The following is a 144,179-nucleotide window of genomic DNA, read 5'->3' as shown; positions in this document are numbered from 1 at the left end:
AGCAGGGAGACCGGCAGTGAGAATGCAGATGGAACATGGCGCCCTTCCAATTGAAATGGCCCAGTCCATCCTGAGCAAGTGGTCCTGTTCTGACCAGCTGGAAATGTCTTCTGGGAAAATCAGTATTGTGGGTGGCAGATTCAAAATTGTTGCGAAGACACCACATCCCAAAGAGGGTAGACATCTGACCGAATGCAACAACACTTCATGGAGAATTAACAAGCAAGTACACCAAGCTCTCCCATTTGCTCCTCCTCCTCTGTAAGGCTCTGATGTCCCAGCGGGAGTTTCTTGCAGAAATTCAAGTCCCAAAGGGCCTTCCCCAGGTGACAGGATCACCTCTGGGTTCACAGGCAAGATGGAAGGTTGAACCTGCCTTTTCATCCAGCTGTGCCTCCCTCTGAATCAAGATGATTCTTCCTGAACCTTCCCTGAGGATCAGCGGGGGAAACTGGATCATGAGAATTCCCCGGGATGAGTGTTGAAAGGAATTTCCCCAGCTCTTGCCAGTGTCTCGGGCGGGGTGTGCTTTCCTTCCACCACTCCACATGACCTAGCAAACAGCCTCGCCTTTGTTTCTCTGAGTGTGGAAGGAACCAACCGAAGGAGAACGGAAAGCCTGTCCACCACTTGGCTTTGCTGTACCTCACTCCCCTGAGCACTCTTGGAAGTGATGTTCTTCAAAGCTACAAAGCCTGAGAAAAAGGCAAGGCTTCACAGAGAACCCAGCCTCAGGTGAAGCCGAGAAGGCCAGGCACCCTAAAATCCCCCCCATACTCACCCTTGCTTAGCTCCATCTGCAAGTCTTAGGGTTCCCCCTGAGATGGCTGTTGCTGGGCAGCTAGTGAGCATGCCTGATCCTTGCATCCAGGAAGTCTTGTTGACGATGACCCAAGGGGCTGTAATGGGCAGAGCTGGGCCAGTCCAAAGCTGGGAGCCAGGAGCTACTTCCAGATCTCCCATGTGGGCCCTGGCCACCTTCCACTGCTTTCCAAAGCCATTAGCCTATCTCCACCTCATTTGAGCTCTTTCTTGCTGTGCAAATCACTCTGTCTTCCATATTCTTCCCACTCTAGCCAACCTCAGCTCCATACCTCTTCTTACACCACAGTTTCCACGACTGGCCTTGGAATCACTTCTCTGACTTTGCGTCTGGCTTTTCTCCAGCTTGGGGCCCACTTGGAAAAGACAACCACCTAACTATAGTCTCATGTAACAAAGGAACAAGAAAAAGGAGGTGATGGAGGAGAGAGAAGAAAGGAGACGAGAAAGAAAATCTCTTTGATCCTGAGTTTCTCCTCTAAAATTCATGGTCAAGTTAGAACTTACTCCAGGCAGTGGTCAGTAGAATTCCAACAGGTAGCTTACCACAACCCCTGCCTCCCCTGCCATAGTAATTGCCCATTTTCAGGGTCCCCAAACACTGTGCAGCTGTTGGTAGGGATTAGAAGTTCCTTGACAAACGAGAACCTTCCACTGTATTCCAGCTCCTAAAACACAAGGTGACACAAAGCAGGCACCTGTCACATGTTCACTGCAAGTGTGAAAGGTTTCAGAGATTAGGATGGAAGAGGCCTACAAGTGTTTAGATGAGCTTGTCAGGTGGCCACATGGCTACGGGGAGCAAACTGGAGTTCTCTCCTGAAGGATCCATTCAGTGCTTCCAGAAGGGCAAGACCATAGAACTCTGTTCTTCCAAATGACAGAGTCCAGGACACTGGCAGTGTTGTCTGACCCTGCTTTCCAGTCAACAGACCGCCCTCCCCTGCGGCCTCAGCCACCCCCCGTCCCATGAGGGCCATCAGTCATGGTTGGGTCTGGCATGTTTTCTCTAAGGCCCAAGTGTACACTGTGCTAAATAAAGTGATCTGTTTAAGCAGTGGAGTTGTTCTGCAAGCACAGAAGCAGATTCCTGGGCACATGGTTATGCCAGGCAAAATTGGTGAGATGCTTTCCAGGCCCAAGTGTCCAAGGAGAGCAGTTCCTCCATTGTCAGCATGTTTAGGCCCTTCAGACTCAGAACCTATTGCTCAGTGCTCTCAGCACCAGGAACCTTCCAGAATACGAATTGGGAAGACTTGCACTTCTGATTCCCACCGCACGCCCTGGCTTCTTTTTCTGGGTAACACTTTTTTTAGAGAAAATTTCCTATGCATGCTGCTCTGCATCTTTAAAACAAAGTCTCCTACCATCCACCACAGCAATCGCTTATACAAGATTGTTTGCAAAGCCCCACTGGCAGAAATGGGACAGTGGATGCTGTGAGCTTGAGGCAGCACCTGTGGCTTAGGCGCTGCTGGAGATCTTCAGGAATACTGTCCATGACCTTGAGAGCCTCTTAAGACCCATGCACACATGACCATGCAGCCCGGTCATCTGTGTTCACATTCTCCTAGAACATCCCACACATGCATCACTCAAGCCAGACAGCCAGCTGAAAAGCACTATTGTCATACACACACACACACACACACACACACACACACACACACACACACACACACACATTCATTCTGAACCTCCACCGGGTGTTGTCAACTGAGGTGAGGGTGTTGACCTGTGAGTCAGAAAGAAATGAGCTCTCAGGATTCTGCAGTTTGACATGGGCCCTTTTCTTCCCAAGATGTGGGGCTGACAGATTTGCCACAAGGGCTGTGCCTGTGGTTGAGCCAAAGAACTGTCACCTTGGCTTTGGAATCTTGGCTCAAGCTGAGAGCTGCACTCACTTTCCTCCCTGTCACCCAAACTGTAGGTAACAGTTACAGCTTTGCAGGTAACAGCTCTCTGAGTTCCATCACCAGGAATAGAAGCTAGATGAAGCACCCACTGGGCAGGCACCCCTCCAGCCTTCCTGTTGTTCTCTGAGCCTTGACAGGTCCAGGGGTCCCTTTCTACTAAGTGTTGCGTTTTTTATCACGCATCCACATCAAAAGGCTCACTTGGTTACCAAGGATGGAAACATGTACCACAGGGCTGGTAGGCAGGGGGGTGGTGGAGGAAAGGCAGGTTCTCCTTTGATGGCAGGGAGGCTGGAGCACTGAGCCCCAATTAACCTCACACAGCGGCTCAGCTCTTACCCATCTGCCCAGGAACCCAGAGCCAGAGCCTGACTCAGCCCTGGATCAATGCACCTTGTCTGAAGTCACCAAATATGGCAGTTCACCCATCAGGGCTGCACTTACCACATGTCTGTCTGTCTGTCTCAGGTCCTGGACCCTCTCCCTGCTTTCCTCTTCTGGTTCCTTTTGTAGCGGTTAGCTGGAGTAGTCCATTAGCTGGAGAACTTGCAGTACTTCTCACTCCGGCCTGCCAGCAGCGTCTCAGACAGCAGCTCCCAGAGAGCTCCATGGTCCTGGCTCCCACTCGACAGGCCTGCTATCATTCTTGTTGCCACCCAGTATCCCAGCCACTATCCGGTATCCCTGTGGCCAAGTCCACTCCTACAACTGGTAAAGGCATCCTGCTTTACTAACAGTTCTCCCTCCGTAATCAATCCCTTTTATTAAATCCTCTTTGTTGATAGCATCTTGAAGGACACGTTTTCCCGCTGGACTGTAGTTTGGTCCCCTCCCTACCTCGTCCATATATCTAGCCTGTTAGGCACTCCCCAGCTCCTGAGAGCACATCATACGTAGAACTCCTATCACATATCAAACTTCCTCTCTCCCCATAATAAAGGACCACCAGCTCCTCAATTGAAAGATGCCCACCAAGTGCTTCTCTGGGATCCCTTGGCACTTCCCACCAAGGAAAAACAGCCCACTCTGGCACAAATTATCCCCACCAGCCCTAGTGCTGCAAGGTTGACATAGTGCAGTTTCAGAAATCAAACATTTGGGCCATGTGTCAGGACAAGTAGGAAAATTCAAACTGAAAAGGGCCTAGCTGGACAACTGAACACAAAGACCAGTCCTGGGCTGGTTAACATCTCCTGTCCCCAAGAGCTCAAGAGTTCACGGATAAATTCTGTCCTATCCCAGGTGTTCAGTCCAGCGGACAGCAAGGTCTCCATTGAGGGGAGGACATGTGGGAGATTGTATGTTGGACAATACCATACAGACTTCCAAACTGTGCAGTAAGGACTCCCTCCTTGTTGGTGGGACTCAGCAACCTGCTCAGAGGAGTCTGACACAGTCCCTTGTCCAGGATCCGGATACCCACATCATATTGTTTGGAGTTGCAACTGGTTTGTGAGGAAGTAGGATGACTTCACAATAGACCTAAGCCCCTTGTTTCTTCCACAGCCTCTCCTTTTCCATTCAAGCAGTAAAGACTGACTTGCACTCAGCTCTAATTATAACGGAATGCTGGTCCATGTCAGCCCGGGAACTCCGTGAGAAGTCTCCAGCCCTCCATCCCAGCTGTCTTCGCAGAGAGAAGCCTTGGCTCCTGAGGACCAGGAGACCAGAGGATTGCTTTTCTGGCTCCTGGCTTGACTAGCATGGATATCAAGCCAAAACTATCTTGGCATGCTGAACAAAGGCGCACCATTAGTGGAGCTCAGAGGGAAATACTGGGAGATTCACTACATTCAAGGGCTTTTCTTTTCAAGATAATCTGCTTATGGGTCGTGACGGATACCAAATGACACATAGTCCCAAGGCCTCCCTAGTCGTCAGGGCAGGCTTGGGACCACCAAGGCTTCGGAATGAGACATGAACCTTCTTTAACATTTTAGTAATTGAACTCTCATTGTATGATATATCCCACTGCCCAGTATCTCAGAGTCTCCCCCAGAATCATGTTATTGATTTTGGAATAAGGACAGTCTTTTGGGAAGAAATTTTATGTCCAGAAACCTTTAAATCCTGCCAAATTCTGTGTTGAGCCTGCTAAAGCCACCATAACAAATACCACCAATGGGGCAGCTTCAGCAACAGAAACTCTCCCACAATGTTGGAGACCGGGAGCCTGAGATGCAGGTGTAGGAAGGGCTGTGGCCCAGAATCCGCTACAGGCCTCACGTCTGGGCTTTGCTGGCAATCTGTTGCATTCCTTAGCTTCTAGACACATCATCCTGATGTCTGCACTCATCTTCATGGGGGTGCCCTCCCTGTGTGCTTATCCAAGTGACTGCTTTTTGTAGGAGCACAAGGCATAATGGGTTCGGGCCCATTCTAATCCACTATGACCTCATCGCAACGAATTCTATTGACTACAACCCTGTCTGCTAGAAAGGTCAGCTTTAGAGACGCTAGAGGTAGTCTTCAGCATGTGAACTTGAAAAGACACCTTGAGCCCGTTGCAGCCACCCTACCATGCATGCCTGCATTTTTCAAAGGCAAAACATATTCACCCCAGACCAATGATTTAAAAGGCCTCAACCCATCCTAATATTAATCCAAGTCCAAAAAATAAAAATGTTATCCGAAGAGTCTCTAAATCAGACATGGCTGGGATATGTCTCATCCTTGGGAAAAATTCCTCTCCAACTGTGAACCTGTGACACTAAACACATTATCTGTTTCCAGAATGGGAATATCTACCTGCTATGCCTGAACCACCATGGGTTACAGAGTCCCATTCCAAAAGGAACAAATTGGAAGAAGGAAAGGAGGAGGAGGGAGCAAGTTCTGGGTCCTAACTGAATTTAAAAACTGGTACAGTTAAAGGCCTGAGGTGTTCTTAAGGCTTGAGAAGAGGTGCCGGAACAATAGCTCAATTGGCTAATCCTCCCCCTGCAAGCGCCAGATCCCATAGAGTTGCTGGTTCATGTCCCAGTTGCTCCACTTCCCATTCAGCTCCCTGCTTGTAGCCTAGAACAATGGCAAAGAATAGCTCAAAGCCTTGGGATCCTGCATCTGTGTAGGAGAGCTGGCAGAAGCCCCTGGCTCCTAGCTTAAGTGTAGCTCAGCTCTGACCAATGAAACCATTCGGGGAGTGAAACAGGATGGAAGGTCTTTCTCTCTGTCTCTCCTTCTCTCTGTAAATATGTATTTCCAATGAAATTTTTTAAAGTCTTGAGAATAATCTTTGGCTGGATACTCTGTGGTAGATCCCAGTACTGGCAAGACCCTTTGCTTCCTTGAGCACATCCAGAATGGTCTTAAAAGAGCCAGGCCTTCCGGATAGAGATCTTTTGTCCACTTGTTTCAGATGCAAGTCGCCTCTAACCGGACTCATCCTGTGACTCCACCTCTTAGCAGAGGGGACTCTGACTCAAACACAGCTGGGCCACCCGGACTGCATGCTGTGATTCCACCCCTTAGCAGACAATAGCATTCTGTCTCTCTGTCTCTTTCACCCTCTCTCTCTTCTTCTCTCCCTCTCTCCCTCTGTCTCTCTCTCCCTCTGTCTCTCTCTCCATCTCTCTTTGCCTCTGTCTCTCTCTCTCCCTGTCTGTCCTTCTCTCCCTCCCTCTCCTCTCTCCCTCCCTCTCCTCTCTCCCTCTCCTCTCTCCTTCTCTCTCCCCCATCTCTCTCCTACTCTTTCCTTCTCTTTCTCTCTCAGTGTTCTGTAATCCACACCTGGGGCTTTCACCATTGCTCCATGGCAAGAATTCTCACATTCTTCTCAGACCTTTCTCATCTAATTTCCAAGCTTGTGCAACTGACCCGAAAGTGCCTTTAGCATGTCCCTCTGGGATGTTGCATGAGCTAAGGTCTACAGAGACCCAAACATCCAACGTGCTCACAGAAGCAGCAGTGCGATCTCCTCCCAACTCATAGTCCAGCTACAAATAAGTTCAAGCTGATAGAGAGGCCCTGCCACCCACAGGTCAAGGTTCTCAACTCTGGCTGCAGGGTGGCCACACCACATCCCACCACCACCTCTGCAGCCAAGCCTACAGGAAGGGAAAGTGAGTCGGGGAGGATCCGTGACTTCCTCTCAAGGCCATGACTCACAAGTTCCACATTCACCTCCGCCCACATGCAACTGGCCAAAAGTTCATTCCATAAACGCATCTGAATGTGAAGAATGTAGGGAAATGTAGTCTCCAACTGGGAAAACTTACGCCCAATGAAATCCAGGAAAACATGTTCTTCAAGACTCATTTACTGATTTCAAAGGCACAGCGTGGGCAGAAGGGAGAGGGGAGAGCGAGCTTTTCCACCTGCTGTTTTACTCCCCCAAATGGCCACAAAGGCAGGGCTGGCCAGTCCATAGCCAAGAGCCAGAAGTTCATCTGGGATTCCCCTGTGGGTGGCACGGACCCAGCAATGTGGGCCGTCTCCTGTGGCTTTCTCAAGCACATAAGCAGGGCTCTGGATGTGAAGCACAGATACCAGGACTTGGAATGGTGGTACATCATAGGTGTCAGTTGAACCTGCTCTGCCACAATGTCAGTGCCAAGAAAAATTCTTACAGAATGAAAGAAGAATAGCTATTGGAAGACTCTGAAAATATCCCAACAGTATTTCTAACTTAATATATCTAATCGCTTCTCAGCCTTTTGGCTAAGAGCAAGTGTAAACCTGACATATCTTAAAAGCAAAGTCACGAGGACAGTATTATAGCCTAGCAGTTAAACTACCACCTGTGACCCCATATAGCTTGTTCTGCTGTCAGCACCCTGCTAGTGCACCTGGAGAAAGGATTAGAAGATGGCCCAAGCATGTGGCCCCTGACACCCCGAAGGGAGATCTGGACTGAGTCCTAAGATCCTGATTTGGGCCTCACCCAGACCCAGCACTTGTAGACTCTCTGAAGTAAACCAGCTAATGGAAGGTCTGTGTGTGTGTGTGTGTGTGTGTGTGTGTGTGTGTGTGTGTGTCCTTCTTTCTGTATCTTTGACTTCCAAATAAATGAATAAATCTTAAAAGAAAAAAAGTCATGGTCACCCTAATGCCAAGTCTAGCCCCTGCCGGGGTTTTATCTGCCATCGTCCACCTTGTAATTGTTCCTCAGAAACCTCAGGGTCTGTGTGCACCCCTGTCTCCCCCACTCCTGGATCCAGTTCATCACTCAGCCAATGATGAGCCCATTCTCTCCAACTCCCCTTCCCTCCCATCCAGACCACCACAGGAGCTCCTGGGAAGCTCCTCACCCTGTCCCATTCCCTTTATCTGCGCTGGTGGCCTTACACTCAAGGCTATCCTTGACCGGAACTGCCATTACAGCCATCCATTGGCACCCAGTGCTCTTCACACGGCCTACAAAACCTTGCAGCGCTGCCTTCGCCCTCCCCCACCCCGACAGTCTCATCTGGCCGTTGAAGGGTCTTGCCTATCTCTGCATTCGGGTCATGATCAGCATCTTCCTGTGTGTTTTCTGCCAGTGCTCTCCCTAGGGCTGGAATCTTCCCTCCCTGCTCCCATGTTCCCTGGTTCACTCGCACCCTGTCTTCAGGTTACTCCTAAGGGATACAGTTATCTACTCCTAAGGGAAGCCTCCCATCACTTTCATCACCTTCCCAATTGGGACCATTTGTAGCCATGGAGCCACTGACTGTGCCACCTGCCATTGTAGCAAGTCTACACTGCCAGCATTTGTCCTCACTGGGATAGGCTTTCTATTGCTTTTATTTTGTTAGTTGGTTGGCTGCTTTTGGCTTTGGGGTTTACTTTGGTTTGGTTGGTTTTGCGTCTGCAGTGGACTGGATGCTCCCTCCCAATAACACATTGAAATCTTAAACCCTGGGGCTAGGCATTATGGCATAGCAAGCTAGGCCTTCATCTGCATGACTTGCATCCAACATGAAGGCCATCGCATGTCCTGCTTCTCCACCTTCAATCCAGCTCCTTGATAATGCACCTGGGAAAGAAGCAGAAAAAAAAACACAGCTGATTGGGCCCTGCCATACACATGGGAAACCGAGACGGAGTTTTAGGCTCCTGGCTTTGAGCTAGTCCAGCCCTGGCTGTTGTGGCCATTTGGAGATTAAACTGGCAGGTGGGAGGATCTCAGTTCTCTGTCTTTCTCCGTAACTCTGCCTTGCAAACAACAAATCTGAAAACTGGATGGATGGAGAGAAGAGATGGCTAGAAGGAGGGATGGAGGAAGTAAGTTAAGAAGCAATCCTAACCACTATTTGATAGTAAGGTCTTTAAAACGTGTTGCTTCTATGAGGATCACAAACAGGATTGGAGATCTCTCTCAACCCTTTCCACCAAATGAGCACACAGTGAGAAGGTATTATCTGTGAACTAGACCCTGAACCAGCCAGAGCCGTGATTTTAAATTTTGTAACTTCCAGAACTGTGAGAAATAAATTATTTTATTTTTAAAGATGTATTTATTCAAAAGTCAGTTATAGCAATAGAGAAAAAGATAGAGAGAGAGAGAGAATGAATTATCCATCTGTTCACAACAGCCAGGACTGAGCCCAAGCCAAGAGTTCCATCCAGGTCCACCACATGGACGCAGGACCCCAAGCATTTGGGCCGTCTTCCACTGCTTTTCCCAGGTGCGCGTGCAGGAAGCTGGACACAAGGGCAGTAGCCGGGATTTGAAGCCGGGTCCATATGAAGATGACCTTATAGCAGGAGGTGACGTTATCCACTATGCCACAAAGCTTGCTTCAACAGATTCTGTCGCTCCTAAGCTACCTGGTTTTCGGTACTTTGTGTGACATCCTCATTGAACTTTGACACCTTTGCATCCCCATGCATGTGGCACAGTGGCTTGTCAACAGAAAATTGTCAACACTGCTGAAGGAATGAATTCGACAGTTCAGGACAACTGGAAGCCAGTGACTCAGGACTCACCTAAATTGCAGCATTTTTATGAAGAAAGTCGGTGTTGCCGCTGTCAAGTACTGATATGATGAAACGGCTCTGTGTAGCCTTCCCTCTTATGAGCAATGTCCCCAAAGCACCGAGGGATGGGAGAGAAACAGGAGAGACAGCACGCAGGGTCGCTGTCCCTGCCAGCCTTCATGACGCAGAGCCAAGATCAACGCTGACACGCATTGTAGTAGAACCAACGAACAAGAGAGATCAGCACAGACCAGGCCAATGAGGGAAGTCTTTGTGAACAAACCCAAGTTCTGAACAAGGCTGAGAAAGGCAGGAAGAGGGCAGGTGAGATTTGAAGGAGGATGAGAAGGGAAGAGATGTGAGCCAGCACACGTGGGAGAAGGGTGCTCAACGGGCAGCAGGGAAGGCTGCCCGCCCTGGCTGCAGGGACAGCAGAGGCAGGAGCGAGGAAGGGAGCAAGGCTGGGACTCGTGTGACAACGATGTGCCATGTGCCTTTCTTCATTCAGGGCAGAGTAGGAGCCTGCTCATCATTCGGGAGAGGAGTGCTGTAAGGGCATTTCGGCAGGCCGCTCTGTAGCGATGTGCAAGGGGAATGGAGGTGGCCACCCACGGTTCCTCAGCTGTGAAGCGTTCCCTACTCCCCACGCCAGCGTGGAAAGCCACACTGAATCACCCACAGGGTGTGTGTCCCGGAGCAGCGATGGGGGAGGAGACAGAGGGAGAAGAGGCGCGTTCAGCGCCCTCCATGACTGGCTGGGACAGTGAAGGGAGTCCAGTCAGCTCCACAGCTCTGGTGTGATCCAAAGTGCCTCTGTGCTGCAGCTGTCCAGGGGAATCCGTGGGACTTGAAGCTTGCAGGCCTACGGTCAGAACATAAGAAGTGACAACCCTGTCTTCCCGGGAAAGGGTTACAGTTCCGAATCCTGAGCTGATCCGATGCACACAGCACTCAACCTACAAGGGCCTTCCTCCTCTGTTCTTGGGATGTATGTGCGTCCCAGCGGGATCTTTATGCATGAACAGTTCTATAAGCTGCCGGATTCGTCGTCTGCAGAGAGTTCAGTGAGAAAACTGCCCCCCGTGAGTGAAGCTTCAGAGGCCCACCTGTCCTGGTTCAAAGAGGGGAAAGGATTTGCTGGTGATTGGAGTTATAGAGGCCTAAGAAATAGCCTGTATAAATAATTGACGCTTTAGTCCATGATTAATGAATAGAATTTTCTTCCCCCTGGACACATCGGAGTGACCTAGCATCAATGCCGGGTGGCGAGGCCCTTCAGGCTTTTGTCTCCAGAAGAAAGCATTATGCTACCACGACACGGCTGCATCATTCCACAGAGCGTTTGGCTTCCGTCACCTCGCTTGTATATTTTCAGTTTTAGTTTCTGTTTTAAGACAGGTATGAGTTATCAGAAGTTTCTATAAAGCCACAAGTCAGACTTCTCTTCTGGTAACTCTTAAAAGCTTATGCATTCCCCATGGGGCGTCGGTTGTTAAGGAGGACTGGGCCTCCAGGGTTATTTCCAAGAGACATACTCACAGGGCAACCTGCGTTCCTTACATAATAACACCAGATAAGAACAAGAGAACAGTTCTGCAATCATAAAACACATCTCACACAGAATCCCAGCAAGACAGTGATACGGAAATCACATTTTTTAAAGGAAGAACACCCCACGGAAAAGTCGGCAAGGGATACAAACAGGCAATTTACAGAAGGTAAAATTTAAGTTTCCTCCAAAAAAGAAGAAAAGAGGGGCAGCAACATGGCTGGGAACCAGAGCGATGTAAATTATGGCAGCAGTGGAGTGCGTGTCAGAAAGAGCGGCCGCAGTTGCATAGCCAAGAACGTGGGAAGCACGTGTTCTCATGTGTTACCGATGACGGGCTTTGCAGAAAGATGCAACAGCCATTGTGCTTAGACTGGCCAAGCCCCTTGAGCCAGCAGCGTAACCCTGAAAATCCACTCTGAGACATGGAAGCCCTAAACACACACACTCAACAGTATCTACAGAAATCACGTTCATCAGAAAACAACAAAAAAAAAGGAGGGGCCTGGCACGGTGGCGCAGTGGTTAAGGTCCTCAACTTGCACTCCCGGGATCCCATATGGGCTCCGGTTCTAATCCCGGCGGCCCCACTTCCCTTCCAGCTCCCTGCCTGTGGCCCGGGAGAGCAGTCCAGGATGGCCCAAAGCTTTGGGAACCTGCACCCGCGTGGGAGACCCGGAAGAGGCTCCTGACTTCGAATCAGCATAGTATCGGCCCGTTGCGCTCTCTTAGGGAGTGAATCATCGGACAGAAGATCTTCCTCTCTGTCTCTCCTCTCTGTATATCCGCCTTTCCAATAAAAATAAAGTAAATGTTTAAAACAAAAAAAGAAATGAAATAGGCAATTATCTTTAAAAAAAATTTTTTTTAAAAAAAGGAGGACACGTTCTAAACTGAAACAGAAAGAATGTATACATGCTATGAAACAGGATGTGCCTGTCAAGATAGGCTGGGTTTCCCTGTGTAGGCTAGAGTGCCGTCCACAGTATCTTGCTAAAGAAGAAAAATATACAATAGCATGTGTACCATGATTTCTCTCCGTCTGTCTCTCTTTCACACACACATACACAGAGAAACTATTAATTAACAACTGGAGTATAATAACACACCTATGCGGACCCAGCGTGGTAGCCTAGCAGCTAACTACCTCACTTTGCACATGCTGGGATCCTACATGGGCACGGGTTCTAATCCCGGCCACCCCACTTCCCATCCAGCTCCCTGCCTGTGGTCTGGGAAAGCAGTCGAGGATGGTCCAAATCCTTGGGAACCTGCACTCACATGGGAGACCTGGAAGAAGCTCCAGGCTCCTAGCTTCTGATTGGCACAGCATTGACCATTGTGGCCACTTGGGAAGTGAATCAAAGGATGGAAGATATTTCTCTCTGTCTCTCCTCCTCTCTGCATATCTGACTTTCCAATTTAAAAAAAAAAAAAAAAAGCCTGGACCTGGCATGATAGCGTAGTGGTTAAAGTCCTTGCCTTGCATGCACCAGGATCCCATATGGGTGCCAATTCATGTCGCAGCTGTCTAACCTCCCATGCAGCTCCCTGCCTGTGGCCCGGGAAAGCAGTCGAGGACGGCCCAAAGCCTTGGGACTCTGCACCTGTGTGGGAGACCCGGAAGAGGAGCTCCTGGCTCCTGGTTTCAGAGTGGCTCAGCTCTAGCCGTTGCTGTTACTTGGGGAGTGAAGCATTGGACAGAAGATCTTCCTCTCTGTCTCTCCTCCTCTCTGTATATCTGCCTTTCCAAGAAAAATAAATAAATGTTTAAAAAAAAAACCTAAAAAAACACACATCTATATAAGGTGCCATTCAATGAGTTTTCACTGATATCAGTGAGGGCATTTCAGAACGCTCAAATGGGATGAAATGATAACTTTAAAACTGAAAGAAAAAGAACCTTCAGAACAAAAAAAAATATTTAAAAAGATGTTTTTTTTTTTTCAGAAACCATTTGGGAGGAGGCACAGTGGCATACAGGTGATAGCCCCTGCCTGCTGCGCTGGCATCCCATATGGATGCTGGTTCAAATTGCGACTGCTTCACTTCCAATCCAGTGCCCTGCGACGGCCTGAGAAGGCAATGGAGGCAGGCCCAAGCTCTTCAGACCCTGAAGCCGTGCAGAAGAGCTGGAAGAAGCTCCTGGCTTCGGATCAGTCCAGCTTTGGCAGTGGCAGTCATTTGGGCGAGTGAATCAGCAGATGAAAAATCTAGCTTTTCCTCTTGTTCTCTGTAACTGCCTTTCAAATAAATAAACTAACTCTTAATTCTTTGACTGTAGATCTGTAGTTAAATATATCCTGGCATCTCGTTGTGTGTGTGTGTGTGTGTGTGTGTTTAAGATTTACTAATGTTCAAGCAGCCAGGGGCCGTGAACTCAAACCTGATTCTCCCGTCTAAGTGGAAGAGACCCACCTTTAGTTGCACCATCAACTGCCTCACAGCATTGCCTGCCACTGTGGTTTTAATTAGCATTTTCTAGGAAACAAATAGTGAGCATCTGTTCAGGTACTCTGTGCATCCATAGAGCTCCTTTCTGAGCATTCCAATTCTTTTGTTTGTTAGATTGTCTCTTAGACTGTTCTCCTCTTGTTCAATTCTGAGAGTCCCTTACATATAATGATACAACTTATTAACTATATGTTTTGCAAAACACTCTATTTGAAAGGCAAAGTGACAGAGAAAGGGAGGGAAAGGGGGTGAGATCTCCTGTCTGTTTCTTCCTCAAAGGTCACAACTGGCCAAGCCTGAGCCACGCTGGAACTATGAGCCTAGAACTTCCTCCAGGACTCCCAGATGCGGGGCAGGGCCCAAGCACTCAGATCATCCTCCACTGATCTTCCAGGTGCATTAGAAGGAGTTAGAGCAGAAGTGACCAAGCTGGTCCGGCACGGTAGCCTAGTGGCTAAAGTCTTTGCCTTGCACATGCCGAGGATCCCATATGGGCGTCGGTTCATGTCCCAGATGCTCCACTTCCTTCCAGCTCCCTGCTCGTGGCCTAGGAAAGCAGTCAAGGATGGCCAATAACCTCGGGGCCCTGCATCCGCATGGCAGGCTCAGAAGAAGCTCCTGGCTACAAACCAGCTCAGCTGCAGCTGTTACAGCCACTTGAGGAGTGATTCTTCGGATGGAAGATCTTTCTCTGGCTCTCCTTGTCTTTGCAAATCTGACTTTCCAATAAAAATAAACAAATCTTATTTCAAAAGAAAAAGAAGTGGTTAATCCAGGTCTCAAATCAGTGCTCCCATGCAATGTCAACATCCCAGCTGATGACGTCACATGATGTGCCACAGCATAAGCCCTCAAAATGCTTCCCCAGTCACTGGTTTTCCACTTTCTTAATGGTGCTTCTTTCAAGGGGCGGTTCTCAACTCGGATGATAAAGCCCACCTCCCCGTTGTTTGTGCATTGACAGAATTTGGCCTACCTTGGGCTCACAAAGATTTCCTCCTGTGTTTTTGGTGTGTTTTGTCCCCCAACTCCAGTGTGTGCATGTGCTGGAAGCTGGGTCTTCTTGAGATGGTGGAACCTTTAAAAAACAGGGCTTAAGTGAGACCGTTCGACCATCGGCAGGGTAGCCATTGAAGGGGCTTGACACTCATCTCAACAACTCAGTTTGCCTTCGTTGGAGTGGGTGTCATGCACTCAGGCTGCCCCGCATGCTGGTTCAGCTCTGCACCCGATCCTTTCCCATTCGATCTCTACGCCGCGTTAGCACTAACCAGCCTACTCTGCTCACTGGGCAGACTTCAGCGCCATGCTCTTCAATCTCCCAGCCACAAGCAAAGTAAGCCTCTTTTCTCTCTCAGCACCCAGACTCCAGGAGGTTGGTACAGCGACAGAGGAAACACTCACATAGCCTCCTTTCACGTACTTGACTTATATTTATGTCGAAAATCCATTCCATCTTCATTTTCGTGTCCAGTGCAAGACAAGAGCTGCAACTCGCGCGCCCATGTCAACTTCTGCTTTGGCTCCATTTCTTTAAAGAACTATCCTTTCTTGACTTATGGAATGACCTGCATTTTTTTTTAAGTATGGATTTACACATGGAAATAGAGCAGGGCACAGATAATGCATCTAAATGTTGGCACTCATGTCATTTAAGGAGATGGAATTGCAGGGGAAATTAATTTTTTTTCTTATACACCTCTTTCGGAACTGCTCAACTTTCAAATTTCAAAAAAGCAGGAAAGATAATATGCTATCATCTAGAATACAAACAATACAGGACAGGGAAGTATTCCTGCTAGAGAGAATGTGATCAGAACCACAGAGTGAGGTCCTGGGGAATGGGCTGTGGAATGCCACCTGCCTGGGCGAAAGATGGCAGGAGCCAGAAGTGCTTTGAAAGCAGGACAGTGGACAAGGGGACCTCCTGAATACAGAGGAGGAAGGGGGAAGAGGAAAGCAAAAAGTACTGCAAGTTTCAGTCTAGAAAAATAATCCAAGAAAAAAAAAAAAGTAATGAAGGAGGCTGGGCAAGGAGCTAATTGCATAGCAGGAGATGGTGCATCAGCTGGCTATTAGAGGACCGCAGAACGTCGGCCTGCTAATCTCAATCAAGCACCTAACACAAAAGATCTCCTTGATTAAAATAGCCAAGTGTCTTCAAGCATGAGTCCTTAGGACATATTTGTTATTTTGAGTATCCAACATGACCAGTCAAATCGTGCTGGACACATGGGGTGTGGAGGTGGACATGGTGGGAGCTGGGCTCAAGTTCAAGGAAGGGGCAGAGAGTGGCATAATTAGCCTTGGTCATCCACTCATCAATGGACATGAATAGCTCAGGGACTGCAGCTACCCCCTGTATGTTTAGACGGTGCTGCTCAGGTATTTAGGCGTGTTTAGATACAGTCCTTTAATTATCTTCAGCACTTTTCCCAAGCCTTGTTTACACTATTAATTTATTTCACAAGCCCTTTCCTTGCAAATAATGCCAACAGTTCCAGTGGGAGTCAGCAAGAATAAATGGAATCTAAATTAAAGTAAGCTGCCTGCATTGATTTTTATTTCTGCTTTTTCAGATAAGGTAATAGAGTTGTGAGGTGTTGTGGAATATAGAAAAACTAAAGAACAAACTAGCCTAGTTTTCCTGCAGGGCGGGGGAAGGGGGACGTGGAAAGGTCCCTGTTTGTCAGGAAATAAGTGTAGAAACCTCATACAGAGAAGGAATCGGGGAGAAGAAATCATTAACACACTTGTGAAGGGTTTACTACGCGTCAGACTGCACTGAGCAGCTTTCACGTATTATCTCACTGAGTCAGCGCAGAGCCACTAAGGGCTTTGTTACAATGCTCACTTGGGAAACACCTGGGGAGGTTATGTCGCTTGCCCAAGCACACTTAGCTAATAAAGCAGTGATGCTAGGAACTCAAGACTCTTAAAAGCTCACGCTCTTACTCAGAGTGTAACTAATAGCCATCGTTTGTAGGGTTAATATTACACGCCAAGAATTAAGAATCTGTGACTGTGCACATCAGTATCCTTTTGCTCAGTTCTTTTTTTTTTTTTAAGATTTATTTCATTTTTATTGGAAAGTGAGATATACAGAGAAAAGGAGAAACAGAGAGAAAGATCTTCCATCTACTGCTCCACTCCCCAGATGGCCTAAACTGAGCTGATACGAATGCAGGAGCTTCTTCCTGGTCTCCCACACTGGCACATATTCCCAAGCCTTTGAGCTGGCCTCTACTGCTTTCCCAGGCCACAAGCAGGGATCTGGAAGGGAAGTGGAGCATCTGGGACATGAACCGGCACCCATATGGGTTCCTGGTGCATGCAAGGTGGGGACTTTAGCCACTAGTCACCATGCCAGGCCCTTTTTTCAGTTCCTAAACACTAACTTACCTGGACCTTACTAGGTAGACACAAAGAAGTCAGAAATGGTGAGGAATCATCAATTTCATCATGTTTTTGTCTTTGTGGTTATTTTATTCATTTTGCTGCAAAGAGTAAGAGTTTCTTCGGTAGCCATTTCTCTAGGTGCTGAATGAATGACCGTGGGGTACACGTCTCTGAGCCCCAGTTCCTGCTTCTGCCAGGTGGGGACATTGCCTCCCATTCTTCCTTCATAAATGCTGTGAACATCAAGCCAGAGGTGCCAGCATCACAGATTAAAACGTTGACTGTTGTACCCGTATCCCATTTGGGCATCCATTCAAGACCCAGCTGCTCCAGTTGCCACCCAACAACCTGGCAATGCCCCTGGAAAAGCAGCAGAAGATGGCCAAATGCGTGGACACCTGCAGCCACGTGGGGCATCCATGTTAAACTTCTGGCTCCTAGTTCCAACCTGACAGACTCAGCTGTTGTGGCTAATTGGAGAAATGAACCAACAGATGGAAGACCTCTCTCTCTCTCTTTCTCTCTTTCTTCTTCTGTAATTCTTCCTTTCAAATAAGTAAAAGTAAATTCTAAAAAGAAAGATATCTTTAAAAGCACATTAGGTTTTTTTTTTTTAGAAAAACTATATGCTTAGGTCTGGAGCCAAAAATAGTTTAAACACAGTGTGCTATTTACATGAGTTTGATCACCCAAATGCTGTAAACACCTTGTAAAAGAGTAAGCATTAATAATGAAAGCAGCTTGGCACTGCCATATGAATACACAGATGGAGTGATGGAGAAACTAGAAATAGACCAGCCACAGATGGGAATCCGGCATGCCACAGAGTGGCTTTCCAAACCACCGGGGTGGGGGAGATGTTCCCATGAGCATGTCAGAGCAACAGACTAGCCTTGTGGAAAAAGTAGCAACTTAATGACCGCTGTATCGCCCAGTTAATGTCATTTCCAGATGTTACAAAGATTTAGACCCAAAAGTGGCCAAATCGTGTCTAGAAGATGACACATTTTGCAAATGAACATGTTTTCGCATAAGATACCAAGACGCCAGAGCTGTGTGGCCGGTGCCCATGCAGGGGTTGACGCTGCCCTGAACTCCACGACTCCTTAGGCAGCACAGGATCTTCAGCCCTGGCTCAGCTCCCAGTGCCAGCCACCTGCGAGTTAACAGGTGGTGGCTCAAGCACACGGGTCCCTGCCCTCGGTGGAGGAGACCAGCTGACTGAGACACAAGCTCCTGCTGGGCTCTTGCTGATGACCTAGCAGGCATATCTCACTCTTCCTGTCTGTCTCTTCCTGCCTTCTCAATAAATAAAATATTTCAGAAAAGTTACAAAAGCCATTAAGCAAAAAGATTTCTAAGTTTGAGTATACAAAAATTAAAACCCATTGACAGGGATACAGCGTGGTGTTTTCCGCACAAGGACAAAGTGTGATGGTCAGACTTGAGTGATAAGTGTATCTATCCCCTCATTTATATTTCTTGGTCATGTACCCACAAAAATGTACAATTACCATTTTTCAACAGAAAATAAAAATTTAAAATGCCTACCCCTCATAATGGGTTAGATCCATTCCACTGTATAAAGAATGAGATTTCTATCTGCAATCTACTTTGTCCCATAAAGGAGTGAGATTGCTTTGTGTCTTTTCAATCCCTTTAGCTGGTTACCTGTGATATATCACATACTGCTTAATGCTAACTCAACAATAAAAGTGTTTTCTTTCTTTTCAAAAAAAAAAAAATCCTGCTAGGAAAAAATCACACAGCGAGAGGCAAATGGCAGAGTGAGAGAGAAAACACGGCAACATGCTTGTGATATGGGGATGTACTGCCTTAATGATTAATTAATTAGCAAATATTTAATAAGCAGCTATTACGAGCTGGGCACCATTCCGGGCACTGACATGTTCAGAAGAGTGGAAACCCCTTGCCTCGTGGAGCAGACATTCTGTCGGTGGACACACAGGGATCAGGCATGCAAGCAGGGAAGCCAATAAGCAAACAAGCCAAGAACACAGCAGAGTCCGCAATGCTGCTAATACACGTGCCGTCTACACATGCTGTGTCCCTCAAACCAAGCAACGCAAGCCAGAGTCAGTAAGATAGCGCTTTCATCCACCAGGCTTTCCGAAACCAGGAAGTAATGAGCGAGCTGAACATCTGGTGCCTGGGACCCCTGCATGTCCTGAGTGAGCCCTGGCTGCTCCACTTCTGAGGCAGCTTCCTGCTTATGCAGACTCCAGGAGGCAGCTCAAGAACATGGGTCCTAGTCAGCAATGTGGGAGTCCGGGAACAGTTCCTGGCTGCCAGCAGACATTTTGGAAGTAGAGTATCAGACGGGAGACCTCTCTCTCTCTGTCTCTCCTCTCTCTCTCCCTCTCCCCTGTCTCTCTCCCTCTCTCCTCACTCTCCTGTCTCTCTCTCTTCCTCTCTCTTCTTGTCTCTGTAACTCTGACTTTGAAAATAAACAATCTTAAAAATAGTTCCCCCATGTCTCTTCTTCCCCCTGTAAGTCAGTCTCTAAATAAATAAATAGTTCCCCTCTCTCAGATCCTTGCCAGCAATTATGATGTTATTTCGTTTTGTTTTGAACAACAGCTCATCTGACAGGGTCAGGGGAAGCTCATTGTCTTTTGATTTTCAGTTCCTTGGTGGCTGTGGCATTTGTACAGTTTTTGTATATCTGCGAGATACTTATATTTTCTTAAGAAGTATCATCATCATCATCATCATCATCATCATTATTATTATTATTATAAATACAGGTCAGATTTCCAGACAGGAGAGACAAAAATCTCCCACCTGCTAGTTCACTCCCCAGTGGCCGCAACATCTGGAGCTGAGCTGAGAAGCAGAAGCCAGGAGCTTCTTCTGGGTTTTCCCTACAGATATAGGGTCCCAAGGCTTTGGGCTGTCCTCCTCTGATTTTCCAAGCCATAAGCAGGGAGCTGGATCTGAAGTGGGGCAACAAGGACACGAACCAGTGCCCGTATGGGATCCGGGGGGGAGGTTTAGCCATTGAGCCATCGCACTGCTCCCCCACCTTTTTGATGCCCAAACAATGCTTATTGTTTACTTGTTTATTATTTTTTAATAATAATTCATGTTATTTTATATAATGTTTACGTAGTTGAGAGGGATGCATGCCCATGTGAATCACCAATTAGGGTGAAGAGGGTCAAAGACTGAGAGAAAGTAGATGAAACAACTGCCTCCAATCTCCTTTTTTCTTCCTGGATCTGGGAAAAGTTGGGAGAGAAGGGGAGAGGGCCACCCCCACCAGCCCAACTGCATTTGTACCCGGGAATGGGGGAAGGCCACCCAGTGTCATCCCAGCATCCCCAATGTGGAGCATGTTCCCAGGATACTGCTTTAGTGGTTTCAATAGTTCTGAGTTGCTCCAAGGTTGAAGAAATCTTTCCAAGGTCTATTTGCAGATGTAGTCCATGTTAGAGCCTCAGTCCACCCAGATACTTGCTGTCACAGCATGACCAGGAGGGTTATCCGATTTATTCTTCCCTCCATGGTACTGGACTTTCTCTGTGGGTCCCAATAAACTGGTCGTCACATCCCCCATGTGCATCTGCACATGCCATCCACTACACAGGTCTCAGCAATCATGGAGACTCAGTTCTAATCCTGTGATTCTCACCATGATTGGAGTTTTGAGTCTAGTGATCCAGTTGGTGAGGGTATGCAAAGAAACCTTCCATAAGGTAACCCCAACCAGACTCCTGTGTGTGCCAGCCAGTGTGGGTTCTGGCTCAAACCTTCACCCATATCAACCTAAACACACACTGGTGCTTGTAGTCACCTGGTCAGTTCTGTCTCCAGTCCCATCTCATATGCAAACCAATGGATGCTGTGGTCCAGTCCATCCCTGCCCACCACACACTCAGCCCTCACATACATCGGTGGGAATTTTAGCTTAGTCGGAATGAGCCTTAATAACCCCCATCAGGCCTGTCCTCAATCCCGACCCCTGCACATGATATCTATCCCACATCCCATTCTGCTCTCGTATGCATCAGCGGGCATTGCAACCTAGCTCAGCCCAAACAACCATTCCCCAGCCCACACTCACATTCATGGGTGTCACCGCTTGTTCAGTCAGGCCCACCCCCAGCCCTGGTTCTCATGCTCACCATCCTGGATCTCACATCTGCCAGGCTGCCACTGACCCAGCCTGACCTGCCCCCGTACCTGACCCACACATATGCCAGCAAGTACTATAACCTGGCCTGGTCTGGGCTGCTCCCAACCTTGATTCATGTGCTCACCTGCAGGGAGTACATCCTGTCAGGGGGATTCTCCAAACTCATCTATCAAGTCATCTCCCAATGGCAGATCTCACACACAACCAGTGAGTACTTGGGCCAGCCTGACTTGACCCACCTCCTGTCCTGGCAAGTACAGTGGTCTTGCCCAACCAGCCCATACCCATTCTGGCTCTCACCACTGGGTGCTACAACTCAGCCCTCCTGGTCCACTCCCAGATTCACTTCTTGCTTGGTTCAGTGAGTGCCAAAGACCTAGCCCGGCCCATCCTATACCCACCCTGACTTTTGTGAGCACCAGTGATTGGTGGAGCCTAGCCTGGTCTCATATACCCCAGACCCAATATGCCCATGTTGAGGGATACCATAGCCATGACCATCCCAGTTAGCCATTCCCATTTCAGCTTTCACACTCACCAGTGGGAACCACAGCACAGCCAAGGAATCCCCTTAGCTCCCCTGCCCAGGTTCGCACCCTGCCACAGATTTTGCACATGCCAGTGGTTCCTCCAATCCAGCCTGGCATAATCCATCACCCATTTTGGCCTTTGCCATCAGAGGTTGCAGCCTGACCTCGCCCAGCCAACACCCCCATCTTAACTTCTCTGGTGGGTGCTGCAGCCTAGCCCTGCCCAGCTTGTCCCTACCCTTACTTTTCATGCAAACTTGTAGGTGTCCTAGCCTAGCCTGGACCAGCATGGCCCACACTCCATCCTGGCTCCTGTGCATGCCAATGTGCTATGCTTTGTCCTGGTCCTGCCCAGTCCTCTCCACAGAACCAATTCACACACTTGCTGACTAGTGGAGCAGCCTTGCCCAACCTGAACAACACCAAGTTGACTCATGTGCTCACCAGCAGGAATTCCCCACCAGGCCCACACCCAGAGCTCACATGTGCCAGCAAGTGCTAAGCTCTTACCCAACAGTCTTCCCCTCAATGTCTGCTTTGTACGTGCTGGTGGATGATGAGCCCTGGCCCATCCCACATCCAATTTTTGGGTTTGCATGCAGGTGCTACATCCTGTACCAGCCCAGCCTGTTCCCAACCCAAGTGTTCATGAGTGTCAGTGAGTTAGTTCCATGTCATGCTTAGCTCAGCCCATCACCACCCCCAGCCTTTGAGCAACCAACTGGCATGGTAGTTGTACAGGAGTGAGCCCACAATCCCCTACAGAATCTGCTTCCAGACCAAATTCTCTCATGAGCTGGCTAGTGCCATGGTGCAGCCTAGCATGGTCCACACTCTTCCCTGACACTCACTGATGGGTACTGTGATCAAGCCCTACAGGCAGGCCCCCAGCCATGGCTTTTGTTGTGCAGTTAGGCAGTAGTTGATACCAACAAGTCCAGCTCAGATCTCCCATGTGAAAGTTGTATTAGTTGAGCCTCCAAAGGTCCTCCAGTTTCCCTCGTCTAAATCATTCGGTGTCAGTCCCCTCATTTACCTACAAGTGCACTAGCCTGGCTGGTGAAAGTCTCCCAGAAATCACTCCTCACCTGCTGTGTTTCAGCAGTCCTCCCTCCCACACACCTCCGAACCCACTTTCCTGAGCAATCCACAGCCCCCCATATCCAGTCCTCTGGCTATGTGCCATTCCAACCCACCCAGGGCCCACATATGCTCAAGTGCAGGTGCCCGGACTCTGTTGGCATGCAGGCATCTGGCCCCAACATAGCTTTGAAAAAAAAGAGAATAAGCAACTATGCTGGCACACTGGTACAGTTAACACAAATTTGGCATTAACCAGACCCGGATGCCCACCAGCTGTTGGCTGCTTTTCTTCCAGCAGTGTAAGACTTTCCTGGGTACCATGCAACCTAGGCAGTTGCCTACAACTAAGCTTTCGTTTTAGTAAATTAAGTTTATTGAAATAACAACATGCTTAACTTAAAGGGAAGACTATTTAGGATTTTAATTTTAATTTACCCCTACTTAAAAACAGAGTGCCCTACATATGACTTCTATGTACAAAGGTTATAAAATTGTCCTTAATTTTACAATGGTAAATGAAAAACATCAAAATTCTCCAATCAAACAAGACATGCAAGGATTTTTATGTTGTGGGATTTTTTGTTGTTGTTGTTAAAGTAGTTGTGGCAAAATAACTTACTGGAATATATAGAGAAGAACTAAATGAGCATTCCGATAATGGAGAAAGAGGGTATTTGCACAGAACCAGTATATTTCCCCCATTCCATCTCCATTTGATGTCAATCAAAACACACCATTGGCCATGTAGTGGAGAGAGAGAGAGAAAAGAAAAAGTGCAATATGTTGGTGCACATACCCCAGCCTGTCTCTTGACTGAACTGGCTCTGTTTTGCTTATAGTAACCTGTTAACAATATTGCTTTTAACGGTGAAAGCACGACAGTAACACAGCTCTGTACCGGTAAGACTGGTTAACCCAACAGGGAACACATATAAAGTAGGCCAAGTTGTTAAAAAAAAAAAAAAATAGAGTCGCTAGAAGACAAGGCAGATCTGAAGAACATTCCCTCAAGTTCCAGTAAAAGCAAAGTTCTGAACAGTTGTAGACAACAGCAGGCTGGTAAATGTTTAACGTTATAAAAGCATTATAAGGGTTATGTATGAACATAGGGCTACCATAAATTTTACCTACACAAAGGATATACAGTACATGCTTGCCAACTAATAAAATATACAATGCTCTTCCTTAAAACTCCCATCCTATGTAACATCAGTGTGATTTATTGTTTTTTAAAAACCCTTGTCAAGCTTTAGTAATTCTGTCACTCCTGCTTGGGACACAAGATTAGACTGTGGGTAATTATTGATGGCTGCTCAGTTGTCAAAGAAGTTGCTCTTATTGACAAGCATGATTCAAACATGATCGTTGGTTGACATCTCCTTTTCATTCATGAGTAAAATGAAAGTGAAATAACAAATCTGGATGTTGAGCCTTCATTTGCTTATCAGTAACATGAGCAACTCCTGTGCTGCATCTGATAATTGTCCTGAAGAACATTCCCTCGGGTTCCTGGGCGCCTCACAATGTCACAGTGTCAGATTTAGCAACTTGAGGTTTAATCTGAATTATAGCATTTTCTCCATCACTTTCTTAGGTCTAGGTCACAGGATCCACAAACTATGGCCCTAGGGCTCAGGCCAGGCCTGTGAAGATTATTGGAGGTCACCCCAACTAGAATACGGCATGAAGACCAGGCCTGTGGCAAGCTGGGCTGGGTGGGGCTGGGCACGGTTGGCCACGCCACAGTACTCATCGGTTTGTGTGAGAGATGAGGTTGGGTGGAACCAATCGGGCAGCTGCACCCACCGATATGCGCACTGCTTATGCAGGTGACAGATTGAACCTGCCCCTGCACTTGCTGGCACACACAAGAGCCAAGTCTGAGGTCATTCCAGGTGAGGCTTCTTGGGGTACTCCCCAGTTAGACCACTGGGCTCAAAACCTGGCCACAAGGAAAATTCCAAGATATGCAATCAAACCTGGGTCTCCTTAGTGCCTGGTGCCCACACAGTAGAAAGCATACACAGAAGCACACAGGGACATGGCAGCCAGCTCATCTAGGCCACCAGTGGATATCAAATGCCTTGGCAGAAGATGGAAGGACAGACGGCTTTCTCAGCCAAGCTTTGCAGTGTCTGGGACCGTGGATACGCTAAGCTGGATGTTGTCAAATATAGACCTTGAAAAGATTCTCAACCCTGGAGCAATGAAACCAACAACATCTTGGAACTATCGAATCCACTCAAGTAAAACCCTGGGAACATGCCTTACCACACCGGGTGCTTAAGGCATCATGCAACAAATACCACCCATCCCCAGATGCTGATGACAGCAAGGTGCAACCTTTCTCCTTCCCTCCACCTCATTCCCAGGCAGACACAGGAAAGAACAAAACTGAAAACACTTGTCCCACTCACCTTCTTCCACACCCTAACCAGAAGCCCACATGGGTATGCATCCTTCTCAACTACGTAAACAATATTAAAAATAAAATTAGAATTAAAAAAAACTACAGCCCTAAGGCAAATTTTATCCTGTCACTGATGCTATAAATACAATCAGATGGTTCACATACGTGTTGCCTATGGCTGTTCTCAAACTGGAATCACAGAATTGAGCATGTTGAAACTGAAGGGCCCACAAAACCTAATATGTTTTCTGTCTAGCCATTAGATCATACAGCTTGCAGATCCAAGGTGTAGACAATCAACAAAGTCATAAATCAAGTTCTGGAGTGCTTGATGACTTCCAAAGTGCACAGCTACCAAGATGGACGTGGAGCCACCCCATGTGGTCCCGTGAATGTGGATTTGGGAGGAAATGCCTACACGGCATTTCCACTCTGCAAATGTAGTTGACATAAGTGACCTCAAACACAGGGAGATGGAGAAAAATATCACTAGGAAGCCGTGAGATTTATTTGCTTTTAATATAATGGATTTAATTATAAGATTATGTCAGTTCATTTTTAATAACAGCTATGTTTAACAACGACCTCACAGAATTCCCAGAAATGCTACAGTTGGCTTCCTTGAGCTGGCACAACCGGCGCCAGCGTATCCTAGGCACAAAGCTGTCACAAGGTCATGGCCAGTCCGAGGGGCCCTTCCAAATGTTTGTGGAATATATACATCATGAAGAAACTCTGCATAGATATCAAAGATTTTAAATTGTATTTATTTAATTTTATCTTGCTTTATTTGAAAAAGGCAGAAAGATCATAGAAAGAGCACTCACCTGCTGGGCTGCAGCTGTCTGCAAATGGCTGAGGCTAGTCCAGGTTGAAGCCAGGAGCCAGGAACTCAATCCAGGACCCTCAAGTGAGTGTCAGGGACACAACCACTGGGGCCAGGGTGTTCACTAGTAGGAGGCTGGAATGGTGAGCAGAGCTGGGACTCGAACCCAGGCACTATGAGATGGAATACAAGGATCCCAAGTGAGAGCTTGATCAACTGCCAAATGACCACTCTCATTTAAAAAAAAATGCACCAAAACGAATTTGTTTTTTAAAAAAGTTTTACATATAAAGCAATGTGTGTGTGTGTGCACTTGTGTGTAGAGACAGAGAGAAGTTTTCCATCCACTGGTTCACTCCCTAAATCTGAGACATTCAGGACTGGACCAGGCCAAAATCAGGAGCCCAGAACTCCAGCTAGGCTCTCATACAGGTGGTGCAACCATTTGGGCAACTTCTGTTGTCTTCCCAGCTACATTGGCAGGGAGCTGGATGAGAAGCAGAACTGGTGCCCTTGTGAGACCCTGGCATCGGCAGCAGCTTAACTCACTGGCCGACATGCTAGCCCCTGGACTTTCATTTCATTTCCTGTGAACCCTCATGTGTCTCTGTGAAATACATAGGAAACTACAGATAGTCAGTGCTTCCACAGCAGACGTCTGGGCGTCAAGGTGGGAGGGAGATTTATTACTGGACATCCCCTTATCAAAAAGTAAGAATATTTTTGGCCATGTATCTGTGTTATCCTTCAGACAACAATATAGCCCTGACAAGCAGGCTATTGTGCCCCCTTCCTGGGTCTCCTCTGACCCTGCACATGTGGCCTGGTATGATCTCCTGGGAGGAGGACACAGTCCCAGGGGTTAGTCCCTGCCCTGTGTGCTAGTTCTCCCAGATGAAAACGTTGACCCAGGAGCTGACTTTGGGTGCTCTGAGCCCATGAACTTGCTTTGCCACCCTTTCCTTTCTCACGCTCCAGTCATCTTTCTTGCAGAAAGGAAAGGAGCTTTCCGCTTGTCTCAATTCCTCTGGCCTCTCAAAGGGCAAGCAACAGGGTTCCCCCATGCCATGCCTTCTTGACTAATGTACCCCCAAGCTCCAATGCTTTCCAGGCTTCAGGCAAGGCAGCCACCAGGTCCCAGTCCACACACACACCCACCACCAGCTGGCACCCACCCAGCCACTACAGGGGCTACTTCCACAGAAACACTTTGGGAGAAGACCCCCTTTAGCCATTTGGAGGGAATGCCCCCGCACCATAAAAAGTCTCTAAATAGTCTGGGTTTCCCAGGGACATTTCCTCTGCTTTGCCTGCTTTGTCATCCAGGCATGCAGATTTCTGACTGCCCTCCTACTTGCCTTGCTTGTTTCTGTACCCCAGGCCTGTGTTCTCATTTGATCCTAACATGTGACCCATGTTGACTCGAACAATATTAGCCTCAGGACAGTGCCTCCTACATGCCGCTGCCAGGCTGCCTCCTCTTTGTGCCCAGCTTAACTTCTGCTGCCCCTTGTCCTGCCTTCCCATCCATTCAATCCTAGTTGTTGCTTTTCCATTGAACCTAAAGCCAGATAGGCTCACACCCACACTGGGGACTCCAGGCTGTTGACTACTTCCAGTTTCCAACAGGCAAGAACAGGCCCAGTTGTTTGTGTTGTGTCTGGGTAAGGTTCTCTCAGTGGTCATGGACAGTAGCGTGGTGTTTGCTCTTCCTTCAAATTCCCTTTGGGTCTTCTCCCCAGCCTCAAATTCCAAGTTAGGTGAGGGCAGGGAGTTGAGCGATGATCTAATGAGGCAGACACAAATGAATGATACTTATGAATGTGTTTTCCCTGGAAATATTGGAAAGTGGGAAAGGAAGACCGGGACAAGAAGGAAGTCAAGTACAGGTATGCTATTTATTCTTCTAGTTGTACCATCACACATGAAACCATCTCACCTTCGCTTTTTTTTAAATCCCTTTTCCCCACATTTTAAAAATTATTACTATTTTATGATAAAGTTCCATAGGCTCTGGGATTTTCCTCCTTCCCTCACTGAGTTCCCCTATATCATGACTATAGTATAGTTCTTCATAAACAGTCATATGTCCATCATTGTGGGCATGGACAATGGCAAAAAAGTCCAGCATCCTATTGTCAAGATATATTTAACAGTTTCATTGGGAGTCCATCTTTGTCTGGAAGTAGAGATGTGTACTGCATTGTATCCACACATCTGGATATGATAGTTTCCATTACACAATTCCAATACACCCCCTTAAATGAAAAACCACAATGCAAAATTAACAACAGGAAGAAAAATAAAAATTTACAATGCCATGAAGTTAAATAACATGCTACTGGATATGATAGTCTCCATTCCACATCCCTTAAATGAAAAAGTCACAAAACAAAATCAACAATAGAAAAAAAAAATAAACAGAAATTAAAACACCATGAAGTTAAATAACATGGTACTGAATGACAAATGTGTCGGTGAAAAAAGTAAAAAGAAAATCAAGAACCTTCTTGAAGAAAACTATGCTGCTGCATGACCTATAATTCAATGAAGTTAATATGAGGGAAAAAAACTGTTTTGAAGAAATGAAAACTTAAAAGAACATGAAAGTCCTTGAGATATAGTTGCCACTGATCTTTGTTGGTGAGACGTGTCTCCTGTAGACAACAGATAGATGGGTTTTGTTTTTTTGATCCAGTCTACTAATCTATGATGTTTCATTGATGAGTTTAATCCATTTACATTCAGGATAAAATGAATAGGTGGTAACTTGGTCCTATTGTTTTAGCAATAGTTTGTTCATTGTTTGATTTAGTCTTCTGTTATTGTTCTCCGCATTTACCTTTGATTTTGGTGGGTGCTATTCTTCTCTGTTAAGAGAATGTCTTTAAATATCATTTGTAGGGCAGGTTTGGAAGAGGCATATTCTTTGAGCTTCTCTTTACTGTGGAAGATTTTTATCTCATTTCCAAAGACAAAGGAACGCTTTGCTAGGCATACTACTCTAGTCTGACAATTTTTTCCTTTTAGGATCTGAAATATGTGGCTCCTTTCTCTTCTGGCAAGTAGAGTTTCCTGAGACAGATCAGCTGTGAGTCTGATTGATATTCCTCTATACAACAATTAATTTTTTTCCCTCAAGCACGTTTAAGGATCTTTCCCTATGTTCCACTGAGAAGAGCTTGATTATCATGTGTCATGGTGAAGTTTGCTTTTGGTCAAACCTGTTTGAAGTTCTGTGCCCCTCCTGATTTTGTTTCCTTTCTCCAGACTAGGGAAGTTTGCCTTTATTATTTCATTGAATACACTTTTAAACCCAGCTTCTCTTTCTGCATCTTCTGGAACTCTCATAACGCTTAGATTTGGCCTTTTGTTAGTGTCTCTTAATTCTTGAATATTTTCCTTGGTTTGGTTCGGTTGCTCTTCCAGCTTTTTTATTGTTTCCCCAGTGTGGCAAAAAATATCTTTCAGTTCTGAGATTTTTTTTCTTCTGCCTCATGCATTCTATTATGGAGACTTTCCACTGAATTTTTAATTTGTTTCATCATGTCCTTCATTTCTAATAATTCTGCTTGATTTTGTTTCAGTGTTGCTATTTTTTCTATGACATGCTCCTTAAATTCTAGTACATGTTTCTTGTTATTGATAAGAAGTTTTATAACAAATTTTTTTAAGTTCTTTATCTCCCATTTCTTGATGTATCCCCCAGTTAACTTTAGGTTGGCAAAGGTTTTTGCTCCTTTGCAGGGGAGTCTTCAGTAATAATCATTGTGCTTCTGTTTATTTTGCTCTTGGTCATTATACTTCTGGTCAGCACAATCTTCTCCTTTGGGCAGGTTTCTAAACTGCGTCACCCACAGATCTATAATTCGATTTTACCCATTGTGGTTGGTACATGGCTTTGTTTGTAATCACTTGTGCCACTTCCTCCAGTGAGTTTCAGATCTGGGTCTTATGTCAGACCTCCACCATGGTCTCCATAGCCCCAGCTCCTGGCTCAGAACTCTGCACCTACTGTGATCCTGTGCTGTAGCTGCACTGTTGTCCATACAACTTTTCTCCCATTTTCAGCTTAAGCAGTCCCCAGGATTATGGAAATACCAGGTGTCCTAAATAACTAGATTGTTGGTGGTGCTGTTCTTGTTGGAACCTGTTGACCATTAGGTCTTAGGGCCACCTGGCCTTATTCTGACCCTTAGGAAGCCAAATTTCGTATTATTTTCCTTGTGGGACCAGTGCAATGTCCTGAGCTCAGTGAGTTAGCTGCCAGCTCAGTGTGTGTGCAGCTCATAGTTGCCCCTGCAGGTTCAGAGCCTTTGCACATTACACAAAATGGTGCCTGATGTGCCACTGGTGGAGTTCTGGATCTGCTGGCTATTACCCAGATCTGCGGGAAGTTACCCAGACCTGTTTTGGGTGGAACCTGTAGGATGCCACATTGGTGCAATGCACTGAGCCAGAAATGAGTTCGCTCCAAGCTCAGTGCATGCATAGTCTGATCCCACAACCTTTGCCTTCCTACACACAATGACGTCCAATGCGGCTCTGGTTGGAATCTGGGCTGTGAAATTCACCCTGTTCCTGCACCACTTTTTCGGTATCTGCTGCTCTGTCTCTGCTCCTGGTTGATTCAAACAAACCAGCAAGATGGACAGTTCTGTGTCTGGGTCCACCTCCTGAGCTCCTACTGAACTCCGCTTCCCACCTGGCTGCTGGTGGAGTTCTGACCACTGGTGGAGCTCAGACTGCTACTCTCTGACTGCCACTGGGGTGTCTGGTCACTGCAACACCACAACATTGTCTTCACTGCTTTCCTGTATCCGTTAGCCTCCAGGAGCTGTCAGCTCATCCTCTCCTATTTCCTGGAATGTGCCCTCTCTGTTTCACCCTGGCTAACGATTCTCCATCTGTTTAAATGTGTCCTTATCCTATTCTGCCATCTTGGTTCTCATCACCTTAGTGTCTTAATGAGAATTTTGTTGTCCATATTGGCCAATACCATTTTTCTTAGGTCCAACATTCTGTGGGTGAGGACTTTGGGCAGGACACTAGGAACGGTTTGTGTTCCATTGTGTGTGGGATTTCACCTGGAAATGCTGCAAGGTAGCTCAGTGAGTGGTAGCTGAATGCATCTGGGAGCTTTTTCCCTAAGTACAGTTCCTGAGCACCTGAAAAAAGAAAGTCCACAAGTGGCCTTTTGTTTGGCCTGGACTTTTCTCATCACAGTCATTTGGTTCCACGGGCAAACTTCCCATTCCAAGAATCTATATCTGAAGAACAAGCGTTCTGAGAAACCAAGGAGGAAGCTCACCCAGTGTCGAAAGCTAACCCTAAAATTCTGTGGATTCAACTGCGTCTTATTAATTACAGTCAGTCATGCAGATCAGCCCATTTAAGGGGAGGGGACTCAGCCTCAAATCATGATAGACTTACAACAGATTCCATTGCAGAAGAAAGTGTAGGGTAGGAGTTATTGTTTTGGCCACTTTTGCTAATACAGTTGCCACATGAAGTTCCTGGTAGGTTTGATTCCATGTGGAGAGTTTCAGAGAGGGCATGCCGTACCTTCAGGTTGTTTCAACTAGGGACAAAGGAACTGAACTTCTTACATGCACAAAGCCATCCATCAATATCAGAAGTGGCTCCTGGGAGAGCATAAACTTCCAGACAAATTTCCCTCTCCATGAATGCAGGCAAAGCAGGCTCTGGAAGATAAATAGACCAGGTGCTAACCCTGTCTGTTAGCACAGATTTTAAAAACTAGGAAATCCCAGGTGATGTGAGCAGTGAACACCTGCAGGGCCTGCTACAGGGATAACGGACTATGTGAACCATCAGACTATCTCACATCACCCAACACTGCTTCCTTCATTGACACAGGTGCCAGAACCCAATGCTGAACTGGCAGAGAGGAAGCATCCAACAGTTCACAGGCTAGCAAGGCCATAAAATTTCCATTACGATCTACTGGGGTAGGGGGACATGGGGAGTGGTGATTGCATGTAGGCTCTTGCTTGCCAAATCCCGATGCCCCTGTGACTACCCCATTGCCTGTTGTATAAAGAAGATAGAATAGGGCCTTCACTCTGCAGAGTGTTGGAGAAAATCAGATGAAATTAAACAGGAGAATTGTTAGTCTCATGCCTCTGGCACTTGGTGTAATCAATATTAGCCATCATCATAGTTGTTCTTTTGGCAAGGGCACAAGACAAGGAATTGTAGCCTCCTAGCTGGGATCATGGGAGCACCATAGAAGATTTGACACTCCAGCAATGTGTGATGGCAACAATAACACTTTGCTCTCTAGGGTTCCATGTGTGCATGTTCCGTGCATCATGTGGAGTACTGGGTGTGGTGAGAGGAGAAGCCATCCCGCCCTTGAACCTGACTGCTGAGATCGGATCTGCACACTGCACACAGTGCAGGCAGCAGTGCTCTTAGGTCACTCTGTCTCCAACACTGCTAGATTAGCACACTGGGAAGTGAAGACATGAAGCAACAGGCATCTCTACTCCAAATGCAGCTGCTACAAATAGGCTCATAGTTTGATACTAGATTTTTTACCCTTGCCTGTAACTGCAGTGCCATGATACACTTAAATAGCAGATTGTTACTAAATATTACCACTGTAATAATATCAGGACAGGGGATGGGGTGGCTAGACAGAAAGGCACCAACAGCATCTGTGTGGGCTTGATAGTCGGGCTGGTTGGCTTGAACTAGGCTTCAATGCCCATTGACATGTATGAGAGCTGAATGGGATATGGGACAGACTGGACTAGTCTGCTACACATACTGGCAAACCAGGATAGGGGGCGGGCCTGGTGGGGGTTATTGTGGGTCACTCCGACTAGGCTGCAGTTCCCACTGGTTTATGTGAGGGGCAAGTGTGTGCTGGAACCAATGGAAGACAGGGTTGGAAACAGAACCAACCCAGCAATTGCAACCACCAGCTGATTGGGGTGATGGACTGTGCTGGGTCCTGTACTTGCTAGTACATACAAGAATCTGGTCTGGGAACACCTCAAACAAAGTTTCTTTGGGGATCTCCCCAATTGAACTGCCAGACTCAGAACCCTAACCATGAAAAGACAGAAGACAGAACAGGTCAATCAACCATCTCAGCTATATGTTGGCAGCAAAATAGGGGCAAACGGAGAATCTATGATGGACTATGTCAATCAGTGGATTCTTCAGTGACCTCATTGTACTTGAAGTGGCAAGACTTGCAGCAATTCATAACTGTTGAACTATCAAAACCACTTGAGCAAGACCCTCGGAGCATGCCGCACATCTGGGACCTGGGATGGGTGGGAGACTGGGTGGGGCTTCTCCCTTAATATCCCCCTTTACCTCAGATACATACCAAAAACAATGTGGAAATAATAGTCTTACCCACTTTCCTGTAGCCCTTGAACCTTTTTGCCCTAATTAACTATGTAATGAATGTCAAAAATAAAGAAAAAAATGTAGAAAACAATGAAAAATAATTTGGTGGGGAATGGGGAGAGGGGTAAATAGGGAAGGAGGAAGGGAGGGAAATCCCTATACCTACCAAGCTGTTTCAGGGTGAATAATAACAATTTAAAAATAAAATTAAAAAGAAAAACAACACAATCTATTCCTCTGCCCACACTTTTTGTAATATAAAAAATAGCTCACATATTTAAAGGACACATAATGCACATGTGATGTAGCAGTTTCCAAAAAAATAATGAACTCTCATGTGCTTGCTATTTATCTTTTTAAAAATTACTGAAACATTACAAGCATATTTGAGATGTCCATTCTGCTGGTTAATTGCATCCCTTTGCCTTCACCCAAGATGTTAACACTATCCAAAAATATCTTTAATAGTTCTTGGGGCTGGCACCATAGAGTTGCAGGCTAAGCTTCCACCTGTGGCAGTAACATCCCATAAGAGCATCGGTTCATGTCCTTGGAAATAGCTTCTTTGAGTGGTTCTAATCCCAGATCTCTCATGAGATCACCATTGAGCCATGAGCCAGGGCTGCTGTCCCCTGCAGAAATGACTACGGCCAGAGTTGCCTTTGCAAGGTACCCCTAAGAGCAAACGTCACTCACAGACTGCTGCCTTTGGCAAGAGGCCTCGGAACCTTGGGATGGAGACTCCACCACTGAGTTTCTCAGGTGCCTTTGAAACACGGCACCTAGCTTCCTCGGAACAACTTGTCCAAGAGAGAGCAACGGGGGAGCTGCCCTGGTCTTCCTCGACTTTGGCTTGGAAGTCACATACTGTCTCGCAGGCTTCATTCTTAGAAATGAGTTACTAAGTCCAGCCCGTATTCCAAGGAAGGGGTTAATCTACATTTTGAAAGAAGCCTGAGAACATAGGAATTTATTGAGCATATGTGTGTGTGTCATCACTAGTACATGTCTATCTTGGTCTAAATGCAGCTATGCTGCCCATGGTCTGTGAGTCGTCATCTTAGCTGATATTGTAGGAGCCATTCATGCTACCACACCATGGTAGTTTGCTCCAGTTGCCATGACAAACTTCAGTTTCAGATACTTGAAAAGCAGACATTGATTGTCTCATGTACCAGAGGTTAGGAGCAAGATGTTGGCAGGGTTGGCCCCCCTGAGTAGGTGGCCATCTTCTCCCTGCGTGTTTCACATGATTTCCCCATATACAAGTCTGTGACTTACCTCCTCCTCTTCTATGAATTCAGTCCTGACATCACTATAACTTAATTACTCCTTTAAATATCTTACCTTCAGGGACCAGCGCTGTGGCATAGCAGGTAAACCTGCCATCTCCAACATTTGGCATGCTATATGGGTGTCGGTTCAAGTCAAGACTGCTCTACTGTCCATCCAGCTCCATGCTAAGAAGAAGACCCAAGCCCTTGGGTCCCTGTACCCACTTGGGAGACCTAAAAGAAGCTCCTGACTCCTGAATTCAGTCTAGCCTGGCCATTGCAACCATTTCTGGAGTGAACTAGCAGATGAAAGCACTCTCTCTCTCTCTCTCTCTCTCTCTCTCTCTAATTCTGCTTTTCAAATAAACCCTTTTACCAAATCAACTACATTCTGAGGAACTGAGGTTTGGGACATCAATGTAGGAATTCTGGGGAGACAACACACAACATACATAGAATGTCAACATATATAAAATAGTTCGTTTTTAAGGCTCTGTATGAATAGACACCAGTATATTATTCTGTTCTACAAACAATGAGTGTACTTTTTCTTTCTAAATTTTGTCATTATAAATAATGCTACCATATGCCTCCTGGCAACCTGGATATACAGAATACACAAATCTTGAGATGTATTATTTGTCGATTTGTCACCATGGTTTGAACGAATTAACACATCCACCAACAGCATATCAAGAGTCCCCATTGCTCCACATTCATATCTACATGTGGATAGTTAGACTTTTTCACGTTGCTAATCTCATCGGTATAAAATATTATCTCTTTTGTGGCTTTCATCAGAACTTCCCAGGATGCCAACAATGCTTTCTCATTTCCTCTGTATGTTTTCTGCCATCGGATTGTTCCCTTCTTCCTCAGTGATTTTTCAAAGTCTTTCACTTATTGGTCTTATGATCATTTGCCACCAGCCACGGCTTGTTGTTTCCTTTTCCAGTCTCAGTTCCTATTTTTCAGCCCATCTTCTCTTTGTTTTCTGTGAGACACTGTTCTGCACTGTACACTAAGTCATTTAGTTCAGTGAATGGCTTTCCATTGCTGTGCCAGGATCCTACATGTACACTTTGTTTTATAAAATTGTTTATTTTTATTTGAAAGGGAGAGCAGTGGGAGGAATGAGTGAAGCCATCCATGTGCTGGTTAATTCCTCCAAATATCTGCAACAGCCCACGGCTAGGCCGGGTCAAAGCCAGGAACTCAATCCAGGTTTCCCTACAAGGGACCAACCACTTGAGCCAGCACCTGCTCAAATGAAGGATGCAGGCATCCCTGCTAACATACCGCACCAAGCACATTTGCTTAACTGAAAGCACATCTTTGGAATAGCTCTTACCTATGGAGAGTTCCCCATGGTTCTTTTTCTGATCTTCAGCACATACTGACCTCTATGGGGGAATAGCATCCCTGTCCTTGTGCCCATTATTCACACTCAGATAATTCCGTGGCTAACTTCTACTAACTTTCAAGTGTCAGTTCTCTTCTCATCCTACTCCGCAGTTCCCTAGGATGGTCCCACCACAGCACTCAGCACACAGTATTGCAATCATTTCTTTACCTGGCTCTTTCTCCTACAGCATCAAGATAGCGTATCCAGTGCTTTGTCTTCACAAACTTGACACACCCTAAATCCTTGTTGAATTAATATCTTCTCATGGGTTGCAAACTATGCTCATCAATAAAAGCAACACTTCCGTGTGTGCAAGTCATCTGTGTTATTACGACATGCAGGCAAAGTCTACAATTAATCATCCAAATAAGTCCACGTAGCTTCTAAACGCCAGTCCCGCAAAATGAATGTTTTATAAACACATGAAAACAATACAATAATTTACATCATCAACATCCCCTTTTGTCCCAGATCAAAATTCTATGAAGAGAAATTCTGGACAGAAGGTACCAGAGTACGCTGGATTCCATCTTGGGCTGCTTCCCCTCCTCGACCTTGACCATGGTGCAAAAGCACTAGGAAGAATCGCCAAACCTGGTCATACCTGGGAAAGCGGTGGCTCTTGACACACTCAAGGAGCAACTAAACAAATTAGATGGTGATACTAACCTGGCAAGGATTTAGCATTGGGCTTATCCCAAAGTCATTCCTTTAGCCCTGCTATGTGGATAGACAAGTCAGGGACAGGGAAGAAAATGACTGACCATGAGACGTGTTAACATTGGCTCTTTCTTCTACCTCATTTCCTGGCCAAAATGCTTTCCACAAAGCAGACTCAACTCATTATTTTGTGTTTTCTCCCTCTGAGTTTCATGTTTTCAAGCAACCCTTTGTCAGTAAGGTGCCAATCAGCAATTTCTAAGTTCCTCTATACACAGAAGTATTTTTCAATCGCTGCACTATGGCGTGTTGGGCCATGGAATTCTTTCTTGAGCATAACCTGTCCTGTGCATCATGGAATATTTTAGCAGAATCGCAGTTCTCTACCCAGTGGAGGCTAGCAGCAGTGCACCCCCCACACCCACCCCACCTCCAGATATAGTCTCTGGAATTTAGAGTCCAGCAAAGAGTGTTTGATTCCCACCCCTGGATAAAATGGCCTTGTCTTTTGCCTCCTTTTCAGATGATAAATAAATTATTCTTAGCCCCATTTCAGATGCCCTGGGGGAAAATAACGAAGAGGAGGCATAAACCCACAATGATGAATGTTTAAAGATGATTCTCTTTAATAGTCAAGATTCATATAGACAATTCACAACCCCATGCAACAGTAGATAAACAAGGCTGATAGAGCAAGGACTCATTGTCTGGAGACATCCATGTGATGGTGACTACCTCTGAACTAGCAGCTTGTGTTCCCACCACCTATCATTGCAGTCAACCTGCACTGCTTTTTATCACTAATAACTTTGACCTGTGTCATGTATAATCCCAGTTCAATGGCAAATTCCCAAAGGATAGTAACAGCACCTTACACAAAAATGCACACACTGCAGGTGCTCAAAAAGTGTCAATGAAACAGCTCATTCCCTGGAAAACAGAGAAGGGTGCCTGAATCAAGTAGGCTATGAGCAGCCTTCAGATTGAAAAGAGTGGTCAAACTAGTTTGTAAGTCATTAGTTTGATTAACAAAACATGAAATGATATGGAGGTTTAACCACATTACTTTAAGTATACTCGTAACAACATTTCCATTCATTCAATTATTTTAGCATAATTTTTTGGCATTGGAACACATTTCACCATAAATGATGTTTTTAAAAAGCTCTTTCCCTTGCATGGAAGACAGAACCATACAAATGCCCCCAGCTGGCCGCATGCTTGTTACTGTTCTAATGTAGATCAGAGCTGCACTGATGGCTAAGTCACTTCCTCCAGGCCCATTCATCATCTTCCCACACTCAAAGGCACAAGTGGCGCATTTGTCTGGACCTGTTACTTTGTAATCTTGAAGTGACCTTTGGAATTTCCTTATTTTGGTTCTGTGAAGCTTGATGTTCACTGAGGAAAGCTGGTCATAAATGTGGCCATCAGGAACTAGGCCAAGTTCGACTTCACTGAAGTCCCACCGTGTTGTTAAAAAAAGCAAAACAATTGCTGCCTCATGACTTATGGTAAGCAAGGGAGGTATCTAAACTGACATCAGGAGAGTGGGGTGAGAAGTCTACAAGATGAGAGGAAACCTATCCAATGTTAACACCTTCTGTGTCTGCATTTATTTCAACATCTGCCTTCGAACTTGAGAAAGGTACTCTCCAGACCGTCTCATTATTTTAGGTGAACTCCACCTAGAGCCATCTCTCCACAATTACACTGCCTCAAGGCACCTGAGAAGGAGCCAGACTCCCTTTAGAATAAGTCAGTGCTCTTTTAGAGGAAATAAACATCATTGTTTACTTTGTTAAACAATTAACTGGAAAACAGCAAATGGAGTGAAGGAGCAACAGAAAGAAGAAAAGAGGTGTTTAAAGGAAAATCCTGCTGGAAACTCCAGGTGGATAAGTATATATATCTATATATATGTACACACACATACATACACACACATATATATCAAAGAAAAAAGCAGACTTTAAAAAACAAATGTTTATAAACATACTTACAAAAAAACATATTTTAAATGGTTAAATTTTTTATAAAAAAAATTAGCAAAGCTTGAAAAAGAAACAAAGATCCCATCAGAAAACCCCAGGTAGCAGAAGTCTGCATTCAGAACCAATGTCTCAGTTGCAGAGGCCAAACAAAGGGGGGAACTGGCAAAGCTGACCTCAGACACACTGAGGGTTTCTAACTTTCTCTGTAACTCATAAAAGGAGGGAGCAGCTTAGACAAGACAGTGATCCCACGCCATCCATACCTCCTGATTCAGCACCCGTAGGTGTTTGGCCCAGACATTTGTCAAATAAAGGGACACACAAGGAATCAACAAGAGAGACAACCTTCCTTTCAGCCTGAAAGGAAAGCATGACATATGGTTTCTCCAAAGGGCACTGGACAATGCAGTGCCTTGCATGCAGTGGCACCTAAAGCCCACCTTCAACAATGTGCATCACAGGCCCTATCTGCTGTTGGCCTTCAACAAAGATGGAGGAATTACAAGGCCATCATAGGGCCTGCGAGAGCACTTTTCACTGTGTGGTTGGCTCAAGTGTTCTGGGGCAGTATCAAGTCTAGATTTAAGGATGGGTGGATTGGTGGAAGGATAAATTAATGGATAAATGAATGGATGGAAGGATGGAAGGATGGATGGATGGATGGATGGATGGATTGATGGATGGATGGATGGATTTAAGGATAGATGGAATATTGGATGGATGGATGGATGGATGGATGGATGGATGGATGGATGGATGGATAGATGGATGGATGGATGAATGGGTGGATGAATGGTTGGATGGGTGGGTGGATGGAAGGATGGATGATTTAAGGATAGATGGAATATTGGGTGGATGGATAGATGGAAGGATGGATGGATTTAAGGATGGATGGTTGGATGCATGCATGCATGGATGAAAGAGTGGACAGATGAATAGATAAATCAATAAATGGAAGGATGGATGGATGGATGGATGGATGAAAGGGTGGAATGAATGAATGAAGGATGGATGGACGATTTGTGTTTCATTCTTCTATTGGCAATGACCAGATGAGTAGGGCACTGCCCATGGTAGATGTCCAATAAATATTAGCAATGACCATTATTCCCTTAGATCAACACTCCTTCAGGATGTGGGGACACTAGATAAGTAACAAAAAAACAACACCAAAAGCAACTCCTGCCTGCACAGCACCACCCTCTGGGGCAAAACAAGAGCTCACATGTGCAACACCCATTCATGCATCATTACCTTTGTTCTGCCCTAGTGGTAGACATCATTGTTCTATGTGCTTTCCAAATAAGAAGACTAAGAAGCTGAGTGTCTGTGACAGAACTGAGGTGACATCACTCAAGATGACATGCTTGGAACAAGCATGTGTGAGGCCTCTTGGAAAACCAGGGCTCTTGCTACCTTGGCAGGACCCAAACACTACAGGTCTTCAGATGAGGGTAAGGTGTTCACATTCCCCATTTTGTTACAGTAATTAAAACCTATGTGGGCTGTGTCCTATTTCATCCCAGAGGCCACCCGTTAGAGGCCCTGGGCACAGGAAGCTTCATTCAGAACAACTTTCCATGACTTCTAACACCCGACACAGGCATGAGTTTTGCTCTGATTGGACACTGAAAGATTTAGGGAAACAGGCTGGTCACCTGCCACATCCCACCTGCCTCCCCGACACATCAGAAAGTGCAGCTCACTCTTCAAAACTCTCAGGCATGGGCTAATTGCATCAACTACCTGCTGTTCAAAACAGACCTGGTGTTGTCCTTTCCTAAACTTTTTCTCAATACCTATGGCAGGGGAATTTTCTCAGAAGTCACTGTTTCAGCTTTATGTTTTATTTGCTTTTTTATTGGAAAGGAGAGGAGAGACAGAGCATGAAAGAGATCCTCTTTCCACAAGTGGCCACAACAGTAAAACTGATCTGGATCCAGGAGCCAGGAGTTTCTTCCAGGCCGCCCTCACATGTGGGGGGTCCCAAGGCCATCCTCCAGTACCCTCTCATTCCATAAGCAGTGAGCCAGATGGGAAGCAGAGCCTCTGGAACTTGGACTTGATGCCCAAACGGGATGCCAACATTGCAAGCAGAGGTTTAGCCTACACACTACACTGCTGGCCTCAGGAGTTATTGCTTCAAAGTTTCATGTTCAGGTGAGTGTAGAAGCATAGAGATGGGTCTTGGGATGTGTTGCAGATGTTGAAAACTGCAATCCAGACAGTCACCTGGAGGTGACACCAGAAGCAGCTTTGCCAGCTGAAGCAGTCCTGTGGAAACAGCCCAGTAGCGGCCCCAGAGCAGGGTCTGTTGCCTGCACAGGAGGCAACAAGGAGCTGGTACCTGGGCAGTTTGTGTTTACACTCTCCAGGACCAAGGTACCTAGGAACCCTCTACTGGAGAGAGAGGATGCCACTTTGGAGACAGAAGACATCCTTTAAGAAGGTGAGCAGATGAGATGCAAACAGCTGCTCCTTGCAGCAGCTGCTGCACACTAAACTTAGAAAGAGGGAGAGAGAGGGAGAGAGGGAGAGAAGGAGAGAGAGAATGAGCCCTTGGCAAGACCCAGGCTGCCCCCGGGACTGAGGAAGCTGCTGCTCCTGCAGCTGTTGCAGCTGGAGCCAGCCTTTCCCCAACCCCTTCCCAGTTCAGAAAGAAATGGAGCAACGGCGCAAAGGAGCTCTGGGAGGAAAGAGGTGGAGAGAAAATGTGGAGAGTTGGCCTGCAGGAAGGGAGTTTAAATGGACCCCAGCTGGGTTAGAAGAAAACAGGAGCAAAAGTTTCACACAGGGTGCAGCATGGGTTCTAGAACTAACTTTAGCAATCACTGAAAAGCAAAGCCAACATGCTATCTTAGGGCATGAGAAAGCAGCTGTGGTCCTTTTTCCGTCTCTGTGGATGAATATGGTTCATGAACAAGGCTGAACAGCAGGGGTGTCCACAATGGGGTCAATGTCACGGCTGGGAAGACCAGCAGCAAGATCATTCCTCTAAAGTGAGCCCATTGTTCTTGAATTCTGCAATGAGTTAATGGCTAGACTGAGAAAGCTCCAAGGAACTCGTCCCACAGGGAAAGCAGATAAAAGCTCTGGGGTGGAAGTGGATCCTTGGTGTTTGCAGGGATCCTGGGACTTGAGACTCGTGGACTGTGCACTGAAAGCCTGCTGGTAGGGAGAGCCCAGAGCACTTGAAAAGGAGTCATTACTTAGACCCAGCTTGGAGCAAGTCATGTCCAACCACTTTGGTATGCAGTGCAAGTTCAGAAAGACTTAGTTTTCATAGAACTGTTTTTAAATCAGTCTTCTCAAAAAAATACATAGAGTATCACCTCTGATTTTCTAAAACCAGGAAAAGAGGCAAGGCCAGTATTATGGCACAGAAGCAGCAAGAGATGGACCAAGGACTTGGGCCCTTGCCAATTATGTGGCAAATCAAATGGAGTTCCTGGCTCCTGGCTTCCACTCCACCCTCTGTGGCCATCAGGGGCTTAAACCAGAAGGTGGAAGATCTCTGGCTCTCCCTTCCTCTCTCTGTAACTCTTACCAATAAATAATAAAGTAAAAAGTCGATGCTCATGATTCTTGGAGGGAAGTACTCTTCCTCCATGTGCATTCTACCCTATAAAAGCCAAATTGACACCTATGTAACCTAACCCTTGTTCAGTGCTTTCTTTTTTAAATTTTATTTTAATCTATTTATGTTAAAAACAAAGAAACCGCCCTTCTATCTACTTGTTCATCCTCCAAATGGTGCTAACGATCAAGGCAGGACTAGAACTAGAATCAAAGTAAGGCCTCTTGGGCAGATGGAGGAACCCAGGGACCTGAGCCCTCACCACTGCCTCCCTGGGTCTACACTAGCAGGAAGCCAGAGTCAGGAGTCAGAAGCAAGCACAAAAGCCAGGAGCTGCAATGTGGGATACAGTCTTCCTAACCTGACCTCATCAGAGTTCAGTATCACCATTTTGAGAGAGTCAATATTTTCACTCCTATTAAGAAAAAACTACCAACCCTGAGTGACTGACAGCCTCACACTTATTTGTATAGTTTCTCCAAATAGCCCTACTATTATGTAAGGACTTAGTCCAGCTGTTGGCACAAGCATTTTACTTACATTACTTCTTAAGGAGTAAAATCCCACATCACGTGGAGAGGACAAGATTCTCATCAATCCAGCAATACTGTCAAGTTCATGCAGCAAATATTGGCAGCACCGACAAACCCAAAGCCAACGTACGTTCCAGTCCGCTGCCATGCATGCCAATAACTGGGTTAGGCTAATGAAAACAGGCCGGTGCGTAAAGCAACTTGTTTGAAGTTTCTTGGTGATTCAAAGCCACTGCCCATTCTGGCGTTAATAGTGGGAGCCGTGCATTTGGCATCTAACCCCAGTGCTCAGCGCCAGTGTATCCTTGAACTGATCTTCACTGAAACACAGCCACGAGGAAATGATAAAAGCTCTAATAACCCTGGACATGAAGGGTGTGCAAAGTCAAGAACATCCTGCTTCAAAGCAGGTCCAGGACTCTCAGGGGCCTTTTCAGCCTCCTTGTGTATGCTTTCTCCTTCGCCCAAGACATCAACATCAAGGGCAGTAGCCACTCCAACCACGTACCTTGCCGGTCCTGTGTTGAAGGTTTATTTGTGAATTTATTTGAAAAACAGAGCTATTGAGATAGAAAAAGAAGAGGAAAAAAGAGAACAAGAGAGAGCTACCGGTTCCCTCTCCAATAACCAGGGATGGGCCAGGTCTAAACCAGGAGCCAGGAATGCCACCCAAGCCCTCCAGGTGGGTAGCAGGGAGTCAAGCCCTCGAGATGCTTTGTACTGTCCTTTCTGGTGCCTTAACAGGAAGCTTGATTTGAAGCAGAGCAGCCAGGACTCAAACCAGCACTCCAATACGACAGGTGGGCATAGTAGATGGTGGCTTAACTCACTATACTGCAAGCCTTTCTGATAGTGTAATGTTCTTTGAAAGCCAGATAAGCAGCAACCCCTGCACTCCTACCCCTTGAAAAAGGAAGCAATCACGTATGAGGTCCACATGAGAGAGCCTTGGCTTGAGTCAGTTCTGTCTTGTGCTGATACACTCCCTGGGAGACAGCAAGTAATCGGTCACCTGGATCCCTGCCACTCCTACAAGAGTGACTTTCTTTGAACTCACAGCTCCTGACATTAGCCTGAGAGCTCAAAGTCTCAACTGATGAGTCTCTCTCTCTTTTTCTCTTTCTGTCTTTCTCTCTGCCATTCAAATAAATAAATTAAGTTAAAATCACTTATAGTGGGGCCACACCCTGGCTTAGTAGGCTAAGCCTCTGCCTGTGCCACCAGCATCCCATTTGGCCACAGGTTCATGTCCCAACTGCTCCACTTCTGCTCCTGCTCCCTGGCCTGAAAAAGCAGGGGAAGATGGTTCAAGCACTTGGATTCCTGCACCCACTTCAGAAAGCTAAATGGAGTTGCAGGTGCCTATGGCCCCAACACTAGCTGGTGCAACCATTTGAGGAGTGAACCAGCCAATAGAAGATCATTCTGTCTCTCCCTCTCTGTCATTCTGCCCTTCAAGTAAAATAGATACATCTTAAAAACAAATATAAAAATACCATGAAAGCTGTAAACTAAAAGAAAACATTATATTTGCAGTATGTGCAGCTGAGAAAAAAGTAGTATACAAAATAGATTTAGAAAACGGTTGATTCAATAACATCAATATTCACAATCTAACTCCTGTAGTGGGAAATTATCAGAACAAACACTCAAAAAGAAAGTATACAAAAATGTTAAATATTTGGAAAAACAGTCAACAAGACATTCATCACAGAAATGAAATTAAAGCTATAACGAGATGGCAAATGAAAAAGACTGACAATGTCAAATGTTGGTAAAGAAATAGAGCAACTGGAACTCCCAGGTACTCTTGATTTATGGCCATGAATTCATGCTGCAACTGTTTTAGAGAATTATTGGCAGTTCCTTATAAATATAAATATACATCTATCTTAAGATCTAGCAAACCCAAGCGAGGAAATGGAAGCATATGTTCACATATTTATTTCCAGAAATACTCATAGTAGCAATATCCCAAACTGTAAATAGCCCACCCAGATTTCCTTCAACAGGTGAATAGATAAGCAAATCTTGAAGTAATCCTACAGTAGAACTCTGCACAAAAATGAAAAAGGATGGTTTGCTGATGTATGCGCCAACATAAATGGATCTCAAAACCATGCTGAATTAAAGAGGCCAGACTCAAAAGATGAAGTAATGAAAAAAAAACTGCAATTGTAGAAAACACATCAGGCTAGGCAAGTGAAGAGAGAGCGTGATTAGTCCTAGCTTGAAGAGCTATAGGAAGCTTTCAGATGACAGCAATATTCCGTATAATAACTGGGATAGTAGCTACATGGCTACTGTGGTATTTTCTTCCTTGAAGATGTATTTATTTATTTGAAAAGAAGAGTTGGAGATGGGGGAAAAATCTTTCATCTGCTGCTTCACTCCCCAAATGGCCACAGAGACTAGAGCTGGGCCAGGGCACAAAGCTGGGTGTTTGGAATTCCATTCGAGTCTCCCACTTGAATGGCAGGAGCCCCAAGAACTTGGACCGTCTTCTGCTGTTTCCCCAGGTGGATTAGAAGGGAGCTAACTAGACCAAAAGAAAAATAGTCAGGACTTGAACCTGGGATGCCTGAATCACAAGCTGTGCCTTAACCTGTTGCCCCACTTTGTTGACCCTAGCTTGTGGCTGTTGACCCTTATTCAATGACAGCCCTAAACTTGACTAGCCCTGTGAGAGTGTGGATGGAACCTGTTGACTGGTAGTTTCAGAAAAGAATGAAGCAGGAGAAGACTGAGTTTCCTGTGGAGAAAATGTTATAATCTGAAGATGTACACTTCCTCCAGAATGAGTTTTCCATCCAATTGTATGGAAAAAGCATCCCTGAATCCCCATATTCTAGGCAAGAAAGAAGCATTGTGGCATCCCATCATCAATTTTTCAAACATCCTCTTGTACACCCAAATCCCATCCTTGCTTTTCCACTGTGTCCCATGTCCCTGAGTCTGAAACTTCCTGAATCCAGATTATTTTAGGACTACCATCTGGAAGAGCAGGTGCCACGGGGAGGTGGGGGACTGTGAGACCCCGTGTACAGGTGCACTGTCCCATTACCCCTCCTTGACTTCCATGAAGCAGAAATCCAGGTCAAGTTGGGACGTTCCCCATCAGGAGTTGCTGTGGCTTGGGAAAGGCTCTGGAGGACAGGTCACGAGTTGAGAGGAATGTGGCTTTGCAGGATGAAGGTAGGCAGGCCAAAGGATTATGGCAGGGTTCCGTGGGAAGGCCAGCACAGGTGGAATGAAGGGTGGTGGCGGGAAAGAGGATGGCTCAAAAACAGACAGGGACTCAAAGGGTTTGCTTCAAGAGCCTTCCCCACCATGGGAGGAGACAGGCGTCAAGCCTCTTGAAGAAGCTTGTCCTAGAAGTGGATGTTCTTATCTGTAGGATGTGCTTTGGCTGAGGCAAGGATGACTGTAGAAGAGTAAAATGGGAAAGGAACTATGTTAACTTTTTTTTTTCCTCCTACAATGAAATACCTGAGGCATTGAACTTCATGAGGACAGAAGCTGTCCTTAGCTCACAGCGTTGGAGCTTCAAGTCTAAGATAAGACAGCCTCCTCAGCCATGAAGACAGGGGATGGCAGTGCTAGAAGCATGGGCTTGGATGGAGAGTTTGGGCCCAGCACAGGTTTTTGTAACCACCTTCTCTGGTGAAAACTCCCTTCCAAGGGCAAATGCCTAATGACCTCAGATTCTCCCACTTGGTCTCACCTCCTAGAAGTTCCACCACCTCCCCAGAGTACCACCCTGGAACCAAGCCTGTAGCACAGGGCTGTGAGGGGGACCTTCAACATCCAAACTAATGTCAGGACCTATCGGATTCTGCTCCTGTACCCAGGGAGACATCTGACCTGCTTGTCCACAGAAATACAGTGAGACATTGCAGAAATTCAATACGAGAAGGGAGTTTTACACACACACACACTGAGAGACAGAGAGGAGGGGGCAAACTCCTCAGTTAATTGCCTCCAACTCCCAGGGCTGGGGACTTAACACTGTAAGGAGCATCTTCTGACTCTGCTTGTCTCCTGAGGGCAAAAGCCAAGGCCCACCATTAAGCAATGTTTTTCAGTGAGGTTTCGGTAACCCAGGGCCCAGCCAGCCTGAGTCCCTTGTAAGTCTCTGTGCAGAAAAGCCAGTACCCTTGGGGAAAACCACCTCAGAGATCAGATCAACAAGACAACTAGGCAGTGCAGCCTCTTCAAAAGAGAGATCACTTGAGTACTCGTCGTATTGGGAGAACATTAGTATTCACGTGATTCAAAAGCAAGGAAACAGTCCAAAGAAATAGAACACACACACACACACACGAAGAGGTCCAGTGTACCAATGGGTAAGATAATGTATTTGAATTGAACTCACTGCTCAAATGATGACTAGAATTATGAAAACAAGATACGTATTATTTTCAAGAGTCAGTCATGAAACCCCAAGCATGAAAGAGTAGAATGCAAGAGGATGGAAAATGACACATCGGGCAAACAAAAAAGACAGCCCACCATACTGGTATCACTTCAGCTCAACTCTCAGACAACAGACATCATTAGGGATCGAGCAGACCATCGCCAAATAAAGTCGTGGTTCATCCAGAAGAGACCAACTTTAAACACAAATGTATATATCAAGATAGCCTCATAATTTTATAGAGTTGGGGTGAATTTAACTCGCCCTTTTAAGTCACAGCTACATGAAGAAAACAGAAAAACAGCAGCAAAAAAAAAAATATTGGAAACAGGAGCCATGCAGTTATAAGTTATGGCCCATTCAACACACATCTGAGGAACATGATGCTTCAGGGTTTTCCCAATTACTACAGAAGACTCATCTTTCTCAAGGGAATAATGAATACACATGAATGCACAAATTTTATTATGTTTTTGCTGACACCGAAACTCTCAGTACATTGTTTTAAAGATTTATTTTTATTGGAAAGTCAGAAATACAGAGAGGAGAGACAGAGAGGAAGATCTTCCGTCTATTGATTCACTGCCCAAGTAGCCACAATAGTCAGAGCTGTACTGACCTGAAGCCAGGAGCCTCTTCTGGGTCTCCCGCGCAGGTGCAGGGTCCCAAGGCCTTAGGCCATCCTCGACTGCTTTCCCAGGTCACAAGCAGGGAGCTGGATGAGAAGCGGGGCCACTGGGATTAGAATCAGCATCCATATGGGATCCCAGCATGTTCAAGGCAAGGACTTTCATTACTAGGCGACTGGTACAGGCCCAGTTGAACTTGATTATGAACCAACCTAGGAACTGGGCAATGAAGTCAAGTTAGAAATGTAAAATCCCATTTTAAATGCTCCTATATCTAGCAGGACTTCATGCATGAAAGGCAAATGCCAAAATGAAAAAGTTCAGATATCTACAAGTAAGGCACAAAGCAAGTACCATCTGTCAGGACATCAGGATGCTGACCATGTGTGCTTTGAGGAAAACCTACAGAATGTATATGAGGATGGAACAAAACTTCAGAGTTATGGAACTGTTTGTCATAGATGGCAAAGTGCAACCTCAGAGAAACAAGAGTTCAGAGAATAGAAATCAAAGAAGACATCAACAAAATAAAACGCAGAAATATAATACAGAAGAAACAAAGTTGACTCTGTTAAATCTCACAATTTAGATAAACTCAAGATTTTTCTTTTTTAAAAATTTGTTTATTTTTATTGAAAAGGCAGATTTACAGAGAGAGGGAGAGACAGAAAGATCTTCCATCTTCTGGTTCACTCCCCAAGTGGCTGCAATGACAAGAGCTGAGTCAATCCAAAGCCAGGAGACAGGAGCCTCTTTTGGGTTTCCCATGTGGGAGCAGGGTCCCAAAGTTTTGGGCTGTCCTCTACTTCTTTCCCAGACTACAGGCAGGGAGCTGGTTAGGAAATTGAACAGCCGGAACACAAACTGGCATCCATATGGGATCTTTGCACATACAAGATCTGAGCCATTGTGCTGGGCCCAAGATTTTCCAAGATAAGAAACAAAATGTCATAATCAACAACACCATGAATGCATGAACACTGCAAATAATAGGAGAGCATAATTTGAAATGATATGGAAGTTTTCCTTTTGTTTCAGCTCGTAGAAATTGCATTTCTTCTGCTCTGTGTATTAGCTGTCACATCGCGAATCAGGGAGAACATATACTATCTTTGTTTCAGATTGGCTTATTTCACTAAGCATGCTAGTTTCAGCAATTTTCAACGAATGGACAAATACCTGCGAAAATATGACTTAAGAATATTGACTCAAGCAGAAGAAAAATTTAAACTTGATTAATGCTGTAATTACATTAAATAAATTGGCACAATAATTAAAGGAAAATATTGCTGTGGGCTGGCATGTGGCGTAGCATGTAAAGCTGCCACCTGCAATACTGGCATCCCAGATGGGCACTGATTCAAGTCCCAGCTGCTCCACTTATGATCCAATTGCTTGCTAATGTGCCTGGGAAAGCAGTGGAGGATGGCTCAAGGGCCATCCTGAACCCAAGTGGGAGACTCAGAGGAAGCTCCTAGCTCCTGGCTTCTAATCAGCGTAGCTCTAACTGTTTCAATCAGCAAGAAAATGAAGCAGCAGACAGATGGGCTATCTCTCTCTCTCTAATTCTGCCTTTCAAATAAAAATAATTGAAAATTTTTCAAAGAAATCTTGAAAAAAAAATGATGTAATCATTACATTAAATTATCCCCCACTACATACACACACACACACACACACTCACACACACACACTCACACACACATACACTCACTCACACACACACACACACACACACACACACACACACACCCCTGCACACATACAAATACCAGGCCTTGGCAGATTCACAGGTGAGGTGAAGCTATTCCCTCTAGCACCAAACAAGAGTTCCTACCAAGAAAGTATTAGAGGTAAATGGGCAGTGAGTAAAATGAGGACAAAGCCCAGTGGAGAACACACAGCATGCTCTATGACACTAACTGCTATAGCACAGGGGAGACAAACAGAAAGTATGCCCGTTTGGGCCAGGATGATTAAGGCAGACTCCATGAAGGAGAGGTTGAGATCATGGGTGTGGGCCAGAAGTGCAAAGGCCCAGGGCTGAGCATGCAGCAAATGTGCTTACCGAGGAAGACAGGGGCAGTGTCCCAGGCAGAGTGGAAAAGACAGGGTGCTTGTGGATATAGACTCACAGGGCAGCCAAGCCACAGTAGAGCTGACCTCTGTGGTCACAGGATCACCCCAAGTTACTGGGCTAGAAGGACCAGAGTGGGCAGGTGCTGCCATGCAGGCCAGAGCACAGGCAAAGACAGAGATGAGGGGCTGGCTGCTGGGCATACCAGCAGGAGGAAAACAGTAAGATTTGCCAGTGAGTTAGCTGGTTATAGGAGAGAAACAAGGTGCCACAGGGTACTGCAGGACTCAGAGCGTGAGCAACTGGGAGAAGGCTTTGCTGATGAACGTGATTCTTCTGGCAAGGCCATTGGAGGAGAGCCAGATGCAACCATGTGTGGTCCAGAGCTTGCAAGGGCAAGGTGCCCATTTGGCATAAAATGGGGCAGACTAGAAGAATGGGAGGAGATTGTGGCACTATGCACATTTTCATTCCGGTTGCCGAGACAGACTTCTAACACCTTGCGCAGCAACAGTAGTGCAAGGATGGCTGGGTGAAACATCAGGTGGAAAAGCTGACTCGGCGAGGTTAAGAGATTGGCTAATGCCACAAAGCTGGGAGATGATCCAGAACTTCTGGCTTGCACTCCACCTGTGGCTTCCAGCTACCTCATTTGTTCATATCCAGTTTTTCTCCCTCTCTCTCTCACTCACTGTAGTTTGTCTTCTTGGTTTTAAGCACTTTTATAAGCAGCCTGGTTAGCCTCAGCAGTTGCAATTTCATAAACAAAAAACAGTTATGTTTCCGGATGCCTCTTCCAGCTTCTGAGATGTGTCTGTGTTCAAAATTGTGAACTCAGCAAGTGGAGAGCAAAGCAAACTCCACTTCTGCTACACATACTGTGCCTGACCTCATAACCAGCCAGGCATAGCACAGCAATTCTCATGGAGCTCCCTGCCGGCGGCCTTCAATCCACATTGTGCAATGCCGGCAGCAGCCCCTCCATCTTGACCAGTCCCACCTTTGCTCAGGTAAGGAGGGTCAGTTAAAGGGAAGCCCCAGCTCTTTCAGCAGGCAAAGAAGGGGATACTGTGGGAAGAAGCTTCAGCTGGATAGACCAGGAGGCTGTGTGCTCGGGGTCTTACAGGTGGCCCACTTTAGTCCCTGCAGCTGACCTTGCTAGGCCTCCACCCAGCATTTCTGATGATGAGTCCTGGTGTGTGTCTTGTACCTGGAGGAAGACTGCCGGAAGTCACAGCAACAGCAGGTACAAGACACGATGCTCGCTGATCGAGGCCAATCAGAATGAAGAGGGAAGAGAACGGACCCTACGAGAATGTGCAAAGATGTTTCAAGATTTAAGCAGAGTCAAGCAGGCTTGTGGGGAAGAGGGGCATTCCTGGAAGGGGATCCAGAGGCACAGAAACAATTGAAGCACTGGGCTGGAGGAAGAAACCTGCAACAAATACCTTGAACCCTGGCTGGGCCAGGCCCCACGCTCAGTGGGGACCAGGAGAAGATAGACTAACGCTTCCACCTGACCCATCTGTCTCTAGCCACACTCCCTTGTTACCCAATTCATGGAGGCTGACATCCTGGCAGCCCTACAGAGTCCCACAGCCCTGCTCCACCCTGCCTGGATGGCCACACTTGTACCAGCTCACCCTTTGCTTCACTCACCTGGATCCGGCTCGGGTGGATGCCAGTAAAACCTCCACCCCAATGCATGCAGATATTTTTATTATGAAAATAACATCTTCACTGTATAAACCTCTCAGTGGTGTAGGATCAGATATCAGCAGTAGGCAGACTCGAAGCCAGCCAGCCCCCAGGGCTGACAAAATCATTCACAGACAGTTCCCAGGGCCTGGGCCACAGAGCAGTAAACAAGTCTCCAGTTAGTTGCTGAATGAACAACAATTGGCTGTAGATAAAACTGTCTTGGAACCCAGGCGCGCCTTCTAAATCCCTCAACACACAAACCCAAAATGCCACGCCTGAAACAGCAGGTGTTGGCTCTGTGGTCTTCCATGACTCTTCCCATCTAGCATCAAAGGTCTCAGTCCAACAGGGTCTCGAGGTAGTTAAAGATTGAGCTGGGGTACACCAGCACGCTGGGAAATGAGCTAGGTCGGCTAAAATTGGAAAAACCACCATAATGTTACTCTCCCTTGCTTTCCACATTATTAAGTGTAAGTGGTACCAAGGATTCAATTCCAACAGTATTCTCCAAGCATCTATTTCACCTTTTTTAGGATCCTATGCCAAGGCTTCCCTGGAGATGGCCAACATCCAGGACTTTTCCCCCAACTCAGTCCTGATACAGCACATTCACCTGCCCCGACCACTTGTGCTGGTTTGGAATGGAACCACTTTCAGGTAGCTCCTCCAAAGAGCAACAAAATCCACTGTTACTTAGCCCTGCCCTGAAAGGGCATTTATTTACATGCCTGTTAGCCAGAGTGAGAGCAGGGGCTATGGAGGGGTGGGGTCTGGGACAGACAGACCCCAGAAGGAAGGAGGCCTCTGGGACTGAAGGCAGAACTGACAGGACACAGGGTGCAGGACAGCAGCGAGAAGGCCATGACTGGGAGGGAAACGGACGCACACATAGTTAGAGTGGGGGAAGAGTCAGTCAGACTCGCCTGCGCCTTGGAGTGGGGTCAAACTCCAGCCGACAGAGGAGGAGAAGTGGGCTGGCCTTGATTTTGCAAGCTCTTGAATGCCGTGACTTCCAGAAACTGGCTGTGTTGCTGCTTTCCTCTTATGACCCAGCTAGACTGCATTCCCCAGCTTCTGTGGCAGCCTCGTCTGGCCATGTGACCCATCCCCGGCCAGCGGAGTGTAGTCGGAGTGATGTCATGCACAGCACTTCCAGGCCTGGCCTGGCTCCCGCTGCCCTAGGCTGTGGCTGGGCTTCCATCCAAAGGCTTCTGCCTGCACTCATTTCTCTCTCTCTCTCTCTCTCTCTCTCTCTCTCTGCTAGTTTGCAGGTCAACATTCGTGGCAAGCTGGGAGCCACTCAGCGGGGAAGGCAGAGCCTCTGTCAACCTCATCCTGCTGTGATCAGCGACACAGAGCACAGCACCTTCTCCCTCAGCCTGTCTTCTTGAGTGAAGACGAATGACACTTGTCCTGTAGAGACTTCAGCTCCCATCTGCAAGAGCATTCATGGATGAAGGGCTGTGGGGGATCAGTATTCCTAGGCTTGGGGGCTACAGGTTCTTCCTTGGGTCCCCAAATGCCATATTTTCAGTGGGAGGAAGCCTGCTGACCACAAAGAAGCTGGTGTGCAGGTGGGCAAAAGATAACGGCAACCCCCCAGAGCAGAGACTATGGAGGGGCTGGTGAGAGATGAACCTTGGGTGGTGGTGATTGTCATCCTTCTCCTCTTCCCTAGTCAACACTGTTTTCCCTGTTGATGAAAATGCTTCCCAAAGTCCAGCACTGTCCTCATTACCCAAAGCCAAGTGCATATCTCTCCACTGGCAAGGTTGGCTAGCCCACAGCGCTTGACACTGAGCACCAACTCCTTTTTAGGACACTATAGAGCTTTGCTAAAAGTAAGGTGTGGCATTCCCTGTGACGGTCCAAGAGATCCATGTTGGATCTGCTGCCACCGATGCTGTCATCACATTGCCACAGTCCCTACTGAAACACATTTCCCCACTGCATGGAAAGATAGTAGAAGGAGCCAGGCTCAGGGCAGCTTACTCAAATGCTGTGGCACTGACTCTTGGAAGGGCCAGTGTTGTGGTGCAGTAGGCTAATCCTCCACCTCAACACTGGCATACCATACGGGCACTGGTTCGTGTCTCAGCTGCTCCACTTCTGATTCAGCTCTCCACTTATGGCCTGGGAAAATAGCGGAGGATGGCTCTAGTTTTTGGGAACCTGCACCCACATGGACATGGACACCTGGAAGAAGCCCCTGGCTCCTGGCTTCAGATCAGATCAACTCCAGCTATTGTTGCCATTTGGAGAGTGAACCAGCAGAGGGAAGCTCTCTCTTTCTCTCCTCTCTATAACTCACATAAAAATAAATAAATACATTTTTTTTTCTTAGACCATTTTGTTCTTTCAATCGTTAGACGGCTTCATGTCATTTCCTTCACATCATAGGTGTATGCCCCTCCTTACTCTTCCTGCTCGGAGTGTAGCTATCAAACTTTTTATTTTGTTAACATTCTTCGCAAAAGTGAACACAGTCCAAGCTCTCACTGAGGTAAGCAAGATGCTTGGGATCAAAGAGGTAGAAATCTGTTATTTATTGGCCCAGGGGAACCAACCCTCAAGGGCAGTCAGGGGTAAAGATGGCCTTGCAGGGGATCAAGTCTGGGAGTTGAATGCCTCAGGGTTCACCTTCTGTGTCTCTGAGTTCAGGATGACTTGTAGATACCGCCAAGCAAAGGAGCTTCTCCCTGCAGAGGAGGCTTCGAGACCACAGCAACTCTGACTCACAGTCTTTGGCAAGAAAGGAAGAGAGCTTTTGCTCATGGCTCCACTTTGTAAAAGTCTGGTTAACTCAGCCTGGCTCAACCTGGTTACACCTCTTGGAACTATCGGCATTGTTCCAAGGGTGAAATCATTTCTTCAGCCCGAGTCTCATCAAAGAAATGGGGCCTGATCCTAGGAGAGAGGGAGACGGTGTGGTGAGCAGTCAATCACAGACAACTGCTATCTTAGCCATCGTGTAAGTTCCCACCCCTCAGTGTGCACACCTCCTGGAGCTGTCATCTCTGCTCAGTATGGCAGATGGCAACCAGTTGGGTACTGGGAGGGGAGACCACATACCATAGGAAGGGGCAACTCTACCAACTTCCAGCCCATGCTCTGCGTAGGACAGAATGATTTCAATGACCACTTCCAGTTGCAATACTTCCATCTTACCTCTCTTTCCTCTTTCTGTAAATCAATTTACCAGCATCAGTATCATGTCTACCATACTTCTCCCTTAGCCTCCAAAAGCCAGTGACAGTGCCTTAGCTAGGAATAGCCTCCCCTGAAGCCCATAGTCTCTTAAAGGCTTCTGGGCTTACCTTAGCTGGATGCCTGGGAGGGGAACTGGTCTGAATGATCTGATTTACAGATTCAATCAGCAATGGGTGAGGATGCAAATGAAGGCCTTCATCCTGAACACATGCCAGTATTTTTCATGTCACTAGCCCCTCAACAACACAGGAGAACATCTACTTACGTGGTATTTACATTGTGTGGAGTGTCACAAGTTGATCTTGAGATAATTCCAAGTACACTGGCTAATGTGCATAGATGGCATGCAATTATTGTGCCATTATACATAACAGACTTGAGCAACTGTGGATTTGGGTAACTGTGGGGGGTCCTGCAATCGACAACAGACAAAAGAGGGAAAAAGTAATTCGTTCCCTGGTCATAAATGACAGGTTCATTCTAAGGGTGTCACAAATGCACTGAATTTCTACTGAGTAGGAGGTTGTTATGAACTCAACATGTCAGAGGTCAAAGCCCTCACATCCGATATGACTCTATCGGCAGGGAGCAGCTTTGCACAGGCTGCAATGGGGTCAGTTGGATCATCCCTTTTCCCATATTGCTGTTCTCCTTATGCAAACATAAACAGATGGGCTGACATGATGGCATAGCAAGTTAATCCTTTGCCTGCAGCCCTGGCATTCCATATGAATGTCAGCTCTGATCTAAGCCTCTCCACTTCCCATCCAGCTCCCTGCTTATGACCTGGGAAAGCAGGAGAGGATGGCCCAAGTCTCTGAGCCCATGCATCCACATGAGAGAGTCGAAGGAATCTCCTGGCTCCTGACTTCAAACAGGCCCAGCTCTGGCTGTTGTGGTCATTTGGGGAAGTGAACCAACAGATGGAAGATATCTGTGTGAGTGTATGTGTGTGTGTGTGTCCTTTCTGTGAATCTACCTTCCAAATTAAAAAAAAAAGAAAGAAAGGAAGAAAGAATAAACTGAAGAAAGAAAAGCATGCAGAAACATACTGGAGCTGTGCTGTGGTATAGTGGCCTAGACCTCTAACTCACGCCACTACAGTTGATTGGATCATTGTGTTGTTGACTGATGTAAGTCTGTTTGATTGAGTGGTTTGCTCTTAGTTGATTGGATAATCATTGCTTAAGAACCCCTGACCATGGCTAATCAGAACTACTCTCTTCTTCCACTTGTGGTAGAACAGGACAGTACACCACTCTGCACTGATGAATGAATTAAGACTCCTGAGCTTCTAAGAGTCTGCCTCCTACTCATTGTTTGGGATAGATGTGATCAACTCTTGACAGTATGGCTTTGGAAAACACCAGAGGATGGCTCAAGTGCTTGGGGCCCTAAACCCGTGTGGGAGACCCAGAAAGAGGCTCCTGGCGTCAAATCAGCTCAGCTCTGGCCATTGTGGCCATTTGGAGAATAAACCAGCAGATAGAACATGTCTCTCTCTCTCCTCCGTCTGTGACTCTGCCTTTCAAATACAAATAAAATAAACCTTTCAAGCAAATGGACAGACACGGAGGGAAGACCACAGGAAGGCACAGGAAGGATGCCAGCAAGCCTGGGGGGAGATGCTTAGAATGAACCGACCTGGCAGATAGGTTGGCCCTGCACTCCCTCAGCACAGGAGCCAAGGCTGGGAGGACATACTAAGCCTCCCAGGATGCAGCACTCCTTACAGAAGCTCTCACAGGACAACAGATAGGTGCAGAAATTGAATCTCTACTTCTATATTCCGCCCTTTCTGCAGTGCTCTCTCCTGCCTCCCTTCTGCCTAGGACGACCCAAATTCCTATCTCATCAGAAAACCTGCAATGACCCCTTGGCAGCAAATAAGCCCAGACTTGGACCATGAGACCAGAATCCTACTTTTGGGCACATTCTGAAAACCAAGAGGCACGTGCAAGAGGGATTTAATCCTACCCCCTTGTCTCCCTTTGCAGAATGTCTCTCATTTGGATCTGAGATGAGACTAGCCCACTGGAGGGGGGAACAGCGTAAAAGAAAACGCTGCCAAGGACTTGCCAGGACTTGGGGACCAGAGCTGGATGTTACCTAGACAGAAAACACGCTGAGAAACACAGCCGAACTGTGAACTGCAGACACCCTCAACCTGAGCAGCCTATCAAGTAGGTGCTGTCTCAGTGGATAGGGAAATACTTGGTTCCAATTCAAAACAAAATGCATAAAATCCATAATCATTTTGATAAGGTTCACCCACCCAGCCACCCCCAGACAGTCCCTAGGAGCTTTCCAGATGTAGACTGGTTGGACTCGGAATCCTTACTTTGAGACGGCTCAAGGAAAGCAGAGGCCATCACACCAGTCAGGTCAGGTGAGTGACACACAGGTCGGAGTCTTCCCTGATATGGCAGGCTATGTAGTTAACACTACAAAGCCATGGAGAGGACTCAGGCTAGGGTGCTTGTGACATCAGCATCCCATATTGGAGGGCAAGTTCAAATCCTGACTGCTCCAATTCCAATCCAGCTCCCTGCTGATATGATTGGGAAAGCAGCAGAAGATAGTCCTTGCTATGCATGTGGGAGAGCCAGGTGGAGTTCCAGACTCCTGGCTTCAGCCTAGCCCAGTCCCAGTGATTCTGGCCATTTGAAGACAAAAGATCTTTCTCTGCTTCCTTTCTCTCTCTCTCTCTCTCTCTCTCTCTCTCCCTCTCTCTAATGGTACATAAAGAATCTCTGTCTGAACCAGCCCAGGGACAGGTGCAGGCTGTGAGGACTTGCCCTACAAGGCTGAGTGAGTACTCAGAAAACGCTTCAGGGTGCAGAGGGGCAGACCAATGTGGACGAGCTTGCACAGCTGCTAAGAGACAAACCAGTTCAAACACACGTCAGCACTTTCCTGCTCACTTGACATTTCCAGTGCTTTCCTGCCTTCTGGAACCATCTCATCACCCTTTGGCCAAAAGCTCCTATGACTAGTGCTGGCCGTTCTGACTGTCTTTTGACCACTTGCTCTCAGTCAAGCTCTGTTCCTAGATATGGCCACAGCTTCCCACATGCTGTTGTCTAGGCTGAGCTGTCTCTCTGTCTGGCTTCCAGGGAGCCCCCAGGGCCTTTTGTCTACTGCAACACCAAGAACCCAAGATCCAGAACCAAGATGCTCATGGCCCTATCCGTGGCTGCCTACCTCAACAGCGACTGCAGCTACCATGTTGTTCTTTGCAAACAAGGCTATTGAGCACAGACTAAATCCAAAGATCTGATTCAGACCTTGCATGATCTTGAATCAATCTCCATTCAGCATGAAACCCCCAATGTTGTATAAAGGGCAAAGACCATCATCCCTACTGTGAATGTAAGAAACTAAGCCAGAGCAATTAAATCAGGAGCTTAAGACTAGCTTGGAAGGAGCAGGTGTTGTGGCATATCAAGTTAACCCATTGCACACTGTCAGAACCCTATATGGAAACCAGTTCAAGTCCTGCTGTTCCACTTCTGATCCAGTTCTGTGCCTATGGCCTGGGAAAGCAGTGGAGATGGGCCAAGTCCTTGGGACCCTATAGCCACATGGCAGCCCTGGAAGAAGCTCTTGGTTTCTGGCCTCTGCTTGACCCAGCACCAATTGTTGCAAGCATTTGGGCAGTGAAACAGCAAATGAAAAGTTTTTCTCTCTTTCTTCCTCTCTCTGTCTCTTCCTCCTCTCTCTCTATCTCTCTGTAACTCTGCCTTTCAAATAAATAATCAAATCAAATGTAAAAAACACAGCTTGTGCATCCCTAATCCAAAAATCTGAAATCTGAAAATTGACACAACATGAGTAGAAAGTACCACACCACGAACCAGTTGAACCAACATATTGGCCCCTTCTAGGTTATGTTTTAATGGCTTCCAATTAGTCAAAAGCAAACCAACCTCCCCCATGTTAATGAATTGACCCCACTCTTCTAGGTGTGTTGATTCAATACCTATATATTCGAGAGAGAGAGTGTGCTTCCATTCGCCAACACATTGGTGGGGAGGTGGGAGGAAGAAGTCAGGAGACTGGAACTCAGCCCAGGTCTCACATGTGGGAGGCAGGAACCCAATAGCACAAACTATCACTGTCACCTACCAGAGTCTGTGTCAGCAAAAGGCCAGAGCCAGGGCCAGGGACCGAGGCCAGGTTTTCTAAGATGCAACAATGGCATCCTAAATTAAAACTATGCATTTATTTGAAAATAAAAAATTACAGAAAAAAGAGAAAGCTCTTCCATCTACTGACTCAATCCCCAAGTGGTCATAACAGCCACAGCTGGGCCAGGCTGAAATCAGGAACCTGGAACTCCATTTAGATCTCCTATACAGATCGCAAAAGCCTAATTCCTTGGGCCATCTTTCCACTGCTTTTCCAGGCACTTGAGCAGGGAGCTGGACCAGAAATGAAGCATCCAGGATTTGAATTGGTGCTCTGAAGGTTTATCAGTGTCACAGGTAAAAGCCTTAGCTTGCTGCCCCACAGCCCAAGGCCCAGAGAGCCTGTCCTTCTCTTGGCACACCTTTCACATCTACAGAGTTGGCTGTAGAGCAATGGAGGAGCAGCCTATCTCTGGCAAGTTACCAGTGTGGTCCCCATGCCCACAGACACTAGACACCCTCTCCCACTCCTCACTGAACTGATAGCTTGAATGACAAGAGGAGAATGCTATGGACACACCAGCCTGGGAGGGAAGCATACAGTGTCCTTTCACTCAATCATACCTGACAACGCTGGTCTGGGTATACCCTATCAGGCTAGCAAAGGCTTTTTCCCTGGAAAATGCCATCTTCCCATGAGTCTTCATCTGACTTCCCCATTGCAGCTACTACTGTTGTGTGTCATGCATGCTGTGGGACAAGCCAGTGTTGAGATGCAGTTCCCCTTGTCTTGCAGGCTGTGTCAAATCAGGCATGAACAGTTCAGGTGTCAGAATCAAGACACACCTACATCCCTGTGCTTGGGAAGTCAAAGGGTTGACCTTTATAACCCCAGAAAATGGGGTTTGTTTATCAGTTATGTGAAGACCAACAAAATCTGTCATCCCCTGACATGTAGGCAATTGGATCTAAGTCTGGGACCTCTGTGGACCCCCCTCTCTGAAAAGAAACCCCTAGCCAAGGAAACCAGAAGAGGAAGTTAAGGCCACCAGCTTCTCCTCTGAGCACCCTTGGGGATTGCATTTGCCTTTTAAGCTGTGAGTCTCGGTGTGTGCGAAACCCTGGGAGCAGGGAGGGAGGTGCTTGTAGCCAATGCAGGCTCATGAGTCCCACCTGCATAGACACTCCTTCCCAGTGTCTGCTAAAGGACCTGGGCATCTGTACTTTCATCCAGCTGCTGGTCAAGTCTGGTGCAGGTGAGGCAGAACCATGCTTTGAGAAGCACTTGCTAAACTGGCTAAAGGATGAACAAGCAGGCAGAGAACAGGCCCAGTGTCCTGCCAGGGCAGGAGCCAGCCCAAGAGGCTAAACTACCAAAGCTTAAGGTGAGGCAGCCGGGGTATGCCCGACAGGCTAATTCTGCCCATGCAGCACCAGCATCCGTCATGGGCACGGGTTCAAGCCCAGCTGCTCCACTTCCAATCCAGCTGCCTGCTCTTGTGCCTGAGAAAGCAGGAGAAGATAGTCCAAGCCCTTAGGGCCCTGCCACACACATGGGAGACCCAAAAGAAGTTCATGGATCCTGGCTTAAGACTGGTTCAGCTCTGGTTATTGGTAATTGTTTAGGGAGTGAACCACTGGATGGAAGAGCTCTTTCTGTCTTTTCTTCTCTCTCTGTAACTTTGCCTTCCAAATAAAAATAAATAGAAATCTTTAAAAAAAAAAAAAAAAAGATTAGGCAGCAGAAACCACCGGGATCTTGAAGTAGTTACCATGCCGACCCCACCCACAGCCTCTCAATCAGCAAGGCTGCATGAACAGTGTGAAGAACCCCTCCCACCTCTAACCCAACCAGCTGGACACTCAAGCCTTGGCTTCAAATCCTGATTCCACTTCCCACTAACCACCTTCCATGGACAAGGGACTTGATCACTCTGGGCCTCGGTGTTAAACACTTGTCTGTCTTACAGAAGAGACTGGCAAAATACAGTGGAATGATGCACACAAAATTCCAGTTCAGGATCTGGGCAGACGCTGTGTGCCATCTACGTGATCCTTTCCAGTAACCTCTGGTTCAACTAAATGGCTTAAGACTACAACAGCGTTTAGGCTGTCCCTGATAAGAAAGCTGCCTAGCCCTCAACAGCAAAAGCTCCACAGGCGATCAAGCAGAGCAGCTGATGGACTGAGGAGTGAACCAGAGTCAGTGACCTGGCAGGTGAATGGTGCTGGCTGTCAACCGGAGGCTAGGCCAGCACCGTGGATCAACACACACACACACACACAGGCACAGAGGCAGAAGCTTGATAAGGACAAAGGAGAAGCAGGAGAGAGAGAGAATGACAGAAGCAGGGACAGGGAGACATTGACACTCAGCAGCCAAGAGCCAGGCAGAAGCCACATCACCCAAGTGACTCAGAAACCACGGGCGTGACCTCTGCCATTTTCTGTTGTTCCCAGTGAGTCACCAGGTAGGTCTGGCCTGTGTTCAGAAAGGCGGGCGTGGAGGCTGTCTTTCTGAAGGATCAGTACTAAAGTATCTGTGGAAACGCTTTCGAACCACCAGTTCTTCTCACTTGGCTTACGAGCTTCATGCGGATCATGGTAAATCCTTGACTCCTGGAGGTCTCCCTTCTGTGCTCAGTGATGCCTTCACAGCTGGGTCCAGCAGTCCCGAAGCCCTGGTGGTGTACCACTGGGGAGCCACCAGCCCCTTCATCACAAAGCATAGGTGTGAAAAGTGACATCGCTGAGCACTTGTCTGGGCAAGGGCTCTGCAGCGTCCAGAGCAGTGAGAACACTGACCCTGTCTCAGTCTGGGGCAGCCAGACCTAGTCCCCAGGTGCCAGCGGCCTGGGATCCTCAGCCTTGGCACAAAGAGAAGTCAGTAAATCCACTAACAGGAGCCCCACATGCTACATGTCACCTCGAGAGGAGCCAAATCCCTGCCACAGAAGCAAATGCTCCTTTCACGTGTCTTCTGTCTTTTTTCTGCATCTCTGCTAAGGTTTGAATGTCCTTCTGAAACACAAATTTGTGCCCCAAAGTCATGGTATGAAGAGGGTGGAAACAAAGCTGGTGGACGTTGTGTTTGCAGTGGCGTGAAACCACCACCACCTCTGCAAGTCCTGATTTGAGTGCCAGCTGCTCCACTTCAATCTAGCTCCCTGACAGGGCTTCTGGGAAGACGGCAGAGGATGGTTCAGGTGCTTGGGCTCCTGTATCAATGTGGGAAACCTAGGTAGAGCTCCAAGTTCCTGGTTTTTAGCCTGGTCCTATCTGGGTCATTGCAGCCATTTGGGGGGTAAATCGGTAGACGAAAGATTTCTCTCTCTCTCTCTCTCTCTCTCTCTCTCTCCATCACTCTGTGATTCTGTCTTTAAAAAAGAAAAAAAAAATAGTTGGCTGCAGTGGAAAGTGCTGAGCTTGGGCCAGGACAAAGCCAGGAACTAGAAACTTCTAGATCTTCCACGTGGGTATAGAGGCGACAGTACTTGGGCCATCTTCTGCTGCTAACCCAGGTGAATTAGCACAGAGCTGGTTCAGAAGTGGAGCTGCTGGACTCAAATAGGCACCCATATGGGATACCAGCACTGCAAGCAGCAAGTCGGCATGCTATATCGCAGAACCAACCCAGTAACTGCTTTTCAAACAAATACAAAATCTTCAAAAATCAACGAATAGAAAAGGGCACTGCTTAGTTGTGGTATTTAGATCTGACTAGATAGGTTGAGGTCATTAAAATGCAGGTCCCATGATTGAGTCCCAGTGCTTCTGTGGGAGACCCAGGAGACACATCCTCTTTGTCGCTGTGGGATGGCCCTGTGCCAGTTGGGAATCTGCCAGCAAAAAGGCCATCACTAGAGGCCACTCAGTCTTGGACTCTGACCTTTTAGAATCTAGAGCCAAACAAACCTCCCCTCTTGATAGAGCTAGCTGGCTCAGGCAGCAATAAAAAAGTTGAATAAAATCTCTCAGGAGTCCACAGCGTGACAAGTTGACATGAGATAATTCAATCAAGCTGTTAGAATTGGGTTCTCCTCCTCTCCAGCTCTTGGGCTGATAGTAAGGTGCTCTCTGTGTCCATAGTGACCAGTTCATATCCTCACAGCCATCACAGGGGTGCCATCCCAAGTCGGGTCCCTCCAAGAACTCAGGGCTAGGACCCCAGGACAGTGCCTTGCTAACACGGGCTGTGAGTTGGGCGGAGAACACCTAAAGAGGCAGGCTCAGCCCTCAGGCCCCTGCCTGCCTCTCAGATGACCTGGGAGACCCTGGCTGCATCACCACCAGGGGACAGAGGAGGCACCAGGAAAGGAGCTGGGTACCAGGCAGTTGGATTGCTGAGTGATACGTGGGTCAACATGCAATTAAGTCAGAAAATCTAACAGAGGCGGTGAGGGGAAGAGTACTCCCGTGTCCTCTCCTTTAGTAGGCGGTCCTTGGGTCCTTTGGGGACAAAAGATCCCCAGTCCCTTTCTGGGTTTCAAGCCTTGACAGCTCAGCAGGCAGCTGTGAGCCATGGAGATACACAGTGGTCCTCAACCAGGGAGGAGTCTGCTCCCCCTTGGGCATCTGACAAAGTTTAGAGCAACCCTCTGGCTCCAACAGCTCTCATCCTAGGTCCCTACCCTCATGATGGTCCCGAGACATGGCAGATAGGGGTGGTGGGAACTATCTGCTATGACCACACAGTGTGCTACAACTTGAAATGTTTGCAACAAGCAGTTGACATGTTCACTTGTGAAGACAGGCCACTCTGGGCCCGCTACAGCAGTAGGCTCTGCAGAGGGATAAAATGGACAGTCTATAAACATGACATAACACAGAGCTCATGGATAACAATGATGATTTTTTTTTACAAGTCATTTTATTGAGGGAATTTTAAGCTGATACTGAAGTAGAGACTAGCATGAAGAATCACCTGGTATCCATTATCCAAGTTCAGCTACCACCAAGCGCCCTGCCTTTCCTCCTGCGTCTACCTTGTGATAGCCACAGACACATACCGTTTCTTCTGGAGCTTAAAGCAAACATCAGCCGCAACATCCTTCCACCTGTTCATCATCCATGTGTATCTCTAACAAGGACTTTGAAATAAAGCATATAAAGCCATCATTCCACCCAGTGAAACCAACATTCTCACCCAGACAGTCCGGGTTAGATTTTTCCCAATGATCTAGAAAGATAGCTTTATCTTGTTTGGCAGCTGGCCCTCCAGAGGAGTGTCAACACTCATCTTATGAAAACAAAAGGCTTTTCACCTTTGGACTGCTCAGCTGGGGCAGCCCTGCCACTTCCCTCCACCCTGCTGTCACTCCAAGGAGACACAAGAGTCTACAGCACTAGGTCGGAGCGCTGGAGCTCTGCAGGTGAAATGGGAAGGGGTGTGGTCTGACCTCAGTGTTTCCTCATCAGGACAGCAGCATTTTTTTTTAATGGTACATCTCCACAGGGTCAAGCGATCAGAAAGTATACCAGGACAGGATCACCAGCCACAGTCTCTACAGATCGTCAGTGACTGCATTGAGCTATGGGATGCAAGATCTTCCAGCAGGCTTTGCAAGGGGCCTCCCTGAAGAGCTTGGGGTTTGCTAGAGGGAAAGGGAAGAGAAGAGTCAAGCTGGTGATTTCCACGTGCAAAAAAGTCCTCACTTTAAAAAATACTTAGCAGGCTTTGTACATGCAAGATCACCCTTGCGTGGGCCACCCTGCAGGGAGTGGAGGAAGGCACCTAAGGAACAGAGACATTTCCTGCAAACTCAAGCCGCTGGCCAAGCAAAACGCAGCCAGATCAGCCTCCTTCTTGGATGCCTACGCGCTCACACCAGTGCGTGCCAGCTTCAGATTCTAATTGACATGACGCTGTGTGCTAATGATAAGCTTTTTCAAAAAGAAAACTAGCAATTGTGTGTCAACCTGATTGGTTCTGCTGATAAAAGTAGCTGTTAACACCATTAAGAAAAGTCATTTCCGGGACATGTCTGCCTTCCTAGATGTAAAAGGAAAAGCTTCTGCTTACAGATATTTTAGGAGTCCATCTGCATTGTTATAAAGTAAGTTCTCAGCACCAGAGAAATCAATTTTGAAGGCGTGTTATTGGGAATAAAACCACTAATCTCCTCTGAAGAGCAGATTACTCTTGGACACGCTGACTCGCCCCTGGCACATCATCTGCTCACCTGTAATACGAAGTGTTTCTTCATCCTGGCGCTCATAAGGAGGCGTCACGAGACGCCACACTTTCATTCAACACACTCATGGAGTAGCAGGTATTACATGTCAGAAACACAGCCCAAAGTCAGTCATTCAACAAGGCTCCTCCTGCATCGGAAGTTTTTGCTGGTGTACAAAGCAAACACCAAGAGAAACACAAATATCCCAGAAAAATGGATGCTGAGTATTTGAAAAAAAAAAAAAAAAACATGCCACGGAGAGGGTCTGGGTGGCTTTTCCAGAAGGGTTCTTGGCAGTGGCTGAAGGCCGAGAAGCCAGCCTTGCCACCTTCTTGGGAGACAAGCATTTTGTTCTTTTCTAGAAGGGCAAACACCCAGGTCCAAGGACGATGCACGTTTGGTGTGGCAGAGAATAGAAGACACTGGACGCAGTGAAGTGGGCCATCCCACAGGACGGCGAGGGGCGTCCACGCTCATCACGCTCACACTGAGGTCAGCGAGGCCAGAGGGCCCCTCTAGCACTTTTCCTTCTGAGAAATTACAGGGGAAGAGTGCCAACAAGGCCGGCGGGGAGGCTGCTGGGAGCACAGCAGTGGTTTTGAGTGGGATTTGAACCATGCCAGTGGGGAGGGGCTGGCAGGGCTGGGAAAATGTCTTCACTGTGACTCTGCCAGGACTTGCTAGGGCCTCACACCCGAGGCTTGTGCCCAGTGAGGGTGGTGCACGGTGTTGCCCTTGAATGCGATTTTAAAAGGCTCTAGAGGAAGTAGCCCCAAGGTGATAGAAAAGTGAGTCCTGTTGTGGTCTCGTGAGCCTGAGGCCCTGCATGGAAATGCGAAGTGGCAGGAGGACTCAGGTTATGGGGAGTGTCCACAGCTGAGGGTGTTGATGTGAGCATGGAGGGAGCAAAGAAGGTGGGGAACCAGAGCAGAGCGTTTCGATATCCGAGCATTTACAGGGGAGTCCCAGAAGTGGGATGCCAAAGAGAGGTTGGTGATATGGGAATCCAGAGGAGTGGGAACAGCAAGAACCATCCCCAGAAGGAAGTGAGGACCACTGTACCACAGGGCGCTGAAATGCGTGGAGGAGAAAGAACCTGGGACTGGGCAGAGGGAGCGGTCTTCATTGTGGGAGGCCAGTAGCCCCATGGGAGAGGACTCAGTGGGGAAGGAGAAGGAGAGCTGACAGCATGGAAGGGCTGAGATGCAAGTCACAACCAGGCACACAGACAGCAAGGGGGGCAAGGACAGGGCACGGTGCCCCCCGGGAGGAATGCAGAGGGAGCAGGGAAGCCGAGATGGCTAAATGCGAAAGAAGACCCATGTGAAGTCTCTTGGTTACTAGCCGCTCTGCGAGCATGCACTAATATGGACAGTTCCCTTCCCTCAGGAACTCGGGCTCTGAGCGGCTCCACGGCAGTGGCTGTGAGCCTTCCATCAAGTCGCACTTGCCCATGGGAAGGATATCCTCCACTCCGAAGGACCGGCTAACTGCATCTGTGAGAGCCTGAGACTCGCACATTCTCAGTCTACATGGTGCTGATTGCAAAGGTTCCCCGAGCACGGCAGATAACGCGTGGTCATTCCCGTTTATGACCTCAGCTCCAGACAAGCTGAAGTACTCGCAGTTCCCAAAGGCCACATTGTTTCAGGCTGTTGTACCTTGCACCCTCATGCCAACCCCTGCCTGCTTTGGCTCTGCCCTGTGTCTACTCAAGATACACCCTTGGGTGACACTCTTCCCCCGACCCTCCCTTGGGTCTGCACCAGCCTCCACAGGCCTCCTTGCCTTGTTTACCTCTTATGAAATACGCTGTACCCCGAAGATTACAACTACACTAACGTTAGGAAACCGATGTCCATTTAAAGAAGTGTACGCTTGCACATGATGAAAATCGTGCAGAAAGGAATAAACAAGGGATCAGGATCCAACCCTGACCTTGCCCTCAGCAGCAACCTCCGCTGACATTTGTGCCACAGCCTCCAGCTATTTCCATAAGCCTTGAGAGAACTGCCCCGACAGACTCATCCCTCAGGGGCAACGCTGTCTTTGGCTTACAATAGAGACGTTGGCACAGAGCCAGATGTGGTTGTGTAATTAGTGCAGCTGAGCACAAATTGCTGTGAAACAGCAACTTCAAGGACAGGGCAATTCCCTGGTGTCACTTACTGCCATGGCTCGGGTGTGGCTTGTCACCCACAGGTGCCTGTGCTGGCAGCTGGGCCCCACTGTCATGGCATTAGGACATGGTAAGCCTTTCAGAGACCTGTGCCATGGCGTGCCAGGTGAAGCCATGGCCTGTAATGTGAGCATCGCTTTGGGTGGAGTCCGAGCTGCTTCACTTCAGATCCAGCTCCCTGCTAACTTAAGTCTGGGAAAGCAGTGGAAGATGGCCGAAGCCTGAGCCCCTGAACCCTCACGGGAGAAGCCCCTGTCTCCTGGTTTTGGACCAGTTGCAGCCACTTGGGGAGTGAACCAGGGAGTGAGTGTGTGTGTGTGTGTACCTTTCAAGTAAATAAGCCAATCTTTTTGAAAAAGAAAGAAAAAGCATAAGAGACAGGACCTACTGGGAGTTGTTAGGTAATGGGTACACTAATCTCTAAAGAGCTTTCTTTAAAGATTTCTTTTCATTGGAGAGGCAGAGCAGATTTACAGAGTGGAGGGAGAGAGAGAAAGAAAGTTTATTCCCCAAATGACTGCAACAGCCGGAGCTGAGCTGATCCAAAGCCAGGAGCCAGGAGCTTCTCCTGGGCGTGTACAGGGTCTCCAGGTCATCCTCCACTGCTTTCTCAGGTTGTAAGCAGAAAGCTGGATGGGAATTGGAGCAGCCGGGACATGAGCCGGCACCTGTAGAAGGACGTTGTGACCCTAGAAGGTCAATGAGCACAGGATTACAATTGATAGGATACTATTTGTATGAGAACAACCGAATGGATAGCATTTGAATGAGAACACTTGGTGGGGTATACAAAACAAGAAAGTTCCAAACAAAGGTATAGAAACAGTTGATGGGTTCTGTAGATAAGCTCAGTACCTCCTCCCTTATCCTATATGACCCTCAGTCTATGAAGTCTGATGCAACTAATAAACCTTGGCCATTGATCACCATTCCGTAATCCGAGTTGTTGGGACAGCGAACAGGCACTCCTATAGGAGCCTGGTGCTGCTGGCAGAAGATGAGCCAAGTGAGTCATTGTGCCAACCCCAAGGCCTTTTTTCCTTTTTAGGTTTTTATTTATGTATGCATTACATTAACATATCTCGTTTCTGCGCAGTAGGACCCCAAACTTCCTACTCCAGTCTAGCTATGATCTGTTATCTGTGCATCAGCATCTCCCCCATCCCTAATCCCTCTCCCACGCTCATCATTAGCATATGCGCACACTCTACACAAGGTCACCTCCTCCACTGACTTGACACATGACGCTTGGCTTACGTCACCCAGCAGGACGACCTTGAGTTCCATGCCCACGGCTGCAGATGGTAACATTTCATCTCTTGGTGACTGAGTAATATTCCATCGTACATAGGTGCCACAATTTTTTTTAAGCATTTCTTTTTATTAGTTTTTAATTTTTTATTTATTTGAAAGGCAGTTACAGAGAGAAGACACAGAATCTTGCATCTGCTGGCTTACTCCCCAGCAGCCAGAGGAGGGGCCAGACTGAAGCCAGGAGCCAAGAGCGTATTCCAGGTCTGCCATGTGGGTGCCAAAGCCCAAGCACTTGCTCCATCTTCTGCTGCTTTCCCAGACACGTTAGCAGGGAGCTGGATGGGAAGTGCAGCAGCCAGTCCTGGAACCAGCACCCATACGGGATGCTGGCAACACAGGCGAAGGCTGTCAGCTACTAGGTACTACATTTTATTTGTCCGTTCATTAGTGGGGTGAGTGCCAATTGTTAGGGGTTCAGCCGGTGATAGCCAGCACTCTTGATAGTGGGCAAATGGAATGTGGCTTTGTCCCCTACCCTCTGTCCTGAAAGTGGAGCCTAATTGCAATGGAATGTTAATTCCCTCCTCAGCCACTCCCCACCTAGAGGCTCCTGCCCACCTGTGACTCACCTATCATTTGAGAGGGGATGGAATGGCATTGTTGTGTAACCACTCCCTAACAAGCCCCATTAAAGGCTTATGAAAGCAGGGGCTCGCTCTCTTGATCTGGCCATGTGCTTCCGTTTGCTCTGACCTTGCCAGGACAGGTAATCCCCTGAACATGGTCCCTGTGTACTGCTTAGATGGGACAATGGATGCAGCAACGTTGTTTCTGATGTGTGTGCTGTCAGGAGTTCCAGGAGAGGCAAGGCCTAGCAGTGATGGAAAGTGGACAGAGAAGCCAGGGAAAGGTGAATGTCTGCAGCTTTGTAAGTGTGTCCAGGTTATTCGTTGCATGTCTCTTAGGATAACTTGTATTGTTGGGGAAGCTGAGACATAGGTCTTTAGGCTAACAGATGGACTTGAGGGTAATGACCATTTGCTCCTCTTGGGGCTATGTTTGGTTGGATTATGATTGGTTGGTTATGTTTGGTTGGATTATTATGGTTGTGTTGCCACATGGACTTGTGATTTGCTATTTCTAGAATGCTCTATTATCACCAAACTTGGTTAGTAAAGACTCCTTAATAAACCTTAGACATGTCTGGTGTGATCTCTCTCGTACCCTGTAACACCAACCACTCTTACACACATGGATTTCCTTGGTTACGTCCTCAGAAGCAGGAGGGCTGGTCCTACGTTTTCCACAGTGACACCAACACCTGCCATCACCTTTGTCCTTTTGACCAAAGCTCATCTTACTGTGGTGAGGCAACATCTTATGATGAGGAGTGACGTGGAGCATTTTCCCACGTAACTCACCGGCTATTGGCTTTTTCTCCTGTTGAGTTGTTTGCGTCTTTTGTATATTCTGCATGTTAACATCGGTAACACAGACGTGTGGCTTGAGGATGCTGTCACATAACTTGATTTGCATTTTTGAGCCCTCCTTTCCTTCCTGGGACGAATCTTTCTTCGTTGTCTTTTCACTGAGCGTCTAGATTCAACTTGCTAGTATCTTCCTGGATACATTTGCACTTGCATTCATCAAGGATTTGGCTTGTAATTTTCTTTCCTTGTCTGATTTTGATATCAAGATCAAGCTGGGTTTACAGGATAAAATTACCAAGAATGTTTTTCTAGATTTTTTTTTTAATAATTTAGGGAGAATTAGTGTTAATTCTTCCTTAAAATTCGGTAGCCTAGAGCAGTAAAGCTATCCAGTTCAGCGTCTTGCTTCAGCAGTGGATTTGTGTGTGAGATTCTAACTCATTACCACTTGTTTAAATACTGTTATTGCATCATGGCTCAGTCTTGGGAAGCTGTACATGCACAGCAACGTTCCCATTTCTGCTAAGCTATCCGAATTACTGCTGTATAATTATTCACAATATTACCCAGCAACCCTTTATATTCCTGTGGTGCCAGTCATAAGGCTTTTCATTTATCTCTGATTCTACGGTTTGAATTGTATCCTTTTTTCTTGGTTGGAGTTTCATGATTTCTTTTCAAATTTTGGACTTGATCTATTCCTGTTTTTTTACTTCCTTAAGACACAGTGATACGCGGCTCATGTGAGATGTTTGTGTTCACTCAAGGCAGGCATTACTGCTGTAAACTTCCCTCTGTGACCATACGCACCCCACCGTGAAGTGTCCCTGCTTTCATTCATTTCGAGGAATTTTTCAATATTCTTCTTGGTGTCTTTCTTTTTCTACTGAGTGTTCAAGAGGGAGTTGCCCGAGGTTGATGTGACACCGCGGGTAAAGCTGCTGCTTGTAACACGGGCCTCTTACGGTACCAGTTAGTGGCCCTGCCATTTCCCTTCAATGCCAGCTCTCTGATAACGCATCTGGGAAAGCGGCAGAAGACGGCTCAAGTGGTTGAGCCCCTGCACCCCACGTGGGAGACTTGGATCACGCTCCTGGCTCTTGGCTTCAGCTCGGCCCAACCCTGGCCTTTGTGGACATTTGGGGAATGAACCAGCCAACGGAAAATCTGTCTTTTCCTGTCTCTCTGTAACTCCGCCTTTCAAATAAATAAGTAAATCCTTTTTTGTAAATAGTGACCGGTTTCATTTCCATGCATTTGTGTGGTTTTTCAAGCTTATCCTTTCTTTAAATTTTATTCAAGATTTGTCCATTTTCCATCTAGATGATCTATCCTTTTCTGAAAGTGACATCTGAAGGCCCCTACTATTGTTGTATCGGAGTCTGTCTCTCCTGTTTAATCTATTACATTTACTTTATGAGTTTTGATTCATCCAGAAGTATAATTTCTTCCTACTTAATTCAACAGTTTATTATAGAATAAAATTCCTATTTTCTTTCTATTGCTTTAAATTTAAAATCTACTTTGTGCCATACAAGTTTTGCTACACCAGCTTTCTCTTGGGCTATATTTGCACGGAATATCCTCTTTCATCTTTTGATGTGCAGTCAGTATGTGTCCTCAGAGGTGAATTGAGTTTTTGGCAACCAGCGTAGAGTTGGGTCCTGTTGTTTGGTTTGGTTTGCTTTTGCTTTTTTTTTTTTTTTTTTTTTTTTCATCCATTTCATCACTATGTGCCTTCTAATTTAAGGTCAGAACTTACTATTGCCATTTTGATATTTGTTTGATACTTGTGGTTCCTTGGGCTCTTTCTTTATCTCTCACTATCCTCCTTCATGGTGAAGTGATTTTTCTCCAGAGTTGTTTCCTGCTTAGTATTTTTTTGTTCTGTAAGTCTGTGATAATTTCTCACCTGGTAATCATCATTAGGCTTACAAAAATGTTCTTTTGGCTAGGATATGGTACCTTGAAACAATAATGTTGATTATTAAAACAGGAGAAGAAGCAAAACTCAAAGAACACAGAGACCTTTGTAAGGAACCCTGTATGTATTCTTGCCCCAATTTTTGATTTTTGATAATCCGTTTGAGGGCTTCCCGCATTACCCCTCTCAGCATTTTACCGTGGTGATTACAACGCGTGTGGTCTCCACAGTGAACCCACATGTGATTTACACACCCTGATTACAATGCCAGGGTATTCTGAATCTGCTTGGGCAGTTTGTCTTACCCGGAGCGTTTTCTACCTTCATGCTTGTCCATCTCCTCTTCCTTTTGGAAGAATCGTATTAGCGTTTCCTGTAACACAGCTGTGGAGGTGACAAACTCAGCTTCTGTTCCCTTGGGGATGTCTTTGCTCCCCAGACACGTGTTCCTGGCTTCGCTGCTGTCGAGGTGTGAGCCACTTCTTGCTGAGAGCTGGTTCTTGCTGAGGATCCTGCGGGTAAGCAGAGTGCAAGCCTCCAGGTACTGGAGAAGCCCTCCACATTTTTAACCTTGGATTAGACTGGTTCAGGTTGACTCTGACTGGCGACCTTTGATCTTTGAATATCAGTAGCTGTGTCTGGCTCTAGGTTTAGGGAGTCTTCTGTCATTAGCTCTTTGAATATATTTTTCACGCTTTGAGGGCATTCTCAGCGATTCAGATATTTGCTGTTTTCATACTATTCCCTGTTTCCTATAAAGCCGTCTTTTTTCTGATTTATTCGCAAATACCTTGTTTCAAAACTCACTTTTTCTTCTGTTTGATCTTTTATTACATTTTACGTTTCACTTAACGTATTTTTCCAGTTGAAGAATTTTAGCTTGATCTTTAGTTAATTGTGTCCATCTCTTTTCTGGTTGGTCCAGGCATTTTATTCAAAGATTTTCCTATTTTTATTTGAAAGGCAGTTTTACAGAGAAAAGGAGATACAGAAAGATCCCCCATCCATTCATTCACTCAGCAAATGGTAACCATGCCCAGAAACAAACCAAAGCCAAGAGCCAGGAACTCCGTCCAGGTCTCCCACGTGCGTGCAGGGTCCCAGTGACTTGGGTCATCCTCCATTGCTTTCCCAGGCCACAAGCAGGGAACTGGATGGGAAATGAAGCAACCGAGACACAAACCAGCACCCACATGTGATGGCAATGCTACGAAGAATTAGCCTGTTACACCACTGAGTCAGGCCCTGCAGCACTCTATTATGCCCATTATACAGATCTCTCTTCTTTCCTGAAAGTGATATATTCAGCATCGTTTGTGAACTGAAGTATTAGTTTTAGTAACCTGGCTTCATTCATGACTGTCCCAGAGATTCCAAGCAGTCTGCTCATTTTTATTTCAGGACTGAAGTTCTTCCCCGCTCTCCAGCTGGTGTGTTACATGAACCGAGGAAGTGCCTTAAAAAGCATATGTATTCATACAAGCGTCTTCCTAGCCCTGTGGTCAGACTCCTTGTCCTGTGTCATCAGTGTCCTGATGTCAGATCACACCCACAGTTCTCATTCCACCCAGACCAGGGCAGCCTGGGGGCAGGAGAAAGACTAACCTTGCTGAGCTGAACTCGCACACCCTGATTCTGCACCTGTGAGCAGCTGGCGACACAGGCTGGGATCTAAGACCACTCAGCCAGGACTCTGAAACTGTTCCAGAGGCTCCTGGGAGACAGGGACCACCGGGGTCTGCTCAGTTCTAGGTTTTCTCAGCCTGGCATGGGGTCCCCCTCCCAGCAAGCAGTTCTTTCTTCCCAAGATAGCTGGGGCTACAGCAGAGGCAGCCCCCAGGCTACTCAGTCAGCTGTGTGTGTCACAGATGAATCTAACACCACCAAGGCCCATTCAATATTGGGGTACACACTAAACTTGAAGATGATACACACCAGTCACCAGGGTCAGATCTCTGGCTGACCCTGGGGCAAGTTCAGTCATTTTTTTCTACAAGTGTTGGCCTTGGGATGGAAAGCCCCACCCTGGGCTTTACTAAGACAAAATCCTGTGTTCCCTTGCTCTCTGCCCCAGGTTGAAAGAGGAGGGAGAAGGGCAGTCCTGTATGCACATAAAGGCACCAGGTTCATCACAGCATAACCACAGGTCCATGTTAGGGAAAAGGGTGGCAGATGTGACTGGCTATATGCTCCAAATAGCCACTGCACAGGTAAGGCATGGAGACCAACTGGAGCAAGGGACTCCCCATCTGATTGAACTTTTCTGCAGGAGGCCCTGGTCCTGGAATTCAGCCTGCTCTCCTAGCTCCTGGGAAAAGCAGCAGAGGACAGCCCGTGTGCTTGGGCTCCTACCGTGCACACAGGAGATCCAGGGGAGATCCTGGCTCCTGCCTTCAGTTTGGTCGGACATTGCAGTCATCTGGGGAATGAGCCAATAAATAAAACATTGTGTCTCTCTCTCTTGATAGGTAGGTAGGTAGGTAGATAGATAATAGATAAATCTCTTAAAAATACAAACTAAATAAATCTCTCAGAAAAAAAAAAAACAAAAAGACTGAAAGTACTAATCTAAGAAAGGCAAATTTAAAGATAACCTTTTGTCCACAAAAGCTTCAAAAGCATGCTGGTCAGTGCTGTTGACAAAAGTTACTTTAAAACAAATATTCTCCACAATTGGTACAATTATAAATGAGAACACTTCTATGGGAGCACTAGGCAAGAACAAGAGCACTTCCAAGCTTGAGAAAATTCCTCCAAGGTCCACTGGGTGACAGAGTCCATGTGAGAGCATCCACTTGAAGAGACACTTGCTGCCACAGTTTGGCCAGGAGCGTTGTCCAATCTGTTCGTGGTACTCAGTGTCCTCTGCAGGCCCAAATGAGCTGGCTGTCATGTCTGCTTTATGTATCTTGACATGCTGTCCACTGCACATGCGCCAGAAATTGAGGAGGCCTAGTTTCAATATGCGCATTCCAAGGTTGGAATACAAATCATCTGGTTCAACCTTGGAGCAGGGAAACCAACAGTGTCTGGGGGAACTGTCAAGGCCGCTCAAGCAAAACCCTCGGAACAGACTTCTCCGCATCAGGGTTTCTAAGATCACATCAAGTGGACATGCATGCCCCGAGTTGCTGATGCGGCTTGGCAGCTGGGAGCAGCACCTCCCCCCACGTTACCCACCCCCCAGAGTAGAAAAAGGCTGAAAGCAAGACTGGAAGCATTTGTCCCCCCCACTACCCCTGCCCCCGTACCTCAACCCTTCCACTCTATTCAGTGGTCCTCAAGGGCTTGAATTCTCACCAACTATGTAAACAGCATCAAAAATTTTCTTTTCTTTTTTTTTTTAAAGAGTACTTCCAAAATGTTAGGAAAAACAAAATTCAAAGATAATTTTTTTTTTGGTACTAAAACATGTTGATGCCCATGCAGAGCTTTTTTCATAACACATTTATTCCATGCACTTTTCAAAGAACCCTCGTAAGCACAGATTTCGAAATTGTTTTGCATCAAGTCAAACTTATCTTTGAATTCCATTCTCCACGAACTTTCTGAAGTACCTTCATTCTTCAAAATGCGCATGCTAGTTCACCTACCATTTCCCAAACCAGCAATTTATCGCACAGAAGCACATAAAGCCGCATAAGAGATAGTAATTGTGGCAATTCATGGTGATGGGTCATTTCTGTCCCTGTGTGCTTTCCCAAATGCTCTGAACTGCACATAAAGGCAGACTTTCAAAATCAACCTTCATTTCTTCCCAGAGACAAAGTAAAGCAATGGAGTGGTTTAGAGGGAAAGAGAAGAAAGAAGAAGAGACCTATCAGGGCCAAGGTGTCCTGAAAACATTTTAGAAATGGGAAAACAAAGAAGGAAAAGTAATTGACTTAGCAAGCCTGAAACAACCACAGAAAACTTCAGACTCGGCCTGACTCGCATCGTAGACGATCCAGCAGCTGGCAGCACCAAGGCAGTTCCTTTGGAAGTGGACAAAAGAGCTGAGAACGGAAGGTTTGGACAAGAGTCTGTGAAACCATCTCCAAGATTTCTCCTTCCCTACTCCACAGGAGTAGAAGCCTGAGGATTTTTCTCCCCCGGGGAAGTAATACTGATTGTGTCTGGGCTACGGAACAGCAGATTGAAGTGAAGGGAGCAGACCAAGCCGGAGCATGCGCCCTGAGTATCCGCGCCTCACCTTCGTCCCATCCTGCAGAGAGCTGGCAGCCAGAATCACGCACTCCCCAAGAGAAGGAGCTGGAGATCGTACCAGCTCAAGAGAACACAAAACAACCAGGCCCAACTACTTTGTGATTCATCTCAGAGTCCGAGGACCTCTCTGTCACCCCCTCCCTCTCCAACCCACGCCCGGGGAGGGATTCAGACAGATTTTCAGCACCATTCTTAAGCTACCAGCAGAGTGGCAAGGATCCCCAGACAACAGAGGCAAGCATTTACCTTCCTCTTGGATTCTAAGCTGCATATTGTTTGCATCTCTGAACATCTCTGAAATGCAGAATCATTTTACAAATCAACATTGTCACATTGTTTTCAATCAAGAAGCAGCCATGGTACAGGTGTGTAAAACAATGTCATGGACGTCTTCTCCCAAGATCAAGAGAAGACCAGCATCAACAGCACTTACAGTCAATAAAAGCAGACAATATTAAAGTCAGAGATCAATCCAAACCAGGAAAAGCAAATAAAAAGTGAAAAATAAAAAAAAAAAACCCTTTCTCAGGACCAACGCAGTGGCAGAGTAAGCCAATCCTCCATCTGTAGTGCCAGCATCCCATATGGATGCCAATTTGAGTCCTGGTTCTTCAGTTCCAGTCCAGCATCCTGCCTATGGCCTGGGAAAGCAGTGAAGGATGGCCCAAGGCCTTGAGTCCCTGCATCCCAGGTGGGAAACTAGGTGAAAACTCCTGGCTACCCGTTTCCTGCCAGATCAGCTCTGACCATTTTGGCAATTTAGGAAGCAAATCAGCAGATGGAAGATTCTCTCTCAGACTCTTACTTTTAAATAAAATATAAATAAATCTTGAAAAGAAAAATAAAAAATTTCCCAGGCATTGTTGACATAGCCTTAGAAAGATGATATGAGATGAACCCAGCACAGTAGTCTAGCAGCTAAAGTCCTCGCACCAGGATCCCATATGTGTATCAGTTCTAATTCCAGCAACCTCGCTTCCCATCCAGCTCCCTGCCTGTGGCCTGGGAAAGCAGTCAAGGATGGCTCAAGGCCTTGGTACCCTGCACCAGTGTGGGAGACCCAGAGGAGGTTCCTGGCTTCTGGCTTCTGGCTTTGGATTGGCTCAGCTCCAGCCGTTGAGAACACTTGGGGACTGAATCATTGGATGGAAGATCTTTCTGTCTCTCCTCCTCTCTGTGTATTTGACTTTCCAATAAACATAAATAAATAAATAAGAAAAAAATTAAAGACAATATAAGAAAAATGATATGAGACAACGTTTTTTAAAGATTTATTTATTTTTATTGCAAAGTCATGTACAGAAAGGAAGATCTTTTGTCCAATGATTCACTCCCCAAGTGACTGCAATGGCTGGTGCTGTGCCAGGAACCAGAAACTTCTTCCAGGTCCCCTACATGGCTGCAGGATGCCAAGGCTTTGGGCCATTCTCAACTGCTTTCCCAGGCTGCAAGCAAAGAGCTGGATGGAAAGCGGAGCTACTGGGATTAAAACCAGGGCCCATATGGGATTGGATCCTGGTGCATTCAAAGTGAGGACTTTAGCCTCTAGGCCATTGTGCTGGGCCCCAGACATTTTTTAGAAGTATTTGTTGTATTAGAAAGGCAGATTTGTAGACAGAAGAAAGATTTTTCCATCTGCTCGTTCACTCCCCAAACAGCTGCAGTGGCTGGAGCAGAGCTAACACAAACCCAAGAACCAGGAGCTTTTTCCCCGATTTCTTATACAGGTGCAGGATCCCAAGACTTTGAGCCATTCTCCATTGCTTTCCCAGGCCACAAGCTGGCAGGTGAATGGAAAGTAGAGCAGCCAGAACATGAACTGGAGCCCATATGGGATCCTGGCACACACAAGGTGAAAATATAGCCACTGAACCGTTGCACTGGGTCCACAGCATATATATATATATTCAAATCCATTAAATGAAAGCATTCAAATAATTCTTAGAATAAATTAGGTTAGAATAGATTGTATTGAAAAATTTTCCCAGAGAAAAAAGCAACAATGTATAAAGGAATTGTTAGGAATATAGAGAGGAAAAACATCAGAAAATGTCCAGGAATTTACAAGAAAGAAAACAAGCCATCAGAAAAAGCAATGAATGAGAAGCCTGCCGGAATTGAAAGATGTATGATGTTAGGTTAAAAGTAATCTGCCCAGTCCCAGAGGAGGAACTAAAACAAAGCATTGCACTGTGACCCGGAAGAGTAGGGACAGAGAAAAGATCCCACAACTGTCAAAGGAAAGAAAGAAGACAACCGTGTGTTTTATGTTACACAATGCAATGGAATGAAGTCTTCACGGTTCTGAGTAAAAGGTCTTGAAACTAGAATTTCATACTCGGTCAAACTATCCATTAAGTCAGAGGATAAAATAAAGGGAAATGAAGCAATAATGAGCAGTGCAGTCCTGATGGCAAGGCAGAACCAAGGATGGCAGACGGGGCAGGAGCCAAGAGCAGCCAGGGCAGTGGGGGACAGGGCTGAGGACGGAGAAGAGACGCCATCAAGACAATGGAATTGAACCTACTGAGGATATGCCTGTCTGGAAGAGGAGGCATAAACTGACTACAAGTAGTTTTAAAACTAGCAAATTAAACAAAAGACTCCGTGGAAGTCAAAATCAATGTGTAACAGAAAATAATCGTATCCTGAAAGACTCAGAGTCCGTAGTCCTGATGCGTTGACGAAAATTAGAATTCGGATTTGCTGGGAAAAAGGAAAAGAAAAACTGTGTTTGGTGACCAGATGAGTAAAACAGGAAAAGATCCTTATGTTTTAGCAGGCACTTTGTATCCAGACTTCTTAACAAATCATTTTTAAATGCACATGATGACAAGGTTACATATTTTACAAATATTGAACTCTAATTTTTTTTTTAAATCAGGTGAAATTTGCAAACAATTTAATCTGGAAAGTGGAACAGGTAATAGTTAACGTTTTATAGAGTCTCCGGCTGCCCGACTTCCTCCAGCTCCTTCCTCATGCTCCTGGAAAGGCAGCAGAAGATGTGCAAGTGCGTGCGTGCCTGCCACGCACATGGGAGACGCAGACGGAGTCGCTGGCTCCTGGCTTCATCCTGGTGGGAGACGCAGACGGAGTCCCTGGCTCCTGGCTTCATCCTGGCCCAGCCCAGGACCATTGCAGCCACTTAAGTGAAATAGAAGATGAAAGATTTCTTCCACCTTTCCCACTTGCTCTCACTCCTCTCTCTCTCAATTCTGCTTTTCAAATAAATCTTGTTAGAAGAACCATAGCTAACATTGACTAGTTCAGTAATCTGCCCATGATTCCAGACCGGACTTGGAAAACATGTTGGAGACTGCCAACTGCATCTCTTGCAGAAGTAGGTGGTCCATGTTCCTGGCCTCATCCTTACCAAGTAGAGGAAGCTCCTAGCAAGCTTGCTGACCTCTTGCTGGTCACAGCGTCCGAGGGAGACTCTACCTTGGAAACAATACACAGGAGGGTAGGTGCCCCACGGCCAGCTTCGGCAGAGTTTTCTATTTCTTGCTGGAAGTAGATTCCACTCTGACACAGATACATACCTTCTTCATACAGGTATGCAATGCGTGGAGGCCGTGACAGAGCGTGCTGCTACTCCCATTAAACTGGTGAGAAGACTGTTTCCCAGAAATGTCAGCTACCCCAGAGCGCTCAGCTGTAAACGGTGAGATGAGACGCAAACGTATCTGCGCTTGCTTTCCTACGTGTGCTTCCGCTCTTTAGAAACCCAGTGACTCACAAATGAAAATTGCATCACTGACCCTTGGGAAACAAGGTCAAGGCCCCAAGAAGTTACGACTTTACACTGTCACAGAGATCTAAAGACAACAAACATTGGCATACACAGAGCAAAGGATGTCGGAATCCCACCTGCCCTGCGCGCTTCCGCCAGCATCCCGCGGTGGACGGCCTTGGGTTCATCTCCAGCTCTGACCCCAGATTCCACTTTCCTGTTCATGCGGACCCTGGGAAGAAGTCATAAAGCTCAGGTTAGCAGGATTCCTGCCACCCGCTTGGGAGCCCTGAGTGAATTCCAGATCTGACATCAGACTGGCACAGCCCCGGTTGTGGTGGACACCTGGGCTGCAAACCAGCAGATATGGATCCCAGCTCTCTCTCTCTCTCTACCTTCCATAAAGAAGAAGACCACTGTTGCTTGCACAGCCACTGTCTGTGTTCCCACTACACTTGGTGCTTTTTACTTGGTAAATTTCTTATCTGGTGCAGTATTAAGCCTTGTAACTGTAACATCGATTTTAAATGTTATCTCAAAAACTAAAAATAATAGCAGGGAGGAGGGTGGAGGAGGGGTGAAGGAGAAAGGGAATATCATTAGGTTCTTAGAATTGTACCTACAAATCACACGGAGTCAAAGACTACATTTTTAAAGATTTTTTTTTTTTTAGAAAGGAAAAGAACAAATATTAATGGGATTTATCTCATTAAATTTATGCTGAGATCTGGATTGAGATAGACAGTTTTGGCTAAAATTCACAACAGCATTCATGAATCAGAAAGAAAAAAAGATCATTTAAAATTAGAAAGAAAATGAATGTTCTTAACCTGATAAAAGGTATTTTTAAAATACCAAGAGCAAAAACAACTGCTCTTAGTTTGGAAAGTATTGAAACATACTCTTAAAAAAATGGCATAATGGAAAAGTCACATGTTTCTCCAATCATCCCAGCATCATGTTGGAATCCTAACATGTTCCCCCAGGCAAAGATAAGGAAAATATATACCTGCGGAAAAGAAGTAAAGTGGCATTGTTTTCAGATATTATGCTCTGCATAGAAAAACTTCTGATTATCAAGAAATTAGTAGGATTAGTACAAAAAGTTACTGACTTTCCTAGACATAAAACCAATATATGCATTCCTGTATACCATCTCCAAAAAAGAAAGGTTAGGAAGTTCAATTTCTTAAAATTTACTGGGGCTTGCTTAAGCGATGCCAGAGTCCCACATGCGTACCAGTTTGAGTTCTGGCTGCTCCAATTCCAACCCAGTTCTCTGCTGATGAGTTGAGGAAGCATCAGTGATGGCTCAAGTGCTTGACTTCCTGCTGTCACGTGGGAAATCCAGAAGTAGCTCTAGGTTCCTGACTTTAGCCCGGCCCAACCCTAGCTTCTTACAGCCATTTGGGGAATAAACCATTAGACGGAAGATCTTCCTCTCTCAGACTCTTTCACTCAACTTTCAAACAAATACATTTATGTAACTTACAGCAGCAACCACAAAATAAGGTACCAAAGAATAAATCTACTAAAATACATGTGAAATCATTTGGGAGAAAGTAATAATACTTGGGTGAAAGATACAAAATATAAGTAACAAAATTTTCTGCATGAACGGACACCATTTTTGGCATGCCAGTTCAAGTCCCAGTTGCTGCTCTTCCTATCCTACTGATGCACTGAGGAAAGAAGCAAGGCTGTCTCAAGCACTTGGCCCACCACGCTGTGGGAGATTTGGATGCAGTTTTAGGCCCCTGGCATTGGTCTGAGCCAGCCTTGGGTCTCAGAGCCATCTGAGGGATTGAATCAGCACATAGTTCTCTCTCTCTCTCTCTCATTCTCTCTCTCTCTCTCTCAGTGCCTTTCTGCCCTTCAAGTAGATCAAATACATCTTTAGAAAAAGGCTATTGAGTAGGTAGAGAGTCTGAAAGAAAAAGAGGGCAGAGTGCAAAGGAAATCGGGAGGGCCAATGCATACAGGAAGATATACTCCATCTCATTAATCACAAAATGACAAATTAATAAAATAGCTTCTCAAAAATAACAGCCCAACAAGCCTTGGCAAGGATGTAGAACCACAAATATCCTTATGAGCTTCTGGCCAGGAACATAAATTGGACCAACCACATTAGAGAAAAGTGTGGCATGATTTCATGGGGCAGACGCTGTGAGCAAGTTTGCTCTGCTTTGATCCCCACCTCCTTCTGAAATCCTGCCCTGTGTTTCCAAAGGCAGCAAACTAAACTTGGATTTCCAAGACACCCTTATGCCTAGCGTTCCAGCTGGAATAAAGGGTTGGCCCCAACCCCTGCTGAATTAGGTAAGGAGAGAGGCAGGGCTTGGGGGTCTTGGTTTGGCTGTGGGGAACTGTAATGGTGGCTTCCTCATTTTAAAGCGTGGTTCCAGAACACAGCCTTGGTTCTGCAGCCAGCATGTCTCACAGTGGCTTCCTGATTTAGCTGGAGTGGCTTCCTAATTGTACCTAAAGCAGCGTGGCTTTGGAACCAGAACCATACAGACAGCATTCCAATGCAAAACACAGCTTCCTGTTGAAGAGAGAAGTGGTAGCTTTCCCGGTGGCCCAGTACCTTGGTGTGGCTCTGGGACTCATTCCTAGAAGTTCAGTCCAAAGTTCTTCTCGTCAAGCTTCCCAACAGCTCTGTGAACCAGCCACAAGCTAGGGAAGATTCCATTTCAAGTTAACCAACTAGGATGTATCCTGTTACGTGTAACGACCTTGCTAGATAGCCCAGCCCAGCTGCACCAGACACTCCATAGTCCAAGCAGCTTCTTGTACTAGGTACAGATCCTGAAGAAGCTCGTAGTGTACCAGGATTTTTTTTTTTCATTTTATTTGTTTTTTTTATTGATTACATTGCATCATGTGACACAGTTTTATAGGCACTAGGATTCCCCCCACCCCTCCCCAAACCGTCCCCCCCATGGTGGATTCCTCCACCTTGTTGCATTACCACAGTTCAAATTCAGTTGAGATTCTTTCATTGTAAGCATCTACCAAGCATAGAGTCCAGCATCGTATTGTCCAGATAAGTTCAACGGTTTCTTGGGGAGACCATCTCTGGTCTGAAGGTAGAGCCGGCAGAATATCATCCCAATCAACTAAAAGCCCCAACATTACATCAGTAACAATTTGTAACATTATGGAATTAGTTGACATAGTATTGACTAACCAATATGTTAAAAGAGAGGAAAAAAAATGCAAGTTCTGAACCACATCCTGAGACTTCTACATTGATATTTCAATTATTAGTTGATATACAACTGGGTTCTATACACCTTAAAATGGCTATAGATTACTATTCAGCTGCCTCATGTCTGTTTTAATTTTACTATTTAGCAGTTTATAGCGTTGAAGCATGATTTTGCTGAACCTGGCTGTTTTTGGGTAGTCTAGACTGGCTTATAATTCTAACAAGACATACGTCAACAATTTAGGTGAACAGTTTTAGGAGGGGTGTGCAGAGAAATCTTCAATAAGCTAGTGAGGAGTAATTAATCTTTGTGCTCCGCCCAGTGAGTTATAAGTGCATCCCCGCTGACCATTTCCTGTCTGATTCCAAGCCTTCCTTGTTGTTCTCTGTCTATCTGTTCTAGATTTTTGTTTTTGTTTGTTTGTTTTGAGGGGTTTCTGGAGCGATCCTGATGGTCATTATGAGAGGGTGGGGACCCAAAGTCAGAACCAGGCAAGGACCAGAGAAAGCTCCTCTCCCTAGTCCCAAAGGAAGTTTACTGTTTTTCTGTTTCTGCGGACCGCTCAGGGCTCCTGGTTTTCGTTCCGATGACCTTGGATCCTGCAAGGCAGGATTTGGGTTTCTTCCATCCCGTGTGAGTAGCAGGATATTTTTACAGCATTGTTTGTAGTAACCAGAAAAGCTGGAAACAAATCCAAGCCTATCAGGGGTAGAATGGGAGCTGGCTCCATGATGTAACAGACTAATCCTCCATCTGTAGTACTAGCATCTCATATGGTCACTGGTTCGTGTTCCAGCTGCTCCACTTCCAATCCAGCTCCTTGCCAATGGCCTGGGAAAGCAATGAAGAGGATAGCCTAAGTCCTTAAGCCCCTGCATCAGAGACCTGAATGAAACTCCTGGCTCCCAGACTTGGATCAGACCAACTCTGGCCGCTATGGCATTTGAGAAGTGAACCAGCAGATGGAAGGTGTGTGTGTGTGTGTACACATGTGCAGGTACGTGTGAGTGTCTTCTCTCTGTAACTCTGCCTTTCAAATAAAAATAAATAAATATTTTTAAAAGAGTAGAATGGATAAATAAATGCAGTATCATCAAAATAATGCTTCATTGGTATGAAAACGACCGAGTTAAACCTGTACATGTCAGTGTGAATAAATTAAAACTAATGACTAGCAAAACAACTCGTAACAGCGGAACTGTTATAATATTAACACTAAGATCATTAGAGACATACACATAGATACATGGTGAAACTGTAAAGGAAACACAACAAGAAATCAACACAGAATCCAGGAAAATATCTTTGTTAGGAAGACATGGGGGGTGTTATCACAGTAGTATGCTACTCCAAGCTGGAATTTCTATTTTATACTTTCCCCTACTCTGCAGCTAATTTATTTGAGCATTCTACAGGTTAAAGAAACATGAAGAATGAGGAGGTAAAAAAAGAACTAGGAAGATGCGAACACAACCAACCCCACAAATTCCACTTCTGTCCTAAAGATGCAAAGCACCAGGGAGGACGTCATGGTATTGAGGGTGAGGCCACCACTTGGGATAACCACATCCAGTTATCAGAGTGCTGGATACTCTGCACTTCGGACTCAACCTCCTGGTAACACACTGGGAGGCAGAAAATGATGGGCCACCTAGTTGGGTTTCTGCCCGCCCACGTAGGAGACCCTAATGGAGTTCCTGGTTCATTTGGCTTTTGCAGGCGTTTGGGAAGTGACGCCAGAGCTAGAAGCACTCTCTCTCTCTCTTCCCCTTACAAATATTCCCTCCCCCAACTTAGCCACTTTAAAAAAATTAAAGAAACAGCACAAAGTGAATTTGCCAGGAAGAAGGTTATCATCGCTGCATTTGTTGAAATCACAAAAGGCTAGAAATCAATCAGCCGTCTATAAGTTAAGAACAATGGAATATCCAACACAGTGAAGGACATTGTGCCAGGCATCAGGGAGTTCTATCTGTAGATATCTGTAGATACCATCGCAGTCTTTGCTATGCGCTCAGTGAGAAACTCAGGGTGGACATCGGAATAGCTGTCTTGTATTGCAAGAGAGGAAACTGGGTTATTAATGCAATATATAATATTTATACACCCATATAATGACCTTTATCTGCAAAATTAAACATTAAATGCATGAACCAGAAGCTCAACAAAGCAATTCCCCCAGGAAGAGGCAGAACTGAAGGAAAGAGATTGTGAACAAACTCCCTCTAAGTAGATATTTTCCCACAGTTCAAAGTAAATAGCTTTCCACACTCAAATAATAAGCCTAAATCCTAAAGGAAAAAGCACAAAGCAAACCATGGAATTGAAAAATAAGCTAACATAACCTAAACTAGCTGTCTCGGAAGCAACGGCACAACAGAGAGGATTAGAAAGCTGACACGTTCCACGCGTGTGGCAGTGTGCCTCCATGCAGGAATCTCCTGTTTGACTCAGCAGTTCCACTGCTGCTAGAAATATGTGTGTGTTCATTTGAAAATCTGTGCAGGTGACATAAGAAAAAGCAACTGATTGATCATGGCAATATTGCCAGGAATCCAAACAGCAGCAGGAAGAAAAAAGGAAATACAGGTTCAAAACCAAAGTGGTCAAATTCCCTCAGTGCTAATCTGAAGGTCAAGAAAAATGCAATGTTAAACTCTTCAATTTGAAAATGACATTACAAACTCATTCTCTTCTAAATATATGTATTTCTTCCTTCTGCCCAATGGGAGGGCTGAAGTTTGGCCACCAAGTAAACCCAGTAGTCATGAGTGCCACAAAACACAGCTTTGGGAACTAAATACCATTTTTCCAATGATAGTAACTGCAGCACCGTAAGGAGAAAAGGCTCATCCCGACTTGAGCCAAGGAACATAGAAGATGATTCCCACACACTGTGACGAAAGCTAAGGAAATGTCCAAAGTTACCAGACTTGTCAAAAGGGCCCAGAGACCAGCTCAACACAACTCCTATTGGATACATTTGGGAAACTTTTTTTAGGATTTATTTTGATGGGAAAGGCAAATTTACAGAAAGAGACAGAAAGATCTCCCATTAGCTGGTTCACTCCCCCAATGGCCTCAATTGTGAAGCTAATCTGACCCAAAGCTGTAAACAAAGAACTTCTTCCAGGTCTCCCATTCAGGTGCAGGGTCCCAAGGACTTGGACCATCCTCTACTGCCTTCCCACACCAAAAGCAGGCAGCTGAATGGGAAGTGGAGCAGCTGGGACACGAACCAGTGCCCACATAAAGTTCCAGTGCTTGTAGGTGGAAGATTAGCCTGTTGAGCCATGACACCAGCTGCTATTTGGAAATTTGCATGCTAAAAAAGTGTAACTGAATAAAATCACATTGATTACATTTTCAAAATGTAATGACACAGTGAAAGACAGGAACTATTCACTCATTTCTGGTGCTGAAGATTACAATTAAAGGAAAGAAGTAACCACTTATTCTACTTTGTGGATGAATGCTAGCTAAAAAAAAAACATGGGAAGAACGACAAATTAGAGCATCACTACTTGTCATTTTTTCCTGAAAAAAATCAATAGATGCTACAAGTCTTAAACAAAAGCTGGTGATGAGGACATGATGGTGCATGAATGAAAAAGGGGGAGACAGGACAGTGGGTATGAAGTTCAGTAAGATAGGAAGAAGGGGTTCTGAAATTCTTCTGTGTAGCATGGTAACTCGGGCTAAAAAAAGGGTGTGTTACAGAGGCCTGCGTTGTGGCACAGCCAATTGAGCTGCACTTAGCACAACATCTATCACAGTGCTAATCTGAGTCCAGACTCCTCCACTTCCTCTCCAGCTTCCTGCTAATGTTGGGAAGCAGTAAATGATGGTTCAAGAACTTGAGTTCCTGAAAGCAACATGGCGGAAGTGGATGGAGCTCTTGGCTTCAGCCTGGTCCAGCCTCAGGTGTTGAAGCCATTCAGCAGTAAACCAGTAGATGGAAGACCTTTGTCTCGTTCTCTGTTAACTCTATCAGATAAACAAATAGGCGGTCGGCACTACGGCTTATCAGGTGACATCACCGCCTGTGAGCCCGGTATGCCATTTCAGCACCCTACCAGTTGTAGCCACTCTCCTTCCCATCCAACTCCCTGTTAGTGGCTTGAAAAAAATCAACACAAGATGGCCCAAGTGTCTAGCCTCTGCCACTGATATGGGAGACCCAGATGAAATTCCTGGCTCCTGGATTTGGTCAGACCCAACCCTGGTCATTGCAGACATTTAAGGAATGAACCAGCAGATAGAAGATATCTCTCTCTCTTTCCCTCTTTCTTTTTTTCTCTCTCCACCCTCCCCATCCCATTACTTTAACTTTCAAAATAAGTAGTTTGGGTTTTTTTTATTATTATTATTTTACAATACAGTTCCATAGGCCCTGGAGTTCCCTTAAGCCCTCCCTCAAGTCCACTCCACTCACCACTGAGTTCCCTTATATTATGACAATAATATTGTTCTTCATGAACAGACATAAGTCCATCATTGCAGACATGGACAATGACAGAAAATTCTGCATCCTGTTGTCAAGATATAATCAAAATTTTCACTGGGAGTCCGTCTTTGATCTGGAAGTAGAGATGCATACTGCATTGTATCCTCACATCTGGATATGATAATCTCCATGACACAGTTACTATACATCCCCTTAAATGAAAAGCCACAAAACAAAATCAACAACAGGAAGAAAAGTAGAAATTGACAACACCATGAAGTTAGATAACATGCTACTGGAGGGAGACTCAAGATGGAGGAACAGGGTGAGAACATGTTTAAACAGAGAAACATTAGCCACTATGAAGCAGAGAGGACACATTCCAGGAAAGAGGAGAGGACGGAATGACAGCAGAAGGGTACCTGGAGACTGACAGACACGGGAAGGTCGCAGAGGGAGTGGCACAAGTGACTGCAAACAAAAAGCCATATACCAACCACAATAAGTAAAATCGAATTGTAAACCTGTGGGTGATACATCTTAGAAACCTGCCCCCAAGGAGAAAGTTCTACTAACAAGAAGTACAGTGACCAAGAGCAAAAGAAGAAACAAAGGCTCAATGAATTTTACTGAAGGCTCTTGCAAAGGAGTCTTCAAAAACACTTGTTATAAAACTTACCAACATCAAGAAGCAAGTAATGCAGGAGGATCAAGAAATTTAAGGAACATGTCACACTGGAAATGAGTTAAATGAAAGTTGATATATCACAAATGAAGAATACAGTGGAGCAAATTAAAAGTACAGAGAAGAATCTCCAAAATAGAATGAATGAGGCAGAAAGAAAGAATCTCAGAATTGGAAGATATTTCTTGTCACCAGGGGAAAACAATCAAAAAGCTGGAAGCAGAGCTGGGTCGAGCTAAAAAAAAGTAGTCAAGAATTGAAAGACACTATTAAAAAGCCAAATATAAGAGTTATGGGAGTCCCAAAAGGTGCAGAAAGAGAAGCTGGGACTAAAGGTGTACTCAATGAAATATTAAGGAAAAATTTCCCTAATCTAGAGAAAGAGTTGGGAAACAACATCCAGGAGGGGCACAGAACTCCCAACAGGCTTGGCCAACAGGTAATCTTCACCATGACACATTATCATCAAGCTTCTTCAATTGAACTTAAAGAAAATATCCTTAAATGCGCACGTGAGGAAAAATCAATTGATATACATAAGAATGGCAGTCAGACTCTCAGGAGACGTCTCATAGGAAACTCTACAGGCCAGAAGAGAATGGTGTGACATATTCCAGATTCTAAAAGCAATAAAAAGCTTCAGCTTCAGCAAAGCTTTCCTTTGTCTTTGAAAATGAAATACAATTCTTCCACAGTGAAGAGAAAATTGCAGTCGGCAGTATCATCTACGCTGTTCACTCTGTCTTTCTTGAAGCTCTTCCACCTTCAGAGAGTGAACTTGTACTTCAATTTCTTCTGTACTGTTCTGGCCACATCTTCCACGTCCTTTACTCTTCTCTATTGGACACTGAAGATGGATATTTCAGAAAAACCACTCAGATGAGCACCATGGCTCAGTGGATTAAGCCAGTGCTTTTGCTGGTGAGAACCGATTGAAATCCCATCTGCTCCACTTTCTATCTAACTCCTTGCTTTTGTATCTGGGGAAGCAGTGGAAGATGGTCCAAGTGCTTGGGCCCCTGCACACATATGGGAGACCTGGAAAAGTTCTAGGCTCTTGGGTTTGACCATTGTGGTCATCTGGGGAATTGTGGTCAACTGGGAATGAACTAGCAAATTGAAGATCCCTGTCTCTTCTCATCATCACTCTTTTTCAAATTAATAAAAATAAATCTTTGAAAAAAAAAAAAAAGGAGGAGCGAGCCAGGCACAACAGCCTAGCAGCTAAAGTCCTCAGCTTGAACGTGTCAGGATTCTATATGGGCACTGATTTTAATCTCGGCAGCCCTGCTTCCCATCTAGCTCCCTGCTTGTGGTCTGGGAAAGCAGTAGAGGACAGCCCAAAGCCTTGGGATGCTGCACCTATGTGAGAGACCCAGAAGTGACTCTGGGCTCCTGGCTTTGGATCGGCTCAGCTCTGGCTATTGCGGCTGCTTAGGGAGCGAATCGATGGATGAAAGATCTTCCTCTCTGTCTCTTCTCTCTGTATATTGACTTTCCAATAAAAATAAATGAATCTTTAAAAAAAATAAGGAGAAAAAAAGCCATTCTCCTTTCTTCCTCAGGATTGGTCTTCAATGTCAGAGTACCTTGGCTCAAGACCCATCTCCACTCCTGAATCCAGCCCCCTGTGATGTACACCCTGGGAGGCGGCAGTGATGGCTCCATACATTGGAGACCTGGACTGACTTCCTGGCTTAAGACTTAGATAAATACACAATCATAATAAACCTCACCCCTTCCCAGCTCCAACTATCTCCTTATTGGAGTGACTCAAGCTTATACCAACCTAGCTATAACTTCATGTTTAAGTCTCAGACTCAAATTTCCCTCTACCAGGTGAAAACTTGTGCCCCACTGGTTAATGCCATCTGTTAAAGTAAGACAGACCCTACAAACTTCTGCACTTTCAATGCTACTGCTCACTCCTATGAGACAGTACGGGATGAATGCCAACACAGTGGACCCACAGGACCATCTCCCAGGTTTGCTCAGGGAAAATCTTGGTCAAATTTGATCAAATTGCCTGTAAAACTGCTTTGCTTGGGTCTGGCACAATAGCCCACTTGGCTAATCCTTCACCTGAAAGCATTGGCATCCCATATGGGCAACAACTCGAGTGCCAGCTGCTCCACTTGCCATCCAGGTCCCTGACATACAATCTCGGAAAGCAGCAGAGGATGGACCAAAGCCTTTGGACCCTAAATTCATGTGGGAGACCCAGTACAGCTCCTGGCTCAGGCAACTGCTGCCATGTGGGGAGTGAAACAGCAGATCATTCTCCCTTTCCAACTCTGTGAATCCGCCTTTTAAAAACAAACAAAAAAATGCTTTTCCAGAGCTGGGACCTATGGAGACACCCTTGTCTTCTCCAGTGCCACTCCAAGAAGCAGTGTGATTCCTCCACTGGATTTGTGGGTGTGGCAGTTGAGGTCAGTGACATCACAGGGGTGACTTTTGTGAGGTAAGATCCCTGCCTGGGAAGAAAGTAGCCAGAGGAAAGGAGGACCTTAGGCCCAGTGGAGGGAAACACGCAAGATTCTGTGACCCACTTGCTCACTGAGGAAGACACCTCCTGCTTCTGAGAACGTTCCCGAAGGGGCTGGCTTTCCAGTTACATTCAGAAGAGACTCCTCTTGGAGGCCTCAGCAGGTAAGAATGGAAACAAGGAAATGCAGGGAAACCCAGCCAGGACCTCAATCCCCACTACAACCCCAAACCCCACTCTCCAAGGCCTTCTTTGAGGAGCTATAATGGTTTGTTGGTTGCTTTTGCTTGTTTGTTTGTTTGTTTGTTTTGTTTTGTTTTTGTTTGAGCAAAACATGCTAGATGAACAAAGAGTTTTTGAGAAGGCTACTCTAGGAGAGCAGAAAGTGGCAGCATAGCTAAGGGATCGGAACACAGGAGGTCTTGCCTTCCACAAGGTGCTGAGACATTCTGCTCTGGCCAATGAGGGCTCTCCCAGGAGTTCCAAGGGAGCCCTGCTCTGTGTCCAAGAGGGACCATCTTGGATACAGACCTCAGCACGGAGAACACAGTCGTGGTGGAGTGAAGTCTTAGCACCAATGGCCAGGTATGGTGTCTAATGAGGCCTCAACTGGGATTTGTTGTTGTTCTTGTTGTCTTAAGGGAAAGAGGCAACAGATTTTTCCAAAGAAGAAAATTTTAGATCTGAGGATGGAAAAATGGTGGTGCCGTTAACAAAAGTAGATTCGTCAAGATAGGTGCAGACAAGAGGTCCCACATTCGGCTTACGGGGTTGAACTGTGATCACAACCTCGAAGGTGACTCCATCATCATCTATGCCAAACATCAGAGTCACAGGTCTGCTTACCTACCGATGTTTCCATGAAAATATCTCAGATGTACTTGGACCCCCATTATTCTAACCTAAACCCGTTGTATTCCCCTCAAAGCTAGTTGTCTTCAGGTTTTCCTGATACATTACAAGGCACCTCCCTTTCATGTAGAACCCCCAAAGAAAATCCCAGGAGTCAACCTTAGCAACCTTAACAACTCCCACCAGGTCACACCATCACCAAGCACTGCCAAGTCTGCTTTCCAAATCTCTCTACACCTGGCTCATCATGTACACCATGGTACCATCGTGTGTTGTGTGTGTCCTCCTCTCTGTAACTCTTTCAAATAAAAAATAAATCTTTAAAAAAAAAAGAATGAAATCTAGGCTACGGGATGATTGTGAATCCCAAGCAAGAATATCCAAAACTCAAGACAAACGCCAGTGAACCCTACCCCGGTGAAAACACTGGTAGCCAACAGCTCTGTACACCCTGCACTGGAAAGCCCTCATTTTTCCAGTGTATTGCCCTCAGTACTGCCATGGAGTCCTCCAGCAGACAAGGATAAGAGAGATCAAGGATGGCTTTCCAGTACTTCATTCAGAAACAAGTCAGGAGACTTAAGATGCACTTAAGCTAAGTGCTATATATTAGGGAACTAACCAAAATTCATATAAAATGGAATTAAAGATGCCTTTATTTTGGACTACAATTTGAAAAATTTTGAAAATCCATGGAAAATGTGTTTTATTTTTAAAAACTCCATCAGTTTGTTTTTAAAGATGTGTGTATTTTACAATTATTTCAAAAAGATAGGGCGAGACACAGAGATCTTCCACCACTGTCTACAACAGCCAGGAAATCAGGAGGCAGGAACTTGTAGCAGGTCTCCTATGAGGGTGGCAGGGAACCTAATACTCAGCCATCCTCCATTGCTTGTTCCAGGCCATTAGCAAGGATTGGGATGACAAGTGGAGCAGCCAGGGTGTAATCCAGTGCTCTTATAGAATACCGGTGCTGCAGGAGGTGGCCTGACTTGCTTCGTCACGACACAGGCCACCATTCATGTGTTTTAAAACCTTATCACATCAAAATAAATTTAGCTTTTAAGTACAGTTTGGGTTTCTCTTCAACTTATTTGAGAGACAGATGTAGAGAACTCGATCCACTGGAGTAAGTTCCCACATGGCTGGGGCTAGATAGGGGGCTGAAGCCAAGAGCTTCCCGTGTGGGTGCCAGGAACCCAACTGATTAAGCCAAGTGCCTTGCACCTTCTGGGATCTGCATTAACCTCAAATACTTACAACAGCCAGACGTGGGCCATTTCAGAGCTAGGGGCCAAGAATTCACTCCAGGTCTCCTGTGTGGGTTGCAGGGACTCAACCACATGAGCCCTCACCTGCTCCTCACCAGAGTGCAAGAAGAATTGGAATTAAGAACAAAGTTGAATCTCAAATATTGGCATTCAAACACAGAACACAGGCAATCCAAAATGCTAAACTAAATGTTGCTCACCCCTCAAATGTTTTCCACAAAATTTTTCAAGTACCTTCATATTAAACTAGACCTTCCTTGGGGCAAATATTTGACAAAGTGTTGCAAACGCCAGAGTGCTTGGATTCCAGTCCTGGCTCATTTCCAGTCTCTTACTCATGCACACCCTGGGATACAGCAGGTGATAGCCCAAGGACTTAAGTCCCTCTCACCTCTATAGAAGATCCAGGTTGCGTACGAGAGCCGAATGGGATGTGGGACAGACTGGACTAGTCTGCTACACATACTGGCAAACCAGGATAGGAGGCGAGCCTGGTGGGGGTTAGTGTGGGTTGCTCTGACTAGGCTGCAGCTCTCACTGGTTTATGTGAGGGCCGAGTGTGTGCTGGGCAGAACCAGGCTGGACTGCAACACCCACTGGTTACAGTGGAAGTCGGGGCTGGAAACAGAACCAACCCAGCACTGTGCCGGGCCCTGTACTTGCTAGCACGTAAAAGAATCTGGTCCGAGAACACTTCAAAGTTTCTTTGGGGATCTCCCCAATTGAACTGCCAGACTCAGGACCCTAACCATGAAAAGACAAAAGGGAAAACAAGTCAGTCAACCACCTCAGCCATATGTTGGCAGCGAAAAACTGGCAAACGGAGACTCTATGATGGACTATGTCAACCAGTGGATTCTTCAAAGACCTTATTGTGCTTGGAGTGGCGAGACTTGCAGCAATTCATAACTGTTGAATTATCAAACCACTTGAGCAGGACCCTCGGAGCATGCCGCACATCTGGGACCTGGGATGGGTGGGAGACTGGGTGGAGCTTCTCCTTTAATATCCCCCTTTACCTCAGATACATGAAGGAAACAATGTGGAAATAATAGTCTTACCTACTTTCCTGTAGCCCTTGAAACTTTTTACCCTAATTAACTATGTAAACATATAATTTAAAAAAATGAAAAAAAAAAAAAAAAGAAGAAGATCCAGGTTGTGTTTCAGCTTCCCTGGCTCTGGCCTCACTCCAGCTGTTACGGCCATTTGAGGAGTAAACCAGCCTCTCTAATGTGTTCATCTGCCTTTCTTTTTCCTTTAAGATTAAGTAATTTATTTCGAAAGCAGAGATAAGAGAGTGGGAAAAACAGAGAGAGAGAAGGATTTTTCTATCTGCTGATTCATTCTCCAATGGCCCGCAGTTGAGGCTGGGCCAGGCCAAAGCCAGGAGCCAGGAATTTCAGATCTCCCATGTGGGGGCAGAGGCCCAAGGACTTACACCTTCTTCTACTGCTTTCCAAGACACATTAGTAGGGAGCTGGATCGTACGTGGAAGAGCTAGGACTCAAATTGGCACCCATAGAGTATACAAGGGCTGCAGGGCACCATCCCCATGCCTCTGCCTTTCAAAATAATATTTTTTAAAAGATGCTTATTTTAAATAATTCACGAAATAGTCCCAAAGTTGTTCAGAATAGATGACAAATCAGTAAACATTGATTAAAGCAAAGTTCATCGCTGTCATCTCCCAATCAGATCTTCCACCTGTTCTCTGGCTGGTCTTAATCCTCCTTCACCCATGCTTCCACGGGGTTTCCAAAGGAGCAGCCACTAGTGCAGAAGACAGACAACAGAAGCCAGAAAGAGGTGGCTCTTGCTGCCACCAATCTGGAAAGAGCATGTTCTGAGAGCCACTCTGAAGTCAGAATTGGCAAGGGAAAGGTGCCCTGCCTCCACAGCTGCCCCAGCTCCTACCAGCAGGAGCCCAGGGAATGCCGGCTGGGAGCAGGTGGCTTGAGGATTAGAATGCTGCACTCCAGCGATAAGGACCCTGTTCTCTCAAGCCGCTGGCAGATGTTGAAGTGATTTCCATTCCCTTGCAATAGAAAAAGATGCCAGGAATGTCTCTCCCAAATTTTCTCCCGGCCAAGGTTGTTGGCAGCGGATCCAGTGAAGGTAAAAACTGGGAGAAAGAAAGGGATGAAGGTGAGGGACAAGGGAAGTGAGGACCACAGACTGGATGAGTTCCAGGCAGGTGGCTTCTGTCACCATTCCTAGCAATTGGTACCTTCCACTAGCAGTACAGGGCAGCCATGTATTTCACTCCAATGAGAGACCTCACTTTATAAAAAGAAATATTGATTTAGCTCATAGATGGAAAGGTCCAAGTACAGGATTGGATGGTCCATGGGTTTGGCCTCTGGTAGTGATGGAAGGATTGTACAGTGAGCAAAGAAGCAGGCAAGGAGGCTGGTCCAACTCTGGTTTTTAAAAGCAACCCACTGGAGAGAATTGCCTTCCAGTAATCTAAAGACCCAACTCCTAAACAGCTTGGTTGGATCAACTCTGTACCCTCTTAGTGCCAGTTAACTCTAACCAGGGTTTGAGGATCTACAAGAGTTTGAGGAGCTATATCTCATTCAAAGCACAGGAATCTGACCACCAACTAGCAGAAAAGCAGGACTGGAATCAACTTCCCTACTCCTATCAGACATCTCACACCTTTCTTCACCCTTTCCCACTGCACTTCTGCTGGGAGCAGAGTGAGCAGGGGATCCTGCAGCCAGCAGCAGGAAACTCACATGTTTTTGTATCCATCATTTCAGATCCCACGCATGAGATCTGGGTATCTGTGACCAGTACCCTACACAGACACAGAAGGGTTGAAAGTGCAGTTAGATGCAGGCACCACTCAGATCCTGCAAGGCCCACGGCCCTAACCCCTACACCAGACTGCCTCTTGGTGAATATTCATACTGATGTCAATATCCTTCTAATACCCTTTCTAAAATCAGGTATTGGCAGAGGACAGAAGGGGGTTGAAAGAGCTCATCAGGGAGCCTGGTTCAAGGCCAAGCCCTCCAGTGACTGCGTGATTTGGGAGCAGTTAGCCTCAATGAACTTCAATGTCTCCTTTGCAAAATAAAACTTACTACAGCAGCAAGCATCAGCCTACCATCAAGCTTTCCCTTAAGACACATCCCACATTGGAGCACCAGCGTTCAACTCCCAGCTCCTCCCTCCAGCTTCCTGCACATGTGGACATGATCAGATCATGGGATAACTCAAGGAATGTGCTCTCTGCCACCCATGTGGGAGACCTGGCCTGAGTTCCTGGCTCCTGGCTTTGGCTGCAGCCTGGGGCCATTGCAAGCACTGGGGAAATGAACCAAAGATGGGAGCACTTTTGAGCTTGCTCTCTCTCTCTCATAATTTTTTTTTTAAGTATTAAAGAAGAATTAGAATGCTGTCATCAGGGTTGTTGTGAAGACTGAGAGAATCCTTGTACACTGCTGATGACATTGTTTGCTAGATCACAAGCTCAAAAAAAAAAATACAGCATTATATTTCAGGCCACCCAAGATCAATCTGGGCCCCTTGGTAGCACTGCTCCCAAGGTCACTCTTCGGTTTTGTAAGCTTACTCAGCCTTGAGCCACCCTGGCGTTCTCTGGCCTAAAGGCAGCTTTCAGTAAAAACACATCGAGTATCAGATTTAACTGTGATGTCTAAACCTACCTGCCATTTCTGCAGATACTCTGGGGAGTGATGACAGCCCTTTGGGGTCACTTGCATGAACCCAGAAAACCACAGGTGCTGACTAGTGGCGCATTCTAGGGCTGCGCTGAGTCTTAGAGAAACCTCACTTGACTAAGCTCGCAACAGCAGTCTTAAGATTTACTTGGAAGACTGACTTCAGACAGAGAGGAAGAGACAACAAAGATCATCCATCGATCCACACCACAATGGTTGGACCTGGGCCAGACTGGAGCCAGGAGCCCAGAACTCCATCTGGGTCTCCACGTGGATGCAGATAGTCAAACCTTGGGCCATCTTCAGCTGCTTTCCTAGGCACATGAGCAGGGAGCTGGATCAGAAGCAGGACGGCCAAGACTCAACTGAAAGCGTTGGTAGATGCCGGCACCACAGATGGTTGCTTAACCCATTGCCCTGCAATACCGGCCCCACAGCAATGATTTTGATGGACTATCTGCGCTAGCTTCTGCTTGGCTGTGTCACACATTCAAATCATGATAACGATGGGCGACATGCTTTGGCTTTTTGTCTTCAAGGCCTAGGAACATGATCTCAGTTGTTTATTATTCATCCACATTCCAAAAGGTAGAGATTTTGCAACAACATCTGCAGGGCCAGTTTTCTTTCCTCTGCTGTTTTCTTCCTCTGAGCCTTTGATCCTGCCCTGCATCCTGCAAGGGTCACTTCCTCAGCTCTGCTGGGATGTGTCCTGCATCAGCATCCCACCTAGACTGTCTACCACCTGGACCCGGGGTACCTCATTGTCCTCAACGTGTCCCTGAGGCTCCTAGAGAAGAGCAAGAGAGACTGAGAGACCCCATACAGGGGACACAGAGACGTGTTCATGACCACACACGGTGGCCTTCTAACCCTTAATGACAAATGTGAGGCTGTTGGCCTACTTTTTTTTTCTTTTAACAGTATGTATTCATTTGAAAGAGAGAAAGAGAGAGAGAGATCTTCTGTCTGCTAGTTTAACTCCCCAAATGGCCACAACTGCCAGAGCTGGGCCAGGCCAAAGCCGAGAACCTACGGGCTTCTTCCAGGTTGCCCATGGGGGTGGAATCGGCCCAAGCGTTTGTGCCATCTTCCACTGCTTTCCCTCCTTTTGCCGGGAGCTAGATGGGAATGGAGCAGCTAGGACACAGATCAGTGCCCAGAGGGGATATGCCATCACAGGCAGTGGCTTTATCTTCTATAACACAACCCTGGCTCCCAACTTACTCTCTAGTATATTCTAGTAGGTCATTATAAATTGCAAGTAATCAAGACATTGACATGTGTCACGGTAAAGAAGAGAGAGTTTGACAACTGTAAACATTGGTTTGTATTCTTGGTGATTTCAAATGCCCTGTTTGCTGTGAAGAAACGCTTCATGGAACTTGCTGCTTCCTCCGCAGGTGCACAAGATGCAGGTCTGTAGTGGTTTCGTACCACCAGCCTCCATCTTTGAGTTTACCATAGTGCATGCCTCTTGTTGTCATTGCAGGTGGTAAGCAAAGGGTCCAGAGAGCCCAGAAGAGCTTTATGACATTCCAGGCCAGACACAGTCATCTTGGAGGAAAAGCAGAGTAAAAGTTGGAAATACAGGAAGCTATTTCTGAAGAGAAACAATGGTAAGGACTTCCAGTTCCTTAGCATGGCAGAGTTCTTAGCCCCTGCCTCCTGGACTTAGAGACAAGGACTTTTCTGCTATGTGTTCAGAACTTGTTCGAATAAGCGTTCTGGTATTCCACAGTTGTCCTCATGCAAGCTCTCCCTCCTCAGGTCTCTTTAAATCTGCTGCCATTTGGCTTTTCTAAAGTAATCTTTTGTAGCCAGAGTAATCTTCTGTTGTATTACAGTGGCAACTTCTGCATCTCCCCTTTACTTTCTAATAACTTATAATGAACCAGTCCATGCTTGTAGGGCTCTATTTTCTACTTTCTCTAAGTCAAACGATAGCCTATCTCGTGCCATGTACTTGCAAGTGTCAGACAGTACCATTCGCACCTGATCTCGACCAAAGGGTGGCTGGAGTCAGGACCAAGCCAAGATAAAATGTGAGCGCACTTTTCAACATGGCTGAGAAATAATCAGCAAGGTAGGTGTTACAAGAGCTAGCAACCTGCAGAAGTTCATCTGTTCATTCCTTCCTTGATCTGATGTTGGGGCATCCAGCAACAAGCAAGACAGAGGCACTGCCTGAAGGAGCTTCAGTGCTGCAAACAGCTAAGATAGGTGCTCTCATCATACAATACAGGGTGAGAAAGAGAGAGAGAAGGAGAAAGAGACACAGAGAGAGACAGACAGAGAGAGAGAAACTATGGAATAGCAGATGAGAGAGAGATTGCATCCCACCAGGAAAGACCAGCAGGACAGGTAGGTTCTGGGGATGATAAAGTTGAAGTCAAGGAGGCATCCAAGGGCCAGCAGAGTAGGCAGTGAGAACCCAGGAAAGAAAGGGGTGCTTGGGAGAGAAGTCCCTCCATGCCCTGACTATTGTGTGGACCACAGGGCTGCTTCTCCTATTTCAGAGCCCAGTGCAGCTGAGGCTCGAGCCATCCATGGTCCCTGCTTGGGAAACGTTGCGCTCAAGTGTTTAAACTGAATTTTTTAACTACTTCTACCTTTTTTTCTTGTTTAAGATATAGAACTTTATGTTTTCAGATTCAAAGCATAAGGAAAACTGTTTTAGAAAACCCATGTTTCCACCACTCTGATAGAGAAGACAAACTTTGCCATTGCATTAAGACAATTCATTATAAATACTGGCAGACCGCTTTTATTCTTTTACTTGCATATCTGTTTAAAAAAAATTTCAATTGATTTTAAAGGCGGAGTGACAAAGAAGTCTTCTCTCCATTGGCTCACTGCCGAATGGCAGCAATAGCCAGGCCTGAGCCAGGAGCCAGGAAGTCCATCCCGATTTTCCATGTGGGTGGCAGGGGCCCAAGAACTCGAGCCTTCTGCTTCTGCTCTGCCAGCCGCGTTAGAAAGGAGCTGGATCGCCAGTGGAGCAGTCAAGACTTCAACTGGTACCCGTAAGGAATGCCAGCATTGCAGGCAGTGGCCTAAATTCCCTCTGCCTCACAATGCCTTTGCATGTATTTTAAAAACAATAATTGAATGGTGTCATGGGTAATTTTTTTTACATTATTTTCCACTGAAAAATGTCATGACTTTTCACATTTACATGGGCAGTATCATTTTGGATTGCTGAGTATGCCAAGCACTTCCTGATAGGTTATTTCTGGATATTAACATGCTAGACATCCTTGCACAAACAGTCTGATTCCATGCAATTGGTAGAAAAAGTAGTTTCACAAGATCAAAAGATGGATTTAACCGTATTTGTTCATATTGTCCTTAACGTAAAATGTAACATCAGTTACTTCAAACCTTGACCTTGTCTTTCTCCCATTTAACAAGTATTTCTCACACATCATGTGATGTATCTTTCCCCTCCATTCACCCACCTAGCTTGACCCCCATGCCTGTGATTAGCTAATCGTGCTCATCAATAGGCTATTCATTGTCCGGCTTTTACAGTTATGACTCATTTTATGAGGATTAAATGACTTTCAGAACCAAGGGAATGAAACTATAATGAAAACAACAAAGACAGGAGGACTGCTGGCAGGGGAGGGGAGTGGCAGCCCTTCTCTGATGTGTCTCTAAATCAACCATTGTAACCCAGGAGGAGGCATTCCCAGCCAGTGCCAGAGAAACTGCCCACCCACAAGGGGAGGCACGCCTGGTTTTTTTTTTCGGTTTGGTTTGTTTTTTTTTTTTTTAGTAAAATCTATCAAAATAATGAGCAGAATTTTTCTTTCCAAGACCTCTAGCTACTTTCCCCAGACATTTGTAAAACAGTCATGACCGAGAAAGAAAGTGGGCATTGCTAGACAAGAAAACTGTAGCCTGGATCAAGTTCTTCCCGACAAGTCACAACCCTTTGGCCTCTGTATTCCTTTCCACAGTCCCAGTCAATGCTCATAGCAGCCTCCCGAGCAAAACCCAGTAATCACCCATTCAATGTAAGCCCCACAACATCGTCGGCTGCACACGGCACAGTCTTGCCTGGCAGTGTGTACAGCTGGGCAAGACACAGGAGTCGGGGAGAGCTCTGTCCTTACATTTCTCCCGAGAAGAAATGTACTCCGTATGAACAGGAAGTCAGATTCCCTCACACTTCGTTAGGTTACAAAACAAGACAACCTAAAAATACCCATGATGTTACAAAGAAGCTTCAACACCTTCAAACGGAATTTAAAGGAAGATGCAAATTATCCATGAACCTTTTGAAGCTCCTGCATATGTACCGTAAATTTTTGAATTTAGCCAATCACTGAGATCTAAGTAGATGAGTAATAGTTTCTTTGCAATCACTGATGCGCGCATAAATACAACCCTTTCGTGACACCCACTTTTCTGTTATTCTCATGTTCACAGTAAGCATCGAGTAAATGTAAAAATCATTTATGTTTGGGTCAGTATCCATTGGACGTCCTATAGCTTACAGTTGGAAAAAACAATGTGAGTGTTAACCCTAGCCATGTCCATGAATAACATTTTCTTTGTCTGCGAGTTATTACATCCAAACTTGACCACAACTAACACTCCCAATGTGTTTCAAATAACTTGTCCAACTCTCAGACGGTAACAATGATTTAAGGGGCAGAAATGGATTAAGAAAATTGACCTTAAATGGCAGGTACAAGGGGGCGGTATACATTTGCAATTCCAGCTTCCTAGGGTGCGTATTCAAAAGCTTGCCTGCCAGAAGCATTTGGATCACAGCAGATTTCTAGCCCCATTCCATATCCTCTTCTCAGCTAGTCCGTTTACTAAAGCGGTTTGATCGCTGCTAATATTGTCATTCAATAAACACATTTCTCATGGGGAAAAATAAATGAAATAAAATAGACCAGATGTCAACTATGACCACTCCTTCCTCCCCCCCTCCCCCCAGGTAAACCAGGATTTCTGCTTAAAATGTTAGCTTTGTCTGCAATGATTGCTTCTCCTTCCAATTGATCCTCTTCGGAGTTGCAGCCACCATCGAGTGGAATTAGCGACACAAAACAACACCAACAGGTGGGCTTACTAACATGAAGCCAACAAGTAGGCTCTTAATACCTAAATCTCATTTTCTGTTTCAGGATAATGGGATTCAGGAAGGTTAGGAAACCAGGAGCTATCTTTTCAAAAATCTAGAAGTGTTTATTTTAACTCTTCTTATTATTAACAATTTAATTACACAGGCCCATTTTGCAAAGATGCCCTGTCCACTTTCTTCATTCTAAATTCCCTAATATGCTGTGTGTGCATCATTCCTTGCTGTCAGAATCACTGCTTGAGCAACTTGCCTTGAGAGGGAATATCGGAACTGACCCAGCACTGTATGGCACTGTTCACTTTATGGCACTTTATCTTAAGGAGCCAAAGTTATGCTTTGCCAGCATCCCATATGGGCTCCAGCTCAAATCCTGGCTGCTCCACTTCCCATCCAGTTCCCTGCTAATGTGTCTGGGCAAACAGCACAGGATGGCCCAAGACTTGGTCCTCTGACCTCCAAAGGAGACTCATTTGTAGTTCCAGGCTTCTGGCTTTAGTGTGGCCCAGCTCTGACTGTTGTGATGCTTTTTCAGGATAAACCAACAGGTGGAATTTCTCCCTTCCTGTCCCACTATAATTGTGCCTTTCAAACGAATAAGTCTTTTTGTTTAAAAAAATCCCTTCAGACATAAATTTCATCCCAAATGGAAAATATTCTATCGTCGTTCAAGGAAACAACTTCAGCTTAGATTTGACATAGAAATCTTTTGAAATGGAAGATAATATTACTTTTAAAAAATCACAAAAACTTTAAGGGCAGACAGTATACACTGCAGTGACCAACTTCTGCTTTTATCCAGGACTGTCCCTGTTTTAAAACACAAAGCCCTTCATCCTGGGAACCCCCACACCAACATCTGGAAATTCGGCTAACTGTTTCCCCCTAAGCATGAGCCTGAATGAAACCGTCAGAACCATCACTGAGGCCTTTGCTGAATGCCATGTTGATATGGAGTGCAGTGCACAACAGGATTCCATCAGGATCAAGGCATGAGACAGTACGGTCAAATTGGATACTTCCAGTAGTACTTCATAAAGAGTCCATTTACAGAGGTGTGGCAGAGCTAGGGAAACCACCAAAACACAGGGTAACATCTTGGGATAGCAACCAGTGGGACACCACTAGCCCCTGAGAGGCAGTCCAAGCTGTCCTGACTGGAATTCAGCCCAATCCCGTAGCGGGGGAGGCTATGCCTGCTCTCCACCTTCCACGTTGGCCAATGTACCTCCTATCGGCTAAATCCAACTGGGAGGACAAGAAGGGAGCCCATTGTTGAATTCTGCATCTGTCAGCATCCCTAGCCATAGTTCAAGGCTTTAAGAGACTCAGTGTAGGGACATGGATGCCTGGCTCCTGCCCTTGGCTGTGTGAAACCTGAAGGAAACTGTCAGGCCAGGACATTGGCTCAACTCACTAATCCTCCACCTCTTAGCACCACATCGTGTGCTGGCTGCTTCACTTCTCATTCAGCTCCCTAGTTATGGGCTGAGAAAGCAATGAAGGACAGCCCAAAAGGCTTAGGACCCTGCGCCCGTGCAGGAGACCCAGAAGAAGCTCCTGTTTACTGACTTTGGATCAGCTCAGCTACAGCCATTTGGGGAGTGAACCAGTGGATGGAAGATCTTTCTGTCTCTTCTCTCTGTAAATCTGCCTTTCCAATCAAAATAAATAAATCCTTCAAAGAAAAATTTTAAAAGAAAGAAAGAAACCTAAAGGAAAGTGTAGGCACACGCTGAGATGACGCTCAAGTGCCCTAAGCTGAGTCCTGTGAAGGAACCTAGAAATCAACACACAGTTCTCTCTGCCTCCTGATCTGCCCTGCTTGTAGCTCTTGTCAAATTAATTGAAGTTGAGGCTTAGAAGGTGTTTGTATGATAAATATAAAATGATTTACACCATCCTATTTACCTACACTAGTCTCAAGATGGAGCTTTAGCTATAGAGTCCTGCACCTGTTCCTCCTCTTACAATCCCAACAAGATGCTGTTCAGCATCTTACACGCAGGATTTACCCATCCTGCTTTCACTCCAAAACAACACTCTTTTGGGAGATGCATGCCTCCCTGCTTTTCCAAAATGCATTCGTTCTGCTCAAAGGCAGAAACAAATGAGCAAATTACCAAGCACAGTTTAATTGTATTTACAAAAGGTCTCCAAAAATTGTAGCAAATGCATGTCATGTGGAAAATTATCTATGGATTTTAAACTGTTCTGCATCCAAATAAGCGTCTCTTTCAATTCCATTTCTCACATTTTTTTAAAAGATTTGCTTATTTATTTGCAAAAGCAGAGTGACACAGATGGGTACAGAGACAGAGAGAGAATTTTCCATCTACTGGCCTACTCCTTACATGAGTGCAATGGCTGGGGCTGGGCTGATAGCAGGAGCAAGGAACTCCATCCAGGTCTCCCACATGAGTGGCAGGGCCCCAAGCCTCTTGCACTGCCTTGCAGGTGCATCAGTAGGAAGCTAGATTGGAAGTAAAGCAGTCAGGACTCCAAGCGGCACCTTTATGGGATGCCAGCATCATAGGCAACCACTTAACCCTCTGTACTCACCGTAATGCCATTTCTCCCACAAACGTTTTGAAGTAGCCTTGTACACACAGTCGACTTCTGACTCACTGAATGGCAACTTCAATTTGCAACAAAAAGTTATTGTCATGTGATCTTCAGAGTGCCCCCGCCATGGCAGGCCCTCCATCACAAGTTCAACGCTCAATGCTTAAACATTTTTTAAAGATTTATTTATTTTTATTAGGACAGCAGATCATATTTACAGAGAGAAGAGGCAAAGATCTTCCATCCATTGGTTCACTCCCCAGATGGAAACAATGGCTGGAGTTGAGCTGATCCCAAACCAAGAGCCAGGAGCTTCTTCCAGGTCTCCCATGTGGGTGGAGGGTCCCAAAGCTTTGGGCCATCCTCTACTGCTTTTCCCGGCCATAACTGGGAAACTGGAAGGAAAGTGGAGGAGCTGGGACATGAACCAGCACCCATATGGGATCCAGGCACTTATAAAGTGAGAATTTGGCCATTGAACCATCATGCTGAGCCTAGTGGTTAAAATGCTGTTTCCTAAAATTCAATTACATTCTGACAGTCTTATACTGCTGAGCCCGCTTACACTCACCATCACAGCATCCCAGGAGCAGGCAGTCTGACTGGACCACCAGTCAAGGGGTATGAAGGCTGCTTCTTGCCTTTAGAGCACTTTGACAGCCTTCTTCCACATTCCATTCATTTCTTTGCAAAGTGAAGGCCATGCCAAGGAACTCACTGCTTGCTGAGAGCATGAAGTGCTGTGATGTCCACGGAAGTCCTGCCACAAGCAAACTCTCCAGCCCCATGGCCTCCCACCCCAGCCCTCTCTACCTTACCCTAGTGGGCCTCAACACAGGAAAGAAGAGAGAGAGAGAGAGAAGAGAAAGGAGAGAGAGAGAGCTCCTGGCCCTCCATGTATTAGATGTGCAGCTATGGCCCCTCATAGGTTCCAGCTCACCTACCATGAGGAGCATGAGTTAATTCAGTACCCCATCATCTCTATACAATTCTCTTTTGTTTAGGATTTATTTGAAAGGCAGATTTACAGAGAATGATGGAGAAACACAGACCTTCCAGGCGTAGGTTTCACTCCCCAAATGGCCACAACAGTCAGGATTAGGCTAGGCCAAGATCAGAAGCCTGGAATTTCATCTGAGTCTCTCACATGAGTGACAGGGGCCCAAGCACTTGGGCGTTCTTCCACCGAGCTGCAACACCAACCAGAACTCATGTGGAATGCCAGCAACGCAGGTAGCAGCTTAGCCCCATGCGTCACAACACTAGGCCTTCTGCAGATTTCTGACCCAGTATTATTTGCTTCTTTTCCTCTTCCCATCCTGCCCTCATTCCTTCATCCCCCACTGCTTCCAAAAGAAAGGAAATTGTTTTAAGCACCTCCATGTGATACTGTGTTTAGCCTGAGTCCCGAGCAGGATGTAGATTCTCTTTCCTGAAGTTTCACTGACAGCTTCCAGCTGCCCCCCAGGTGGCACACAACCAGAGTAAGAGACAGTGTTTGCTGCAGAATTAGCTGCCACCTGAGGACTCTGGGCTCAGAGAGGGCGGCTGAGCAAAGCCAGTGCTGAAAGGAGGACCTGTGGGGGCGTGACTGCTTTTGTTTCCTTTGTGGTATGGGACCTGTTGGCGCCTCTCTCTGTGTTACCAGCCTTTGTCACATTTGAAGTTTGGAAGTATCTCGCCTCCCTGTGTGGGTTGACCAGGTCCTGCTCAAAACTGCTGAGGAGTGCTGTACTTGAAATCCATGTTTATTATTTATATATATAAAGTTTTATTTTTTTAATATAAAATACCCTAACAAGTTTTTCTTCTTGGGGGCCTTATCACCCCACATCCAGGACATGACTGCTACTTCTCTTATCTGGAGCCACACCCAGGAGAAGTCATCTGGCTTGCTTGTGATTAGCAACAGACTGAGTCACCAGGGAGCAAGTGTCCCTGGTGGCTCGGTGGAGGCTGCCCTGCCAGGGCCTCTGTCTTCCCTCCTTTGCCAGCCAGCAGCTCCTTTCCTTGGCCTTGGCCATGGACTGTCAGAAGTGCTCCTCATGCATGTGGCCTCAGCTTCTTCCCTTCCTCCCCTTTGCCTGTCTCCATGGCAGGGTCTTTCTGTTCCATCTGCCTTGGTTCTTAGAGCATTTTCAGTGATTCCTGTTGCAAGGATGCTGCTAAGTAGGTTTGGGGCTGACCTAAAAAAATGGAAAAGAGGGTAACAGTGGAGCCTAGTAATTAGGGTATTCAGGGAGCCCAGGGAAGGACTGTCTCCCCCTCACTTCTGATGAGGAGTCCTGGGTACGAGCAAGTTTCACGGGAGGCCCATTAAGGATCTGACCAAGCCTCCAGACAGAAGTCTTCAACTGCCAAGGTGGCCTTCAGTAAGAGACCTGAGAATATTTCTCCTGCCAAGCGATATCACAGATGCATCTCTGAACCTCTCCCAGGCCAGGGCTCGAGGTCTGGAGGCTATGTGAAGTGAATACATGGTGTGTTCCACAGGCAAAGCAGCTTGGGGTACCAGCTATAGGAGACTTCGACTACTCAGTTCCAAGCCATCTCACTCACTCTGATTCTTGTTTATTTGAGAGTCATCATGACAGATAGACACACTGGTTCATTCCCCCAACTAGAGCTAGGCCAGGCCCCCAGCAGGGTCCCAGGAACTCAAGGTCTCCCACACCGGAGGCTAGGAGGTGGAGTGGGAGTTCAGTCACCTGAGCCCTCATCAGCACCTCTCAACATCTGTGAGAGGCAGAAGCCAATCGGAAGCCAGGAAAGGCATTCTGATGTGGGCGGCTAGCACCTCAGCCAGTGTCTTCAGGATGGATCTAAACGCCTCCCTTTCCAGCAACTGAGCACAAACTCAGATCCACCTGCTTTGGTCTCAGTCCGAGTCCCAGGAACATGTCCTCCTTTCTTCCTGGGTCTGCCTTGCCCTCTTAGGATTTCCTTTGCCCCCTCGCCTCCCAGCCAAGCACATTCTATCCATCACGCGGGCAGATGCACGAACTCCTGGTAAATTCCCTCTTTCCAAATACAGGCGTCCTGGTCCCTCTGCAGCGCTTTGTTCCTGCCCCTGGAATTTCCCCCAGATTGTCCTGGGTGGCGACCCGCAGCACAGAGCAAAGGTCACGAAGAACCCGGCAGCTCAGCCATCCCTCAAGCCTGCTTCGGCTCTGCCTTCTCCGCCAACTCCACACACCTCACCCACACACATTCCAGAGCCCACAAGCCGTGCCACGGGACAAAACCTACATCCCAGTTTCTAGACCCTCTTCACGGCTCCAGCACAGCAAAAGCCCAGGCAGCCTGGAACTGTGCCCCTGCCCAGGTGCATCACTGGTCACATCCAGGAGTGAATCTGTCGTCTTCCCATGCCTACATGCAGATCCTTCAGCACTTCATTAGAATCCCATCATCTAAAAAGAAAAGGAGCCATCCCTCTTTTGGGCTGTTATTTTTGAAGGAGTGTGGCCGGCACTGTGAGCTGTGGTGCTGGCATCTCATACAGGCAGGGGTTGGAGTCCCAGCTGCCTGCTTGTGGCCTGGGAAAAAGAAGCGTGCCCAGGTGCTTAGGCTCCTGCACACCCACGTGGGAGACCCGGCTCCTGAGTGTGAGCCATTTGAGGAGTAAAACCAGTGACTGGAAGAGCTCTCTGTCTCTCCCTCTCTCTGGAACTCAGCCTTTTGTGTACTGTAAATAAGTCATCAGCTAGATAAAGAAGGGAGACACCGATACTGCAGGTAAGCCACCAGCCTCCCTCAGAACTCCCACAGCCTTCCTACTCTGAAGTCTTCAGGCGATTTCCTTGCAGCAAATGCCTTTGTCTGATGATGCTGTGAGAAATGTACTGACAAAGTGTCCCCAGCCACCACCATTCTGATCAAGTGAGTTGTGGGCGTCACAGCGCCACTGGCCTGAAGTCCAGAGTGTCTGCCAGAGGCAAACTAGATTTCAGAGATGAGAGGCAACATTTTTCTAAGGTTCTGCCACTGAACAATGGAATTTGATGCTCCCAGTGAGGCAGAGGAATTTGCGGGGGAGACAGAGCTGAGTCACTCTAGCACTGGCAACAGATGTCTTCTGGCTTAGCTGGTCCGTTTTCAAGTTTTGTTCCTGGGGCAGGCATTTGGCCCAGCAGGGAAGATAGCTGTGTACTGGTACCGTGGAGTAGTAAGCTAATCTTCTGCATGCAGTGTCAGCAACCCATTGGGCACAGGTTCACGTCCCAGATGCTCCACTTCCAATCCAGCTCCCTGTTTATGATCTGGGAGAGAATGGAGCATAGTCCAAAGTCTTTGGGCCCCTGCACCCAGGAAGAGGCTCCTGGATCCCAGCTTCAGAACAGCCCAGCTCTAGCCTGCTGGCCATTTATGAAATAAACCAGCAGATGGAAAGTTCTGCACACAGTGCTTCCATCTGCCAGTTCTTTCCCTGCATGTCTGTGTTAGCCAGGGCCAGGCCAGGTTCCAACAGGAACTCGGTGGCTTCAGCCCTCACTAGTACCTCCCAACATCCGTACTAGGAAGAAGTAGGGGTCAGAAGCTACAGCTAGAAACCAAACCCAGGTAACACACTGATATGTGGAGACTGGTATCTTAGCCAGTATTCTTAAATGTGGAGCTGGCACTGTGCTAATAGCTTGGGGAAGCAACAGGTGTTGGCTCAATGGGAGCCCTGGAGGAAGCTCCTGACTCCTGGCTCCTGGTTTCAGACTGCCACATCTCCTTCTCTCTATAACTATTCCTTTCAAATAAAAATAAATCTTAAATCAAATATACAAGACATATATATCAACAAGACATGAATTACAGGTTTCTTATAGGTGCTCCTTTGCCTGTGATTGGTAGCCAATTCAGCCCACATGTATCCATAGGATGGAAGAGAAAGGATACCAAAAAGCCAAAAAGTGGGGAAAAAAAAAGACTTAGGCCTCTGCTCTGAGCTCAGAGTCTGAAGTGCAGGCAGAGACATAAATACAAGCCACCATTCAAGGCACGCCTCTAGGAGAGGACAGAGAAAGGAGCTGTCCACTGGGCCATAAGACCCTGGGAAGGACTGTTCCATGGAGGCGGTGATGGTGGGATGTGATGCTTGTGCAGAAAAAATGCTGGACAGGATCAGCAAAGCAAGCACCTGCCCGGCAGAGGGCCAGGGCCCCAGGCTCTTACTGCATTTGCTCCAAGAGTACAAGCGCTTGCTGTCCCTGGCCTGTGACACTGGAAATGAAATGGGAAGTCACAGCCTACGGGAGCTTGGACGCCTCGTGGGGACGCGCAGTTGTCATGTAGGAAATGAAGGCCACCACAGGCTGTTTTTCGGGAGGAGAACATGGCAGGGTGTGTGCCCATGGGCTCCCCTACCCTATGGGAGGATCAAGGCTCCAAGTCAGAAATTGGCGCTCTGCACAAAACCAAACGCATTTACAAACACCTCCCCAAGTCAGCATTCCCTCTGCCCCTCCCTCTGTGATCCTGCCGAGTCAGAGAAAGAAAGAAGAGAGAAAGATCTTTCATCTGCAGACTCATTCCCCTGAAAGCCGCTAGAGCCAGGACTGGGCCAGGCTAAAGCCAGGAGCGAGGAACTCCATCTGGGACCCCATGGAGGTGGCTCCAACTACTGGAACCGTCCACTGAAGCACTCCCAGACACATCAGCAGGGAGCTAGGTCGGAAGTGGAACAGCCAGAACTCAAACCAGGATGCTGGCATTTCGACTGTTGGCTTAACCCAGTGCATCACATGCCAGCTGTGTATTCTCTGAATATCACAAGGAAGTTCTGTATTCTCTATTTTCTTGCAACTGCAGTTTAAAGTCTCACCCTGCCCCCTTCCCATTCTATATATACTCTGCATTGCCATTCTTCTGTTTAGTTCTTCATATACTACAAGAATTGCTTCTTCATGTCAAATGTGTCTACTTAGCATGATAGCATCTTTTAAAAATATTTGTATTTGAAAGGCAATTTTACATAAAAGGACTGGAGAAAGGAAGTCTTCCATCATTACATCACTCCTCAAATGGCCACAATGGCCAGAGCTCTGCTGACCCGATCCTGAAAGCCAGGAGCTCCTTTTGGACTTCCCACATGGATGTGCAGGGGTCCAAGGACTTAGACCATATTTTGCTGCTCTCCCAAGCCATTAGCAGAGAGCTAGACTGAAAGTAGAGCAGCTGGGATACGAACCAATGCCCATATGTGGTGCCAGCCCAAGGTCAGAGGATTAGCCTGCTGAGCCATCATGCCATGCCAACCCTTGGTGTGACAACATTACTAAGCAACACCAGTGCTTTCTGCTTCCGTGCAAGTCTGCAGACTTTGGACACAGAATAGGATTCTGTAGGTCATCGCATCCTGGTAGTCAAGCCTGAACACCATAGTCCGTCCAGCTGCAGCGTGAACACTGCCTTGCTGGTGGTGTGGGGCAGGGAATGTTGGGCAATACATTCTTTTCCAAGACACAGCTTCTAGTAAATCCTGTAGGTCATTCAGGCCTTCTGATCGTATCCACAGCAAGTCCTCACATACATCACAGAGCTCCAACCCTCGTTTCATTTTGTGAGTACTTAACATAGAGATTCTTACAGTACTGAAGGGTGCTAGTGCATTAAACTAAATCACCAGCATGACTTTCAAAGGAGGTCACCACAATAAAAGCATAGGTGAATACTTATATATATATTTGAACAGCTGCAATGGCCAGAACTGAGCTGATCCAAAGCCAGGAGTCAGGAGCTTCTTCCAGGTCTCCCATGCAGGGGCAAGGGCCCAAGGACTTGGGTCATTCCCTGCTGCTTTCCCAAGTCATAAGCAGACAGCTAGAAGGGAAGTGGAGCAGCCTGGTCTCGAATCGGCACCCATATAGGATGCAAGCACCCCAGGCAGAGGCCTAACTTCCTACATCGTAGCATCAGCCTCTCAAATAAATAAATCTTTTTTTAATGTCTTTTGGAAAATGACCTCCTGAAGAATTAACATGTAAGAAAAATCTATGTAGAAGCAACTTGTAGAGGAGGCAGGAAGTCAGTGACGCTTCATTGCTTTGGGTTGATTTGAACCTGAAGTCCCTTTTATTCTGTATCCTCTTGTAAGTATAAAATATCACACAATAAAAATTTAACTGTAAAATAACTTCAAGATATATATGGACTTGATTTTTTTAAATGGGAAGAAAATTCTTAGAATACCTTGAATTGTGAGTTTCAAAGTAGAGGAAGGACTGGGGGAAAAAAAACACTGGGAGATGTTATCTAACAATAAACAGCACGCAAACTGGAGAGTCGGGATAGGAGAATGTCAGCTGAGAACAGAGGAGGAAAGACAGACAGAGAAGGGACTATGGTACAGGCCTGGGAGAAAGGTAGAGACCGCAGATCGGGAATATGGATTTGGTGCAAGGAGGTAGAGATGGTGGGTGGGAGTTGCAGCTGAGAAATGTGTTACAATGTGTGTGCCCCAGCCCTGCAGAGTGGCAGGTAAGCAACAGGGCAACCCCTCCCACCCTGGGCCATGGACCTCAGCCACCCTAGGGAGACATTCTCCCACTCTTGTCCAGGGTATGTGGCCCAACATCAGGGCGCTCAGCTCACACCAGGTCCTGAGGGGATCAGGAGCCAGGCTTCCCTCTCCCAGCACTCACTGGGTGTCAGCCAGGGTCACTCAACCTGCTCTCCTTTCTTGTACCTCTCCAGGGCCTGAGCTGCAGCCAGCCTCATGACGACCAGCCCTCCACGCTGGAAGGGGAATGCCAACACCCTTCCGCAGAGCCCTGCCAGGTAGGTGTGCGGCCACAACCCAGGCCAATTTCAGGGGGACAAGCAAATGTGGCCCTATTCCCTGACAAAACTGGTCCCCGTAGGAATAAAAAATTATAGAGTCTTTAAAAACAATGAAACCTTCTTACTTATTTCTTTACTTCTCTGGGATATAAGCTGTGTTTATAACATCTTATAAGGAGCAGGACTGACACTGGGTAGTGGATTGAAGCTGCCTGCTGCCTATGGTGCCAACACTCCATTTGGGCACTAGTTCAAGTCCCCGTGACTACACTTCCCATCCAGCTCCCTGCCAATGCACCCAGAAAGCCAAAAAAAGATGGCCCAAGTCCTTGGGTCCTTACACCTGTGTGGGAGACCTGGAAGAAGCACTGGCTCCTCTCTATGGACCAGCCCAGCTTTTCCAGTCATGGCAACCCTTTGGAGAATCAACCAGTGGATGGAAGATCTCTCTCTCTGTCTCTCCAGCTCTCTCTCTATGATCCTGCTTTTCAAATATATACATATGAAGAAGAGAAGAGCAGGTTATCGTGCCGAGATAGTCTGCACTGCTGGGAGGACAAAAAGCTGCAGGTGCTTAACAAAGACATCTGAATAGGTTTGGAGAAAAATGGCACCACCTGTGATGTGAAGAGACCCTCGCCTCCCACAGGAGCTGCCCTCTCGGTCAATGTCAAGTGGACAAAGCAGCAGCAGCAGCTATACCTGGAGTCACACTCTAGGCATCAGGGCCTTCACACCTGAGACTTTGCAACCTTGAGTCTACTTCTCCCCATTCCCTCCTTCCCCCAACCCCTGGCCACCGCCACCACCAGTCCACTCTGGGCCCCAATGCACTTGACTGCTTTCAGTGAGATTGTATAGTATCTGTGTCTGACCTATCTTACACAGATGGCTCTACACATTCTAAATGAGGGAGCAGACATGTCCAGGTGATGACAAAGGCATGCCCCTAACAACTGTGATAGAACAACACCTCCAGTCTCTCATTTGGTGACCAAGTTACAGCCACTGCTAACACCATTATGGTTCGCTGCCTACTTTGGTAATAGAAGGAAGCGCTCTGTTCCCATTAGAACATAGGGAAAATAAGAGTGGCATACTTTCCCACTGCCCTTCATGGTCACTCCAGATTCTACCCTGAACTGCTGAGCACAGATGAGAAACCCTGGCCTGGGGCTGAGGGTCACCTGCTCTGGAGAATCCTCCCAGCGCTGTTCTGCTTTTCTGCTTATATAGGTCAGTGTGGGTGGAGGGGAACTGGTGGCAGGGCCGGTTTGGTGGCCTTCTGGGAAAGTCTGCAGCATCACCTAGCAACTCCCTCAGCAGTGGAGAGAAATGGAAGCCAGCAGGCCTCAGTTGTGGGTCATGCCACGTTGACTCTACAGGTGGCTGTGGTTTCTGCTTAAGTGCCACGTCCAGGAGAATATCCCACAACACACTGAGCATCCCAGCAAGGTGGAGATAGGTGGTGATAGGAAAGAAACAAAGCTATATTTTTCACACTAAACTCTTTTGTGCTGTCTGAAAGAAAAGTTCATTAAAAAAATCTTGTTAATACAGTGAAAAAGCAGAAAACAAAAAACCAAAACTTTTGAGGAGCCCCAGTTTGGTGGCACAGCCCATGATGCCAGCATGCTATACGAGCATTACTGGTTCGAGTCCGGACTGCTCCACTTCCTACCCAGCTCACCACTGATGCACCTGGGAATGCCACAGAGGATGGCCCAAGAACTTGGGCTCCTGCACCCATGTTGGAGATGAAGATGGAGTTCCAGGGACCTGGCTTCAGCCTGGCCTGGTCCTGGCCATTGCAGCCATCTGCGGAGTGAACCAACCTCTAACTCACTCACTCTACTCAGCTTTTCAAATAAATACATCTTCTTAAAAAAGAAACTTGGAAAGTTTTTCTAAAGGAAGTTACATGAGACCCTAAGTCATCTGAAGGAAGAAAAGACTTCCCAAGCATAAAAGTAACAGAAGAAACAATGGAGGGTGGATTACCAGATTAACTGACCCAAGGGCAAATGTCAAAGTCCAGGAATGTCACAGATAAAGCTAAAAGGGGAAATAACAAACATGGAGAACTGTTTCCAACAGAAAAAGATGTCGCAGTTCTGCATTACAATACCATCTTATAAATCAGAAAGAAAGGCAACAACATGATACAAATGTGGGAATAATGACTGCCTTGGACTCCTCGCTACCCTTTCTTCTGCCCCATGCCACCGGCTCTACTTCCAGTGGAAAAGAGGGCAGCAGCAGAGAGAATCTCACTGCGACAGGAATCCATTTCTCCAGAGAGATGAAACCCGCACAGTAAGGACGCAGTCCGGAGACACGAGGCATGACCCACGCGTGCAGCTAACCGCTGGGAAGTTCACTCTGTCTCCAGCAAACAGCGAGGGCCTAAGGCCTGGCTCTCTTGTTTTCACTGCCGTTGCTGTTTGCACAAGTCACAGCCTTAACTCTCGGTTTTCCACCTGTAAATAGCAAATAATTCCTAGCTTGTGGAAGTATTTTTGAGATTTCCATCCAAGAAGTGTTTTTAAAAGAAAAAAAAAATATCTGTGGGACCAATGTGGTGATATAGCAAATTAGTCCTGTACCTATAGCACCAGCATCCCATAGGGCACTGACTAAAGTTCAGCTGCTCCACTTCCTGCCCATCTCCCTGCTAATGGCCTGGAAAAACAGCAGAGGATGGCCCAGTTCTTTGGACCCCTACACAAACACAAGAGATCTGGCAGAAGCTCCTGGCTCCTGGCTTCAGACTGGCCCAGCTCTGGCTGTTGGTGTGCTAGTGACCATTTGGGGAACGAACCAGTAGAAGGAAGATTCTCCCTCTCTTGCTCTCGCTCTTTCTCTCTGCCTCTTTCAAGTAAAAATAAACACATTTTAAAAATTGTTTCGAAAGACATACAGAGAAGGGAGATGACAGATTTTCCACCTGCTGATGCCCTGTCCAAACAACCACAATGAATACAACTGGACCAGACTGAAGCCGGGATCCAGGAACTCCATCTTTCTTGATCACATGGGTTCAGGAAGGGCCTACACCCTTGAGTCATCCTCTGCTGCCTTACCAAGAGCATTAGCAGGTAGCTGAACTGGCAGTGGAGCATTTGGGACTCGGACTGGCACCCATACAAGATGCAGGTGTCACAGTTGGTGTCTGAACTCACTGTGCCACAAAAGTCAGTCCCCAGAAGTCTCAAGAAAGTCTTGAAAAACAGATGTTTGTATAAAACATTGGAGGGGAGAGATGGAGCAAGGTTGATTATTGGGTACTAAGTTATAATTAGATAGGAGCAGGAGGCTTTGGTATTCTGCTGCATAGTATTTCTCTTTAAAAAGTGAGGAAGGTGGTAGACATTTGGTGTGGTGGTTAAGACAGTCCTTGGGACATCCATTTCACATAGCAGAGTGCTTTCTGAAAATGCCACAAGTGCTACAAATAATTTCTTATGCTGTGATGCCATTTATACCCAAAGTAACACTAAATATTGGGTATCTGTTTACCCCACAGACATATTAAAACACACCAGATTCCTGATAGAAAGGAAACAGGAAGGTTACATACAAGAGTTATTTGCTTTCTTGTCTGTTGAATGTGGCCATCTACATCACACCTTGGTCTTGTGCCAGCTGGAGACATCATCTCTGCACACAGAGCATACCAGCTAACGACAGACTCAGAGCCCTGTGGGCCAACAGGAAATCTGCACTGAGGCTCGTGTTGAGGCAGGGTCTCAGCTGCAGCAAACGTCCACCCCACAAGAAGGCTTGAAGATGCCCAGGGCCATTTTCACGGTTGCACTGGGGCAAAGGGCGTTGTTGCGGGAATAGAGAATAGAGGCCATGAACACTGTTGAACATCCCGCAACACACAGGCCAGCACACCACTCAGAAGTATGTGATACAAAATGCCAGAGGGCTGAGGTTGAGAAGCCCGATGTAGGCCCCTGGAAAATTAAAGACCTGCTGAACTGAGTGAGATATTAAATTTGACTACTTTACAGATGAGTCCTTTTTCTAAGCAATCAGACAAATAAAACCACTTCTTTCCAACTACGGACACTGAGTTAGAAAAGAGAGTGCAAGCGACAGAGCTGCTCCTATCCAAACTGTCACCTCTAGTTCTCTTCTCTGTTTCTGCCTGTAGCAGGCACAAAACCATCTCCTGGAAGGCATGGGCAGTTTAGCGTCATCTCAACTGGGTAAAATATTATGGGCTTTTCTCCAATGCTAAAAATCTACCAGGCTTGCATCCTAATTCCGAATAACCCTGCCTATTTCCGCAGCTGAAAGAAGTATAACCTAAGTATTGTTTTTCAACATCCCCTGAGACGGGCTGGTTGAGCAACAGACCAGACCTCAAATCTTCACCACTAAATCATTCCGTTGGCCACATCGCCCATGCAGATCATGTCTACCATAAAAACATTCAGCTTCATATCAGAAAAATCCAAAGAGGCAGTGCCCTAAGTAAAACTGAACTTTGTTCTCTTACAGTAAAAATTAACCCCAAGGTAGGCAGTCTGGGATGTCTAACACCTCCGTGACACCAACCTGCTTCTCCGTGATCTCCATGATCCTCACTATTCAAAATGCCACATATCCAAATCAGCAGAATGGAGAAATGCAAGGAGTCCTGGCTTATAGAGATTTTCAGAAGGTTCTTTGCAACTGCTTTTATCACCTTGGCCAGAATTGAATTACCTGGTCACACCTCATGGCAAAGAAGACAGGAATGTTGATTTCTAGTTCAGCAGCAATGCGACTAAGCTAAGTCAGGATTTCTTTATTAAAGGGCAAGATTTTGGAAGGCAAGTAGAAGTTCATACTGCAGTCTTTCCTGTGAACTCTTCGAACATCCAAGAATATAGGCCCGTTTATTTCCATGTAGACTCCTACGCTGCTGTCTGCAAAGGAGACTCAGAGTCCTCAAGGTAATATGCAGTCCCCTTCATCATGGCCACATGTGATGCTGTGGTAACGTGTAGACCCAGAGCTAAGCTTTCCACAGCACAAGGAGCTGAACAACCAAAAGGAACACTCAATGTCAGGGAAGGAAGAAGAGAGAAATATCCCAAGTGCTTATCTGTAGCGAGTACCAAACCCTGCCCACACAGGAACGGCCAAGACTGTTGTCAGCAGAGTTCTTTCCAAGATCAGCCTGACAGCTGCCACCTTGGAGTAACTCTCGTGTCCACCGTCCCCCGTGACCTCTGTCTCTGCCTTGTCCAGACTTCTCCATGGCCACACGGGAGCCAGGAGCAGCAGCAGATTATCATCTTTAGAGAAACATGCCTTTCTTGCTTGTGCAGGTGCAACTACTCAGGAAGTCTTTTGAGAGCTGAATACTCAGAAGCTGTCACAGGCCAAGTGCGGGGCTTGTGTCCAAGCACAGAAAATCTGCTTTCAATCTATTGGCTTCCTGTCAGCTCCAAGTGTGACTTGCCCCAGCCTAGCGCTGTGTCCAGAAATGTGCTTCAAGCTTAATGACTCCGATCTTTTATTTATAGTTCTTGACGCTCCGCCTATCCCTTCCCTCTCAAAATGAGGCTGGCTCCCTGGAGACCTTTTGAAACGAAGATAAACCTGAGTGGATGTCCACATCCCTAATCTCATCTTTATTACTGGGCTTGTTCCCATTGTCTGCCCAGACTGCTAGGAAAGGGTGTGGGGGCCAAGGCTGGATGGCCTCATTAGCCACTTCTTACTGTTGCCAACCCTGCTAATCAGGTTCCAGATTCTCCTCGGAACTGCCCATCATGGGTATGTGCTCACTCATCCACAGGTTCACTACAGAGGATGATCCTTCTCAGCAGGACTTAACATGAAGAGATAGACACACCTCTGGCACACCAGTCATTGCTGTGTGTCATGGGGTTTGGAGAACACAAAGTAAGGAAGCATTTCCTCACTGCTCCTCCACAACTGTCAGGTGCTTAGAAAAAACACAGTGAAAAGGAGAAGGGAAAGAAAGTTCATTCTAGCTGCAAGCTAGAGAATGGCTTGAAAGGTGGCTTAATGGGGGAAACTTCTAGGGAGTCTCCAAAGGAAATGCAATCTTGAGATGATGAGGGTCATGACGAAGGTACAGTGACAAGAAGCGGACAAGAACGGAGAGGCCAGAATGCCCTTGACGAGGTGAAATGAATGGTGCTTGGAGCGAGCTGAAGCACGGTGCATGAGAGAAGATGGGGAGACAGCTTAATGCCCTGGTTTCTGTCTTGGAGAATCAACTGAGGAGTGAGACCAGAAAGCTGGGAAAAGACCATGAATGCGAACAGCTTCTTACATCCAAAAGAGGTCATAGGAATCCAGGACCTGCAGGGGAGAGCTGACTTGGAGAAATTACAGAGCTATTGGTCCCCAGCAGCGCAAAAGGGCACAGCTGGGCACCTGGCCTCTGCTGCTCCCGACCACTGACCAGGTCTTCCTAATCTACAGACCCTTCTCCACCCCACACAGTCTTCCCCTTTGGAGCCTTATCCCATGCTTAGGTTCCTTGTCCTGATCTCCATGCAAAATTACTTGTGTGTCCCTTGCTCTCAGAGTATCTCTCCTAGCTACTCTGGCGAAGGATCTAATGCTGGAAACCTGTAGGTATAACAGCTTATGGGTATCCATGCATTCCTGAATTCTAACCTGACAGAATCAATAGATTGGAATCCATAGAACTCTCAGAAATGTTCCTCTCCCTTTCCACCTTTATTTTTTAATTCGGATAGGTGGTTATTACTGAGCCAAACTGCCATCTCCAGAGCCCACCTCTGCCACTCTAATCTATGTCCTCAACAATGTATTTTCTAAAAAATCAAGCATTTGGGGCTTTGCTTTTAAAGTATGGATATAAAATGCTTTTATAAATCCTAACCACTTATGCCTTTAAAAAAATCTATGTAAGTGCTTAGATGTGTATTAAAAAAAGGAATTGTAATCTGAATCCGTTTCTCACCCTAGGGAGACAGCCATGTTGGTGACACCTGGACTGCAGGTAGCCAAGAAGAGGCAAGTCCTATGTCAGTACACCCAGGGAAGCGTTCCCATAAGAACTGTTAGGGGTCCCCTCCACTGCGTATCCACAGCAGGGCAACATTTGTGACACTGCACTCCAATTCTTTTGGCAAGTCTGCTTTTGCCTCTGGACAGTAAGTTCCAAGAAAAGAAATAGTTTGCCTATCTTTTCACTCCTTTTTGCTGGACCTTCATAGAATGTTGAGTACAGCAGGTGTTTAATAAAGATCTGTGGAGCAGATGAGCAAGTCTGCCAAGACAGATGCTATCACACAGCTCTCTAGGAGTTCCACATAGCCCCAAGTCACATGGCAAGCTTTGCAGGAGACATGATCACTGCTGTTCCATCTTCCACCTGGGAGAAAGCATGAGGAATACTTATCAATAACACAGGCCATGTGGCAAGAGCCAGAGAGAGAGAGCATTGAAGGGAACAGCAACAAAAAGCCAAAGCCAGCACTGCCACAATGGGAGCCCAATGGAAAAGTGGTGGTACGAGGTAATGCCAGGAGACTCTCAGACTCCAAGAAGAACAGACACAGGGGTAACTAGGAACGGGAGACAGTGTGCGCTGGGTGGAGGAGCTTGGTGGGGAAGACTGGAAAGATAAATTTTACTAAAAATTACTTCTTAAAAAAAAATTTTAGTTGAAAGCCAAAGTGTCAGACAGAGTAAGAAACGGATTATTTGTTTGTCTGTTTGTTTGTTTGTTTGTTTGTTTTGCTGGTTGACTCGCCAAACAGCCACAACAGCCAGGAGCCAGGAATTCCATCCAGGTTCCCCATATGGGTGGCAGGGCACAAGCACTTGAGCTGGCTTCCAGGGTCTTCCCAGACACATCAGCAGGAAGTTAGCTAGAGAGCAGAGCAGCCAGAACCCCAACCACCTCTGCATTGCAAGTTGTGAGTCACTGGTTTAACTCACTGGGTCACAACACCAGCACCTACAAGAAAATTCTCGACAAACTATAAAACCCAGGCCTTTTAGCCAATAACTAAGTCTCAAAGGCATCTCCAGTCTGACTTCCTCTGTTATTCGAAGAGCTTTAAAAGTTTTTAACAGCCGAGAAATACACATCTGAAGAAGAGAATTGAAAGACTGGAAGGAATTTTGGTGATCATTGAGCCTCTTCATTCTACACACATGGAAATCGGGGGCTACACATTGAACATCATTTCGCTGAAGACACATTGCTGGGTCGTTTTTTGGAGCAACAGTCCCAGCCTCTATATTTCCAGAACAATGCTCATTCCAATAGCTACTTGTTTCCTCTCTCCATTTCTCCAAAGAAATTAAATCGAGTGAATATACACAACTATGAGAGAGGACAAGCACTAGGCCTGGGAAGCAAGGGCTGAATGAATCTGCATTACTGCTGTACTGCCAGAGCTCAGCCCAGGGCCTACACAGAATGGTTTTGAATCGAATTTTAATAGTTGGATGGATGGATGATGGTGTGAGTGAATAAATAAATGAATGGCTGAATGATGGATAAAAAAGTGGATGGGTGGACGGGTTGGTGGATGAATGAGATGGGTGGATGGATGGATGAGTGATGGGTAGGTGAACAGATGGGTAAATGAAAGGATGGGTGAGTATGGTTTAATCGGTGAGAGCATGGGTAGTTACATAGGTGGATGGATGGATGGATGGAAGAGTGGATGGATGCATAAATGGGTAGGTGATGGATGGATGGATGGAAGAGTGGATGGGTAGGTGGACAGATGAATGTTGGATGGGTGGATGGAGAATTGGTAAGTAGATGGATGGGTAGATGGAGAGGTTAAAGGATGAGTGGATAGATGGACAGATGGTAAGTAGATGGATGGGTGGATGGACTAATGGCAGATGGATGTGCTCTTCAGAGCTGCCATCACCACCCAGATAGTTATTGGATGAATTTCTAATTTTAAGCGTTATCTGAATTCAACTTGCATCTGCCTATGGGCAATGATTGCAGGTTGACTTAGAAGATGCTTGATAAATATTGACCTAATGAATAAATGAGATTAGTGATGTTATCAAATAAATTGCAATCTCATTAAAACTTAAAATGTAGACCCATGCAGATGATTAGCAATATAGGAAAATAATGTGTTAAATGCCAGGTATCTATATATAGGCAGTGGGATGATGCCAGGATTTGTTTCCGAACTAGGTCCTCTTTGAGAGTGAAAGGGAATCTTATTAATATGCCGAGGCAGTAGGAACCTATTGAGCCATATCTCAAGGTACTTTTTTCAGTTTTCCTAACAATATAAAAATGCCTGCAGCAGCTAACTTTAAAAAAAGAGAAGAGATCTTTGGGCCAGTGTTGTGACACAGTGGGTAAAGCCACAGCCTGCTTCACCAGCATCTTATTTGGGCATCAATTCAAGTTCTAATTGTCCCACTTCCAACCCACTTTCCTGATAATTTAATGCATCTGGGAAAGCAGCGGAAAGTAACCCAAGAAAGTAACCCAAGCCTCTGCTACCCATGTGGGAGACTCCGAGGAAGCTCCTGGCTCCAGACTTCAGCTTTGCCCAATGCTGGCTATAGCAGCCATCTGGAGAGTGAGCCAGCAGATGGAAGATCGTCTCTCTGCACCTCTGACTTTCAAAACAAAAAAATGAGCGGTTGGTTGTTTATTTTTGGTTTTTGTTTTTAAAGGAAGAGGCCTGCTTTGGTTCACAGTCAGAAGTCGCCAGACCCCATTGGCTTGGCCACTGGAGATGACACTCTCACTACCAGATCCCAAAACAGCAAAAAGCATCATCTGGCAAGAGACAGGAAGTATGTGTGTGTTTGTCTGCACCCATATGGGCTCCTGTATTTTACCATAGTGGCCACAGCCTACTGACCTAGTTCAAGCCTGCCATCTCCCGAGGGCCCCACCTTCAAGCACCACTATTGGATTCAGTTTTCACCCTCTTAGTCCAAGTAACACCAGCCATAGGGGGCTCAGCCTTTGTTGCATATGCTTTGGAGGCACACTGAGCACTCAAACCAATATCTAAACTGCAACGGTGAATGCAACAAATGTTCCATGGCCCCATGGTTGGGATCACTTTCCCCTTTGGTAACTGCTGCTTTGTCTTCCTAAAATCCAGTAAGAATGATGTCATAAGATGCAGAAAGTGTGCATGATGTTTGGCTTTAAGCAAAATGCCCTTTTTTGATTGTCTGATTGAGGGCATGCCAGATTTTTTTTTTTTTTTCAAACAGTAGGAATGCAGTCAGTAAGGGTAGATTTACTCCCCTGTGATGACCAGCAATACCAGTACTGTTGGCAACGCCCGCGTCGCCACGTACCCCGAGCTCCAAGTCGAGCGGAGGGACTAGGGTTATGAGACAGACAAGACAGACAACACACAGACACAGTGGGTCATTCGTGTGAGGAGAATGCCGAATGCCGTTTATTTGAAGTTAAGCTGCATCTTTTATAGTCTGCTTGGACCCTCCCAGGATCCTCCCAATGGTTAAGCCACACCTAAGCTCCCCCAAGGACATGCAACAAGGGGAAACAAGGAGGGAGATTGCTAAGCCACACCTAAGCTCCCCCAAGGACATGCAACAAGGGGAAGCAGGAAGGAAGGAGATTGCAGTCAAGCCACAGGCTAAATGTATCAGGCCATGATTGCCCATTCTGTTACACCTTGATAAAGAAGTTAAGCTGTGGAGTTAACCCTTGGGAGACCGGGGCCTACACAGTACCACCTGGAACTGACTGGAAATACAGAGTCTTTGGCTGTGTCCTGGATCTATTGCAGTTAGAATGTGGCTTTTACAGAGAAAAAGTCTGGTCTTAGAAGTAGAGGGTAGAGGAGCCAGAGTTGTAGCCTAAATAGTTAACCCACCACCTCCGGTGCTGGCATCCAATCCAGGTGCGGTTCATGTTCCAGCAGCTCCACTTCCTACCCAGCTCTCTTTTTATGGCCTGGGAAAGCAGCGAAGGATGATCCAGGTTCTCCGGACCCTGAACCCACAGGGGAGATCCAGAATAATCTCCTGGATCTTGGCTTTGTATCAACTCAGCCTGGCCACTGTGGTTGTTTTGGGGAGTGAAACAGTAGATGGAAGGTCTCTCTCTCTCTCTCTCTCTTTCTCCTCCTCTCTGTAAATATGTCTATCTGGCTTTCCAAAAATTAAAAAGTGAACAATACAACCACAAAAAGGAAGGAAGGAAGAAAGAAGAGAAGGAAAGAGAAAAAGAAAAAGGAAGGAGAAAAAAGAAAGAAGGAAAGGGAAGGAAGGAAGGAAGCAAGAGAGGGAGGAAGGGAGGAAGGAAGGAAGGAAGGAAGAAAGGGAGAGAGGAAGGGAGGGAAGGAAGCAAGGGAGGAAGGGAGGGAGGAAGGAAGGAAGGAAGAAAGGAAGGAAGGAAGGAAGGAAGGAATGGAGAGAGGAAGGAAGGAAGAGAGGAAGGGAGGAAGGAAGCAAGCAAGGGAGGGAGGAAGGGAAGAGTTGGAGTTGTGGTGCAGGGTAAGCCACCAGCAATAATGTTGGCATCTCATCTGAATGAAGGTTTTAATTCACTTCAGACTGAGCTTTATGCTAACACACCTGGAAGGAAATGGAAGATGGTCCAAGTGTTTAGGCCTCTTCCAAACAGTTGGAAGACTTCTGTGGAATTCCTGGCTCCTGGCTTCAGCCTGGCCCTATCCCAACCATTATGGCCATTTGGAGATTGAACCAGCAGATAAAAGAATTCCACTCATTCTCTCTGTAAAATCTGTCTTTAAAAAAAAAAAAAATCCTAGAGCAAATTTGATGTGAGGAAGAAGGCAGTGAATAAAATAGTAGAGGAAGATGAGATAATGGAATACCAGCACAGAAGGAGTAAGTTCTCATGTTGCACAGGGTTCTACAAGGTCACTATTTCTCACCATAACTGATTGACTGATTTGTAAAAAACTGACAGGCTTGAAGATTCCTGACAAAAAAAAAAAGACAACTGTTTAAAAAGATGGAAATCACGGTTGCTTGAAACACATCATTACACAATGCATGCATGAATCAAATTATCAGACTGCACTCCATAAGTAGGAACAATTTTGCATTCCATTTTTTAAATCGATATTTTCAAAACATAGGTAGCCCAAAATGCAAAGAATTTGCTGACTCACTGCTCCCGGTACCCAAACAGCCAAGGTTGGGCCAAGCTAAAAGCCAAAATGAGAAGCCAGAAACGGCATCTGGGTCTCTAGGTGGGGTGCGCTTGAGCAGGAAGCTGAATTGGAAGCACAGTGGTTGGGATTGAAACCAGGTGTTCATGATGAGAGTGAGGAAGATGCATTTCTGAGAACAGTCAAAATGGAGTCCCAGCATTCCCTCACCCACCCATCTGCTCAGAGGCAACCCCAGAAAACAAAACTACAGGCAGCTTTTAGCCTTAACCAACCCACTTTAACGGGCAAACTTCTCTCAAAAAGAGACCAAAAAAGCCCAAACCAAAGCAACAGCCAAACTTGGAAAATGCAAAGTATTCCAGGAAATTTTTCATTTCGCCCATTTTTGTAGATTCAACAAAAGCTTTTATCTTTTCCGCTTGCTCTGGGAATGGCTGGCTCTTCTTCCCTGCTTCTGTTTTTCTGGCTCTGGGCCCGGCATGAACTTGGTAACACTGGGCAAAGCCACAGCTGCATGCCAGCCTGCATGGCATCTCTATTTTGCAGCCATTAAATCGCTGCTGCCATCTCCAACATGTGTTGGCGCACATGTGACCCGATGAATCAATTCTCCGCAGAATAAAGCAACAATAATGAGGCTGGGGCAATTAGCATGAGGACCAGCGGGTCTTCCGTGCAGGCTCTCGGCCGTGTTAATATTCACCGCATAGCCTGGGTGGCTGCTGTTGAGAATTCCACCGCTGCCCCCGGTGCTGGCCCGGCTGCTGAGCTGGGAACAGCCAGCGGGGAGCTGGGTGGCAGCTGCCGAGCAGCCGCTTCCTCCCTCCGGGCGCTGAACGTGGCGAGGGGCCGGGAGGGCCTGGGAGTGCCTCTACATAGAGCTCTTTCATGGCCCTTGAAAGCCGCTAAGTCACAGTTTCTTTGGCCGGCTAGCCTGACACCTTTAAAAATTTACATTCCTGAACTTGTCATTGAACAGGCTCTCCTCCCTGACTCTCGGGGAGAGGACTGGAGTGCTGGGTCTGCATGGAAATGAGGATCAAACCGGCGAAGCCCCCTTTCCCCAGGGGCTCGGGGGAGGGGCAGCACTCTGCTAACCTAACTCTGCCTCCCTCCGTGGATTTTACATTCCTCGAAGAACTAGCAGAGCCCTGGGACCTCTGCTTTGAGCGACTGTTTGTAAAGCTAGGGTTTTACCTGCCCCCACCTTGTTAGACGGCAGGAAGGATGAAACCACACAAAACAAGAGCCTGCATCTGACGGCTCTTTCCTGTCTACAAACCCAAATATAATCTATCCCAGCGAGAGGCCTTCCAAAGCTGGTGGAGAGAGCGCATGGTGAAAAGAACCGTTTTAACCAGTGTTAAAACATTGTCCACCCAGATAAGCCTTTGATTGTGTTCCCACGTGCTTTTTGCAGTAACCTCAGGTACAGCTTTTTTAAAAGGATTCTATTATTTTGAAGATTTATTTGTTTTTATCTGGAAGACAGATTTTACACACAGAGAGAGGGGAGACAGATCGTCCCTCCTCAAAAGGCTGCAACAGCTGGAGCTGAACCAATCTGTAGCCAGGAGCCAGAAGCTTCTTCTGATCTCCCACATGAGCGGTAGACGTAGACCATCCTCCACTGCTTTCTCAGGCCATTAGCAGGGACCTGGATTGGAAGTGGAGCAACCAGGACTTGAACCAGCACGCACATGGAATGCAGCACATGGGCAGAGGATTAGCCCAATACACTACCATGCACTGACCCAGGATTCTATTATGTAAAAGTGGTAGCATTGGCTCACTAGAACCCAGGAGTTGATGAGGCCAGGGCTTCCTCAGAGAGGAAACTTGCATGCTGAACAGGATCGGGTCACTTTGCTAACATGCTTCTCCTTGCCATGCCCACCCTGAGCATCAGAACACCTGTGTGCTGAGCTCCCACTGCAGAACAGGACTCAGAACTCACAGCAGTGGGATTCTTGTGCAAAATACTGACCTTGGAGAAAGAAATGATGCTTATGGAGAATTAACCGAAGGCTGTGTGACTTCTCCATCCTGCCAGAGAGCCCCCAATTTATTTGTGGATCAAACCTGGCTGTCAGAGCACTCCATGCGAAGATCACAGGTCTGTGTCTCCTTGTAGAAGCAACTTGACTGAGTTGTGTTCACACAAGGAGGTGCTGTCAAATCCAGCTAAGACGTGGCATGCTTGGGACTGGTGCAAAGGCTCAATCAGCTAATCCTCTTTAATCTCACAAATAATAACATTGACCTCAGAACTGGGAATCTGTCTCTGCTGTGGCCGCTGGGAAATGAAGCCAAATGCATTTGGCAGATGACTGGATTCAGAAATCATTTCTTCCTGGATTTCAGTTTTCCTGCCTCCTTTCCCTTTGACAATTGCTCTCTGCTTTTTGAAGGTCTTGCTTTCGCAAGTCAACTTGCTTTTGCGAAGAATCAACCCTGATCCGTTCATAGATTTCAGTTTGAGTCCCCCCGCAACACCTGCAAGGGAGCCCCAGCTTAAGGTCTTTAAGCCAAGTACTTCCGGCAGGCGTGCTTTTCCAATGCTGACCGACTCAGATTGGCAGAGGCACGTGTGAATCCTGAATGGAAGCCAATCGCGTGTCCCAGAGCTTGCGGCTGACGGACTTTCATTTCAGAATGTACATTTAGCTTCTTCGATAAGTGACACCACCAGATGTGGGAGGGCAGATAAGTCCTTGATCTTCAACGTGGAGCTCTTGCAGTTGTCAACACACTTAGAGTAAAATCTTCATTGGTTGAACTGTGAAGTTTGTTCTTTGCTCCCTGATTATATTAAACGAATGAAAAATATAAGTGGAAGAATATCTGAACATGAGAAAGCTACTCCTAACAAATTGCATTATTGCTTACATATTAAATGCCATTAGATGATCTTTATTATTTGGTATTGGTTTGCTTAGTACTTTTTAATACAATGTTTATAAGCCCTTATCTGATCACTCTAATTTCCAAAGAATTCCATCCTTGAGAGTGATAAAAATACACTCGTGCAAACTATTCTAAAGTCAAATCACTTGCTGAGATGCAATGTGAAAACCTCTCCGATTCGTTGGGATTTGGTATGTGCTTTTCGAGCAACCTTTAGCAACATCTGCTCACTTTCTTTTTGAAATCACCCCTGTCTTGAATTCTGTAACAGCACATTTTCTTTCCACTCTCCTTCCAACTTGATGAGTCTGTCTGAAACACGTGCTTCTCTCACTTCCCAGGGGTGAGCATTCCCTAGATACAGCCCTGGCCGTTTGTCCCTTCAAATTGGCTGGGTTACCAAACCCTCCTCAGGCATGAGCTTGCTCTCACCTGACGACTGTTGTAATCTGATTTGCGGTCTCAGAACCCCTGCCTCCTGGACACTCCCACTGGCATTTCAAATGTGCGACATCAGCCATGAAGAGTTACAATGGATTTCAGCAGTGTTATTATAAAACAGCATATCAGGAAAAATCTTTTATTAGCTATGTACTAGGTACTGCAACAGATATGATAAAAGCAAAGTTCATTGAATCCTCTGAATCATGTTGTAGATGGATTTTAACTTCCACTTTATCAGGTATTGGGGAATAAGACAGGTTTAAAACAAAACTGCTCATTTTTCACAGCAAGTAGACAACAAAAAACAAGATGGACTCCAACCTGTCATTTCAGCCATATCTTATACGTAGTATTAATATTTTTTTCTCCATAATAAACTTTTTCTCCTCATCTCTCAGTTTTTGCCTACAGTATAATAATTTTCCTGGATATAGAAGTTTATAATAATTTTCCTGGATATAGAAGTTTAAAACTTTGAATTTTTCTTTTTTTTTTCTTCTTCATTTTACCCTTTCTATCCATCACTAATTCCTGTAATATTGTTTCTTTTTAAAAAGATTTATTTGTATATTTACTTATTTATTTGAAAGGCAGAGTTACAGAGAAAGAGAAAGAACAGAGAGAAGCAGAAGCAGAAAGAGAAAGGAGAGAGAGGGTGTGTTGGTTCACTCCCCAGATTGCCACAATGTCTGGGGCTGGGCCACGCTGAAGCCAAGAGCTTCTCCGAGCACTCCCAAAAGGGTAGAGTGGACCATCTTCTGCTACCTTCCCATATCATTAGCAGGGAGCTAGATCAGAGGCAGTGCAACTGGAACTTCAACCGGCACCCAATGGAACACCAACATTGCGGGTGGTGACCTAACTCCGTTTTCGGCTGTACCATCAGCCCCTAGTGTGACTTCTTGGTCATTTGCCTCTCTTCCTTCCACAGTTCATACCTTCCTTATCCAGGTCTATGATAAACCTCTGTCGTCTCTTCTGCCTGCAGCTCCTCCTTACACCTGCCTTCGCCGACTGCTGTGAGGGATCCTCTGGAGCAGAGCAGCTGCCCGCTAGTTCAACTGATCAGCAACCCGCTGCTGACCACAGGATCGTAAGATCATACCTCTTACTACTACTACTGTAACTGTTACTGTTAGTGTTATTTGATGCGAAAGAAAGAAGCAGAGATCTTCCATCTGCTAATTGGAAATGAGCCAGGCCAAAGTCAGGAGCCCAACACCACACCCGGTCTCTAATACACAGGTGGTACAGACCCGAATACTTGAGGCAAGATGAACTGCCTCCCACCTGCACGTTAGAAGGAAGCTGAAATTGAAAGTAAAATAGCCAGGACTTGAACCTAGAGACTCCAAAATGAGACGCGGACATCTCAAGTGTTTCAACGTCCCCAGCCTGAAACTCCAGCTTTTTTCCACCTGTTTTTCCACTTTTATTACCCACTGCACCCAGAATATTCATTTCAATCCAATGCTGTCTTCACACTCCCTGAAATAGGCATTTTATTTTCCATCTCCTCAATTTTTGCCCACAGTCTTTCCTCTCTTGATATGTGAGTGGGCTTCAAAGAATTCATGCGAAATGGAATTGAAAGATTATTTTGGTGCAAACGTATTTTGAAATCTATGCATAGATTTTTTTTTCCCAAACACATACATTTTCCATGGACTGCTTGTGTGTATCCGCCTCCCACCTCTTTCCTTTAAACTGTGCAACTCAAAGAAGGCATGTGATGTCGAGGTTAAGACGTAGCTAAGGATGCCTACCAAGGAGTGCTTGGGTTTGAGTCCCATCTACTTCGCTTCCTATTCCAGCTTTCTACTAATGGTCACCCTGGGATACAGGTGCTTGGGTCCCAGTCATCCATCTGGAAGGTCTGATCCAGTTCCTGACTGCTGGCTCCAGCCTGGCTTGCCTCAGCTATTGCGGGCATTAGGAGGATAAGCTAGTAGAAGGGAGAAGGTTTCTCTGCCTTCAAAATGAGTAAAAATAGACAAAGTAGTTTTTTTTTAAAAAAAAAAAAAAAGAACATTGTCCAACTCAAGTCTCTGAGTTGGTTTTCTGGTTTTCATCTTCTAAAATTTACCTACTGCATTGATCATACGTTAGCCTCATGCTATAATTAAAATTCTCATGTCTTTTTAGTAGATACTTCCAAATATATTTTTCATTTTTAACTGATGCATAGAAATTGTGTATATTGAAGGGATCTGGTGTGATATTTCAACAGTTGTATACAATGTGTAATGATCAACTCAGAGTGTTGGCCTGTCATCTCAGACGTTTGTCATCTCTCTGTGTTGGGAACGTGAAACATTCCCTCTATCAGCTCTCTGGAAATATTCAGTTAATGGTTGTCAGTCACAGCTATCTGACAGTGCCATGCAACACTAGCATTCAGTCCTCCTGTCCAGTTAGCCCATCCCCTTTCCATCCTACCAACATCCTTGGAAGGTTGTCATAACCAGTGGATTGCTTCTCTACTTCGAGACACAATTTGTCTCTTCCGTATAAAAGTTAGAACAAGAAGTACTTGATTTTCTGTGCCTAATATATCATGTAACGTCTTCTATCTATGCTGCTCACGTAATAGAACCTTGTTCCTTTTTATGGCTAAATGGTATTCCATTGTGTCTCTCTACTGCATTTCAGTGGACACCTGGGTTGAAAGTGTATCTTGCTTTATATGAATCGTGCATCAGTGAACATAGAAATGCAGATGTCTCATCCACATATTGTTTCCTCAGGATATATGGGAGTACTTCCAAAAGTTCCTAGAAAAATTATTAAAAGAGAATTTTGTTTTGGTATAGAAGATTTTGAAATCCATGCATATGAAAGAGGTCTCGGAAAATTCTTGCAAGGGTAGGCCTATGGTCCAGTGGCTAAGTCATTGCTTGGAATGTCCTGCCTCCCACGGCACATCCCAGCTTTCTGCTCTTGTATGTTGTGGAAGGCAAAAGCAGTTCTCACTTCTGTGGAGGACCCTGAACTTCCAGGCCCCTTGGAGGACCCTGAGCTGCCCACGTCTGGTCATTGTAGGCCTTTGAGGAGTCACACCAGCAGATGGAAAAATCTCTCTGCCTTTAAAACAAGGAAAAATAAGTAGATAAATAATTTGTGACATTCATAGACACGCTTTCTATGAAAAAAAATGCATACATTTCAAAACTAAAAATCTGTTTCAATTTCATCTTCCCATGGACTTTTTGAGTTACCTGTGATGCCCCATGGTAGAAATACTGGGTCATGTCGTAGTGTTGCTTCTACTTTACTAAGGAACCTCCAACTGCTCCTCAGACGGCTGCTCTAATTCGTGTTCCCACCAGAGAAAGTTCTCTTTCTCTGAATCCTCAACTATTTGGGGTGTGTGTGTTAAGATAGTCACATTCCCCCCATATTTTTGCTGGCCGTGTGTATATTCTCATTTGAGGATTGTCTGCTCAGGTCATTAGTATACTTGTAACTTGAATGATCTTTTTTTCATTGAGTTGCTTCCATTTCTAATGTATATTTGTTATAGTAATAACTTGCCAACATTTTCTCCTAGAAAATGTCCCTTCGTCCTGTTCATTGTTTTCTGTGTAGGATGTTCATACTTTGATGTAATCTCATTTTGTCAAGTGTTGCTTTTCTTTTAAGATTGTTTGTTTGTTTGTTTGTTTGAAAGGCAGAATTACAGACAGGAGGAGAGAGAGAATTCTTCTCTGATGCACTCTGATGTACTCCACAAATGGCCACAAGGACTTAAGCTGAGCAGATACAAAGCCAGGAGTCAGGAGCTTCTTCCAGGTCTCTCATGTGGTTGTAGAGGTCCCAAGGCTTTGGACCATCCTCCGTTGATTTCCCAGGTCACAAGCACGGAACTGGATTGGAAGTGGAGCAAGTGGGACACCAGTCAGAGTCTATATGGGATTTCGGTAGTTGAAAGGGGAGAATTAGCTTGCTGAGCCACGGTGCCAGACCACAAGTTCTGCTTTTCTTACCTGTGTTTTTCAGTGTCTTGGCATAAAATGAAATAAAATAATCTTCACTCAGGCTGATGTCCTAAAGCATCTCCTCTATGTTTTCTTGTAATCATTTCATAGATTGGGACCTTATATTCCTTGATCCATTTTGAGCTGGCTTTTCTGTATAAGAGGAGTTAGTTTCTTTCTCTTGTACGTGAATACCCAGTTTCTTGGCACTGACTGTTGAAGAGCTTTTTCCTTCTCCTGTGCATGTTCCTGCTGTCTTTGTTGAAAATCAGTTGGCTGTAAATGCATGGACTTATTTTTGGGTTCCCTGTTCTGTTCAATTGGTCTGTTTCTGTTTTTATGCGGCACCATGCTGTCTTGGTTACTATAGCGTTGCAGTCAGCTTTGTTCTTTTTACTGATAATTCCCTTGGCTATTTTGAGTCTTTTGTAGTTCCATATAAATGTTAGAAGTCTTTTTTTTTTCATCTCTATGAAGAATATCATTGGTATTATTGTTTTTATTTATTCGTTTCATTTTATTTGGAAGGCAGAGAGAAACAGAAAGATCTTCCATCCACTAGTTCTTTCAGCCTGGGCTGAGTCAGGCCACACTCAGGAGCTCAGAATTCAATCAGGATTTCCCAAGTGGGTGGCAGTAACCCAGTACTCACAGCCACCATCCTCTGTCTCCCATCTCTCATCTGCGTATTAGCAGGAAGCTGAACCTAGCACGCAGAGGAGCTACCTGGAAGCTGGCACTCTCATGTGGAGTGTAAGTGTTCTATGTATCACTTCATGTGGTGATATGAATTTCATTGAATCTTTGGTCAATATGGGTGATATGGACACTAACTAGTCTCTTCCATTTCAGGAATCTGGGTGTTCTTTTTTTATTGAAAAGGCAGATGTACAAAGAGAAGGAGAGAGAGAGAGGAAGGTCTCCCATCCGCTGGTTCATTCCTCAAGTGGCCAGAATGGCTGGAGCTGAGCCAATCTGAAGCCAGGAGCCAGGAGCTTCCTTCCGGGTCTCCCACGCGAGTGCAGGGTCCCAAGACTTTGGGCTGTCCTCAACTGCTTTCCCAGGCCACAGGCAGGGAGCTGGATGGGAAGTGGGGCTGCCAGGATTAGAACCGGCACCCATATGGGATCCCTGCACATTCAAGGTGAGGACCTTAACCATTACACTATCATGTTGGAATCTGGGAGTTCTTTGAAATGTCTTTCATTTCTAACATCATTCATTTCCATAGTGAACTTTATTTCTGTGTGTCATATTTTTTGAGCTATTGTGCATGGGATTTTTTAACAATTTTCATTATTAATGCATACAAAAATTGACTGATTTTGTATATGTTGGTTTTATATCTTACAGGCTTGACTAAATTGGTGAGTTTTCACACCTTTGATGCAATCTCTAGGTTTTCTGTAAATAAAATCTTATCGTTATGAAAGAGGGGTAATTTAATTTGATCTCTTCCTTCCCTGTTTTGATGATACCGTCCTTCCTCCCTTCTTCCTTTTCTCCCTTCCTTCCTTCCTTCCCCTTGTCCTTGTTACTCCAGATAAGACTTGCAGTATGTGGAATAAGAATGATGAAGGCAAACATCTCTGGGGCCAACGTTGTGTCATATAGTTAAGCTGCCCTTGCGATGTCGGCATCCCATGTAGCTGCTGGTTCAGGTTCCAGCTGCTCTGCTTCTGCTCCAGCTCCCTGTTAGTGTGTCTGGGAAGGCAGGGGAAGATGGTATAAATGCTAGGCCTCCGCTTCGCAGGACACCTGGAAGAAGTCCCAGGTTCCTGGCTTTGGCCTGCCCCAGCCCCAGTTTTTGCTAACACTTGGAGAATGAACTAGTAATAGAAGCCAGATCTCTCTCTCTCTCTTTCTCTGTCTCTCTCTCTCTCTCTCTCACTCTCTAGTTCTGAATTTCAATAAGTCTGTTTTAAAAAATAAACATCCTGGGGCTGAGGCAATGACTCAGCAGGCTAATATTCCACTTGCAAATGCCAGCATCCCATATAAGCATCAGCTATTCCACTTTCTTTTCTAAAAACTTTAATTTTATAGTTAACAGGGATGCACACACATATGGACCTCCAATTAGGGTGGGGAGTGTCGAGGCATGGAGCAAGGAAAGTTGACAAATGTTTCAATTTTTTTTTGTCCTATTTGTCACCAAAGAGGGAAAGAGAAGAGGCAACTCCTTGCTCAAACCAAATCATCACCCAGGAATGGACAGTCTTTGATGACACCTTTGAGTCTCCAACGTGGAGAAGGCTATTCCAACCTCTCTGGGCTGATCAAGTCCACTTTAGTGCGTCACAGAGCCAAGACAGTGGTCCAAACTGCTCTACTCTCCAACCCTGGATGAGGCACTCAGCATCCTTTGCTGGCCTAAATGAGCTGGTTGCCATGTGTCCCATGTGTATCTGGGCATGCTGTTGACTGCACAGGCTTCAGCAACTGTGAGGAAGCCTAGTCTCGATACGCATACTCCAAGGTCAGACCACATTGGGATTTTCCCTGTGGTCAGTGTTTGTCCAGCCACCCGGCTCAGGACTCCCCCAACAAGCCTCACCTGGGTCATGTGCAGGGTCAGGTTTGGTCCATCACCTGCACCGGCCAACATACACACTGGTAGATGCAGCTGATTAGTTCCACCCACGGCTCCATCTCTCACTTGAGCTGATGGATGCTGCATCCTCGTCTAGCTCAACCCACCACAGAAGCAGTCTTTTGGCATTTCAAGGCCTATTATGATGTTCATAGCTTATTGTGAGAGTATTTAGTCGATTTCTGTGCATGCTGAAAAGTGAAACAGTTATTGGATAACTGAACAAGTGTCACTGTAGTTTAAACCCTACTAATGACCATTACTGATTGGCTCAGGCCCTCACTATATCCATAACTGGTGGACAGGAAGAAATGACAGAATCTGAGCTCAAATTACTCAAACTATGTTATAACACAGTCATAAATATAATGGAATATTGAGATGGTTCTCATGTGAGTTGATAGCTCTCAAGCAGAGGTCTGTCAGAAAAGAAGAAAAAGAGTGTTGTATGATTTTTTTTTAACTAGACAGTACAGTTTAATGTCTTAATTTTTTGCAACAGTAGCTAGTTTTGGAATGAGTTAAAAGTGCTTTGCTTTGTGAAACAATGTTGGTAGAGAATAGTATTTGTGGCTTATTTGTGGTTGCTGCAATAACTTTTCTTGACAAAGCAGAAGTTGTCACACTGATGTTGCTTTCCACAATAACTTTTAAAGCAAGATTTATTTATTTCTCTGATGGGTAAATTTATATATAGAAGGAGAGAGAAAACAAGAGAAAGAAAGAGGGCCTTCCATCAGCTGGTTCACTCCGCAAATGGCCACAAAGTCAGCAGCTGAGCCGATCTAAAGTCAGGAACCAGGAGCTTCTTGCAGGTCTCCCTCATGGTGCAGAGCCAAGGCTTCAGGCCATCTTCTGCTGCTTTTCCAGTTGCCAGTGGAGTAGCTGGGACACAAACCAGTGCCTATATTTGATGCTGGCACCACTAGGTGGAGGGTTAACCAGTTGAACCACAGCACTGCCCCGCACAATAGCTTTTTATAAAAAGACTTATTTATTTGAACGTCAGAGTTAGAGAGATTTTTCCATCTGCTGGTTCACTTCTCCAAATGGTGCAATAGCCAGTGCCAAGATAGGCAGAAACCTGGAGCCAGAAGCTTCGTTGGAATCTCCCTTGTGAGTATGGGTCCCAAGCACTTGAACCATCTGCTGCTTCCCTATTCTATTAGCAAGAAATGGGATAGGAAGTGGAGCATCCGGGACTTGAACTGGTGCCCAGATTGGATGCTGTTGAAGGACAGTGATGTTACCTACCATGCCACATGCTGCCACTGTCTAATAGTTTTGAACAATGTGAAAAATCTCTGTTACCCCAAGTACCTAGAAATCCTAATATATTTCAAACTCTTCATTTTGGATTTGGGAAAATATTTGTTAAGTCATTAAATACCAGAAATTAAATTACTTGTTCAAGACTAAGTAACTCATTGCCATAGATCCAGTATGAGAACTGAACTCCGAACTCTGAACTAATCATGCCTTAGTCTGTACATGAAAACCTGTTCAATCTATAGCTGGAAAGACGAATCTATTTTCCATATGCCTTCTGAAGAACGGGCACTGAATGCGTTTTATCATTAATAATACACTTGTTGAAATCCTCCCAAAGTATGATTTTATCTCTAAATGGGAAGAAATGGACCATAAGTGTATATTTTTAAAGATCTTTGTGAAAATGGATCTCCCAAATCTTTTTGCTTCATTTTTTCATTTATTTTAAAATGTAACTTCTTTTCAAGATTCCCTAATGTACATGGATACTCTGGAAAATATAGGAATATAAGAAAGAATAAAAATACCTATAATTTCAAAGAAAATTGCTGCTGATATTTTAACACAGTTCTTCCAGATACTTTCCAGTGTATATTTTTGCATAGTTGAAGCTATGATGTCAAGAGGCTTGTCTGACATTCTGCTTCCAGTTTTCCTCCATACTGAAAAGTAATATTACCAGTTTTTAGAATTGGTCTTATCTGTATGCTTCCAGATATAGAGTATGCCTTATATTGAGACTGTCTTAATATTAAAACATGCATTTTTCATCCTATATAAACTCATGAACATCATTTTAAAAGATTTCTTTATTTGAAAGGCAAAGTGACAGATGGGATGGAGGGCAGAGATCTTTCTGGTTCATCCTCCCACAGCTCACAGTAGTTGTAGCTGAAGTAGTTCTAGCAGTTCTGGCTGGAGCCAGGAGGCCAGATCTCCATCCTGGTCTCCCTGGTGGATGACAGGAATTTGTCTGGGCCATGCTCCACTGCCTCCCAGCTGTACAGCAAGAGGATGGATTGAAAGCAAAGTGGTACTTGATCCCAGGCGCTCCATCAAGGGTGTGGGCATTCCACACAGTGATTTAACTTGCTGTACCACCATGCCCCCTCCCTTAAACATCATTTTTCAGAACTATCTAACATTTTATTATGAGGATATATCCTAACTTGTTCAGTCATGCGTATTTATACATTAGATGTTATTTTTTTTTCCTGTGGTTTTGGATTTTTGGGGTAACTTTGCTGATCCTAGCGCTTAAACTAAAAGATCTCACTGGCCTTTTATTTGAGAAATTGTAAGGCTTTCACAATCGCTTTCCTTGAACAAATGTGTTTCCTTTCACCCCAGTGCCAAGAGCAAGTTTATTGTTTCCAAAGCAAACCTGTTGTTTGTTCTTGTTAAAGTTACTCAGCCCATTTAGGATAGAAATGGTGTTTTTATATCCACCCGCTGACCTCGGCTGGACAGTCCATCTTCCCATGCTCAAGATGGAACATGTTCCCTCAACATCTGGAGGAGGAATGCAGTCACACAACGTGGCTGGAGCTTTGATGCCTGTCTTCAAAGCACTGTTGCCTAAGAGCCCTTTAGGAGCCCTTTCTCTAGAGCAAAGGGTGGTGGTGCTTTCAGATGAGAGAACGATGCTGTGATGCACAAGAGAACAAAGGTGATGCTCCAAGGAGAAAACACACCCGGGCGTGAATAAACAATTTTGGCTGATTTCAGACGACTGTTTAGTGTTGATGGGCTCAGTGCTGAGTGCTGAAGGCATTGGTGTGTGTGTGTGTGTGTGTGTTAGGGGGCAGTTCATGGATTGGTTAGAGAAAGCTTGCTTTACCATGAGGGATGGTATTCTAGGAGTTGGCAAAGAATAGAGAAAAACATGAAGCCTCAGCTAAGTATAGGAAGGTTGTTTATTTACAGTCTGCAGGAAAGTAAAACCGAGCTAATCAGAGTGAGAAATCTGGACATACACTATGAGGAAATTAGCCTACAGGGACTAAGAAGAAGCCTGACAAGCAAAGACAATACTATCTTTCAAACAAAAGATGGTTTGAAAGATGGGCAGTGAAGAGGGGAAAATACGGCCTCAATGCGGATGGAGCAAAGATAAGCTGAACTTTCAGAAAACTCAGTACATCTATGAAGCCTCAGTTCACACTTTTTTTCCTGAGGTTCTCTCCCATATAACGCCCAGGCTCATCTACACACCCCTCGCTCCCACCTTAAATACAAGGCATTAGCCTTGTCCCATTCCTTGGTATGGAAACTCAACATGTTCTCAGTTTGATGCAAAGGCACTCAGCCATCCTCGCTGCTTTTCGTAAGTCCTTAGCGAAGAGCTGGATTGAAGGTGGAGCAGCTAAGATGTGAACTGATGCCCGTATACAATGCCAGTATTATCGGCAGTGGCTTTATCCGCTGTCACGTAACACTGACGCCCTCAACTCAGCTTCTGATTACATACCCTTCTATGTCACAATATTAAGCTAAGACTCTTTCATAGACATAAATTTTCATTGCTCACAATGGTCTTATACCCTTCAGAAAAACTAACCTGATGGCTAGTTTGTGATAAGCTCTTGGGGGTATATGAATACCCAGGTTGAGCACTCTCCAGTTAGATTTAAGCTAAATGGAATTTTTAAAAGATTTGTTTATTTTTATTGGAAAAACATTTACAGACAAGATGAGACAGAGAAAATGATCTTCCATCTGCTGTTTCATACCCTAAATGGCTGCAATGGTCAGAGCTGAGCTAATCCAAAGCCAGGAACCAGGAGCTTCTTACAGGTCTTCCACACAACTGCAGAGACCCAAGGCATTGGGGCATCCTCTATTGCTTTCCCAAGCCACCAGCAGGGAGCTGGATGGGAATTGGAGCGGCTGGGACATGAATCAGTTATGGGATGATGTGAATCCCTTATGGGATACCGGCACCACAGACTGAGAATTAGCCATGTGAGCCATTGTGCCAGCTCCAAGTTAAATAGATCTTTAAATAGATCCTTTGAAATTTGCATCTCAAGAAATAATCCAGGACAAAAATTCAACACACCAGGGGGAGATGTAGTCACAGATGTTTGGCTCAAGTGGATTTTCCCCATGAGTGTTTAAGGTGGCAGCTTGGGGAGTGGTGTTTGACTAGTTCAGACCATCTACTCTAACTAGCAAAACTAGCAGTACTTGTAACATTTCTATGACCTCATTCCTTATTCTTAACCTGCATGTCTCTGTACACTGGGGATGATGATAGTCATTTTATAGGATTATTTATAAAGGTTATACCATGTTCCAGTCACAGCTAAGTCGGTCCTACTAGCATTCCTTCTAAGAACAAACAGAAAAATCTAGAAGATAGTTTTGAAGTGTCTAGGGTAAAGCACTGGAGAGTTAGATTTTGAACAATGCTGAGCTCGTGTAGGGAGACTCGTGCAAGTTTTGATATGCTTTGCTCCGGACAGTAAGCCTGAAAGGCTGAGAGACCAAGAGGTTTAGTTGTCGTGGAAACCACAAAGGACTAAGCTGATAGGAATTGGGGTTCAAGACCCCTGCAAGGATGGATTTCTGGTGCATGTACTACCCTCGTGCTGCATTTAAACGCCGAGACACTGCAGGGAGCAGGGTGCTTCAGAAGTACGCGCTTGTGGAGGCTGAAACCTAGCTGTGGATTATTTCAATCTAGTTAGGTGATATTAGGTTCTTACTGAAAATGAAGACTGGCGCCACCCACCAGATCAGAAAATGTTGTGTCATCTCTTCATTTTGCTGCTGTTCAGTCTCAGTAAGAGCGGCATATTACAGAGAGGATAGACAAACTAGCAAATACTTAGATACCTCATGGTGTCACTGCTGAAAGCCAAGGTCGGAATGATCAAGAACGGTCAGATTGATTTGCAAGAAGCAAAAATACATTTTTCAATGAGACTAATAGAAGACACTAAAATGTGTCAAAAGCATTGAGAGAAAATAAAATCTGCAATTCTACATAAAGTGACAGACCCTTCTATAGAAAGGCAAAATACTTTTTCAGATAAAGGAACATTACAGAATTCATTCATAATTACCAGTAACCTAAATTACCATAAGTATTAGCTCTTTAAGCACAATAAAAACTATTCCAAAAGGAAAATTAAAGATTCAGCAAAAAAAAAAGGACAAAAAAGGGTTAAGTAAATCTTATACTGACTTTTAAACTCTGGTCATTATAATCACTTTTATATTTAAAATAAAGATAGAAAAAAGCAATAGTATGCATTGTTGCAGGAATTTTGACTCCGAGTATGGCAGCAACCTCAAATTCTTGTCTCGCAGGAAAGAAGAATTTTCATGCGGACACAGTTTAGTTTTAACACAAGATTTATTAGGAAAGTTGAGAAGAGAAGACTCCCGTCCTAGTGACAGGAGGGGGCTTTGAGATAGAAAGAACCCTTACCTCCTGCCATAGTGGCAGGAGGAAAAGGACCTCAGTGCTCTGCCATAGTGGCAGGAAAATAAGAAGCAAAACCCGTATCAATGGTGGGGAATGCACCTTTTAAAGGATTCCCTCAAAGATGTCTCTCCATAAACAAAGAAAATTCCTGGTTTCCAAGGTACCTGGCCTTGGAACAAAAGGTCACAGAGATACCAGACATAGGACATTCCAGGCCTTAGGCAGAGGTGTATTACTCCTTTCAGTGATAAAGAGATCAGCCTGAGGCCCTTCCACAATAGCCAAGGTAATGGCCGATACTTCAGGTGGGGAATTGATATGCTAATAGCACCACTGTCCCTTGGAAGAGACGTGCCCTGGTGAGTTCAAGACATGGTGGAGAAATTCTCTTTTACTCAGGGACCCAGAATACCCTAACTGCCTACTACCCACTCTAACTCCTCTCTCATTCCGCCCCCCAGAAGAAGTGACCCTAACTGCTGTTAGGGGGAAATGGGACGGTGACCGCTCTGACTGCTTCCTGCTGACATGGGACGAAGTTCAAAGGCAGCAGTTGGGCATTCCTCTGGGGGTCGGTCTAAGGGTCCCCAGTGGAACGTAGAAGTCATCAGAGACGCCTGGCAGAAGTCATCAGAGGTGCCTGGCAGGTTGTTTTGGCTCTGGATGTTCCTTCTTGTTGAAGTCTAGATGACAAAACAAAGACAATTATTATCTCTCCCAACCTAGTATGTAATGGGATAGGTGGAAACATCAGTTTGAATACTTGAGATTTAGAACTTAGATATGAGAAACATTTTGTCGAACATTGGACTTGAGCAGTGTTTAAGGCTATGAACTAGATTTATCAGTTTGAAATAATTCTTTTTAAGCTCAAGTTTTGAAACAATTAAACTCAATGAACATTATAGAACACATGAAACTTTCTGAGCTACATGAAATTGCTATCTAGGTCCATTAGAAGGCACAGAACTAATGAAAGTTAACATGTAGCTTTAGGACTTGAACCCATATAGGGCATGTAAACATTAAGTTTCCATGGAGTTATAATTTCGTCTAGCATTGATGATTCTGAATTAAGATTTAAACTTACTTGACTTTTGAAAATACTACAGTTGCTTTGTATACAAATGGTGGATTTTTAAAATAACAATTGTACTTTACCAGTTGCTGGAAACCCTAAGAGTGTCAGAAGACATTGAGCCTAGAACATAAAGCACAGCGCTGAAAACATTTCATTGCAAGACTTATCTGGATCATAGCATAGATGGCAAAAGACTAAACTAGTTGTGAATTACAATAACCCAGCAGCTTATGGCATTCTAGTAAGAATTCACAAAACTCCACACATTAGGGCAAAGGCAATGAACTAGTCCTGTAGTTGTAACAAGCCATACATTGACAGTTGGAGAACAGAAGAGTCTTAAATATATGAACAGAGAGATCCCCAATAATTTAGTAGATGAGGAAGACATGAACCCTGCTTCAGAATGGTGAGGGTGTTCTACCTAGTGATGTGTAGTACAAACTGAAGAGCGATGGCAAACATGCCCTGTCAGGAGCCTGGTCAGCGATACAGGCTGAGCAGTTACAGGCTAACTAACTTTTCCCTAGAAAAACTTCTTTTCTGAGCTTCTAGATTAATCTGTCTGTCACCTAAGCTAATTTGGGACTCCTGAGAGACCCTGATGGTCACCCTGAGAGAGGGAAGAAGCCCAAGCTAGCTAGGACAGAGAAGGCAGTGTCCAGATGGAAACTTAAAATTTTCCTTTCCACTGTGAAAACCACCCGGGGCTCCTCGATGCTGTTACGAGGTGTCACCAAAGTCCATGGATGGCCTTGAGCCTGTGCAGGTTCCCAGGCTGCTTCCGTCCCATGTGGGAGATCCAATGGGAGATGACTGACCTGAAGTACTTGGCCTTCAAGGACAGTCAGATCTCCAATGACCTCCTTGGCAGTTGGGACATGGCCCTGGGTGGCCTTTCTGATGAAGTGTCCGTTGCTTCTGCAATGAAGAGCACTTGGGAGGCCTCCGGGGGTCTCACTGGAACCAGGAGCACATACCTCTCTCATCCTGCTTTGTCATGGGATCCCCTCCTGGTCTGAGGTAAAAGACCATGGTGACCCCTTTAAGAGGATATCAGAGAACTTTCAGGTCCCATTTGTCTAAAGTCCTATCCTAATGTCCTGGGCAGTTAAGAATCTGTTATCTATATCACCTATTCTTCTCTACATAGAATCTAGTGGAATATACTTAAAGTCATTCCTCAAGCAGTTTAAGAAGCTGGGGGATTTCTCTGTGGCTCTTAAACTCAGATTTGTTTAAATCAAAATAAGATTCAGCTTAGCAATTCTCATTTATGAACATTTGCCCAGTCAATTGAAATAGACTATGTAGCTTGTCACGTATATCAGATAACATACATTATAAAGCAAAACTTTTGTTAACAGCTTTTGAAAAATCTCTTTAAGTGTTTTAAAGTTACCACATCTTGCTCTTAGTAACACTAGTTGAAGGTGCTTTTAGTTGGAACCTGTAGCTTACTGCTTAGCTTTAGTTCTATCTGCAATGGATGCAATAGTATCTGTTGGAACTAGAAGATGAAGCATTCATTGTCAGAATTATAATAACAAATATAAACATCTATTTACACAGCACACTGTGGGACCACCTGTAGGACTTATACACACATTTGTACTGTTTAGGCCTTGTTCATTAGGATAACAGCTATAAACACTAAAGCAATAAGATTATTAGACTTTAGTGATGTTTTCACATTTGTACCAATAGCAGTCTGTTATGTTAATATTTCATTATTATACTAGGGCTAGCTAGCAAATTTAGTCACCAATAAGAAGAAAATAACTTGAAGTTAAAAAAAAGTTGCTTTGACAAATAAGATTTCAGTTCCACTGTCCCAAAGGTGAACATTAAGATGTTGTACACAATATGTTCAATCGTACCATACATCCTTTAAGAACTTGCTGTCTTCCTGTAAGACAAAATCTCACAAACGATGCTTTTTACAAATTAGAACATAAATAAATGACAATGCAAGAATACAAATAATTCCACAACGTGATACAGCTGCACAATTAAAAGACAGTTTGACCAAAACATAACCACCAGTATATGCATTAGTAACTTTTGGACCTTTATCAAGAATCTTTGTAATTATGCAAACATTCATTCACTTTAATAGAACATACAAGCTCACACACAGAATCTGCTCCTCCTCATAGCAAGCACCACTCTAGGTGTAAACACTGTAGGCCGGATCTGATCAGAGGTAGGATGGCACTATAAATCAGTAGATGATTAAACTTCAAGACCAAACAGCAACAAAAGCAGCAGAAAACATTGCAAAAACACTGAGAACTCATCACTGAAGCCAGTTGCAACGACACAGAAAAACTTTGACTTAGCACATGAACACAGCATTAACAGTGAGATACACTATGAAGCAAAAGGCACATAGAATACAATACTAGTAGTCAGGGTCAGAGGAAACTGCAAAGGGAAGGAATCTCTCAGGCTACAAAGAGTTAATGAATTTTAAGTTCTCCCTGGGGGTGCAGGAGTCTGGGGTCTGGCCCATTGTTAACTAGCAATATTCCCGTTGGTTCCCGAGATCAGTGACCAAGGAGAGACAAAATGAACTTCTACCTCCTGTTAGATATCTTACAATTAAGGGTGCAGTCAGGAGACTTGAGTAAAAAAACAGAACAGGGAAGGCTCAAGGTAAAAACCAGTTGTGTGCTCCACGTGGCGGTGGAGCCAGCACAGCACAGCAGCATAGTTATGCAAAGAGACCCATCCAGACTAACTCTCTCCACTCTAAAGCTCAAAGCTGGCAGCCAGGCTGTGGCATCCCTGTAATTGCGGAGGCACCCCAAGGGGTATCTCCGTTCAGCCCCCCATTCCTGTGACATGCTAGCTCTGGGACTCCTGCCAGTACAAGTAAATCCTGGTTTTGCACCTGGACATACTTGTCAGAATAGCATGTGCTGGGAGCACTGAAATGAGGATAGAAACTAGAAGCGTCCCTCAGTTTCTATCTCTCCCGAGTCTAAGACGTCTCTTAGGACTCCTATAGCTCGCCCGTGGTGTCCAGGTGTGCGCTGCTGAAGACCACAGAAGAAGGGAGGAAGGTGGGAGTGAAGTCAGCACACTTGACTCACGTCGCTCGACCTTCCACGCCTTGTGGGATGTCTCGGTTAGAACAGCATGTGCCAGGAGTGAAAAATCCGCTCCTGTTTCCTGCGCCATGCTAGACCTAGGCCTCTGCCTGGTGCAATACTCTGATGTCCTGGAGAACATACAAGTCAGAAACAGCATGTGCCAAACTGCACCCTGCTGCATCTGGGACTTCTGCCGG

The 144,179-nt window shown here is 45.9% G+C and overlaps 3 long non-coding RNA genes across 4 annotated transcripts; 1 reads left to right on the top strand and 2 right to left on the bottom strand.

Moving 5' to 3' along the window:
* Positions 1-54,340: 54,340 nt before the first annotated feature.
* Positions 54,341-55,323, bottom strand: LOC121158991. Its single transcript, XR_005884286.1, has 3 exons — positions 55,180-55,323; positions 54,777-54,887; positions 54,341-54,611 (listed from the first exon to the last, which is right to left on the bottom strand). It is a non-coding gene; the product is annotated as an uncharacterized LOC121158991 (long non-coding RNA).
* A 24,424-nt stretch (positions 55,324-79,747) lies between these two features.
* Positions 79,748-105,944, bottom strand: LOC121158989. Of its 2 annotated transcripts, none has more exons than XR_005884284.1 (3): positions 105,649-105,944; positions 104,843-104,995; positions 79,748-79,871 (listed from the first exon to the last, which is right to left on the bottom strand). It is a non-coding gene; the product is annotated as an uncharacterized LOC121158989 (long non-coding RNA). The 2 variants fall into 2 exon arrangements; XR_005884283.1 differs by lacking the exon at positions 79,748-79,871 and adding an exon at positions 97,859-98,162.
* Positions 90,791-112,013, top strand: LOC121158990. Its single transcript, XR_005884285.1, has 3 exons — positions 90,791-90,948; positions 98,098-98,224; positions 111,958-112,013. It is a non-coding gene; the product is annotated as an uncharacterized LOC121158990 (long non-coding RNA).
* Positions 112,014-144,179: the final 32,166 nt, after the last annotated feature.

This window comes from Ochotona curzoniae, unplaced genomic scaffold, assembly GCF_017591425.1.
Source record: "Ochotona curzoniae isolate NIBS_2020 unplaced genomic scaffold, NIBS_Ocur_1.0 contig_4064, whole genome shotgun sequence".
NCBI classification, from domain to species: domain Eukaryota; kingdom Metazoa; phylum Chordata; class Mammalia; order Lagomorpha; family Ochotonidae; genus Ochotona; species Ochotona curzoniae.
Note: the sequence above shows the minus strand (reverse complement) of the source record. Positions and strands in the feature narration are given on the sequence as shown.